This window comes from Pangasianodon hypophthalmus, chromosome 7 (genome assembly GCF_027358585.1).
Source record: "Pangasianodon hypophthalmus isolate fPanHyp1 chromosome 7, fPanHyp1.pri, whole genome shotgun sequence".
Lineage (NCBI taxonomy): Eukaryota > Metazoa > Chordata > Actinopteri > Siluriformes > Pangasiidae > Pangasianodon > Pangasianodon hypophthalmus.
Window position 1 is genome coordinate 3,744,815 of NC_069716.1, and position 120,188 is coordinate 3,865,002.

Consider the following 120,188-nt stretch of genomic DNA (forward strand, 5'->3'; position numbering starts at 1 on the left):
GATGAGCAATTATTTATTTTATATACACTACATGGCCAAAAGTATGTGGACACCTGACCATCACACCCATATGTGAACATTCCAGATCCCATTCCAGATTTAGTCGCCCTTTGCTGTTAGAATTACCTCCAATCTTCTTCTCTTCTGGGAAGGCATTCATTCCTCAAAGGTTAAGGGTAGTTAGTACCTTCTCTCATAGGGAAATACTCATTTGTAAGATCATATTATGTACACATGAGTAGCTGAGTAGTTGTTTATTATCAAAAATGAAAAAGAGCATAACAGCGCATTCTGTACAATATGTGCACTCTTAGAAAATACCTGACCCTTAAGACCTTAAGGGTTCTTTGGGTCTTTCTGGTGGAAGTTTCTGTATAGAACCCCACAACAGATCATTTCCCAATCAGAAAGCATTCCAAGTAGAACCATGCCTTCAAAGTACCAAGAGATGCTAGGTTAAGGAATGGAAATCCCTGACAGGTATTAAGAAAAAAAATTAGCATTGATAATTTTGTAGCTCATACTTGCCCGGTTAGAAAAAAAGGGTTCTTCAAAAGATCTTCAAGAGTTTTTAGCCACCAAAAATTGATTCAATTTGAAACCATTTCTGATGGGAAAACTCCTTTAAGGAGAACCTTTAAGATCATGTTTATAACAATAATGACAATGATTAGGATGATGATGTTTATGATGATGAGGATGTTGATCATGCTGATGATGTTGATTACAATGATGATGATGATGACGATGATGATGATAGTGATGATGATGAAGGAGCTGGTGATGTTTACAATAATCACAAGTTTGACATTGATGATGACTGTGATGATGATGATGATGATGATGATGATATTGATGTCAACAATGACGCTGATGATAGTGGAACTGATAAAAATGCACTCATTCCCTCACCACTACACACTACACACACACTAGCAAATAGTAACTGTAAATAGTTAAATTAAAATATTCACAGAACCACAAAAGTCTTTTCTGTCGATTTTCCTGCATAGACATCTATTTTCTAGCATGATTTTCATTAATGCTATGATATCCTTTATTTTCAGTACACATCGCACATTTGAGGCATCCCATCTGAGAAGCACAAAGACACAGCGAAATTAGACTTAAATGGACAAAACAGCTATTAAACACCTTTTTTTTAATCATGAATTCAGTTGGTGGTCCAGAAGCTCTTGTTAAAATAGATGGTATTATAAATTACTAAGCATCAAAATATTTTAGCTCCAAAACTGGTTGCCAGGTTTAAAGCTCAAAATATCACTTTTTTTGCAAAGTGCTACTGCAGTTATTTTGTCAATTTGCTCAGCATGAAGGGTGAAAATAATTTTGAGATGACTGTATCCTCCTTAGAACCTACTGGTTTGCCATAATGAGTGATAGAGTTTTAGGGCTTTTGAGTGGCACAATGATGCCATCAGGAGTCCAAGAGAACAAAACTGCCTGTACTCTCTGGGTGGGAGGGATGGTATTCTCTCCCTCTCCTGTCAATCACAGTGACACTAGCCAATCATGGGCATCTGTGATCTCATATATGAAAGGGATAGTGCTTTCCTCTGAGTGTGTTAGGCTGCCCTGTGATGCAGTTGGAAAAATTGTGTTGGACAGTTGGTAGCTGTCATGATCAGGGAGAGCTGCTTGGTGATGTGTGTGAGAGAATTATACACAAAGTCTTATTACCTTGGACAGGAAGTAGATCAGGAGGCTGAGTAGCAAGAGTGCGAGCACCACGCTGAGCAGAATCACCCACCAGGGGACTCGACTGAGAAAAGTCGGCTTCTTCTCTGGTGACACTGTCAGTCTCACCTGCACATAACACGCACTCTGACTGATTTAATCTGATTGCATACGTTCACCTTCAATTCTTACCTACTTTAAAGTTTTTAAGTCTTTTTAAACTGTAGAGATTTTTATTTATTTGAAGACAAATTGCTCTTAATCCTCAGATGTCCCACTAACCCATGTCTTTTCTACAGCAATGCATTTGTAAATATATTTTAAATACACATTACATTAGATTGCTTCTTAGACTATAAAGAGTTAATGTGAAAACACGCATTAAAGTGTGTGTGTGTGTGTGTGTGTGTGTGTGTGTGTGTGTGTGTGTTTTGAGGGGTGGGGAATAAATAAAAGTGTAAATTAAAAATAGATGAATGTGACACTGACTAAAATCACATTTTAGCACTTTTATTTTATGCTCAGGTGCTTAAAAAAGATTCTTCCAGCTTCCTCCTGATAAATGGGGTTCTCTGTATTTAGCTCTTTACCAGTGTGGGAGATTCCTGAAGCCTGATGTTCTTCTGAGATCCATTGAGACTGAGAGAAGCATTTAGTACAATGTCCAGATAATTCAGGGATCTGTATTCCTGTTAAACAAATCATACTCAATATTTACACCTTATTATTTTTTTTTAATCCATATATAATAATAAAATAGCATCCAACTTCTAGGCAAACCAAAGCAAAAAGTTTTTTAATAAATAAATAAATAAATAAAATTTAAAAGAAAAGAAAAGAAAAAAAATTCACCTCAACAAAAGTGCTGCTCCACAGTCTTGCGTTCAGAGTAACTGCAGTTCTGTCTGCTGCCTTTAGGTGGCATCTGAGCTCCACACACTTTAATTTATCATCACATGTCTGCAGTGATCAGAGAAACAGCACACAGGGGGAGCACAATGATTCTTTAATTAAAACTTACAGCTGTACTGAAGTGTATTAAATAACAAAAACTCAAGTGTCTGAATACTGTATATTGTGTATATACTTAATTGTCACTTAATTATGTATAATGCCACTGTATAATGTACATACCACTCATTACACATTACACTTGAGTTTTTATTGTATACTTTTATGCCTTTCCCATGTTTTTAGTCATTATCCTTTACATTACTGTAGTTTATGCTGACATAAAGGACCAAAATGACCTCCATGAACACCTTCTTTGTATAGAATCTTATTCTCTCACTTGTACTGAAGCACTACAGAAAATTTGGAGTGTTTTCCATCCCTTCTGTTGTGTCAGCTGCTATAGTTCTTTACAGTACAAACTCGAACCCATCCACTGTGCTCTAATAGTGTAAAAAGTGTGACTTTACCAGATATTCATAACGATTTTTGCTTCCAAATAAGGACAGGAGTCTATCAGTGCTGAGAGCTGAGACTTCTGCTTGCCGTTTCCCTCTGCCGTTTTTTACCTGCACAGAGCCAGCAAAGTCATATACCAATCACTGAGATCCAGGAAGGGGAAACAGAATGACAGATGAGGCGGCACGGATAAAAACACTGATTCAGTGCGGTGTGAAAAGTGTCACTGACCTCCTGAGCATGTTTGAGAGGGCTGATTTCCGAGACTGGACTGCACGGGATGCTCTGGTTGTTCGATCCGGTGATCTGCAGCAGGTACAGGAGCCACTTGCCTTCTTTATTCTCCTTTGGCCACTGGATGTTGAGAGTCACAGAGGCGAGGGAGTCCAGAGGTCGACCCATGTTACTGATCTGAATTCATAAAAAGTAAAGACATACCACATATGTGTTATATTCATTTATCCATCCATTCATTTGTTCATCTACAGTGAAAACTTTGTCCTGGTCTGGAAGTCTATCCGTGGAACACTGGGTGTGAGGTGGGAATAAAACCTGCAACTCTTAAATACACCCTACATCAACTATATAGAACATATAAGTCCAATATCCACATATCAGATTAATACAATTTTTTTTGGGAGGAAGCATTTTAAAATCTTATATATTTATATATACACCACACCACTGTTGAGTTCTGATTGGTAGGAAGGTGTTGATTAATCTTCTATAACAGCAGAGAGTGGTTCATGCTGTAAGGCAAATCACAGGTTTATATTAATGCGTTTGTTTACTTCACCTTTTCTTCAGGACAGAGGAGTTTGTGCCGTGACAAGACAAGCTGTGTATTTTTGCGTTCTTCAAGAGAACGACTGTTTATAGCTGCTATAACATAAGTGAGAACAGAACTAACTTCATGGATGTCTGACACCAATAAGTGTAAATATAAATGGATATAAAAGCACATGCTATTTTTTAATAAATAAAAACTTGTAACCAGTGGCAAATTGCTGTCATATACACTGCAAAAATTATATCATAGCAAATGGAAATATTTTGAATATGGTCGAATTGATCTAGTCTTTACTTTTATAAGATTACTATAAACTAAATATAAGATTATTAAACTATTTTTGTTTACTAATTTTAAGATTGAAAAAGTTTTGTTCCATTGGCAAATTATTGTGCTCATTTTAAACATTTAGTTCTAGAAAGAAGCAAAATTATCTAAGAAAATTTCAAGCTTGAAATTGGCCTAGAAACCTAGAAATCGGTTTGATAATCATACATTTAGCTTATTGTATAGGAAATACTAGCAAAATTTGACAATAAGCAAAGATACTTTTACTTGCTAAGATGTAGTTTTTGCCATGTAAGAGGAATAAACACTTTGGGATGTGCTAACACCTGATGTAAGAGATTTTTTTTTTTTAATATTATGAACATACTGTAAACTCGTACTGCACAGGTTCTCCGATCTCCTCCTCTGGTTTGCTGTTCTCCACTTCTCGATAGTACACTTGAGAAGGTTTGGCCAGTCTGCAGAAATAAAACAGTAACACAGGGTAAAGTACTGAGAGAGTAAACTTGAGTAGACTTGTTTACACAGGGAGAGGCAGGAGTTTAGTACCACAAGAGCATTACTGTCATATGAGTATTATAAATCAATATAATGATAAGCATTTTAGTTTCTCAGGAATCCAAAGGACACAGATCAGTCAATGAATGTTTCTTTCATTTGTATTTCATTTCTTTAATAGGATAAAGTATGTTATTATGTGATTAGTATGTTATTTATATTAAGGAAAGGTTATTAAGGAAAGATCAAATGGCAAAAATACTTATATAAAGAAAGGTCAAATGGCAAAAATACTCATTTTATATAACGGAAAGTTGTGCTTACCCAAACATTTGCAGATACAGCTCAAAGAAAACTCGAGCCTCTGCAACGATTTCTGAAATATTTTGCACGCTGATCCTATAGCAACAAAAGCATGTGCATAATAATAATAATAATAATAATAATAATAATTCAGCTTATGCATGAATTCAGTAATGATTTAAATTGGGTCTGCTTGAGCAGGGAAGACTCTAAATTGTTCAGACCTCTACATATATTACAGCTGAAGGCAAAAGTTTGTTTTTTAATGGAAAATGTACATAATTGTCATTAATTACAAAAAATAATATCAAAAATGAAATGTGGGTGTAAGCTGCAAAAGACAACAAACCATAATTCAAAATTAACAGCAAAACAAATCTCTCAGCTTTCAGAAGGTAGTCAAAAAGAGATTTCATGAAGAATGTTTGAGGTTGGAGGATATGGAAGACAGTGTGGGGGTTTGGAAAGGTGAGGGAACCGAAGATCCTAAATCTGTTCACACGGATATGAAAGAGGTTGGAGGCAGTTATAAAGAAAAAAGGGCCGTATTTATCAATCATTTAGTAAAGCTGTGTGTAAAGATACTGTGAGCAGCCATGTTGACTTGAAATCATTTGCTGAACCCAAGGTTCAGGAAAGTCCAAGTTCGTGAGTAGGAATTCCGAGGTGAGGGAAAGTTTTCTTTGGTTTTTCTCAGTCGGAGGTCAGACAGTACACGTTACGACCTCAATTCGAATGCACTTTTATAGGGTGCCATTAGTTTTGTTCCAATTAAATGGTTAGTCCTATTTGTCATTCATTTATGGATGACATTTGGATCACTTTCTTTCAATTGATATGAAATGACTGAGTTTCACAAACGTTTCATTAAATATGTGTGTGCAATTGAAATAAATAACTGATTTAAACTTGACAGCGAGAATCTGCAGTAACTGATCGTAAAGTATGTGATTTAAAGCTGATTAATCAAAGTTAATGAATCGCCTTAAAACTTTCATTGCATACGAACATTTTTCCCAACCACCTGGATTTTCCTGAAGATATTTTATGAATAAATTTATTTGTATCCAGTTTGATAAATGAGGCTCAGTGAGATTTGCTGTAATTTTTTTTTTAATCTTCTTAATTTCGTCCTAGGGCATGCAAACTTTTGCACTTAATCTTTTTCAGATAATTTCTGCACATTACTATAGAACAACATGCATCCAAAAAAGTATATTTTAATTGATTGAACAGTAATTTTATGGAAAATAACATAAATATCATGTCTTACGTCTGGAGATTCAGTGTCACGTTGACGTCTGTTATGCTCAGGGTCAGACGATCAGTGTTTAGCAAGAGATAAAATGTTACCTAGACAATTAATAATCTTGAATAAACAAAACCAGAGTAAATAAATAAATATATACAGGTCCAGCCAGTGCCATTCAGTTTACCTCTGCATTTCTTTTGAAAGGATTTCCAAGATTACATTCCGCTCTTGTTTTACTCCCATCCACATCACACTGCACGTTCAGTTTCTGCAGAAAACAGACAGAAACGATTGACTTGGAGATGAAAACATGTAATCACGGCAATGCCTATGATGGGGAGCACTTTGGGGAGTGCAGTTATAGGAAAATATTCAGTGACGGGTGGTGTGATGAAGTGGAGTTACTGTTACTACCCATAGCATTTTTTCCCTATAACAGCACATCTTAAACTGTTTTATTCCTCTTATAACAGCAATTTGCAAAAAATAATATTTTCTTTATTTATTAAAGCATGATTTTTATCAATTTTATAGTTTCATTCAATTCGATCTTCCACAAAACAAGTTAGTTCCTGTTCTCACTTACATTATAGTAGCTACAAACAGTTGTTCCATCTCCATAAGAAATGCGATACTTGAAAACACTGTACATAATACTGTGTTTATAACGATCTTTAGTTGTGCTGAGGTTTTGCTAATAAAGAATAGTTCAGGCTTTTTTACATAAAATATTTGAATAAAATGAAGTGAAACATCTGGTACAAAATCAGATGTTAGGATCTAATCAGTTGCTTGTTACAGTAAGAATGAGGTTATAAAGCGCTGATAGATGACACCCAGAAAAGTGGTTTTAATATCATTTTGTTTTAAATAAGGGTTTTTTTTTATTTTGGCCTATCCTATGCCTAAAAGATAATGTGTATTTCAATTTTTTAACTCTCCAGTTGAATCTCTTTCATTTGTATTGAGTTATGTTTGATTCTGAGACTTACACTATCTTGTTTGAGGATGACCGATGATAAAGGTAGAGATTCTGGAAAGTTTGCATGCAGTTGAGCGAGATGAGCATCATCTCCTCCGCGATTCGTTACAGTGATCTCCAGGGCCGTGTTCCCAGCACCAGGGGAGATCACTGCCACTCCATCCTCCCTTTAATACACAGAACAACATGGATATGAAACACAGAAAAAGCAATGCATGCTGAAGAGGTCTCTCTATGATTTGGTAAAGTTGCCAAATGAGACAATTAGGTTGTTGTGTTCAGTTTATGGGTTAATTTAATGAATGGAAAAATTCAACCTAGAGATTCTTAATACAGGTTAACGTCTCTGCAAATAGATTCATTTAACACCTACAGTGTAATTTACAGCAGCCTCAATGTCACTTTGGAGGCACGATTGAGTGTGTAAATCAAATCCATGCCAAATTGTGCATTTATAGAAAAAAGTGCTATTTGGGTTGTTCCTACAGGAGAACTCAATAACAGAGGGTTTCACTATCAGTAAGGGTTCCATGTAGAACACCTTTAGGAATAAAGGTAGTTTCTGAAGTGTAGTGAAAACCGCTACAAATTACCAATGGTTCAACTTTTACTTCCAGTTCAAATCAATTACATTTTATATTTAAACACATGAGTAAGTATGAAGAGCTTCTGACATGCAATCAAGTATAATCCTGGACAATTTTAGCTATTTTTCATTAAGATATCGACATACTAAAACATATTTTTTTCTCTAGGTTTGTCCACGTGCTATTTTAAAAATAAACAGTATGTTAGTCTGCAGAACAGTGAGGTCACCTGGCTAGTGGTGAACACTCATCCCGATGTTGGTCTTTGGTGCAGAAGCTGTACTGCAGCTGCAGGTTACTCTGACAGATATTATCACTTCCACAGCCAGGGTTCAAAAACATGAACTGAAAATGTGAGAAAAGGTTCATTACAAAAAGCCACACAGATCAGAGTCTTTCTCTTATCATTATAAAATGATCAGAACCCTGTCTTGCTGTCTAACACACACTTTTGCTGTGCTTTCCTGAGGCTGGAGATCATTGATCACTGGCTGGAGAGCAGGTAGAGAGCTTCGGCTCAGTGTCTGAGGAGGACTGTTCGGCAGCAGAGACACTGACACACTGACAGGGATTTCTGTAAGCTTGTTCTCTATGTCAGCCTGAAGGCACAGGCAATTAATAATTCAAATTTTTTTAAAAACAGTAATAATACACACACATATATATATATATATATATATATATATATATATATATATATATATATATATATATATATATATATATATATATTAAAAACACAGTGAAAAGATAACGGAGGGCAGAAGGTTTAGTACCCGGAGTCGGAGGCTGCTTTGCACACATTGTTTTTTATCCTGTTTATCGAGAACAATATTTCCTTCATCATTGCTCCAGAAAACTAGGCGGGACTGATGACCTTCCTGAACACTCTGTTCATTAGCATTCAGCTTGTAGAAAATCTCTACAGGACCACAGAGATTAAATTATTAGGCTTAAAAAATGCAATTCAAGGAAACTTTTTTTTTTTATAATATAAAGATATTTCTTCATCGATGGGGCTTCATCTGTTCATTCATTTAGTTAAATTGTGTGTAAATGTTGTTGTGGACAAACTGAAGTAAAAGAGTCACATAAGTTTCTGTACTGCTGATTTTCTTCATATTCTCATGTGTATGTAATCATAAATTACCAACTGCACAGCTGATTTACATTTACATTTAAATCATAATTAACAGTATTTCACTCACGCAGTCTGGGGTTATATGTCCCTGGATAGGTCGTGTAGGAGAAGCAGGATACAGCAGTTATAATGCTGAAAGATTTACGTGTAGGCATTCAGTAAAAACACCACACAGAGATTCCAGAGTCCAAAATGAAGGCTGCAAAGAGTTCTACGGTTTTTCCTCACCAGTGATCTTTCTGGCAGTCTCTTTCCTGGAGGTCCATCTCACTAGGTGCTAATGTCAAAGATTTCTCAATGCTAATCACTGGTTTAGACCTTAAAAAGAAAATTATTCATTTTTATTACAGAACAAGCCAGATTAGCAGAATATAGGATGATTGTAAAAGAAAACTGAAAATAGTGTGTAACCTGTAGACAAGTACACTGTCAGAAAGTGAGCCCACGGCTAAGTCTGGATAGCCGTTCCCATCTATATCCATGTTTCCAGCCAGGGAATAGCCAAACAGCTTGACTTTATGGGATTTACCCTGTAAAACCTACATAAAGGGAACATTACAGATGGAATTAGAAGGTCTCAGGGTTCAGTTTTTGGCATGCTCAACCTACTTTAATCTGAATAAATAGTTTGCACCTACTTGGTTGTCTTTCTGTGAAAAGTGTCCAGTTTTGCCGAGGTAAATGTACACTGCACCATCACCATCATCATAAGGTGCTCCAACTGCAAAATCTGCCAAAAACAATCAAGATTCTTCAGGCTCCCATGAAGTATAATCACTCAGACTAATTATAATGAGTTAATTAAACACAATGACCAACGATGTCTGCAGTGTGTCTGGTATAAGGACACGCGTCTTAGTGCTTGTGCATTTTCTGATGCGAACCGTTGTATCCGTCGTGATTGATGTCCCCAATGTTTGCCACCGCTAGTCCAAACATGGAGTCTTTATTGCCAGTAAGAATGTCTGGCTGTAATCTGTCCCAGTCTCGGCCATCTTGACGGTTTATGTAGACGTAAACAGCGCCTCCTCTTCCTGCCTCCATGTCCGTCAAGCTGTACTGAGGAGCACCAACCACAAGATCATCCCATCTGGTAAACCAACCAGCAGAAAAGTTTTTAGTTTTATCAAATTGTAATGAAAATAAATAAATAATCAACAACGACAACAATAATAACAATAATAATAATAATAATAATAACAATCACTCTCTTTTCCCAGTTGTTGAAATCATCCCATTTCAACATAACACACAGGGTACACCCAAATGCCAACTGTTGTTATTCCTAACACGGTTTTGGTTTTTTTGTTGCATCCAAAAACCAAACAACAGAATCAAAAATAACATACTCATACAGCTAGATATGGAAACTTTACAGAGATTTACACCACACAATTTTTATTTAGGCCCTTCGTTTTTCCAATGACTGTATATATATAAATATTGGACACTTTTAAGAATTTTTCTTTTAAAGAAAGATTCCACAGGCACACTTTTCAAGCAAAAATATTTCCCAAATACATTATGTTTAAAAATATAAAAATTAATAGATATAATTAGATTCAAAATTAGATTCTGCCAGAATGCAGTTTGAATTCATGCATCCAATATAAATTACCTTGGGACCAGCTGGATAAAAGTAATTGTGAAAATGGCTAAGAAGAGGGAAGTATGGTTTGAGGAAAGCTTGAGTAAATTATTACTTTCTTGAATAAGGATTATTATCCAAAGCAAAACTGGCCGCCTTTTGAAAGAAGACTTCCCAGAGCCCTGACCTAAACCCTATAGAGCATCTATGGGATGCAGTGGAGAAGAAATGAGCAGATTGTCAATGCTCTAGTCTGGATGAACTGAAACTTTTGTTGGTTGAAACTTAGAGGAAACTTCCATCACAGCTGTTAAAGAAATTGGCTGATTCCATGCCCACACGTTGTCAAGAAGTTCTGTGAAACAGAGAATGTCAACCTAAATACTAAAACACTGTAACTGTAATCTTTAATGGAGCCACTACTGAGTCTCCAAATATTTTTTTTGTCTTTTTTTTTTTGTCTAAACATAACAATCTATTTTTTGGGAAATGTTTAGCTTGAAAAGTGCCCTTGTAGTATGTTTCTATAAAATAAATACCTCTTGGTTCGACTTTTTTTGACTAATGCAGTTCATACATTTTATATAATGTGTGTGTGTACATATATATATATATATATATATATATTTTTTTTTTTTTAAATTCTATAATATATATATATATTATTCTACTCTAACATCGCTTTTCCGAACTTTATGTACTCAGCTCACTGTCTGGAATTAAACAGAAGTGGCAAAAGATGATTAGTCTTTGTAAATTTAGTAAACATTTCATTAAAAAAATATTGTATGCTGACTAAAAGGTCATGTATATTCTCATTTTTACCCTTTCTTTACTCTGAAGTTGATCTTAATTCCTGTTACATTCCCTGTAAACATTCACATAACTGCATTCCTACAAAGGATTCCCAAGCATTTGGAAAGCCTTTGTGTCTCTATATCAATAAATATTGTCGACATTGTTAAGAATGAAGGTGTACAAATTATATAATTGACCTTTTCAAAATATTATTTTGGCAATTGCATTGCTATAAAAACAAAAGAATGGAATGAATTAACGTTTATCAGTAAAGTATATAAAAGCCAGGCATGTTAGATCAAGGCTTCAGTAGGATGGGTCTCTAGCCCTAGATGTCTTACCCGTCTGCATTGAGGTCTATTACAGCCAGTGAGTAGCCGAAAGAGGACGCCAGACCCGGGCCTTGGAGGATGTGAGCTACACGCAGACTCCTCTGATCTTCCACAGCTTCAGGCTTTAAGAACAGAACATCACCACTGAGATTGGAGCGTGGTGCTCCAGCCACTATAACTTGCTCTTCTTTCTTTAACAGATTCATCCCTGAGTCCAGAGCAAAGCCTGGAAAAGTGCAGGAGATAAAAGAACAAAATGTCAAATCCATCTTGGATCATGCCAGCTTTCAAACACTTAGTGCTTTAAATGAGATGTATAGTCAGTAGTGGCACTAAGGCTACTGGAAAACTATACGCTGTGTTCATAATTGGCGATTTAAAGTCCAAACATTATTTCAATATTTACAATATTAACTAACAGGATTTTCAAATGTCTTAATGAAAATGCAATTTGAATGCATTTATATCTTCAAGTGCAAGTGCAAAATACAGGGCAAAGTCAGTGCAGATAGATTTATTTAGAGCCTGGATTGTGATTTACTGCAGTCTGAAAATTGCATCAAGAATAACAATTAAGTGTAGAAATATGTATGACTGAAGGGCAGGTATTAAATATGTGGAAGCAATTTTCTACCATTTGAAGTAATCCATTAAGTAGTTTTACATATTCTAAGCACTGAAAAAGGCCTGAAAATATCTGACACACACACATGATTTGTAGGAAATATATATAGGTAAATTCATTAGAGAACAAATGAAAGCATTGACCTTCTCACCTAAATAGCTGCTGATGTCCAGAGAAAGGAGACTGTGGTCTTCAGTTTCATAGTAATTCCGAAAACTGTATTCGATAGGCTCCATGCGGACATAACCTTCAAAAAGTCAGGAAGTGAAAATGGTCCTTTTTTTTGCATTCAGGAAGGACACAAACCATTATTGTCCTGAACTGAAGTCAAATGATGAATAATGTAACTGCACTGTTTGAAGGCCAGTTAAAATTGACATAGCTAGAAAAACTGGGAAACATGTTGAACACTCTCAGAAATAAAGGTATCAAGCTCCTACTTTTCCTTGTTGCTGGCGTGGTACCATCAAGGGTACATCTTTCCTAGCTTTAGTGTGTATCTCTTGAATATAATATACTTTTAAAAAATATATTTAAGGTACATAACTGATATATCTTTAAAGCTTTAAGATAATTAAAAGTACACTACATACACCTTTCCAGGTAAACACAATAAAGGTGTAGCCTTGATGGTACCACACCAGCAGCAAGCCAAAGTTCAATTCAAATTTATACCTTTGTTTCTAAGAGGCAAAAAAATTGGAAAACCGGGAGATAAAACATTAAAAACAAAAGGAAAATGATACCTTTAAATATTTATGATCTCACACATGTCCACTTGTATGAAAGGTCATTCTCTTGTTCCAATAAATTATATGTAACACTGAGTAAATTAGAGCCATGATTATACATTTAATTATTTACCATATTAAAAATGTTTAAAATCCCAAGTGTGATGTACCTTTCCATTCATAGGCACCCGGCCCCGAGAGCACTACATAGTTGTCTTTGGTGAAAGCTGCAGAGATGCCCTGCTGGCAGTAACCAAACTGGTCCTTAGATCTTTCCCGATTGAGGCAGAACATCTTCGTGTCTTCTACAATCAGGTTCTCTGTCAAGATGAAGCACCTGCCCAGTACTAGCTGATTGCCATTTTCCCACTGCTGGTAGCGGTGAGCACAAACCTAAGTGGATGGATTCCAGCAAATTTCACTGTGAATCAATATTACATTAATGGATTCTGTTTATTAATTAGCATTGGGTGTATTGTTTATTGGGTACCAGGGTGTCTCTTTTGATTATAGAGCAATACAATGGTAAAATATACTTTAACATACCCAATATAGTATCATTATTTACTTAGCTACTTGAAATATAAATAAAATTATTTAAAAATACAATCTCAAAAGCCATTTTGTATGCTTGGGAGTGTAAATAAGAGGAATGAGATTCCACTAAAATTTATTTTTGTTATTTACACATATATGTTGCTACTTTTACCTTCTAACATTTATAATCTTAATATTAAAGCCCATATCTGTTACTGAAATAAAACTAGATGTTTGTTTCATTTTGGAAAAAATCATTTTCATTGTTGTTTCACTTTTCGTGAATATATACTGTGGGTAATTTTAACATAACATTAGGGTTTAATAATTCAAAAAAAGCATTAACGAGTGTAATTATTACTGTTACATGTTATGGACTAACTCACCACTACTTTTCCTCCTGGGCCCTGGCTTTTCACCTGCACACCCATCCACTGGTTTTCCCGGTGATCTTTTCCCTGTCCTGGCTTTGCATCTGTCAATGAGTTAAGACACGTAAGAAGGATGGATATTAAATCTTTATATTCATTCACTTCATCATAAATATTAACACCAACCTTCAGTGTCTACGGGGATCCGTTCACAGTCATCACTCTGCATTGTGAACTTACAGCGATAGAGACCTCCAGTTATGTTTGCTTTCTGACTGGGTAAGGCTTTCGCATGTGGAGCACCAATCAGCAAGCTGAGGTCAGAAATGACTTTGTTATGACAACAACATTGTCTGGAGGACTCGGTGTGGTTCTTTAGGCAGACGAGAACACAGCAATCACATGCCAAAAAAGTGGTCCGAGACTATCTAAGCGAGGTGGTCTTTGTCTGCTTCTGAGTGATAATACAGGGATGTTATATTGTTATGTGTTGCTATGCATTCTGGATATTTGGACTGATGAACAAAAAGAGAAAATAAAAGCTGGATGTGACACAAAATGTTATAAACTAGTTTTGACCAATGAATGAACAAGTTTCAATAGTATGCTTTCAGCTCTGCATGCATTTAACTAAATGCAGTGTGAAACCAAACCAAACTAAATAGCAAATGAACCAAAAGTATCCATTTCACTTTGATTTGGGTTCAGGAAATGGATTAATAGCTGGCAAAGTGCCCTCAGACACTTTCAAGCATGACCTAAATGTTATCACAACTAAGCAAAGACCAAACATTTATGACCTTTCATGTGTTTCAGTTCATTATGACTGTAACATGTCAGTGTCAGTCTAGAGATTGATAAATAAGTACTGTAGGCTAGTAGACAATATAATTATTAACCAACCATGCATCTCAGACACACTTTGAACTCCTAGCATGTCCTAAATAAAAAGTAAAGAATGCCAGAGTGTAAACCATCATTTATTTGTAATTGGGTGACAAAGTTTTTGTGTGGGCAAATATAGAATCCGATATTATTTTGTTTCAACACTGTTATCTTGACACACTCTTTAATGCCCCTGAATTAAAAGGTGAAATAATATGCTAAATGTCTTCTTCATTTTGGCTTAATGGTGTTTAAACATTGGCAGTTGATTGTACATACTATATACACTCAATTTCCAGTTTATTAGCTTTATTGATCTAGTAACTTCTAACAACCAATTAGCTGCATCTTGAGAGCAGGAGAGAATTCCTGCTAAATGACTGCAATACAAAGATGAAAGCGCTGTGGAATGTGAAAAATGTGTGAACACAATGAACTCACAGTTGCTGATCAGTAGGTTTGAGTTGGTGGTGCATTGCGAGGGAATATCCAAACAGACTCCCAGCCTCTCCGTTCTTCCTCAGAACGGTGGTATTATCCAGGTTGAAAGCAGATGCATGTTGCAGATTCAGGCTACTGAGGAGCCACAGGTTCATGATCAGTGTTATTCTCCGTCCCTCCATGGTTCTCCTGCTCCACTGGAGTTTCTCTGGACCTTTCTGCTTTTCCCTGTAACTCAGAAAGTGTTGGCAGTAACAGATGACATGACTGCTGAGTAACAGGTGAGGCGTGGTGCAGAGTGCTGATGCTTTGCAGCTCTCACACTAGTTCACTGGGTGTGTACAGACAGTGAACTATTGTTTCTAAAGATAAAGTAAGTTAATGTTTAGCCACTGAGAGGAGATGAGACAAAGCAATTTGTGCACTTTGACTGTTAGTTGCTTTGATCAGGGCTATGATGAGTAAAGTATGTCTAAAACAGACTGAAGGGCATTGTTATTTGGAAACCTGACCTAACTGCTGGTTGGCCTTGAAATGTGAATACAATGAAAAATTTTATGTTTTTTATGTTTTCATAATGAAAGAAAATGACAGGTTTTATTATAGCAATGTAATTACTCTACACTTCTAATAATTTGCTTTTTAATTAATTAACCAAACAAGCCAAATAGTCAACACTGTGTTATTATTATTATTAGTAGTAGTAGTATATGTTAGTATATGTTTCTTCAATCAAGTTTGACTTGTGGACTTGATTCTTCTTTAACTGCAACTTTAATAAACCTAGGAAAATGCTACAAATGACAAAATGTTTAGAATGTTTTACTGGTTATTTAATGGTTTATATGGTGCATAAAACCATTTACATGGTTATTTAAAAAAACTCAAATGGATCTAAAAAATAAATATGATGGAACATCATATTTTTAAACAAAGATTTTAAACACACTATAATGAAAAAATTATTGGAACAATCATTGGATAAAGCGCTTACTGAAAGTGAGTGAGTGAATATTAGAAGACCATTTCTATTGCTAACTCCTGTGGATCTAGTGGACAAATTGAGGAAGACATGCATTATTGAAGGAACTGATGGTATGAATATTTAACAAATGTTTCATCCCCTTTCCTTGTGTGCATCTGCTTGTGGAGACATTCATGAGATGTAGATAGACGTTTTGGAAGTAGTCCTTAATCTGACTCAGTGTATTATACATGATTACTGATTAAAGGTGTAATTATCTCAGGAAAAAGGACCGTTTAATAGACAGCAATTTTCTGTTTGTTTCATCCAGGTTACACTGAGCAACACATACAAAGCAGAAAGCAAGTGTATGTGTGTGTTTGTGTGTGTGTTTGTGTGTGTGTGTGGGTGTAGGTGTGTGTGTGTGGGTTGGTGAGTGTGGGTGTGTGTGTGTGTCTAAAACCACAGAAAAAATTTCCTATACAGGAATGAAATGTGAATAGTGTGAGATTGACGTCGCACAGCCTTGGCCACAGCTGCTTCCAACTGGAGCAGAAAATCATCTGAGCTGAGACCACACACACACACACACACACACACACACACACATACACACACAAGCCTGAGCATGTGTGTGCAGGGGGGCTTTGTATCATCCCTAAGAGAGATTGTTGAGACTGATTATCTTTGTACGGTAAATGCATGCATATGGTCATTGCATTAATAAACACACACACACACACACACACACATACAAACTGTGTGTTTCAACATGAACTGCAGCAGATTCATGCAAAATGAAGCTGTGTTCCCTAAAGCACTAGAGAGAAGACAATTATATTCGAAACAAAACATAAGATAGAAATTTTATTTTTAATATCATAACATCCTTTATGTATTATTCTTTTTTATTATATTTTAACCCTGGCAACATGAACATGCTTGCTGCAGTAAGTTTCTGTGTCCTAATACTAACCAATAGAAATGCAAAAATTGGTCATATGATCCACTGGCAGCCAATTGGAGTCTTCGTTCAGCAGGTGTGCACTTGTGCTGCAGCACCATATTTTCTCTAGTAAAGACTGGCCCTTTAACCAGTGTTCCAGTCAAGTTTCATCAAGATATAAATTTGATCTATGTTTACTGGTAAATCAAGATGTATTCTGAATAACTTAGAAATATACAAATGTGTCTTTAAAATATGAAATAAAGTATGAAAATGTGCATGTTGACCTAAGGCAACAGCATAACATAATGTAATCACACTAGACCATAAAGAAAACATCAGGTGGATATATAAGTATTACAACATAGTTACAATAACCTGAATGTCTTATATTCATGAATTACCCATATGTGTGTGTGTGTGTGTGTGTGTGTGTATTTATATACTATGATGGAATTATAGTATATTATTCTATTATAAGATAAAGCCATCTTTGTTTTACTGAACTTCATAGAAGTATAAAGCAGAAGGAGCACCTCCCAGTGAATGTTAATGATGATGATTTGGCATTTAGTGTTGAGGAAGATGATAAGAAACCCTACATGGAAAAAGTTGGAGCGAGGATGATGTTGAGGGTGAAGATGAAAGTGATGATGATGATGATGATGATGATTGTTGGGTTTTTTGCAAACAATATTTTCTTTTTTTATTGAAACAAAAACATCCATTGTTTCAATATTTCCCTGTATGGTACAATGTTGCCATGAGGCAACAAATTCCAAAATCATTCAACATTAAAAATATTTTGAAAATAAATACCAATTATGTTAAGTATTTAATAAAGTAGTACAAACCCAGTGGTATCAGGATGCATACCAATAGCATAGCTACAATTTCCTGTTTTATCCAATTTGTTATTAATATTTTACTTTATTTATTTGTTTGTTTGTTTGTTTGTATGGTTACTTTATCACTATTTGAGTTTTTCATTTTTTTAATTAAATATTTATTACATATCTGATGTATAATAGATTGCATGTTTTACCCAGTTTGTTATTAAAATTTTTATCTTATTTTTTTTATTTATTTAATTGTTAATTTATTGTTATTATTTTAGTTTTTTAAGGATTTCTACTACATTTTTTATTTTTTTTATTTTCTGCTTCTCCTTATTTTATATTTACCTTTTCCTGCTTTATAAATCACTTTGAGCTGCTTTTTAATATATTAGTAATCAGTAATTAACATTTTCATTAACTGATGTTTCTTTAAATGTTCAGTTTTAAGATTAAAAACTGAATTATTTCTTTAAGCCTCTCTCTCTCTCTCTCTCTCTCTCTCTCTCTCTCTCTCTCTCTTTGGCTCCTCCCACTTGCCACGCGCTCGCTTTGCCTTCGGTCTCGCGCTCTAAACACAAATCCTAACGGTCATTTTAATTATTATCACTTATAAACACCATGAAAGCACATTAATCATTACGACACGCTACATTTTGCTCCAGTTTATTGCTGTTTTAGTCGCTTAATTCTCCGTGGAATTCTGTTCGTCACCTTCATGCGCTTATTTTATGAGGTTTTGTGATGTTTTGAGGACAGAAATGAAGTTCGCGCGCTTCGTTATCACTGTTTTCCCGCTGTTTTTGGTCGCCATGGTGACAGGTGAGCTCTCGAGCTATGTCTTATAATCACTTAAACGCATTTAGCATAGCATATGAGGATTGTAGTTTATTGACTCGCTTATTTTAAGACAAAATCAGATAGTTTGTCCACTTGTGTCAGTCAGAATATCTGTTATATATGGTAAATTAACCAACATTAATACATTAGTAGTCAATACTATTTTTAAATATCAAATTATTACGTATTAAGAGAATTAAGACTCACAAAACTGCCTGTGAAGTGTGAGACTAGCCGACTACTATCACTAACCACACATTTAACATCTTAAATTTCTAAAATATTCATTGTTTTAGTTGATTTTATGATTTGAGCCACTTTATCCAAATGTTGCCTTGGTTATTGTGTTTATCTGTACTTAATAACATTATTTTATTCAGATTATTTTATTTATATATCTTAGTTAAAACCAGTTTAGCTTCATAGACTTTCAGCAAAATGGCTTCCTTGGATGGTTTTAGCTTTTTAATGGTTTACTGCTTTCCTTTCACTCTCAGAAAAAGGGCACTAAACTGTACCTTTCCTTATTGATGAGGCAGTACATTTATTTTTTTGTATCTTTAGTCTGTATCTTTCACCTGGAAATGTGAATATAGTGAAATATAGTGGACCATAATTACCTAACCTTAATTATTGACAACTTCAATATATGAATGTATCAATACAAATATCAGAAAATGGAGGTAGGAAGGAAAGAATATTAGGATAGAAAGGTAGCAAAGAGTTGTTGGGTATAGACTGGGCCTGTTTGTTGTTTTGACAGTTTGCTTTTTTCTTGTAAAAGAGCTTAAATGAATCACAAAACAGTCTGTACTTGTTGAATATGTCCAGTATACACATATGGATTAGTCTGAAGAATCATTTTTGCCAAGCGTGTGGACTTTTGTAGTTGGCTAGTGTAAACAAAGGCAGGTTTACATATAGCTCACTTTTCCTAGATCAACAGCAAGCTCCTTAATACAGAAAGAGTTATGGCTAAATTCAAATTTCCTCTCAATTCCTCTCTATTTGTGTATAATTGCACAAAACTGGAATGATGATTTCTGCTTTCTAGGCAGTGCACTGTATGGCCAGTGGAAAGCCAGTTGGGATTGAATCGTTGCCCGATCCAGTTATGCTGATTAAGAGAATGTGTCCGGTTTCCGTTTGTCCTTCTTTGTATTTCACAGAGTCTCCTGCTCTGTGTTATTAAGATCAGTATGAGTCCAGTGTGAGTTTTACAATGCTAAAATAGCAGCAATAAGTGACACTGATACACAGATACTGGTGCATTTGATGACCCTTTGTGTGTGTGTGTGTGTGTGTGTGAAGCTGCAGGAGAGTTTGTGTCTCTGGCTGAGAGGGAAGACGCCCTACTGAGGGACCTTTTTCAGGGCTATCAGAAATGGGTGCGACCTACGCAGCATTCCAACAACACTGTCAAAGTGCGCTTTGGTCTGAAGATCTCACAGCTTGTAGATGTGGTAAGAACATACACACACACACACACACACACACACATACACACTGTTTTATGCTTCAGATATTTGCTCCAATTATTTTACCACCTTTCTTTCTTTCTTTCTTTCTTTCTTTCGTTCTTTCTTTCTTTAAAAATCTCTTTGTTGTTGGATCCCAGTCCTGATGCACACATCTAATCTCAACCAGATGCCCTGTGAACCTCTCTGGCATTCTTTTAATTGGGGGGAAAATGTATTGTAATGTATGTAAGTCCCTAACACACTCACTGTTCCTGGTGCTGTAAACAGCATTGCGTTGCTCTCCGTGGTCCTGAAAATCTTAAAATGGCCGCACCAGCTTTTCCTGGAGAAAATCCTCCACCCTTTTACTCTATTTCACTCTATTTTGGTCTCACATTCTCCATCTCTGAGAGCTTTTCCTTGTTCAGGCCCATGTGATGGGGAGAGTGAATTATTCACAGTGCTAACCCTCCTTCTCTGTCTCATTGTTACTTAACAGTGTCCCATGGGCAGACGTGAAAATTTTATATTTTAGGGCAATGCTGCTGTGAAACTGATTGGAGATATTTTATTTTTAGTCTAGAGAGTGTGTTGTGTGCATCTGCACTGCTGAATGAGTTTAGTTAGATCTCCAGTCTCAACAAAGCTCTGACAGGCCCACACTAAAACAGTGGGTTTTCCTGGGCTTGGTTTTCCGAACTGGTCACAGTGCCTGGGCACTCTTTGTGCTTGTGTTTATTCTCTGATCTCTGTGTTGGGCTGTTTCCAGTGTTTCCTTGGATGTAGGGTTCATATTTACTCAAAAAAAAAAAAATACACTTCCACAATCCCTTCAGATTTAAATCTGTATAAAAATAAAGATGTGGATGTTTGGAGCACTAAACAGATACAGATAAATGGCACTGGATACACCCCTAATGAACAGTATGTGTTTTTGATTTGCAATTAATTGTGACTTTATAGGTTTAAAATATTCGCAGTGGATAGTTTTCAGGGAAAGCAAAATGTTTGGTGATGCACTGCCAAGGATGCAGACACAGATTTGAGACAAATTCTATATGATGTATACAGAATTGCTTGTTAGAATTACAGTTTATTTGAATTGGGGGCAAATACTTACTGGAGGCAAATACTTATTGCAAAGTTTCAGTTTGCACTAAGGAAAAATAATGATGTTGATATCCTTTGTTGCTACAGTCACATCACACAAATCTGGAGAGTAAATAGATTGGAAGGCTTTTATTGTTTTGTGTTGCTTTGATGGTTGGATATTGGTCCATTTTATAAAATCTCATCCTGCAGTTACAGAACCATTAATGGATATTACAGATGAATATGACAGACATATATCAACAAAACATTGTTAGTGCAGGCCCATTTCTTTTTTAGTCTGTGTGTTTTATATATATTTATGCCACAGTGCTGTTCAAGTCTGAATTCTGATTAGAATTGATCTTTTTCAGTTGAGTCCTATTGGACTGTACTAATTAGATTACAGCTTAGCTTTTGTTAATGTGTTTTATGGCTCTCATTTTTCCTTTTGCTCACCTTTTATGTTAATCCTTCTGTATACAGGATGAGAAGAACCAGCTTATGACCACCAATGTGTGGCTGTGGCAGGTAAATTTCTCAACTCCAGCTGATATTGTTCCAAATGAAAGCACAATTATTGGTGTGATAAATCACTGAATAGTGCTGTGAATAGTAATCTTCTGTAAATGCAATCCAAACTCAGTTAAAGGTTTAAACCTGTAGTGTATTAATATAATTAAATTCCTGTCTATTTTGATTTTCTATAAATTTGTACGTGTAGGAGTGGGTTGATTATAAACTGCGCTGGAACCCAGACGATTATGGCGGTATCACTTTCATCCGAGTTCCTTCAGAGAGCATTTGGCTGCCTGACATTGTGCTATACGAGAAGTATGTTTGTCCTGATCACATCCACCGAGGCTCACAAGAACATAATTTAAACACTTGGATCCAGATAAAAACATTCTCACTATAAGTTTGTAAGTTTTCACGTTTGCAAAAAAGAGCTCACTTTGGATAAATTATTATTATTATTATTATTATTATTATTATTATTATTATTATTATTAATCATTATTATTTTTAATCATTATAATTGGACAGTTATGTTGCATCATCTGCACTGAGCTCTGAAGTCATGACCTTATGTCACCTTAAGTTAAAAACCCCTTACTATGCCTTAATCATTGTTAATGCAAGTTACATCAAACGGCTTATGTAAGTGACATGTAGCTATGTGACTACTACTGTGTGTTTTTTAAATTTTCTTGCAGTGCTGATGGACGTTTCGAGGGCTCACTAATGACCAAAGCTATTATAAAATATACTGGTGCTGTCACGTGGACCCCTCCAGCCAGCTACAAATCAGCCTGCACTATGGACGTGACTTTTTTTCCATTTGACCGCCAGAACTGCTCGATGAAATTTGGCTCATGGACTTATGATGGCACCATGGTGGATCTAGTTCTCGTAAACCACCAGGTGGACCGCAGCGACTTCTTCGACAATGGTGAGTGGGAAATTCTGAGCGCCACAGGCACCAAGGGCAGTCGGCATGACGGCACGCTCTCATACCCCTTCATCACCTACTCCTTCATCCTAAAGCGTCTCCCTCTCTTCTACACACTCTTCCTCATTATCCCCTGCTTGGGTCTGTCCTTCCTTACTGTTCTGGTGTTCTATCTTCCATCGGACGAGGGCGAGAAGGTGACGCTGTCCACGTCTGTGCTCGTCTCACTCACCGTCTTCCTCCTGGTCATTGAGGAGATCATCCCTTCTTCATCCAAGGTCATCCCGCTGATTGGCGAGTACCTGCTGTTCATCATGATCTTTGTCACTCTGTCCATCATAGTGACCGTGTTTGTCATCAACGTGCACCACCGGTCCTCAGCCACCTACCACCCGATGGCGCCGTGGGTACGTGTGCTCTTCTTACAGCGCCTGCCCCAGCTGCTATGCATGCGCGCTCACACAGAGCGATACCTTTACCCCGAGCTGGAGCCGCACAGCCCCGACTTTAAACCACGCATCAGAAAAGCCCCACCAGGCCCCGAGGGCGAAGGTCAGGCTCTGGTCAACATGCTAGAGAAGGCCACTTTCTCTGTCCGCTACATCTCACGCCATATCCGCAAGGAACATTTCATCAGAGAGGTACGAGGGAAAAATACCATTACAAATGTTCACATGTAGGCTATTGCAATAGCAAAGCCTTAAAACATAAAAAAGCAACATTGTTTTGAGGGATTCCTCAAAGATTAAGGGTACTTGGACCTTCTCTCATAGGGACTTCATACTGCATAACACTGCATACTGTACAATATGTACAACCTTAGAAAATGTCTGACCCTAAAGACCTTAAGGTAGAACCAAACATTCCAAATACCAAGTACCAAGGTTATGTAAATTTAGGAAAATACGTAACAAGTTCAAGGTATTAATTATTTTATTCTCATCAATTTGGAGTTTGTACCACACACCTGCCCAGTTAGAAAACAGGGTTCTCCCAGGGTTCTCCAAGGATTCATTGAATAGTTAAGAGTTCTTCCAAAGATTCCAAAAATTGGTTTGACTTGGAACCCTGTCTGATAGGAAAGTACTGTTGTATAGTTCTACATGGAGCCTGTAAGGAAAACGTTTATTGAGTAGTTAATGTACATATATGACAATGATGATATTTACGATGATGATGATTTTGAGGATAAAAATTATAACAGTGATGTTGTTGATGATGATGATGATGAAGATAATGATGATGACGATGATGTGGTTGATGATGAGGCTGATGATGTTGATAATGACAGTGATGATGATGACACTGATGACTATGATGATGTTTTCGATGATAATGATGACAATGATCATGGTGACGTTGATGATGAAAATGTCGCTGATGTTGATGATGCTAATGATGATGCTCTTCTGTTACTCCAGGTGGTGCAGGACTGGAAGTTTGTGGCTCAGGTGTTGGACAGAATCTTCCTCTGGGTTTTCCTCATCGTGTCTATATTAGGCACCATCCTCATCTTCACTCCTGCTCTAAAGATGTATTTACTCACTTCATCTCCTCCTTTAGCTCCATAGAGCACAAATACACTCATTCCCTCACCACTGGCTAAACAGTTATAACATTATACAGCATATACAGCAACATTATACTATTAACAACATTATACAGCATTCGTGGATCAGGAGCACGCACACACACACACCACCCTCTGTACTGAATAAAGTAGTACACCACAAAACATTTGATTAGTATTCACATTACATGTGTTTACGTTCCACTGACCCACGAAAGTCTTTTGTTTCGGTTTTCCAGCATAGACGTCTATTTTGTAGCATGATGTTAATTAATGGGGTGATATTCTTTATCTTCAGTACACATCGCACAGTCAAGGCATCCCAGCTGAGGAGCACAAAAACACAGTGACGTTAAACTCAAACAGAAAAACACACAGCTGCTATTAACAATAAACAAGTCAGGATTGCTGATTATGAATCTTTGTGAAACTGCAAATGCACAAAATAAATATCCACTCATGTCTGTTACCACAAGAGGGTTTTTTTACAGCAGCACAAACATTTACAATAAAGAGTTGTAAACAGTAAGCAACTAAAATCAATATTTGATGTGACTGTAAAACTGTATCAGCTCTTTCAGATAAACAGTCATGCAAATTTATCAGAACATCAACTGGTGAGTTTTTCCAAGCTCCTTCGAGAACCTGTTATGGTTCTTCTAGAGACTTTGGCTATCTCTTGTTTTTTTCTGCATGTAAAACCAACAAGCCTTCATTATTTATTTATCTGAAAAGTGTTCCATTACTGTATGTGTTACTTCCTTTAACTGTAAACAAAAAAGAACAACTAGAAATGGAAAATTTGCTCTTTTCAACTGACACAATAATGCAGAAGACATAAAATAAATATCTAAGATGAAATTGCTGTGCCTAAGACCTTTGTACACTCCTGTATATCATTGATGTAATATGATGTGTTGCACACTTAAAATCTTTCCATCATTATCACCATGAGGAAAATCAAAGAGGAAAAACCTGTCAGGAAGAGGATGCAGCCGCAGTCATCAGCACTGTGAGGTAGATGCTCTCCTTTTTGGTGATGAACACCGTCACCATAATCACCATAATTACTTTAAAAAAAGGGGGGAATGCATACAAGGAAAAGCACCTGATACCCTACTGCAAAAAATCATGGTGGTGAATAATTGATCATTTGGGGAAGTTTTTGCTTGTTCTTGTAAAGGTTATAAATGATTAATTGATAATTATTAATTAAACTATGCCAGGTTTAATGTTCAAAATATCACTTTTTGCCTGTGTTATTGAATCTACATGTTCATTTTGCTCAGTATGAGTGCCAGTAATGTTGGAGATGACTGTATGCTCCTTAGAACCCACTGGTTTGACTTTCACCGTTTGAGAATGATAGAGTTTTAGGGCTCCCAAGTGGCACACCAGAAAAACATTCAACCTATTGTTTGCGAGTTTGAATCCTGATGATGCCACTGAGACTCTGAGAGAGCAAATCTGGCCATGCTGCTCTGGGTGGGAGGGTATGATAGTGGAGAGCAGGCTGGTGGATGAGAAGTGGCCAAGACCAAATTAGGGAGAAAATAGTGGGGAAAAAGAGTGATATTGATGTGTGTGAGAGAATTATATATGAAGTGTTATTACCTTGGACAGGAAGTAGATCAGGAGGCTGAGTAGCAACAGTGCAAGCACCACGGTGAGCAGAATCACCCACCAGGGGACTCGACTGAGAAAAGTCGGCTTCTTCTCTGGGAACACTGTCAGTCTCACCTGCACATAACACGCACACACACACACACAGACACACACACACAGATTTAATCTAATTGCATCAGCTTAATTGATTTATATACAGTACGTAATAACTGGCTACTCAGTATATTTAATATAGATTCTGCAATACTTTACATTATTGCACTTATAGCATAAGACAATAACTAACCATATGAATGCTTTTTATCTTTTAAACTGTATAGATTTTTATTTATTTAAGGAAAGCTGCTCTTAATCCTCAGATCTTGCACTGATCTATGCCATTTCTATAGCAATGCATTCATAGTTATATTTTAAGTAAAACATTATATCTTTTTAAACATTGTAAATACTATTTATCAGTTTTAATTCATGCTCAGGTTCATTTTTACAAATCTTTACTCCGCCTAAAGTTTTATCTTGACCCAATGTTTGTTTAAAGTGACCTAGACAGATATTTACTGAGCTGCCAGTGTGTTAAGATCTTTTTTTTTTTTTTTTATCATACTGTGCTGGTAGAAAAATGTTCCTGATCCAATACACCCCAATTTTCCAGTTTAGTCCTTTTTTTAATTTGCATTTGGCGATCGCCTTTAATTATTGGTGTTACTCCTGCTGAACCAGATACTGTGTTAGTTCTTTACCTGTGTTTGAGATTCCTGAAGCCTGATGTTCTTTTGAGATCCATCAAGACTGAGAGAAGCATTTAGTACAATGTCCAGATAATTCAGGGATCTGTATTCCTGTTGAACAAATCACACTTAGTATTTACACCCTAATTTTTTAAAATTCATTTACCTTAAATGAAACCTCTTAAACCCTTAAAATTAAAAAATCTGACAGCATCCAAATTCTATGCAATCTCAACTGAAAAGTTAAAAAAAATAAAATAAAAATTCACCTCAACAAAAGTGCTGCTCCACAGTCGTGCGTGCAGAGTAACTGCAGTTCTATCTGCTGCCTTTAGGGGGCATCTGAGCTCCACACACTTCAACTCATCACCACATGCCTGCAATAACCAGAGAAAGGGTACACAGGGTGAGCTGGGTGCAGGATGAGTCTGCAGCGTGCAGGCTTTCTTTAGGAATCTTTATTTAGGACAACTCTCTCTGTACTGCGGGTAAAAAAAAATAAAATAAAAATAAAAAAACTTGTGTTTAAATAAAAACAACAGTTTTAGTTCTTAAGTGTGTTAATTTCAAGCCTCCTTCCTAATTATTATTTTCTTATTTGTCAAAAACATTGAATTTGCCCAAAAAAAAAAGCAACACAAACATTCATGAAGAATTTACTTTGTATTTTCTAGATGTTTTTCTAATGTGTTAATGTTCAACCACTTTCAGGATAATATTGACATATTAAAGAAACTAATGTCTAATCTATTTGAATATTTTTAAATGGTTAAAAACTTTGATTTCAAAACAAAGCTTTGATTGGCCATGATTGGTCAGAAGGTGTTGATTAATTTTCTATAACAGCAGCTCTGACAGTAGTGCATCTGCAAATCACAGCTTTATATTAAGTCACTCGTTCTATACGTTATTGTTTCATTTTTAATACAGTATCACACTAGTACTTGCATGGTGGACACTCCAGATAACCTTAGACTAAAAATAAACAGATTTTAAAATAAGTGTTTTCTTACAGTGTATAATTGTTGATATGGTGAAATTTATTTAACATTTATGGAAGGAGTCTCTAGTTTCAGTGTTTTGTAACAGTCAATCGTAAAGCTGTAACTTTACGTGTTATGCCACGGGAAAGTCTTCAGGACAGATGGACATTCTGGTTTCTTGGACAGTAAGTGAATGATGGGCTTCATTACACCACCTTGTCTTTGATTATTTTCCTATAACAGCACAACCCCAAGTGTTTTATCCCTTACTTATTAAAGGCCACTGGTTATACACAGCCATGTTTGTGAAATTTTGTTTTTAATTAAATTCATTTCATTGATGGTAATAACAATAACGCTGCATTGACATCCTTTAAAATGTTGAAGTTATGAAAGTAATTGCACAATGACTCATATAAATATTTAAACTGAGTTGCCAGCTTATTGCCAGTAATAGTTACTAAATCACCATATACATACTAAACTCAGTGTATATAACATATGTATATATTGCATTCTCAGGTTATGAAGTATAGTGATCTAGTAACTAATGAACTGGCAGCTGTATAATGTACATACTACTCATTACACATTTATTCTGTACCTTTATACCATTTGCATGTTTTTAGTTATTATCCCATACATTACTGTAATTTATGCTGACATACTAAACCAAAATGGCTTCCATGAACATCTACTATACATCAATATATCAGCACTACAGAAAATTTGGAGTGTTTTCCATCTCTTCTGTTGCCAATGGTGTGTACACTGCCATAGGGCTTTTCAGCACAAGCTGTAACCTGTCCACTGTGCTCTAATAGTGTGAAATGTAAGACCTTACCAGATATTTGTAATGTCTTTTGCCTCCAAATAAGGACAGGAGTCCATCAGTGCTGAGAGCTGAGGCTTCTGCTTGCCGTTTTCGTCTGGACATCACCTGCACAGAGCCAGCAAAGTCATATACCATTCACTGAGAAGGATTCCAGGAAGGGGAAACAGAATGACAGATGAGGCGGCACGGATAAAAACACTGATTCAGTGCGGTGTGAAAAGTGTCACTGACCTCCTGAGCATGTTTGAGAGGGCTGATTTCCGAGGCTGGACTGCATGGGATGCTCTGGTTGTTCGGTCCGGTGATCTGCAGCAGGTACAGGAGCCACTTGCCTTCTTTATTCTCCTTTGGCCACTGGATGTTGAGGGTTGCGGAGGCGAAGGACTTCAGAGGTCGACCCATGTTACTGATCTGAATTTACAACAATAAGCAAAGACATGGGCTCTAATTAATGTTAAATAAAGTATATCAGTAACACAAATGCATTACATTAATCCCTTCATTCATCCATCCATTCATCTTCAGTAAGCACTTTATCCTGGACAGGAAGCCTATCCCAGATCCGAACTCAGCAAAAGGAGCGTTCTTACTTTTTTGAGTAACCTCTGGTGAACCTGAACATTTCCCATAACTTGGGATCATATGAAAATTAAAAATAAATAAATAAATAAATAAATAGATAGATAAATACATTTTAAAAACATGCAAGACAGTGGTTCTCAGTGTGGGATGTAAAAGCACTATGACTCTAATAAATAGCCAGAATATTATTGTAAACATTTAAACAATGAATCTAATATTTTAGATATATTTTAGATAATATTTTAGTTGAAACAGATTACAAATAAATCTGGTTTGTGGAATTTATTTAACAGATAAATAAATCCCTACCTACAAAAATTTTGAGAATGCCTGATGTAAGAGATTTTTAAAATGTTATAGACATACTGTAAACTCGTACTGCACAGGTTCTCCGATCTCCTCATATGATTTGTTCTTCTTCACTTCTCGATAATACACTTGAGAAGGTTTGGCCAGTCTGCAGAAACAAAACAGTAACCCAGAGTAAAGTACTGAGAGAGCCGAGTAAACCTGAAGAGGCTTGTTTACACAGGGAGAGGCAGGAGTTTAGTAACGCAAGAGCATTACTGTCACATGAACATTATAAATCAATATAATCATTTTATTTTCTGAGGACTTTATTTTCTATAATGGAGAGTTATACTTACCCAAACACTTGCAGATACAACTCAAAGAAAACTTGAGCCTCTGCAACGATTTCTGAAATATTTTGCACGCTGATCCTATAGCAACAAAAGAATAACAATTCTCATAACTGAGCTTATGCATGAATTCAGTGATGATTTAAATTGGGCTTGCTTGAGCAGGGATGTCTCTAAAACATAGTGTCCAGACCAGTACATAGTCCTGAGCATGTTACAGCTGAGACAAAAGTTTGCATCCCCTCAAGTTTTTAGTTTTAATAGAAAAAAGGAAAATGTACCTGTGTTGCACAAATTAATTACAAATGATGTTGCAAATGAAATGTGGGTACAATAACCAATAATGAAAAAGAACTCTCCGGTGAGGTGGTGGGCTTTGGGAGACAGTTTGGGGGTTTGGAAAGGAGAGAGAAAAGTTAAAGTTAAAGTCAAAGTCATTAAAGTTGTGTGTGTAATTGAAATAAATAATTTAAACTTGACAGTGTCTTCACCAATTACACATTTGAAGCTGATCAATTCGAGATTTACATTTGTGAGTCTCCTTATATGTAAATTCAAATTAAATCTCAGGAAGAAGATTTAGGATAGAAAAGGTTTTTCTGAACTAAATGGATTTTCATGAATAGCACATTTCTTGTGTAAATGCACCTGTGTATCATTTAAGAATTAATTTGCATCCAGCACAATAAATGAGGCTCAATGAGTTTCCATATAAGTTATAACAGAATATTTATATCACAAACTGAAAGGAAAATAAAGACTTTTGAACTGATATTCTGTTTTTTTTTCTATTTCATTACACTTCTCGTACACTACTTAACCATTTTTGTTACTGAATAAGAAACATCTGTAAACCCAACACACTAAATGTAACTAAAAATCTTCTTAAGTTTGTCCTAGGGTATGCAAACCTTTGCACTTGACTATCTATTATATTATATAGTAAATTTATAGTAAATAACATAAATATCATGTCTTACGTCTGGAGATTCAGTGTCACGTTCACGTCCGTTATGCTCGGGGTCAGACGATCAGTGTTTAGCAAGAGATAAAATGTTACCTAGACAATTAATAATCTTGAATAAGCAAAACCAGAGTAAGTAAATAAATATATACAGGTCCAGCCAGTGCCATTCAGTTTACCTCTGCATTTCTTTTGAAAGGATTTCCAAGATTACATTCCGCTCTTGTTTTACTCCCATCCACATCACACTGCACGTTCAGTTTCTGCAGAAAACAGACAGAAACGATTGACTTGGAGATGAAAACATATAGTCACTGTAATGCCTATGATGGGGAGCACTTTGGGGAGTGCAGTTATAGGAAAATATTCAACAACGAGGTGCTGTGATGAAGTGGAGTTTTTTTATTCTAATTTAAATTCTATATTTTGTGGTCCATAACAGTCCATAACAGTCCACACTGGTCCACGCTCATGTCCTCCATGTCTAAGTAAGCATTACTTATTATTATTTTTATTAGTTGAATCTCTTTCATTTGTATTTAGTTATGGTTTATTCTGAGACTTACACTATCTTGTTTGAGGATGACCGATGATAAAGGTAGAGATTCTGGAAAATTTGCAACCAGTTGAGCGAGATGAGCATCATCTCCTCCGCGATTCGTTACAGTGATCTCCAGGGCCGTGTTCCCAGCACCAGGGGAGATCACTGCCACTCCATCCTCCCTTTAATACACAGAACAACATGGATATGAAACACAGAAAAAGCAATGCATGCTGAAGAGGTCTCGCTTATGAGGTCCTGATTTACTAAAGATGTAAAGTTTAAATAAGTGCAAATGGAGGATTGCGTCTTTCAAATGAGTGAATTAGCTCACTATAAAACTACGAATAAATGTTAGGAATAAAAGAAGCTTCCTATCAAAGGTCCCCTAAGAAAGCTAAGAACTCTTAATTTTCCAGAGAACATTTAAAGAACTTTAAAGAGTGTACTTGTTAAAAATCTGTAATCTGGTGACTATTTTTTCTCTAGCCCAGCTGTCAGTTAAAGCAGGGAGCAGGTTTTATCTAGAATCATACAACTAAGGGTTCCAAGTAGAACTGGTTTAGTTAGGATGAACCTTTAACTATCCAAAGAACCTGTAAGTGACATTTTTTTAGATTTTATTTAATGTTATATGAATTAAGTTGCACTTTTAACATTCACTCAAGTATCATTCTAGGCAATGTTAGCTATTTTAATTTAAATCTCGACACAATACCCCATAGTTTTCCTTATGTATAGTTTTTCCTATAACTTTTTCCCTCTGTTGGTTTAAAAATATATATATTATGCTGCAGTGAGGTCACCTGGCTAGTGGTGACCACCCATCCCGATGTTGGTCTTTGGTGCAGAAGCTGTACTGCAGCTGCAGGTTACTCTGACAGATATTATCACTTCCACATCCTGGGTTCAAAAACATGAACTGAAAATGTGAGAAAAGGTTCATTACAAAACTGCCTACAAGAAAGTTCTTCTCTAAACATGATAAAATGATCAGAACCCTGTCTTGCTCTCTAAAACACACTTTTGCTGTGCTTTCCTGAGGCTGGAGATCATTGAGCACTGGCTGGAGAGCAGGTAGAGAGCTTTGGCTCAGTGTCTGAGGAGGACTGTTCGGCAGCAGAGACACTGACACACTGACAGGGATTTCTGTAAGCTTGTCCATGGTGTTGGCCTGGAAGAACAGGCAATTAACATTTCAAATTACAAAAACCATGAATTATGTATACAGTGCATATAGAAAGTCTTCAGACCCTTTCAAGTTTTCCACACTTTGGCATGTTTCAGACTCTTCTTAAAATGGATTCAACTAATTTTTTTTCTCATCAATCTCCACAAAATACTCCACAATGACAAAGCAAAAACAGAGTTTTGGAATGGTTGTAAATTTATTAAAAATAAAAGACTGAAATATCTCGTTTACATAAGTTCATGCCCTTCACAGCGCAACTTTCTTTAGAAAGTTTCTCCCATTCTTCTTGGCACCGTGTTTGACTGTAGGGATGGTATTAATGAGGTGATGCTCAATGCCTGGTTTCCTCCATACATGCCACTTTGAATTGTAGCCAAATAGTTCAGTCCTGTTTCATCAGATCAGAGGATCTTGCTTCTCATAGTAGAGAGTCACTCCAAGTAAGCTCTAATGTGACTTTCAGTGAGGAAAGGCTTCTGTCTGACCACTCGTCTGGTGGTGTGCTACACTGATGGTTGTCCCACTCTAAGGTTCTCTGTAAGGTCCTGTCTCCACAAAGGAACTCTGGATCTCATTCACAGTGAACTTGGTTTCTTGGTTAGCTGTCTGACCAACCCCCTTCATCTCTGATTACTCAGTTTACCTGGGTGGCCAGATCTAGGAAGAATGTTGGTGATTCCAAGCTTCTTCTATTTGAAAATGATGGGGGCTACCATGCTCTTAGGCACTTTCAACGCTGCAGAAATTTTCGTGTGTCCTTCCCCAGATCTGTTCCTTGATACAATCCTGTCTCACAGGTCTATGGACAATTCTCTCAACCTCATGGCTTGGTTGTCACTTTGACATACACCTTATATAGACAGGTGTGTGCCTTCTGTAGTTATGCCTAACCAGTTCAATTAGGTACAGGCTGATAGAAGTGGGATCCATCAGAGCTCAATGGCAAGCATCACTAACATAAGTCTGAATACTTAAACTCTGATATTTCATTCTTTTATTTTTAATGAATTTACATAACATCCAAAAATCTGTTTTTGCTTTGTCATTGTGGAGTATTATGTGTAGATTGATGAGAAAAAATGAGTTTTAAGATTAGGCTGAAACATACCAAAATTTAGAAAACTTGAAAAGGTCTGAAACCTTTTCAGTATGCATTGTATTTATACTGTAAAAAGAAAAGGGAAGGCAGGAGATTCTGTACCCGGAGTCGGAGGCGGCTTTGAACACATTGTTTTTGACCCTGTGTCTGGAGCACAATTTTTCCTTCATGATTGTTCTGGAAAACTAGGCGGGACTGATGACCACCTTGAACCCACTGTTCATCAGCGTTTAGCTTGTAGAGAATCTCTAAAGGAGCACAGAGATGAAATTATAAGGCTGACATCTAATAAATAAAGTCAAGGAAATTGGAATTCTGATATAATATTAAAGATATTTCTCCACTCATCCATAGGGCTTAATCTGTTATATATAAGTGTGCCATATTTATCAGTCATTCAATAAAGCTGTGTGAGAATGTTGTCATAGGCCAAACAGGAAACAGGCAGGAATACACCATACAGACACATTTACTCATTCACACCTTGAGTAGCTAATCCACCTACTGTCATGTTTTGGGAGGTGGGAGGAAACCAAAGAGCTCGGAGGAAACCCATACGGACACACTAATACTAAATATTCCTCCTTGTATAGAGCACCATTTAATTTGTCCTACTTGATGTATGACTAGAAAGGTTTCACTAGGATTGCTAGGTTTCACTTGTGTTAGTTCAGTGGTAAAGATATTGAACTATTGATCAGAAGATTATGAGTTCAAATTCCAGCACTGCCAAGCTGCCATTGCTGGGCCCTTGAGCAAGGCCCTTAACCCTCAACTGCTCAGTTATAAAATAAGATAAATGTAAGTCACTCTGGATAAGGGCATCTGCCAAATGCTGTAATTGTAAATGTTTCATAATCAAACAGTATTTCACTTACGCAATCTGGGGTTATATGTCCCTGGATAGGTCGTGTGGGAGAAGCAGGATTCAGCTGTTATAATGCTGAAAGATTTACATGTAAGCATTCAGTAGAAACACCAGACAGAGATTCGAAAATAAAGATGAAAAATTAGACTGCAAAGAGTTCTATGGTTTTTCCTCACCAGTGACCTTTCTGGCAGTCTCTTTCCTGGAAATTCATCTCACTAGGTGCTAATGTCAAGGATTTCTCAATGCTAATCACTGGTTTAGACCTTAAAAAGAAAATTATTTATTTTTATTACAGAACAAGCCAATTTTGCAGAATATTGGATGTGTGCGAAAGAAAACTGAAAATAATGTGTAACCTGTAGACAAGTACACTGTCAGAAAGTGAGCCCACGGCTAAGTCTGGATAGCCGTTCCCATCTATATCCATGTTTCCAGCCAGGGAATAGCCAAACAGCTTGACTTTATGGGATTTACCCTGTAAAACCTACATAAAGGGAACATTACAGATGGAATTAGAAGGTCTCAGGGTTCAGTTTTTGGCATGCTCAACCTACTTTAATCTGAATAAATAGTTTGCACCTACTTGGTTGTCTTTCTGTGAAAAGTGTCCAGTTTTGCCGAGGTAAATGTACACTGCACCATCACCATTATTATCATAAGGTGCTCCAACTCCAAAATCTGTCAAAAACAAGCATTTGTGAAAGGAATTATAATGAGTTAATTAAACACAATGACCAACGATGTCTGCACTGTGTCTGGTATAAGGACACGCGTCTTAGTGCTTGTGCATTTTCTGATGCGAACCGTTGTATCCGTCGTGATTGATGTCCCCAATGTTTGCCACCGCTAGTCCAAACATGGAGTCTTTATTGCCAGTAAGAATGTCTGGCTGTAATCTGTCCCAGTCTCGGCCGTCTTGACGGTTTATGTAGACGTAAACAGCGCCTCCTCTTCCTGCCTCCATGTCCGTCAAGCTGTACTGAGGAGCACCAACCACAAGATCATCCCATCTGGTAAACCAACCAGCAGAAATGTTTTTTAGATTTGTAAAACTGGAATGAAAAAAAAACAGCAATAACAATAATAATAATAGTTTATATATATATATATATATATAGAGAGAGAGAGAGAGAGAGAGAGAGAGAGAGTTTTGTATAGAATTCTGATTCGGCATAAATATATTTGTTATTTACTCACCATTATTTCTTCCCATTTTCACTATTTTCCCTTTCTCAGTTGTAGAAGTCACCCCACTTCTACCTATACTGTATAGGCTACATCACCCAAATACCAATTAATAAAACTATTTTATTCTTAATAAATAAGACCAAGCATTTCAGATTTGGCTTTTCCAGTGTTACAACCAAAAACAAATAACAAAAGAAAGTTCTAAAAAGTCAAAAAAATAAGAGGACTATATTGATTGATTGATTGATTGATTGGCTGATTGAAATAGATAGATAGATAGATAGATAGATAGAGTATTTTATTGATGCCTGAGGGAGATTGTTTTGTTGCAGCAGTACAATAAATTACAAGGACACAGACTATGCACAGAGAAGGCAGAGTACAGTACCCATACTGAGTAAACTAAATTGAGTTTAAGATAAGATGTTAAGTAGCGACAGAAGTAAGTAAAGTGGTTGTAGTGCAGGTGCTGATCATAAGGTGACAGTCATTAGAATTTGTCCATGAAAAAAAGAATAAATAATACTAAATACAGTGCAGCAGAATGGGGGAATGTTGTTATCGCACAGCTAACACAGAGTGGATGAGTTGTACAGTCTGATAACAGTGAGTATGAAGGGTATGAAGAAATAAAGGAAAAATAAAACTTAGGCATGTCTGGTCCAGTGTGTGAGTTCTTGAGGTATTTTTAAAAAGGAGCCCACGATTCACTGAAGGATTTTATTATTTTTTGTGAGTATTAATGAGCTTAACATTGTGTGGACATTTGGTTCTGTTTTTCCAGATGAGTAATGTACTTACTGGCAATAGTGATGTTTTTTTTTTCTTTTGTTTTGTTTTTTGGAAGAATGATATTGCTGTCAGTTATTTTATAGGCATGCCCAGGTCTGCTCATGGATATTTAACTCCAGCAGAATTCATCCATGATTTTTTTTTAAGTGGAACTTGTTTGCCCTCACCAAGTGTTAAAAGATGATTAGTCTTTGTAAATTTAGTAAAATGCTGTAAAATTTAGTAAAATGCTTTGTATGCTGTATTTGTATGTATATTCTCTGTAAACATTCACATATTTACATTCCTACAAGGATTTGCAGGCATTGGAAGGTCTTTTGGTTCTCTATATCATTAAAAATTGTTTACACTGCTAAGAACTGAGATGGGCAAATGATAACGGGTCTGTGCAAAGTATTATTTTGTCAGTTGTATTGATATAAAAACGAAAGAATAGTATGAGTCAACATTCAGTGTTATGAGTAAAGTAAATAAGTAAGAGCCAGGCATGTTAGATCAAGGCTTCAGTAGGATGGGTCTCTAGCCCTAGATGTCTTACCCATCTGCATTGAGGTCTATTACAGCCAGTGAGTAGCCGAAAGAGGACGCCAGACCCGGGCCTTGGAGAATGTGAGCTACACGCAGACTCCTCTGATCTTCCACAGCTTCAGGCTTTAAGAACAGAACATCACCACTGAGATTGGAGCGTGGTGCTCCAGCCACTATAACCTGCTCTTCTTTCTTTAACAGATTCGTCCCTGAGTCCAGAGCAAAGCCTGGAAAAGTGCAGGAGATAAAGGGACAATATATCAAATCCATCTTGGATCATCTGATGCTATGACTGGGATCATGATACTTCACATAAGAGACTTTAGATGAGATGTTGTTTAATGGTGGCACTATGGGTGCCGGGACACTATGGGCTGTATTCATAATTTTCCAACTTAAACTCCAAACATTTCTTCAATATTTACACTGGGAAAGTTATGCATATTGAGAATCAGGTTACAATTTTCTGGGCTCCCAATTCAGATTATGCAGATCACCTGTGTGTAGTTCATAGAAAATGCAGACTGATGGAGCAGGTCACATCAAATTTAATACAATGTAACATAAAAGCAAGAAACTTTTAAAATGTGAAAATATGATGATGTATAAATGAGAAAATAGCATGCCTTTATATAAACATCAAAAAGGTCTACTATATTACCTAGTATAGGTCTAATAATAGTCTAGTATACTGCCAACATGAATAGTCCTAGTCGTAAGTATCACATTAATCATGGCAAAGTTTGTTTAATTTAACAATATGGCTTCCACTTTCATTACTTGGCAGCTGATAAAATAGCACTTGATCCAGCACATCCCATTATTTTGCAATTATTTTCTTTACCTGAAGATATTTGCTGTATTAATATTCTATTTTCTGTATAATAAAGTTTTGTATTTTACTAAAAGGATCTATGGAGGACTTTCAAATGGGAAAAATAACATCATATCTTAATAAAAATTAAATTGGTAAGAGATTTATATCTTCAAGACAGGGTAAAGTCATTGCAAATGGATTAGTTTAGCACATAAATTGTGATTTACAGCAACAGAAAGTTGCCTCAACAATAATGATTAAGTTTGTAAATTAATACGACTGCAGGTATTAAATTTATGGAACTACACTTTCCACAATTTGAAGTAATTCAATAAATGGTTTTATATCCTTTAATTGCTGAAAATGGTCTGAAAATATATGATATGAATACAATTTGCTGTAAAGATTAAATTGACCAATAAGTATATAGGATATGTAGGAAATATATGTAGGACAACCAAACTCATCAGAGAACAAATAAAAGCCTTTTCCCTCTCACCTAAAAGGCTGCTGATGGCCAGAGGAATGCGCCTTTCGTTAAACACATTCTGGTCTCCGGTTTCGTAGGGATCCAGAAGAAAGTCTTCAATAGGCTCCATGCGGACAGCACCTTCAAAAAGTCAGGAAGTGAAAATAATTTCTTTTTCTCATTCAGGAAGACCATAGTCTGTTATAATTGTCCCAAATAGATGTGAAATGAGGAATAATATAACCGTACTTTGTTTGAAAGCTGGTGTGGTACCATGTACGTGTTTTGTACCTTTAGGGTGTATAGTATACTTTTACAAAAAAAAAAATGAAAATAATACGGTACACTATATAGCCAACGGTTTGAAATGTATAAATGCCAAGTGTGATGTACCTTTCCAGTCGTAGGCACCTGGCCCTGAGAACACTATGTATTTCTTGTCCTTGGTGAAAGCTGCAGAGACGCCCTGCTGGCAGTAACCGAACAGGTCCTTAGCTTTGGGCCGATTGCGGCAGAACGTCCTCGTGTCTTCAACAATTAGGTTCTGTTCCAAGATGAAACACCTGCCCAGGACCAGCTGATTGTTATGTATCCACTGCTGGTAGCGGTGAGCACAAACCTAAGTGGATGGATTCCAGCAAATTCCGTTGTGAATGAATATCATGTTGATGGATTTTGTTTATCAGTTAGCATTGGATGTATTGTTTGGCAATACAGTTGTAAAGTTTATTTTAACAGACCCAATATACTATATCTTATTTCCATTTACTCAATAAATAGTGCAAATAAGGAGAACAGTATATGATTAAAAATATATTTTTAAAATTTGCATACATGTTGCTACTTTTAACATCCTGTAATCCAACTTTTAAATGCCATATCTGTTACTGAAATGAAACTGAGTGTTTAATGTTTCATTTTGGAAAAATCATTTTCATTGTTTTTTCACTTCTTGTGAATATTTATAGTGTAAAATTTTGACCCAACATAAAATACAGGTTTGATAATTCAAAAACAGCATTAATGAGTGTAATTATTAGTGTTACATGATATGGACTAACTCACCACTACTTTTCCTCCTGGGCCCTGGCTTTTCACCTGCACACCCATCCACTGGTTTTCCCGGTGATCTATTCCCTGCCCTGGCTTTGCATCTGTCAATGAGTTATGACACATAAGAAGAATGGATATTAAATCTTTATATTCATTCACGTCATCATACATATTTACAGAGAATAACACCAACCTTCAGTGTCTACGGGGATCCGTTCACAGTCATCACTCTGCATTGTGAACTTACAGCGATAGAGACCTCCAGTTATGTTTGCTTTCTGACTGGGTAAGGCTTTCGCATGTGGAGCACCAATCAGCAAGCTGAGGTCAGAAATGACTTTGTTATGACAATGACATATTATTGTCTAGACGATTATATATTACTGTCAGAAGAATTAAAGGCAACAAATTAATTGTATCTAAGGGTGCTTTCGCATGTAGTCAGTTCGTTTGAATGGAACCCTTGTGTGTTCTCCTCCCATGTGTGGTTCTTTAGGCAGGAGAGAACACAACAATTGCATGCTAACGTACACCAAAGCAACAGGTCTGAGACTATCCAGAGTGATATTGCAATGAGAAAGTAGTTCGACTCTAAATTGAGGACGTAAACCAAAGATGCCATGTATTTTGAGTTGCAGCATTTTTTTATAGATGTGAGCTGCTAAACTTAGCCAAAAGACAGAGCTGTAATTCTGCAGAAATGCTATGTGTTCTGGAAATTTGGACTGATGAACAAAAAGAGAAAATAAAAGCTGGATGTGACCCACAATACTTTTTAACTAGTTATGGATTAAAAAAAAATTAGTTTTATGAGTGCATTTTCTACACGCCCCAAAGTCAATGTTTTTTTTTTTTTTTCAGTGTGAAACTAGACCAAATAGCAAACAAATCAAAAGTATCACTTTCTATTGAATTCAGCAAACAGATTAATAGCAGTCAAAGCACCCTTAGACATGTTGAAGCATGACCTAAATATCACTACAAAGCAAAGACCAAACATTTGTGAATTTTCATGTGTTTCGGTTCATTATGACTATAACACATCAGTGTCAGTCTAGAGATTGATAAATAAATAGGCTAGTAGACAACATAATCATTAACTATGCATCTCAGAAACACTTTGAAGTGCATGTCCTAAATAGATAGTAAAGAAGGCCAGATTGTATAGGTGTAAGACTAAACACATCAGTGTCTGAACCCTTATAAATACATAGAGATGCCAGTTAATTAGCAACTAGATTGTTATACCTCATATATGGCAGTTTGGAGTATATACTGAACACAGACAGATGACAAATTAAAGGGGAAAAAAGAGCTAAGCATCACTGCACATTATACAAAGTTTGTCTTTCTGATCATGTTTATCCATATATTTCTATCCTGATGGGAGTGGTCTCTTCCAGAATGACCCCGCTCCCTGATCCACACTGAATTAAACTACAAGGCTCATTGAATGATTCAATAATGTATTTAGAAAAGAAGATTTGGGCATCATGGTTTAAGTCTCCAGACCTGATTTAAAGATAATGTATGACAAAGAAATTCAAGCCAGGGTTGCCAGGTCTCAGCAACATTTACAGCCCAGCTAAAACAAACAACAAGCCCAAAACAAGCCCAGCCTGATGCTGGCAGTCCTGATTCACTGCAGGGCTTGAAGGAATTGAGGGGTATGATGGAATATAGCAAAAAAATAAATATTTATATGACTGTCTCATAAGATTCTTATTTTCATGTGGTTTTATTATATTTTATTAGCCATTAATGATAAGAAGTAAAATCCCTGGGCAAATGTTTTTATATGTATATGCTGCAGTAGTTTGAGCACTGACAAATTTGTTTTTGTTGGAGTGACGCAAGCTCTTATAAAACTAGAAAGCATGCCTCCAGGGGAATAAGTTTGAATACGTCTGTGTATGTCAGAGTTGTAAAAGAAATGTTAACAAGATGGTTTGGTTACCAAAAACTAATTCTGCAAAGATAGAACAAATATATCAGCAAGTTTGTTGGTGTGTAAATATATGTAGTATAGTATCTGATAATATTTTGTTTCAACATTATTATTATCTTAACACACATGCTTTGACTCTTTTTAATACTTTTGATAATCAAGAAACATCTTTAAAATCTGCTGAAAACATGCTAAATGTCTTCTTCATTCAGCATTCAAACATTTGCAGTTGACTATACACTGAATTCCCAGTTTATTAGATCTATTGATCTAGTAACTTCTAAAAACCGATTAGCTACATCTTAAACACATAAGGTGAATTACTAACATGATTACAGTACAAAGACGAGACCTCTGTGGAATGTGAAAAATGTGTGAACACAGAGGTTTGCTCACTATAATCTATAATTAGATTCATATCTATCAACATGGTGTGTACTAATAATTCCCCCATAAATGAACTCACAGTTGCTGATCAGTAGGTTTGAGTTGGTGGTGCATTGCGAGGGAATATCCAAACAGACTCCCAGCCTCTCCGTTCTTCCTCAGAACAGTAGTATTATCCAGGTTGAAAGCAGATGCATGTTGCAGATTCAGGCTACTGAGGAGCCACAGGTTCATGATCAGTGTTATTCTCTGTCCCTCCATGGTTCTCCTGCTCCACTGGAGTTTCTCTGGACCTTTCTGCTTTTCCCTGTAACTCAGAAAGTGTTGGCAGTAACAGATGACATGACTGCTGAGTAACAGGTGAGGCGTGGTGTGGAGAGCCGAGGCTTTGCAGCTCTCACACTAGTTCACTGGGTGTGTACAGACAGTGAACAATTGTATCTAAAGATAAAGTAAGTAAATGTTTAGCAACTGCATGGAGATGATATGCAAAGATTTGCTCACTTTGACCATTATTTGTTTGTATTAGGGCAGTGGTGAATAAAGCATATCTAAAACAAAGGAAGTGCATTATCATTATTCGGAAACCTGCCTGGCCTGAAATGTGAATGCAATGTGCCATGTGTTATTTTATATTTTCAAATCATAAAGAAACAAAATGGCAGGTTTTATTACAGCATTGTAATTATATTGTGTTTAATATGGGGTCTAAGAACCACTAGGGGTTTGAGATTATCATTGTTTCTCAGGAACCGTATGCCCAATTGAGTTTAAATTTGGTCCATACTCCATCAGTGTGCAAATCTGTGGATTTCTAATGATGACTGGGTTCCTTAAAAACATGGCTGCCATTACCCAATCAGCTTTCGACAAGGACTTCAACAGCAATGAAACCTGAAGAGTATGTTCATCTGTGGCAATGACTGGCTAATGGATTTTTACGTGTGAAGGGTGCTTGGACCCCGCAGATCACTGCTTGCACCTATATTTATTTTTTAGTATTAGTAGTAGTTATAATAATAATAATAATAATAATAATAATAACACTGTACATTAAAGTTCTTTTAACTAAGATTATTGTGCATATTAATTAACATGAACCAAACATGAACTTCAGCATTAATACACTATCAGTAAAATTAGCAGTGTACAGCACACTTGTATTAATGTGTTTTTTTTTTAAGTAATAAACCAAACAAGTCAAATAATCAATATCATTATAGTGAACTGAATGTGTTTATTTATGACGTTTCATTTTCTAATCTATAGATAATTACTTTAAAATACAAGAATTAATAATGTAACTGAAACCTAACTGAAACTTTAACAAAACTAGGAAACTTGCTACAAGTGACAGATTGTTTAAAATGTTAAATTTGCTATATTGGGTATTTATATGGTTATTAAAAAACTCAAATGGCTCTAATAAATAAAAATGTAGGAACACAATGGAAATATTTTTGAACATACTATATTTCAGCAATTTTGTCTAATTAATAATTTAGTTAATAACTTCCGCACAGGTTAGCTTTCCATATTTAATTGATATTGTGTAGCATTGTGTTTGTTGTCTGGCCATAATATTATTTAAACTGTAATAAAATATGAGAAACTCCACATGTTCAAAACTTTACAAAAATTGAACTGTAAGTATAAAATGAATTTGCAGTGTTCAGAAGGAGTTCTGTGATTTTTTAACCCTAAAACTGTAACAAATCTCTGGCTGCAAAATGTAACAAGTAACAAGATGCAGAAAACAAATACTGTGTCACTAGATGGAGCCAGTGCAGTGTGACAGGGCTAATAGAGTAAAACTCTGATACAAAGGGTTAAAGCGTGTGAGAATTGAAGAGTTAGAGTGAAAGAAGAGAATTAGAGAAGAAGAAGAAGCATACACTTACAGGAATATTACCTCATGTAACAGGACTGCAGAAAAAAAAAACAGTGTGTGTATTTTACCCTCACAGACCTCACGATGATGGAGGTAAATTAGGGGATTATTTAAGGTTACTCTGGCTTTGGTCTGTGGTTACAGGGCGGTGCTGTGGCTTTAAGTTTTGTCAAGACAAGTTCTTTTTTATTGCCATAAAAAAAACTGTATTTTCTGTATTTCAGTAAGATAAATTGTCATGCCTTCAGGACTACAGTACAAGATAATACATGTGTTCTGTACATATAGATAACATTGTGACAACAGTGTGACAAGTTTAAGACATGAGTACAACACACACACACACACACACACACACACATACATATACACACACACACACACACACACACACAGTATATGGTATATGTTAGGAATAAAACACTTGGGGGCGTGCTGTTAAAGGACAATATTCAGCTGTTGTTGGGTGATGTGATGAAGCAAGTTACTGTTACCACTCTGAAGTTGATTATTTTCCTATGACAGCTCATCCCAAAGTGTTTAATTTGTCTTATACCACAGCTAATTTCCAACATTAACATCAGCCCAGTTCTCCTATTAATAGTTTTTGCAAAACATAAATAAAGAAGAGACGGAGGTCACAGGGAAAAGTGTTCTTGAGCAATGGCACCTGAAGATGTTTGATGCAATCAGGACAAATCAAGAACGACCCTTGAACCCTGCAGCGACTCGGCAGCTGATGAGAGAAAAAGTTAAAAGCTTTTGATCTGGTGGATTATAAGAAGCTCCTCCCACAAGCCTCTAATCAGGAAGTTCCGTGCAGGTTGTGTTGAGCTGCTGCTGGATCTCGGCCCAATGTGTGAAGGGTGTGAAGACTTTCAGTGTCTGGTTTTCACTTACACATGAACAGACATGTTGGACATCAGCAGTGCACTTAATATTTTATTTTATCAGTTTGTACTGTTGTTACTCCCCAGTATTGGAGTCTGACTTCTTTGTTTTTTTGTTTTTTTTGTGTGTGTGTCTGTGTGTGTGTGTGTGTGTGTGTGTGTGTGCAGAGAGAGAGAGTGAGAGAGAGAGAGAGAGATTCATACAGAGAAACAAAGCTCATGTACATGTACACATGACCGAAACCACAGGTCAGATATTCACCTTTGTGGGGACAAGATATAAAATCATGCATGCCCCCCCACACATACATATACACACACACACACATACACACACACACACACACACAACCATACATGTATTACTATCTTTCTTTCCTACTATTTCACATATTGTGTAATGCCTATCTGGCCTTCAACTTTTCTTTTGATTACTGAGATTAAGTCATTAAGTCTTGCACAAAAAATCTAAACGCCAATGTCACAATTTAACCATTTCATGCTTTCATGCTTTATCATAATAGGAATTTATCATCCTCACAAACCTATGAATCTGGCCAGATACTCTTGTACAGTTATATGAGGAAAACACTGATGTTGATTCACATGTACATTTAGTTAAGATTTTACTGTAATCCAGTGCGACACTGCAACAGGTAAGGCTAACTTAGATATATAATATAAATATAATAATATAAATATAATTAACTATATAATTATTAGCGACATTGAATATGAAGTGGGACCAATTTTCTTTCAAGAAAAGTTAAAAAATTACAAAGTAGCAATTTTTTTTAAAATGGCTCCAATTGTGTGTTAAGATATTTTTAAGAAATAGTGAAAAACCCTAAATATCAGATCATAAGTTTGTATTTCTCTTTCAGAATGTGATATAAATATTGTGTAATAAGTGATATGCCCACCTTTTGCCCTTATAACCTCTTTCTTATCCTCAGAACAGTTTTAGTTTTCTGTCACTTGTAGTATTCTTTGCTATTTATTTTCCCTTGTGCAGAATCATTGTTTTGGTTTAAGCCAAACCCACATTTTATTTTTAATTCTGATGTTTATTTTTTATTTTATTTGTGGAATTTATGTAAATTTTAGAATTTATGAATATATTTTTGCATATAATTTATAATGCAGTGGTAAATTTCTTTTTTTTCTCCCCATTAAAAACCTATGGGGAGTGAAAACTTTTGCACTCGACTGTGTACACACGCCGGCCCTGTGATTTTTTTTTTTTTTTCACAGCTCTTGCTCTCATAAGAAGCTTGTTAACCATCACTGCTCATCAGCAAACGCAGAATGCATGCACAGGTCTGGTCTGGAAAGTTAAAGCTGAGAGTGGTGTGGAACATTCAGTGTGGTTTTTGCTCGCTGTACCTTCCTGTTTACCCGAGCAGAGAGCTTTATGCTCAGAGCAACCAAATAAAAAGCATTCACTTATAATATATTCAAACAACTGATAAAAGTAAAAGCAGAATCTGATAATGATTGTGGACTGAAATAAAGATAATTAAAGATGTTATTAAGACACTTGCCTTGGCTGTGTGTTCTCATGTCTTAAGAGGACAACTTATATTTATTTCAGGATTAAATTTAATCTCACAAACTGATTTTTTATTTCATCCATATTTTTAAATGTTTTTGTACAAACTTGCTTAATGCAATTTATTTATGTTTGTAAAATATATTTGTAAAGCTAAAGCATATGCAATGCAGCTGAAATGTGTGTCACACACAGAGTGAAAAATTAGACATGAGGATGTGTGTTTGCTCCTTCTTTAATTTTACAATTAACAACTTCTTTAAAATTACAAATATTTGCTAGCAGATAATATTTAAAATAAACAAATATTTTACAGAAATTATTTTTAAATTGTGATTGAAAATTTTGAAAAATTTGGGTCTGATCTGTACTTTTTTTTTCCCCATTCTCTTGAAGAGTGCCAATAATTTTACAGTTAACTGTATACACACTGTGAGCAGGTCATAAATTACTAGACTGGTGTACCTAGTAACTAGCTCAGTGTTTGTATGGATAATAATTAAGAATTAATGAATAAAACACTGTTCTGTTATATAAAAAAAAATCAGACACTTAGTTACCGCCCCTAAGAAGTTTATTTTCCTATAACAGAGTGTCCTAAATGTCCTGAAGACTTGCCCCATGTCAGAAAACTCCATTTTCATGAGGATCATCAGCATGAACTAGAGCTGATTATATCCAGTGTCTTACAAAATAAGTGAACATGCTGTTGTGTGTTTAGACCAGAGTAAAGTGCAGGGTGAAATCTGGTGCTTTAGAAGAGAGGAGTTACAATATTACACATCTATATGAAGATGTTTCTAATTTTACATCGTGTCTGAAAAAGAAAAAAAAAAACTAACAGTGTGGCCTGAGACAAACAAAAATAGCCACACATCCTGTGGAAAGTTTGAGAGGCGAGAAACTGATGGTGGTTTCTGAGAAAAGCGCCTCGGCGGTCAGAGCGGCCTGCAGAGATGAAACACTCAGAGCTGCAGTGTGTGAAGGGGCAAAGAAACAAACAGAGCTACAAAACCACTAACGTACCTTAACACCTCTCTCTCACACACACACACACACACACATGCACGCACGCACGCACGCACACATTTGAATTTCAGTATGTCTTCTACATACTGAACTAATCATTGTAAGAAAACTAAAGGCAAAATATTCTCTGTCCAATGCAGTATATATATATGTATGTATATTTAACCTGACACATACATTTAGATTGATTAGAATAATTTCATTCAGCTAAAATATTAAGTAATTATATTTTTACGGATGAAACACTGTCAAATTCACTTGAGTGACTATTTTTTAATTTCCCTTCTTTGATGATGATTCATTAAAGTTCATTTCCAGAAAAGGTTTGAAAACTGCATCACATGTGTTGTATCTAATGACACATCATTTTAATATTTCTGTTTTAAGTCTTCAATGTCATGGTGTTACTTAGATGGGGTGGAGACAGAGAGAGAGAGAGAGAGAGAGAGAGAGAGAGAGAGAGAATGTGATTGGTTAGTGTTACGCAGTGGTGAAGGAGGAGTCACATTAAGGCCTGAATAAAACTCCACCCATATAGACACATCTTGTTCATGATCACTATTAGAAGAAGAGGCATAAGATATTTCTAAAGCTTAGATTATCCATGTTTACTTTAATCGTGTATGCAAGTTATGCTTGGATTAAATTATATACTGGTTACAGTGAAGTTATTTCAAATGGCAAAATCTATACTTAACACTGTGTGTGTATAGATAGATAGATAGATAGATAGATAGATATTTAATAATCATTTTTAACCCTGGCAGAAAAACAGAATGAAAAATATATACTGGATTATGAAATATGACACAGCTTGCCTGTTTTTGCTCTGAATGCAGTTACACTTGACACTGATTATGGTGGATCTGATGTATGTGTGTATGTATGAGTGTCCATACAAGTGGAAAATCAACAGCTAATCCTGTTCACTGACCTCATTGAGAAAATTGTGGAAAATAACTCCTGACTTACTTGGTGTTTGTCCTCATGCTGCTATGATGTTTAATTGAAGTGTCAGATTGTTGATTATTTTCTTCCACACTACCTCGTATAGATGTCCTGCTGATCTCCACCAACAGTAAGTTCAGCCGTATGTATTTCCCTTTTCAGAGCTTTGTGGCTCTGTCTGGTTCTGTTCCCATACCAAGCTGATGTTTCCAGCCAGGCTGTTTTTATAGCAACTTTCACACCATGCACTTTTAGGTAGGAATTTAATAGGAAGTAAAAAAAAAAAAAACAAGCCTGGCATTAAAGGGATATTTAAGGTACTGCTGGGCTTTCTTATCCAGCAAATAAAAGTTCTAATCCTCAGAAATCCTAACTTCTAAAATGTCTGAAGTGGTTCAGTGTCTTCAATAGTGCACAGTTGATCTGGATAATGCTATAACCCAGTTGTGCTTCTTCATAAAATTCACAAGTAGCTTTTTTCCTTATTGACATTGAGTAAAAGTTCTTATCCTGTCACCACTACCTCCTAGCTTCATCTGATTTGGGCCTGCACTGGGAATCATTGGCTGTTTTCATATATCAGATTCCAGTTAATATGAAATATGAGTTTATCGTTAGTGTTAAGAATATTAATACTCTAGTTATTACTAGAATCATTGTACTGTTGGTGAAGGAGATAGTCAGCAATCAGTCAGATGAAGACGGAGCTTTGTAGGGCTTGTATTTTCAGGGTTCTTCAAGTTATTATCTTACGAAAATGGGCACTATTAGAAACATTTTCTGATGCACAATTGTACAGGATGTCTCTGTGTGCTGTAGCATTAAGATTTCCCTTCACTGGAACTAGGAGGCCTAAACCTGGTTTATTATGACAATGCCTCTGTATAGGCCAAGGTTGCTGTGGAAGACCTCAAGTGGCCTCTACAGGGACGTGACCTCAACGCCAGTGAACACCTTTGTGATGAACTGGAGTGCCTACTGTGTACCAAGCTTCCTCACTGGACATCAGTACCTGACCTCACTAATACTCTTGTGGCTGAATGGGTATTAATCCCAACAGCTATGGTCCAAAAACCATGGAAAGCCTCTCCAGAAGAGTGGAGACTGAATGGGATGTTCAACAAGAACACGTGGGTGTGATGGTCCATATACAATTACAATTAAAATATTCACATTGTGACCCATGATGGCAAATGTAGGTACTTTCTGTTTTCTTCTATATTTGACATTGATTAGCCACTTTATTTGTTAACCTGATCTACTAATTGCTAATCTGGAAACCAAATACTTGTTGTTGAAACACGATTATTCGAATAATTTTTACTAAAATATTTTTTACTCTACACATTTTCCATTTTAATTTAATTTAATATGCTTAAAAACTTGTTACAAATTACAACTTGCAAATTTGTTCAACCATATTTTTTACTTTTACTGAAAACAGTCTTTTAAAGTAGAAAATACTTGATCTCAGCCATAGTTTATTTATTCATAATTTAATCACTAGAAGCATTACAATTATTGATACAATGCCACTGACAACTCAGCCACTGGGAGTGTACTCTCAGTCCTGGTCGCAACCCCAGATAAAATGGGAGGGTTGCATCAGGAATGGCATCCGGCGTTAAACCTGTGCCAAATCAAACAGGCGGACCAATGATCTGCTGTGGTGACCCCTAACAGGAGCAGCTGAAAGAACAACAGCAACAATAAAATGCCATTGACAATATATCATTGTAGAGGCAGAAAAACAAAGTATGAAAAAAAAACTGTGTTTTGAAAAGTTGTGTTAAAATTTTCTAGTATTATTTCACTGAATTGACAGCTTATTTGGTGCACTGATGTAAAAATAAATAAACAAATAAAATAATCAACTCGCATAACTGATTTGTTCAAATATTGGTCACAGGACAGCAAAAATGAAATGTTGGATAAAACGGTCTGACGGAAAAAACAACCAAAAAGGGTTGTACACCTCATTTCCTTCTTTATTTGTCTTTGATGTCATTTTTGAAGTGTTTCATTTCCTATTTGAAGAGGATTAAAAAGGTGTGAAGGTATAAAAAAAAAAAAAAGTGTGAGGAGGAGCCACAGTCTACTGCCAGCTTTCTAGAGTAGCTTGTATGTATAAATTTACACTGGAAGTCTGTGATGTTAATCGTTCACATCATAAATCTTGGCACAAAGTGAGATGTGCTCAGTTTGACCATCTGAACAAGAGGACGTGCTGTACACAGACCACAGACTGAAGATGATGCTGATGTGGATTATGGTGATGTTTTTTAATAAAACTGGTAAGTGTGCATGGTTTTGTATGTTTTTGATCACAAATAGGTTGCCGTAATGAGGATCCATGACACAAATACATTCCTTGATCTTAGTATGATAATATTCACTGACTGAAGAGCAGTTTTGAGATAGGAGGCATCACAGTTTGACCATCAGTAAACTCCCATCTTTCCATCTTTCTAGTAAAAATCTAAAGTACTGAAACGTACATGTACTCAACAAGACGTGCATGTAACAAAATTCTGAGACAATTAGTAAGTAATTTTTTAACACTGGTCAAAGATCAAATACAGTTTGGTTTTATAAGGTTCTACCAGATTCTTCATTAAATAACTAATAAATTGCAATAAACTCAGCAGAAAAAGACATTTTGACATTAACAATTCTATTTAGGCCACATTATGATCATATATGTTTTTCAATAAGTTTTATTTTTCCTGAAAGTATTGTCTAAGATCTAAACTACGAGATATTTCTTTTTAATCTGAAGTTCTTCATAAGCAAGCTATTTTACCTTGAAATTTCATTTTTAAATGTTTAACAATATTAATTTACATTAGAACAAAACATGTTTGTGTGCAGCCACAAACACTAGCTGACCATCAGTCCTGGTTACATTGGAAAGTTAGTTTATTAAGTATAGCACATGTAGCTTGCTAATATTTAATGTTAATTTAATCTCATATTAGCCACAATAATTCGTTTCCACTACGCTGAAAACTTTCTAATGTGCCAGAATATTTATATATTGTAAAACCAGTGAGTGCAGTAAACCTGTACACTACCAGTTTTTTTATTTACTCTCCTGGAGCATTTATTTCATTTTACTATTACACCTATAGCAATCTAATACGTTTTGATACATTTGTTCATGTTTCTTTCTTTAATTCTTGATATTAGATTCTGCACAGACAAATGATATCAGTCAGCTGAACCCAGTGATCTCTGCCGATGTTGGTGATAGCGTGACTCTGCACTGCTTTAGGCTGGGAGAAGATAACTCTGGTTCAATTGTTTGGTACAAGCAAAAATTCGGACACGAGCCTTGTGTAATGGTCTCAGTTCAACATCAACCCAGTTATGAAAATGAGTTCAAGCCACCAAAATTCAGCATCGAGGAAGAAAAAAGGAACTACCATTTAAAAATTTCTAACGTGGAATCATCAGATGAAGCCATGTATTACTGTGGATATAGAAAATTTTTAACTAGGTTTGGAAATGGAACATTTTTATCAGTCAAAGGTAAGAATTTTGCACACAGCTAGTTTAATTCACTTCTAATTAAAGCCTTATTAAAGCTCTGAACCTCAAGTGGTGAAATAATGTCTCATTGTTTTGATGTGATCAATTTCAACATGTTATTTTGACTTAATATCTTATTATTTTGACTGAATAGCTCCTTGTTTCAAGATATTATGTTTTCAAGACTTAAATTCAAGTTTTCAAGACTTAATTTCAAGACTTAAATTCAGGGAAACCCATAAATTTTCTAGAGGTCATTTTGACCTTTTGAATTTGACGTACTTTACCATACCTGGACGAATTTAAGTGAATTACCAACATTAGACGCATACTGTAAGTGTAAACTGAATTCCAATAAAAACATTGTACTTACAATCTGGGAAACAGCATACAGAATGAAAATTATAAGCTAATATCCAATAAATTAGTCTTATTTACAGATTGCAGATCTTCCAGTAAAACATCATGAAATCACTGATGCAGGATTTTATCTAGTCAATGCATTTCCTTTGTTTTATTAGAGATGACAGGGTTCCAGGTAATTGAATTCTGCACACTAAAACAATAATGTAGGTCAGAAATGGCACGTTGCTGTAATTTCACTACAATTTGATCTATATGAAGAACAGAATTTTGTTTGTGTATATGTAGATCTAAAAATGTGTATTTGATTCTTTTAATTAAAAAAAAGAAAGTATTATAAACATTATGTATCATGTCTCTAGAGTGCCATAATGAACTCGGTTCTTCCAGGCGAGTCACCTATCTCTAAGTACATTTATTTATTTGGTTGTTCTTGTGTTGTGAAATTATGCTTATAATGATTGAAATAATGTGATATAATTCATGGACTATCTGTATTATAAAGGTCCAAGTATAAAAAAAACAAACTAAAATCTTACACTGTCTATATTACACTGAACAGGTAAACCAGATTTAAGTGTCTCAGTGTTGCAGAGCAGCGTGTTGGACTCGGTTCCTGCAGGAGCGTCAGTGACTCTGCAGTGCTCGGTTCTCTCTGAGAGCAGAGCAGCAGATCTCCAAGTGCTCTGGTTCAGAGCTGCTCCACCACAATCCCATCCTCAAATCATTTACACTCATCACAGCAGCAGCCATCAGTGTGAGAGCAGCTCTTCTACACACACCTGTGTGTACAACTTCTCCAAGAACATCCTCAGCCTCAATGATACAGGCACTTACTACTGTGCTGTGACCGTGTGTGGGAAGATCATTTTTGGGAACGGGACACAAGTACAGTTGGGTAAGAAGTATGAAGTTTTATTGATAAACCAGAGCATGCAGTAGTTATTTGTCTATATCTGTCTATTTACTTGTATTGGCCATCCAATAAATTTCGGTGCAATGGGCCTCATCAGTCTTTGAGTAAAGTTGTGTGTAAACATTTACATAAGCCCAAGTGAAAAAAAAGATTTATGTCGGATTTACAAAAGTTTTGTAAACGTTGATTTTCTTCGTATTAGTGTGTGTATGTTGATAAATGGCAATCACCCCTAAATTACTCAGTGTGTGAACACCACAGCTGATTTGCATTTAGTGACGCCCACAAAACTCCATAAAAAGGTCTAGTTTACAAAGAGGAAACTGCAAAATGGCTACTAAATGGCCCCAAAAAGAAGGCAGATATTGAAGTACTTTTGACTCACATCTACGAGAATTAAATATTATTTAGCATCCAGCACCTGAAAAGGCCAAAATATAGAGGAAATTATGGAGGTGAATTCGTTGTCATCCATCCAGAGCATGTCATGTCAAAGTATTGCTGCTAATTGACAGAGCAGTATTACTGCTGCCGGGGAAGGCCAAACCAGGACAAGGCTTTTCAAAATGGACCAGATGACGTGGCCAACAGAATCGACTTATAAGCCAGCTTTCCTCCTGCTCCAAAAAAAAAGGCTCTAAATATCTGTTGCCTCCTAAGGGCATAATGTGCTAACTCCTCCAGTTATATCAAATCTGCCATTTGCAGCACCTCGGCTTACGGCTACCATCTACACCGACCAGCACACCCTCCTTTTTCATCCTAATGTAATACTTCCTTAATGCCATTTAGGCCTTATATGATACAGCAGGTCTAAAAAATATTTGATATGTGTGTGTATTTGAAATAAATAAGCGATTTGAACTTGACAGCGTAATTTGTTTATAAAAATGCAGTAATCCTTCACAAATCATATGATTCGAAACTGATCAATTGAGGTTTACATTAGTTAGTCTTCTCATAATGAACGAATAACTCATAAATCTGTTCATATCCAGCTTGATAAATGAGGCCCAACGTTGTCTAATTACAAATATTTCTATTTTTCACAAAACCTAAAAATCTCTAGAAATCTCTGAGCCAGTATTTGAGTTCAGGAAAGAAAGTTTATTGAGTAAATCATTATTACTAATATTCTGATTTCTTTAACTGCGTATATAACTGCTAACTTTCTTTTATGTCAAATTTGTAAACAGTTTGTAGTTGTTGATTCCAACACTGATAAGATTATCATAGTTTTTTGTCGCAGCAGTATTGACATTGTGATATTTACTGTGTGACAGAGAGATCTGTGGATTCTGTAGTGATCTGCCTCGCTGTAGCTTTGGGACTCTGTGTGGTTGTGATCTTTGCTTTGATCTTTGTCCTAAGTAAAAGGAGAAACTCTGAACAATGCAAGGGTAAGTCTACATTTTGGCCATTATTAAAGTTAATATATTATTATAAATCTATTATAACATTAGATTATTTCTATTACATACTATTAGATATACTGATTTGTTACCTAATAGCCTGGTAAATTCATGTCTAAATTCATGTGAATGTTATGGTTTGTTATAAGAAAATAATGAATTGTGGGGTGATGTGATTAAGCGAGTGATTAAGTGATTAAGAGTCACTGTTACCACTACAAAGTTTTTTTGATTATTTTCCTGTAGCACATGCCAAAGTGTTTTATTCCTCATATACCCCAGCAAATTGCCAATGAATACAATGTCTATTAATGAAAGGGTGACACTGTGTCCTTTTAATCTGCTTATAGCTACATTAAATGTTGTGGAACATCTGTGAAACAAGTTCATGTTATCACTTACATTATAGCAATTACAGTATAAACCTTATAAACAAAAACAAAAAACACAGCTTGACAAGTTACAGAGAGAGCAGAAAACACCAAAGCTCTCCATCCTGAAGACTTTCCCATGGCAGAAAGCTGGAAGTTACAGCCCTAGCTCTGATTGTATAAAGCACTGACACTGGAGACTCCTTCCATAAATGTTATATAAACAACCCTTTACAGAAAACTTCACCATAACAATAATTACAGACATTTTTTTTTTAATCTGTCTGTTTGGAGTGTTTACTGTACAAGTCCCTCGGTAAATTGTTACTATAATGTATAGAATGATAATGTATTAGATTAATTCACTATTCGAATGAGTGAATGAATATAAACCTGTGATTTGCAGATGCACTACTGTCAGAGTTGCTGTTAAAGACAACTAATCAACATCTTCTGAAAATAGGAAGTAAAAAATGTGACTGTAGATGAGAAGTACTATATGTCTCACCATAGAGAGCCAATCATAAAATGTCTATTTCCTTCTCTACAGTGAGACTCAAACAAGGTTCTGTGAGAGACAAGACCCTCAATCAGGTAAATATTCAGCTTATGTGAATACATGAATTTATGAATGGACACTCAATTAGTTTGTGCACTGAGAGTCTAATTACTCAGATCATTACACTCTGTCATTTAAAATCTGACATCCATTCCTACAGGACTGTGACAATGTGGAGCTGAATTACGCCGCCTTACATTTCAATGAGAGGAGAGCCAAAAGAGGAAAAGTAAAGAAACAACAACCTCAAGATATTATATATTCTGATGTGCGAGGTCCTTCTGTAACTTAGATTTGATCTCTAATATGATTCAGTGTCATTAGTTCTGTTATCAGGTTTACTGTATATATGTTTTGTTAATGATTGTTCAGACTGAATTCAAACTGAAAGCTGAATGACGTAGAAGTCTCAAAATCACTGAAACATTGGAGCACTGGTTCTGCCAAGGAGTGAAGTGAGAAAGCAGTTTAACACATTGTTAAGGGTGTGGAAAAAATAAAAAAGCATAAAACTGCCCTCCCTCTCATGCTGTCTTATGAATATTCATAAGTATATCTATTATCCATTCATCAGCCATCCTGAGTAAAGCTAGCTAAAGCTAGAGTGACTCTCGTATGTAAAGTAGGAACGTAACTGAATGTGAATATAGATACGAATAGGATGCACTCTAGTCAGGTTTTGTTGTTGTGGTTGTTGTTGTACAGCTGCTGCTCTATGTTTTATTCCTTACTTTTTGAGAATAATCGTTAAAAGTATTTTAAAAACTTGATATTTGCCATAATTTTAATTTAATTGAATAGAATCATTATTTGCAATTATTAATATTAGACCATTGACAATATGACAGTGTATGCTAAAAAACTAAATATATAGTAATATACAAAAAAAAGCCTAGTAAAATGTGGAGTTTTACAATTTGTATTTGAACAGTTCAGATAAGATTTTATAAAAACATAATTCACTGAACTGTCAGTTAATTAGTTTCTTCAGTCTAAAAACTGTATCAAAACCACAACTTGCAATTTTGCAATATTAGATAAAAACAGATCAGATGTTAATTTACTCAACAGCCTGACAAACACACAAAAAAGATTTTTTTTCGAAAAGGGATGTGCACCTCATTTCCTTCTTTTTGTTTTTGATATCATTTTTGAAGAGTTACAATTCCTTTTTTTTGAGCAAGGTTCACAAAAGTGTGAGGAGGGGCCACAGTCACATATCTACTCCTGCTAGCTTGCTAGTCTAGATCGTATGTGGAAAATTCTGTGATGTCAGACTTTCACGTCATAAATCTTTGGCACAAAGTGAGATGTGCTCAGTTCGACCATCTGACAGTGTAGCAAGAGGAGACATGCCTTCCACAGACCTCAGACTGAAGATGATAATACTGCTTTGGATTACAGTGATGCTTTTTAATAAAATTGGTAAGTGTGGATGGTTTTGTAGTTTGATCATATATATGTTGCTGCAAGGATCATTATGCAGGCTGAAAAATGAAGTGTTTTAAAAGTTCAGCTGAGATTTTATAGTATTATGTACACTGAATTACACACATTTATTATATATTCATTATTATACACATTTTAATAGGTTATAACTTCTTGCTAGAAAAAAAACAGATTTGCTTGAAACCTACTTTTAAACACTGTTGAGACATCTTCCTAAATATTGGTACCAGGGACTTATTTAAAGATAAGCAAAATTTTATTATTACTTTAAAGAAAATCTATGCGTATTATAGGTGGAATAAATTTTGGGGACATTCGTTCATGTTTTCTGCTTGAACTCCAAACAGCAGATTCTGCACAGACAAAGGGCATCAGTCAGCCAAACTCAGTGATCTCTGCTGGTGTTGGTGATAACGTGACTCTGCACTGCTTTCGACTGGGAGAGGAAAATACTGAACCCATCGTTTGGTACAAACAAAAAGTAGGACATGAGCCTTGGGTAATGGTCACAGTTCAACAAGAACCCAAATATGAAAATGAATTCAAGCCACCAAAATTCAACATTGAGAAAGAAAAAGAAAAAGGGAGCTTCCATTTGAAAATTGCCAACGTCGAACCATCGGATGAAGCCACGTATTACTGTGGACTTAGAGATTTTCTAACAAGGTTTGGAAATGGAACATTTTTAGCAGTTACCGGTGAGGATTTTTATACGCATAGCTAGTTGAAGTAATTTTTAATTAATTTAATATTTACTTTACTAAAACATCAAATTTATTATTATATGTTTCATGGTGCATATATTCCATGCATTATAATGGTCTAGGTGTAAAAAACTAGGACCTTATTAAAAATCTTACACTGCCAATATTACACTGAACAGGTGATGGAGATGTAAAAGTGTCAGTGTTGCAGAGCAGCGTGTTGGACTCGGTTCCTGCAGGAGCATCAGTGACTCTGCAGTGCTCGGTTCTCTCTGAGAGCAGAGCAGCAGATCTCCAAGTGCTCTGGTTCAGAGCTGCTCCATCACAATCCCATCCTCAAATCATTTACACTCATCACAACAGCAGCCATCAGTGTGAGAGCGGCTCTTCTACACACACCTGTGTGTACAACTTCTCCAAGAACATCCTCAGCCTCAATGATACTGGCACTTACTACTGCGCTGTGACCGTGTGTGGGAAGATCATTTTTGGGAACGGGACACAAGTACAGTTGGGTAAGAAGTATGAAGTTTTATTTTTTTATAAACCAGAGTACACATTAGTTATTTGTCTATATCTGTCTATTTACTTGTATTGGCCATCCAATAAGCTTCGATGCAATGTTCCTCATTCATCAATCTTTGAGTAAAGTTGTGTGTAAACATTTGCATAAGTCCAAGTGAACAAAAAAAATTCTGTTTTGTAAACATTGATTGTCTTCGTATTAGCAAATCATATGATACAGCAGGTCTAAAAAATATTTGATTTGTGTGTGTATTTGAAATAAATAAGCGCTTTGAAATTTGTTTATAAAAATGCAGTAATCCATCGCAAATCATATGATTCGAAGCCGATCAATTGAAGTTTACATTAGTTAGTCTTCTGATAATGAACGAATAACTCATAAATCTGTTCATATCCAGCTTGATAAATGAGGCCCAAAGTTGTCTAATTACAAATATTTAGATTTTTCACAAAACCTAAAAATCTCTAGAAATCTCTGAGCCAGTATTTGAGTTCAGGAAACAGTGGAATAGATAATAATATGAAGGTTTATGGTAAGCGCTGCATGCTAGATGTGGCAGAAATTCCCAGTTAACTTCTTGAATCAATATTTGCAACCTCGCAATACATTTTAGCATCAACTGCTAAATTTCTGGAAAATCCTTAAACAAAAAGAAATGCTCTCAAACAGCATTTAAATATCACACCAGAGAATCATCTTTTAGGACAAATGCCCAATTATGTACCAAAATGTGTTTGCTACAGTTTATTGAATAAATCATTATTTCTAATATTCTGATTTCTTTAACTGCGTATATAACTGCTAACTTTCTTTTATGTCAAATTTGTAAACAGTTTGTAGTTGTTGATTCCAACACTGATAAGATTATCATAGTTTTATGTCGCAGCAGTATTGATATTGTGATATTTACTGTGTGACAGAGAGATCTGTGGATTCTGTAGTGATCTGCCTCGCTGTAGCTTTGGGACTCTGTGTGGTTGTGATCTTTGCTTTGATCTTTGTCCTAAGTAAAAGGAGAAACTCTGAACAATGCAAGGGTAAGTCTACATTTTGGCCATTATTAAAGTTAATATATTATTATAAATCTATTATAACATTAGATTATTTCTATTACATACTATTAGATATACTGATTTGTTACCTAATAGCCTGGTAAATTCATGTCTAAATTCATGTGAATGTTATGGTTTGTTATAAGAAAATAATGAATTGTGGGGTGATGTGATTAAGCGAGTGATTAAGTGATTAAGAGTCACTGTTACCACTACAAAGTTTTTTTGATTATTTTCCTGTAGCAGCACATGCCAAAGTGTTTTATTCCTCATATACCCCAGCAAATTGCCAATGAATACAATGTCTATTAATGAAAGGGTGACATTGTGTCCTTTTAATCTGCTTATAGCTACATTAAATGTTGTGGAACATCTGTGAAACAAGTCCATGTTATCACTTACATTATAGCAATTACAGTATAAACCTTATAAACAAAAACAAAAAACACAGCTTGACAAGTTACAGAGACAGCAGAAAACACCAAAGCTCTCCATCCTGAAGACTTTCCCATGGCAGAAAGCTGGAAGTTACAGCCCTAGCTCTGATTGTATAAAGCACTGACACTGGAGACTCCTTCCATAAATGTTATATAAACAACCCTTTACAGAAAACTTCACCATAACAATAATTACAGACATTTTTTTTTTAATCTGTCAGTTTGGAGCGTTTGCTGTACAAGTCCCTCTGTAAATTGTTACTATAATGTATAGAATGATAATGTATTAGATTAATTCACTATTCGAATGAGTGAATGAATATAAACCTGTGATTTGCAGATGCACTACTGTCAGAGTTGCTGTTAAAGACAACTAATCAACATCTTCTGAAAATAGGAAGTAAAAAATGTGACTGTAGATGAGAAGTACTATATGTCTCACCATAGAGAGCCAATCATAAAATGTCTATTTCCTTCTCTACAGTGAGACTCAAACAAGGTTCTGTGAGAGACAAGACCCTCAATCAGGTAAATATTCAGCTTATGTGAATACATGAATTTATGAATGGACACTCAATTAGTTTGTGCACTGAGAGTCTAATTACTCAGATCATTACACTCTGTCATTTAAAATCTGACATCCATTCCTACAGGACTGTGACAATGTGGAGCTGAATTACGCCGCCTTACATTTCAATGAGAGGAGAGCCAAAAGAGGAAAAGTAAAGAAACAACAACCTCAAGATATTATATATTCTGATGTGCGAGGTCCTTCTGTAACTTAGATTTGATCTCTAATATGATTCAGTGTCATTAGTTCTGTTATCAGGTTTACTGTATATATGTTTTGTTAATGATTGTTCAGACTGAATTCAAACTGAAAGCTGAATGACGTAGAAGTCTCAAAATCACTGAAACATTGGAGCACTGGTTCTGCCAAGGAGTGAAGTGAGAAAGCAGTTTAACACATTGTTAAGGGTGTGGAAAAAATAAAAAAGCATAAAACTGCCCTCCCTCTCATGCTGTCTTATGAATATTCATAAGTATATCTATTATCCATTCATCAGCCATCCTGAGTAAAGCTAGCTAAAGCTAGAGTGACTCTCGTATGTAAAGTAGGAACGTAACTGAATGTGAATATAGATACGAATAGGATGCACTCTAGTCAGGTTTTGTTGTTGTGGTTGTTGTTGTACAGCTGCTGCTCTATGTTTTATTCCTTACTTTTTGAGAATAATCGTTAAAAGTATTTTAAAAACTTGATATTTGCCATAATTTTAATTTAATTGAATAGAATCATTATTTGCAATTATTAATATTAGACCATTGACAATATGACAGTGTATGCTAAAAAACTAAATATATAGTAATATACAAAAAAAAGCCTAGTAAAATGTGGAGTTTTACAATTTGTATTTGAACAGTTCAGATAAGATTTTATAAAAACATAATTCACTGAACTGTCAGTTAATTAGTTTCTTCAGTCTAAAAACTGTATCAAAACCACAATTTGCAATTTTGCAATATTAGATAAAAACAGATCAGATGTTAATTTACTCAACAGCCTGACAAACACACAAAAAAGATTTTTTTTCGAAAAGGGATGTGCACCTCATTTCCTTCTTTTTGTTTTTGATATCATTTTTGAAGAGTTACAATTCCTTTTTTTTGAGCAAGGTTCACAAAAGTGTGAGGAGGGGCCACAGTCACATATCTACTCCTGCTAGCTTGCTAGTCTAGATCGTATGTGGAAAATTCTGTGATGTCAGACTTTCACGTCATAAATCTTTGGCACAAAGTGAGATGTGCTCAGTTCGACCATCTGACAGTGTAGCAAGAGGAGACATGCCTTCCACAGACCTCAGACTGAAGATGATGATACTGCTTTGGATTACAGTGATGCTTTTTAATAAAATTGGTAAGTGTGGATGGTTTTGTAGTTTGATCATATATATGTTGCTGCAAGGATCATTATGCAGGCTGAAAAATGAAGTGTTTTAAAAGTTCAGCTGAGATTTTATAGCATTATGTACACTGAATTACACACATTTATTATATATTCATTATTATACACATTTTAATAGGTTATAACTTCTTGCTAGAAAAAAAACAGATTTGCTTGAAACCTACTTTTAAACACTGTTGAGACATCTTCCGAAATATTGGTACCAGGGACTTATTTAAAGACAAGCAACATTAAAACTTTAAAGAAAATCTATGCGTATTACAGGTGGAATAAATTTTGGGGACATTCGTTCATGTTTTCTGCTTGAACTCCAAACAGCAGATTCTGCACAGACAAAGGGCATCAGTCAGCCAAACTCAGTGATCTCTGCTGGTGTTGGTGATAACGTGACTCTGCACTGCTTTCGACTGGGAGAGGAAAATACTAATTCCATCGTTTGGTACAAACAAAAAGTAGGACACGAGCCTTGTGTAATGGTCACAGTTCAACATGAACCCAAATATGAAAATGAATTCAAGCCACCAAAATTCAACATTGAGAAAGAAAAAGAAAAAGGGAGCTTCCATTTGAAAATTGTCAACGTCGAACCATCGGATGAAGCCACGTATTACTGTGGACTTAGAGATTTTCTAACAAGGTTTGGAAATGGAACATTTTTAGCAGTTACCGGTGAGGATTTTTATACGCATAGCTAGTTGAAGTAATTTTCAATTAATTTAATATTTACTTTACTAAAACATCAAATTTATTATTATATGTTTCATGGTGCATATATTCCATGCATTATAATGGTCTAGGTGTAAAAAACTAGGACCTTATTAAAATCTTACACTGCCAATATTACACTGAACAGGTGAGGGAGATGTAAAAGTGTCAGTGTTGCAGAGCAGCATGTTGGACTCGGTTCCTGCAGGAGCGTCAGTGACTCTGCAGTGCTCGGTTCTCTCTGAGAGCAGAGCAGCAGATCTCCAAGTGCTCTGGTTCAGAGCTGCTCCATCACAATCCCATCCTCAAATCATTTACACTCATCACAACAGCAGCCATCAGTGTGAGAGCGGCTCTTCTACACACACCTGTGTGTACAACTTCTCCAAGAACATCCTCAGCCTCAGTGATACTGGCACTTACTACTGCGCTGTGACCGTGTGTGGGAAGATCATTTTTGGGAACGGGACACAAGTACAGTTGGGTAAGAAGTATGAAGTTTTATTTTTTTATAAACCAGAGTACACATTAGTTATTTGTCTATATCTGTCTATTTACTTGCATTGGCCATCCAATAAGCTTCGATGCAATGTTCCTCATTCATCAATCTTTGAGTAAAGTTGTGTGTAAACATTTGCATAAGCCCAAGTGAACAAAAAAAATTCTGTTTTGTAAACATTGATTGTCTTCGTATTAGCAAATCATATGATACAGCAGGTCTAAAAAATATTTGATTTGTGTGTGTATTTGAAATAAATAAGCGCTTTGAAATTTGTTTATAAAAATGCAGTAATCCATCGCAAATCATATGATTCGAAGCCGATCAATTGAAGTTTACATTAGTTAGTCTTCTGATAATGAACGAATAACTCATAAATCTGTTCATATCCAGCTTGATAAATGAGGCCCAAAGTTGTCTAATTACAAATATTTAGATTTTTCACAAAACCTAAAAATCTCTAGAAATCTCTGAGCCAGTATTTGAGTTCAGGAAACAGTGGAATAGATAATAATATGAAGGTTTATGGTAAGCGCTGCATGCTAGATGTGGCAGAAATTCCCAGTTAACTTCTTGAATCAATATTTGCAACCTCGCAATACATTTTAGCATCAACTGCTAAATTTCTGGAAAATCCTTAAACAAAAAGAAATGCTCTCAAACAGCATTTAAATATCACACCAGAGAATCATCTTTTAGGACAAATGCCCAATTATGTACCAAAATGTGTTTGCTACAGTTTATTGAATAAATCATTATTTCTAATATTCTGATTTCTTTAACTGCGTATATAACTGCTAACTTTCTTTTATGTCAAATTTGTAAACAGTTTGTAGTTGTTGATTCCAACACTGATAAGATTATCATAGTTTTTTGTCGCAGCAGTATTGACATTGTGATATTTACTGTGTGACAGAGAGATCTGTGGATTCTGTAGTGATCTGCCTCGCTGTAGCTTTGGGACTCTGTGTGGTTGTGATCTTTGCTTTGATCTTTGTCCTAAGTAAAAGGAGAAACTCTGAACAATGCAAGGGTAAGTCTACATTTTGGCCATTATTAAAGTTAATATATTATTATAAATCTATTATAACATTAGATTATTTCTATTACATACTATTAGATATACTGATTTGTTACCTAACAGCCCGGTAAATTCATGTCTAAATTCATGTGAATGTTATGGTTTGTTATAAGAAAATAATGAATTGTGGGGAAATGCACTACTGTCAGAGTTGCTGTTAAAGACAACTAATCAACATCTTCTGAAAATAGGAAGTAAAAAATGTGACTGTAGATGAGAAGTACTATATGTCTCACCATAGAGAGCCAATCATAAAATATCTATTTCCTTCTCTACAGTGAGACTCAAACAAGGTTCTGTGAGAGACAAGACCCTCAATCAGGTAAATATTCAGCTTATGTGAATACATGATTTTATGAATGGACACTCAATTAGTTTGTGCACTGAGAGTCTAATTACTCAGATCATTACACTCTGTCATTTAAAATCTGACATCCATTCCTACAGGACTGTGACAATGTGGAGCTGAATTACGCCGCCTTACATTTCAATGAGAGGAGAGCCAAAAGAGGAAGAGTAAAGAAACAACAACCTCAAGATATTATATATTCTGATGTGCGAGGTCCTTCTGTAACTTAGATTTGATCTCTAATATGATTCAGTGTCATTAGTTCTGTTATCAGGTTTACTGTATATATGTTTTGTTAATGATTGTTCAGTCTGAATTCAAACTGAAAGCTGAATGACGTAGAAGTCTCAAAATCACTGAAACACTGGAGCACTGGTTCTGCCAAGGAGTGAAGTGAGAAAGCAGTTTAACACATTGTTAAGGGTGTGGAAAAAAATAAAAAAGCATAAAACTGCCCTCCCTCTTATGCTGTCTTATGAATATTCATAAGTATATCTATTATCCATTCATCAACCATCCTGAATAAAGCTAGCTAAAGCTAGAGTGACTCTCGTATGTAAAGTAGGAACGTAACTGAATGTGAATATAGATACGAATAGGATGCACTCTAGTCAGGTTTTGTTGTTGTGGTTGTTGTTGTTGTCCTAAATTTACAAAAAAGCTTTTATTTATACAGCTGCTGCTCCATATAGTCCACTATAATAATAAAATTAGCTTCCTATTACAGATCACCCCATTATGTTTTATTCCTTACTTTTTGAAAATAATCATTAAAAGTATTTTAAAAACTTGATATTTGCCATAATTTTAATTTAATTGAATAGAATCATTATTTGTAATTATTAATATTAGACCATTGACAATATGACAGTGTATGCTAAAAAACTAAATATATAGTAATATACAAAAAAAAAAGCCTAGTAAAATGTGGAGTTTTACAATTTGTATTTGAACAGTTCAGATAAGATTTTATAAAAACATAATTCACTGAACTGTCAGTTAATTAGTTTCTTCAGTCTAAAAACTGTATCCAAACCACGATTTGCAATTTTGCAATATTAGATAAAAACAGATCAAATGTTAATTTACTCAACAGCCTGACACACACAAAAAAGATTTTTTTCAAAAAAGGATGTGCACCTCATTTCCTTCTTTTTGTTTTTGATATCATGTTTGAAGAGTTACAATTCCTTTTTTTTTTTTGAGCAAGGTTCACAAAAGTGTGAGGAGGGGCCACAGTCACATATCTACTCCTGCTAGCTTGCTAGTCTAGATCGTATGTCGAAAATCTGTGATGTCAGACTTTCACGTCATAAATCTTTGGCACAAAGTGAGATGTGCTCAGTTCGACCATCTGACAGTGTAGCAAGAGGAGACATGCCTTCCACAGACCTCAGACTGAAGATGATGATACTGCTTTGGATTACAGTGATGCTTTTTAATAAAATTGGTAAGTGTGGATGGTTTTGTAGTTTGATCATATATATATTGCTGCAAGGATCATTATGCAGGCTGAAAAATGAAGTGTTTTAAAAGTTCAGCTAAGATTTTATAGTGTTATATACGCTGAATTACACACATTTATTATATATTCATTATTATACACATTTTAATAGGTTATAACTTCTTGCTAGGAAAAAAACAGATTTGCTTGAAACCTACTTTTAAACACTGTTGAGACATCTTCCGAAATATTGGTACCAGGGACTTATTTAAAGACAAGCAAAATTTTATTATTACTATAAAATCTATGCGTATTATAGGTGGAATAAATTTTGAGGACATTCGTTCATGTTTTCTGCTTGAACTCCAAACAGCAGATTCTGCACAGACAAAGGGCATCAGTCAGCCAAACTCAGTGATCTCTGCTGGTGTTGGTGATAACGTGATTCTGCACTGCTTTCGACTGGGAGAGGAAAATACTGATTCCGTCGTTTGGTACAAACAAAAAGTAGGACACGAGCCTTGTGTAATGGTCGCAGTTCAACAAGAACCCAAATATGAAAATGAATTCAAGCCACCAAAATTCAACATTGAGAAAGAAAAAGAAAAAGGGAGCTTCCATTTGAAAATTGCCAAAGTCGAACCATCGGATGAAGCCACGTATTACTGTGGATTTAGAGATTTTCTAATAAGATTTGGAAATGGAACATTTTTAGCAGTTACTGGTGAGGATTTTTATACGCATAGCTAGTTGAAGTAATTTTTAATTAATTTAATGTTTCCTTTACTTAAACATCAAATTTATTGTCATATGTTTCATGGTGCATATATTCCATGCATTATAATTGTCTAGGTGTAAAAAACTAGGACCTTATTAAAATCTTACACTGCCAATATTACACTGAACAGGAGATGGAGATGTAAAAGTGTCAGTGTTGCAGAGCAGCATGTTGGACTCGGTTCCTGCAGGAGCCTCAGTGACTCTGCAGTGCTCGGTTCTCTCTGAGAGCAGAGCAGCAGATCTCCAAGTGCTCTGGTTCAGAGCTGCTCCATCACAATCCCATCCTCAAATCATTTACACTCATCACAACAGCAGCCATCAGTGTGAGAGCAGCTCTTCTACACACACCTGTGTGTACAACTTCTCCAAGAACATCCTCAGCCTCAATGATACAGGCACTTACTACTGCGCTGTGGCCGTGTGTGGGAAGATCATTTTTGGGAACGGGACACGAGTACAGTTGGGTAAGAAGTATCATGTTTTGCTGATAAACTAGATTATGTATTAATTATTTGGCTATTAACTTGTATCAATCAATCCAGTAAGTTCTGGCACAATGTTGTCTAATTACAAATATTTCTATTTTTCCACAAAACTTACATCTCAAATCATTATTCTCTCTCATTTTCAAAGACCTGATGAAATGAGGTGGTTTAGCATAAAAGTAACCGCTAATTTTGATATTTAAGTTCATATAAGAGTGGAAAAGATTATATTACGAAGGCACATGGTCAGAGCTGTAAGATGAATGTGGCAGTTAAATTCCCAGTATGGGTCTCAAAATCAAGATTTCTACATGTGCAACCTTTTTTATATATTTTATTTATTTACTTATTTGCAACCCAATTAAAAAGGGTGTGTAATGTGTAGTTAGTGTGTAATTTGTGTAATTAATTTGTAAACAATTTGTAGTTGTAGATGGTTCCAACACTGATAAGATTATCATAGTTTTTGTTGCAGCAGTATTGATATTGTGATATTTACTGTGTGACAGAGAGATCTGTAGATCCTGTAGTGATCTGCCTCGCTGTAGCTTTGGGACTGTGTGTGGTCGTGATCTTTGCTTTGATTTTTGTCCTAATCTGTGAAGGAAGAAACTGTGAACAACACAGGGGTAAGTCTGCATTATGGCTATTATTAAAGTTAATATATTATTATAAATCTATTATAACATTAGATTATTTCTATTACATACACTGACACTGAGTCACCAGTTTATATTGATATACTGATTCAGATATACTGATTCGTTACCTAATAGCCTGGTAAATTCATGTCTAAATTCATGTGGATGTTATGGTTTGTTATAAGAAAATAATGGGGTGATGTGACTAAGCGGGTGATTAAGTGATTAAGACTAAAGCTATTATAATATTATAAATATATAGTATAAAGCTATTATAATATTAGATTATTTCCATTATACACACTGAGTCATGAGTTTATTAGATCACTGTATTTACAAATATGGCAATATATATACCAAGTTCCAGTTTATTAGATATACTGATCTGGTACAATGCTGTTGGAGTTACTGTTACCACCCCAAAGCTATTCATTTTCCAATAACTGCATTATTGATTTTCCAATAACTGCATATTCTAAACTGTTTTATTCCTCATACCGCAGCAATTTGCCAATAAATATTTTTTTCATTTATTAAAAGAATCTGCTTCATTTGGCTATTCCCGTTAGGGGTCACAACAGCGGGTCTTTTTCTGCATATTCGATATGGCACAGTTTTTAGGCTGGATGCCCTTCCTGACGCAACCCTGCCCAATTTTATATGAGCTTAGGACCGGCACTGGGAGTGCACTGTCCTGTGAGGTTCCCTGGCTGGGAATTGAACCTGGGCCGTGGCAGTGAGAGCGCCGAGACCTAACCACTAGTCCTCCAGGGACCCTCATTTATTAAAAGAATAAGAGCTTATTTTTTATCCATTTATAGTTACATATAATGATATGGAACATTGTTTTTAGCAGCTATAAACAGTCCATGCCTCACCAGCCTCTCTTTTTCTGTCTTGAAGTTAATAAGAAAAATTGTAGCTTGTCACGTCATCTTTTTCTCACCACAAAAACATAATCTCTTCTGTCCTGAAGACTTTTCTGTAACAGAGTTACAAATTACCTCTGACTGTTACAAGGCCAAGACACTGAAGACTCCTTACACAAATGCTAATTAAACATCTCCTCACATAAAATGTTTACTATAACAACACACACACTTTTTAAAATGTATTAAGTCACATAGTGTTACTATAGAAAGGATAATGTATTAGAAGGAGCACATTAATATAATTTATTGTTACTTATTTGTATCTGAACTTGTCAGAAAAGTTGCTATTGAAAAATAATCAACACCTTCTGGAAATAGGAAGTAAAAAAAATGTGACTGTAGATGCAAAGTATGTCTCACTATAGAGGTGCCCTGTAAATAAAATGATTTTAAAATCATTTCTTCTCTACAGCGAGACCCAAACAAGGTTCTGTGACAGACAAGCCCCTCAATCAGGTAAATATTTTTACTCTATGTAAGTACATGCAACTGCTTTTAAACATTTCCTCTAAAAGTGTAATAATTCTAAAGTCTGATAATTTAATGTTCATTTCTACAGGACTGTGACAATGTGGAGCTGAATTACGCTGCTTTACATTTCAATGAGAGGAGAGCTAAAAGAGGAAGAGTAATGAAACAACAACCTCAAGATATTATATATTCCGATGTGCGAGGTCCTTCTGTAGCTTAGATTTTACCTCTAATCTGATTCAGTGTCATTAGTTCTGTTATCAGGTTTTACTGAGAGTGTGGAAAAATGTTTAAAAAGCATCAAAAATCCTTCTGATTTATGCCATGGCTACTTCCTGTACAAAAACTAAACACAGATACAGATACTATCTAGTGCCTATTAATCCAGAAACGTAGTGTATATATTTACATTGTTGTTGCTGAAACCTTGTTTTTCAAGCTTATTATTCAAATAAGTTTTATGAAAATATTCATATCAATTTTACTTTATATATTTCCTTGCTTTTTTTACTGCCCTACATTCTGCTTTTTCTGTGTTCTTTTATGTATAATTATTATTTACACAAACACTATATGGCCAAAGGTTTGTGGACACCTAACGATCACACCCATATGTGGTTCTTCCCCAAACTTGGAAGCATACAATTGTATAAGATTGTGTTTGTATGCTGTAGCTTTACAATTTCCCTTCACTAGAACTAAAAGACCCAAACCTGTTCCAGCATGACAATGCCCCTGTGCACAAAGCAAGCTCCATGAAGACATGGTTTGCCAATGCTGGCGTGGAAGAATTCAAGTGTCCTTTACAGAACCCTGACCTCAACCCCACTGAACACCTTTGAGACCAGCTGAAATGCTGACTGCACCCCAGGCCTCCTTGCTTGACATCAGTCCTGATCTCACTAATGCTTTTGTGGCTGAATCGACAAAATCCTCAGAGCCACGCTCTAAAATATAGTAGAAAGCCCAGCTGTATTTTTTTGTCTTACTAACTTCAAGAAAGAGAAAACAGAGAGACTGGGAGAGGGAATGAATGTTGATAGCTGCTATAACGCAAATAATAGCAGGAACGAACTTATTTTTTGTAGACATTCCACCACATTAAATGTAACTATAAATGGTTATAAATAGTTACATTAAATGTAACTATAAATCATGATGTGTTGTTCAATAATAAATTAAAAATAGTATTGTGGTCAAATTGCTGCAATAACACAAATTTTGCTTTGCACCACACCATTGTGGATTATTTTTGTTTAATTATGTTTTATTCCTTACTTATGGAAAATAGTCTTTAAAAATATAAAAATCTTACTCAGTGTTATTCACTACATTCATTAATTGCAATTAATAATACAAGACCATTGACAATATAGCATTGTGTAGGCTGAACATTTAAGCATTATTGTAATATAATCAACAGGTTCAGGCTCTTTCTTGGTACCTAGAATAATGAAGACTACAGTAAGAGGCAGAGCTTTTTTCTTACAAAGCCTCACCGTTATGGAACAGCTTTCCAATTAGTGTTTGGGACTGAATCTTTAAGGCAAGACTGAAAATCTATTTGTTTAGTCAAGCCTTTTGTTAACAGCTTTTCTCTTAGGTAAAGGTACAGATCTGGAGGGTTCATGAGCCCCTCCACTCTCAAAAGTTCATTCAGGTTTGTTGACGGTGAAGTGACTGGCCACTTTAGGTCCAAGGGTGCTGTCATGCCTGTGTCCTTTTATAGTTTTGCTGACATAGGTAATCTTGAAAGAGCCCCTGCTTGCACCATTATAGAACAAAACCATACGTAATGATCTTACCAATGTACTCTTTCGAGCTACATGTTATTCCTGTTGCCTGATGACATGTCTGACCTCCGGTCCTGCCAGATCCATCCTGGTGATCTATTTCTGCTTGGAGATTCCTTCACCTGAGAGTCAATAGCTGCTGCTGAGGATGGCCCTACATAGATAGCCTGAATATTGCCATGAGGTTGCTGTGGATAGTACCACATAGATACCTAGAAGATGGCTGTGGATGTTCTTACTTAGATAGCCTATAGATTGCACTTACTGAAAGCAGTTTAAACTCAAGTCCTATTCATTATTCAGTGTATATTTCACTTGGATACTATAGATTTAAAGCTAAAACTCTAATGAAATCAAAAAATATCTCTGATGCTTGTACTGAAGATCTTTTCAACACACTCAGTACTGCTTGACTCTCTAGTATACAGTTGTGAATGAGTAATGACTCATAATCACACTATTCAGTGTCACCCAGAAGTGGATGCATTCCCTTTTGAGTCTGGTTCTACTCAAGGTTTCTTCCTCATGTCATTTCAAGGAGTTTTTCCTTGCCACCATTGCCTCTGGCTTGCTCATTAGGGATCTAAATCTAAATCCATATCCAGATTTTATAAAGCTGCTTTGTGTCATTGTCTATTGTTAAATGCACCATATAAATAAAATTTAATTCAATTGAATAATAGTAATATAATTAATGGTTAATATAAAATATGTGGTTTTAGAATGGGCCTTTGAAAATTTCAGACAGGATTTTATAATATTATTCACTGAACTACCATTTAGGTTCTCCTAACTAAAAACTCCCTTGGTTAAAAAAAAAAAAAAAAAAAAGATTTACTTGAAACCTACTTTTAAATGCTGTTTAGACAGTTTCGTAAATATTGCTCAAAGGGCTGATGAATTTCTCAACACCCTGACACCAAAAAAATGACATTTCAGAAAAGGTTGTGCACCTCATTTCCTTCTTTTTGTTTTTGATGTCAGCTGTTAAAAAGATTTCAATTCCTATTTGAGGAAAGTTTCAGAACTAAGTGTGAGGAGGAGCCACAGTCAGTTATCTACTGCTGCTAGCTTGCTTGTCTACCTCATAGGTGGAAAATTCTGTGATGTCAGACTTTCACGTCATAAATCCACAAAGTGAGACGTGCTCAGTTTGACCTTATAACAGTTTAGCAAGAGAAGCCATGCTGTACACAGACCTCAGACTGAAGATGATGACGCTGATATGGATTACAGTGGTGCTTTTTAAAAAAACTGGTAAGTGTGGATGGTTTTCAGGGTTGCTAATCATATGCATCATATTATCACATAAGATTATTGACACAAATACATTTATTACAACTGATTGGTTGTTTTACTATTTTTAATTTTGCTCAAATCTACACTAATGACAATCTCTGTGTATTATAAGGAGAAAAATGTTTTGGTGCTGTTGAGTGACATGTTTTATTGTATAACTCTTAACAGCAGATTCTGCACAGACAAACAACATCAATCAGCCGAACTCAATGATCTCTGCTGATGTTGGTGATAACGTGACTCTGCACTGCTTTCGACTGGGAGAGGAAAATACTGAAGCCATCATTTGGTACAAGCAAAAAGTAGGACATGAGCCTTGTGTAATGGTCACAGTTCATCACCAGCCCAATTACGAAGATGAATTCAAGCCACCAAAATTCAGCATCGAGAAAGAAAAAATGAGCTGCCATTTAAAAATTGCTAATGTGGAACCATCAGATGAAGCCATGTATTACTGTGGCATTCTAAACTATGTAAAAGAGTTTGGAAAAGGAACATTTTTAGCAGTGAAAGGTAAGAATTTTAAAGTACTCATTTTAATAATTGTTATTGTTGTACATAATAATTATTATGTATAGTTTTCCTTTATAAAAAGCACCAAATTTATTATTAACTGACTGAATAGATTGAGTATTACTTTATTAGTGTCTTCATACATACTAGCGTAGTTGAAAAATGCTTCACATATTGCTGATGTGGTATGTCCTAAAATTTTATACCAAACAGATAAAAAAAAATAGATAAATTTTTCTATTTTATCAGATAAACCAATTTTCTCTAGTTGGCTCTTTTACTCTGTTTCGTTAGAAACCACATGATTCGTAATTAAAGATTTTACTAGGTGAGAAATTGTATGCTGGTGCATTCCCCGTTTGTAAAACTTTTCTTTTTTTTAACCTGTTAAAAGCAACAAAGATATTTGAGTATATGTGTAACTTAATGAAGTCTGTATATTTAATTCTTCTCAGGATTTAAAAAAAATATTGATTATGAACCTTATGTGTCAGCTCTCTAGAGTGCCATGTTAGACTTGGTTCCTCCAGCAGTGTCATTGTCTCTCAGTGCATGTATTTATTTAGTTGTGCATGCACTATTTATTAAATTATCGTCATTAATCAACATATTCTGGTCGATAAGATTTGAGAATTCAACAGTGCTGTGGTATAAAATTCATATTATGTGTATTATACAGGTCTAAGTATAACAAGAATCAAACTAAGCTCTTAAACTGTCTATATTACACTGAACAGGTAAACCAGATTTCAGTGTCTCAGTGTTGCAGAGCAGCGTGTTGGACTCGGTTCCTGCAGGAGCCTCAGTGACTCTGCAGTGCTCGGTTCTCTCTGAGAGCAGAGCAGCAGATTTCCAAGTGCTCTGGTTCAGAGCTGCTCCACCACAATCCCATCCTCAAATCATTTACACTCATCACAACAGCAGCCATCAGTGTGAGAGCAGCTCTTCTACACATACCTGTGTGTACAACTTCTCCAAGAACATCCTCAGCCTCAACGATACTGGTGCTTACTACTGTGCTGTGGCCGTGTGTGGGAAGATCATTTTTGGGAACGGGACACGAGTACAGTTGGGTAAGAAGTATGATGTTTTGCTGATAAACTAGATTATGTATTCATTATTTGGCTATTAACTTGTATCAATCAATCCAGTAAGTTCTGGCACAATGTTGTCTAATTATGAATATTTCTATTTTTCCACAAAACTTACATCTTTTTGATATTTGAGTTCATATAAGAGTGGAAAAGATTATATTATGAAAGCACATGGTCAGAGCTGTAAGGTGAATGTGGCTGAATGAATGAGGTTAAATTCCCAGTAAGGGTCTCAAAGTCAAGATTTCTACATGTGCAACCTTTTTTATTTATTAATTTATTTATTTTTATTTACTTATTTGCAACCCAATTAAAAAGAGTGTGTAGAAATAACCACTGAGCCAATACTTAATTTCATAGGAGAATAGATTATAATGTGAAAGTGTATAGTGTAAGTTCTTGAATAAACATTATACATTTTAGTTGAACAGCTACATTTTCTGAAATAAATCTCTAAAGAAAAAAAAAATGTTGCTACCAAATGGTATGTAAATATCACACCAGAGAAATACAATCTTGAAACAAAAGCCCAATTACAGTGCATGTTCCAGAATTTGCTGAACAACCCATTAGTACTTGCTTGTGTTAATTTGTAGCTGCAAATGGTTAGAACATTGCTAAAATAGTCACAGTCTACATCTTGTAGCAGTGTTTATATTGTGATATTTACTGTGTGACAGAGAGACCTGTAGATCTTGTGATCTGCCTCGCCGTAGCTTTGGGACTGTGTGTGGTTGTGATCTTTGCTTTGATCTTTGTTCTAACCTGTAAAGGAAGAAGCTGTGAACAACACAGGGGTAAGTCTGCATTATGGCTTTTATTAAAGTTAATATATTATTATAAAGCTATTATAATATTCCGTTATTTCCATTATATACACTGAGTCAGCAGTTTATTGGAAATGCTGATTTAGTACCTATTAAACTCTATCTAAGTTCATATGGAAGTCAAAGAGTAGTGTTATAGGAAACAACAGAGAAAAACAGAGATATTGTTACCATCGTAAAGTTGATTTTTTTTTATAACCCCACATCCTGGAGTGTTTATACTGCTTATACCACAGTAATCTGCCAACTTTTTATTATTTAATAAACATCATACTATAGCAGCTATAAACACTCATTCCCTCCCCAGCATGTTTTTTTTTTTCTTGAAGTTTTTCTTGAAATACGAGGTAAAAAAATGTGACTGTAGATGAAAAGTAGGTTTCATCATAGAGATCCAATCATAAAATGTGAATTTTCTTCTCTACAGTGAGATTAAAACAAGGTTCTGTGACAGACAAGACCCTCAATCAGGTAAATATTCAGCATGTGATGGTATAAATGGACAAGCAATTATATAAGAGGCAAAATTCAGATATCTGTCATTTGCAATTTCATATCCATTCCTACAGGACTGTGACAATGTGGAGCTGAATTACGCTGCCTTACATCTCAATGAGAGGAGAGTCAAAAGAGGAAGAGTAAAGAAACAACAACCTCAAGATATTATATATTCTGATGTGCGAGGTCCTTCTGTAGCTTAGATTTTACCTCTAATCTGATTCAGTGTCATTAGTTCTGTTATCAGGTTTTACTGAGAGTGTGGAAAAATGTTTAAAAAGCATCAAAAATCCTTCTGATTTATGCCATGGCTACTTCCTGTACAAAAACTAAACACAGATACAGATACTATCTAGTGCCTATTAATCCAGAAACGTAGTGTATATATTTACATTGTTGTTGCTGAAACCTTGTTTTTCAAGCTTATTATTCAAATAAGTTTTATGAAAATATTCATATCAATTTTACTTTATATATTTCCTTGCTTTTTTTACTGCCCTACATTCTGCTTTTTCTGTGTTCTTTTATGTATAATTATTATTTACACAAACACTATATGGCCAAAGGTTTGTGGACACCTAACGATCACACCCATATGTGGTTCTTCCCCAAACTTGGAAGCATACAATTGTATAAGATTGTGTTTGTATGCTGTAGCTTTACAATTTCCCTTCACTAGAACTAAAAGACCCAAACCTGTTCCAGCATGACAATGCCCCTGTGCACAAAGCAAGCTCCATGAAGACATGGTTTGCCAATGCTGGCGTGGAAGAATTCAAGTGTCCTTTACAGAACCCTGACCTCAACCCCACTGAACACCTTTGAGACCAGCTGAAATGCTGACTGCACCCCAGGCCTCCTTGCTTGACATCAGTCCTGATCTCACTAATGCTTTTGTGGCTGAATCGACAAAATCCTCAGAGCCACGCTCTAAAATATAGTAGAAAGCCCAGCTGTATTTTTTTGTCTTACTAACTTCAAGAAAGAGAAAACAGAGAGACTGGGAGAGGGAATGAATGTTGATAGCTGCTATAACGCAAATAATAGCAGGAACGAACTTATTTTTTGTAGACATTCCACCACATTAAATGTAACTATAAATGGTTATAAATAGTTACATTAAATGTAACTATAAATCATGATGTGTTGTTCAATAATAAATTAAAAATAGTATTGTGGTCAAATTGCTGCAATAACACAAATTTTGCTTTGCACCACACCATTGTGGATTATTTTTGTTTAATTATGTTTTATTCCTTACTTATGGAAAATAGTCTTTAAAAATATAAAAATCTTACTCAGTGTTATTCACTACATTCATTAATTGCAATTAATAATACAAGACCATTGACAATATAGCATTGTGTAGGCTGAACATTTAAGCATTATTGTAATATAATCAACAGGTTCAGGCTCTTTCTTGGTACCTAGAATAATGAAGACTACAGTAAGAGGCAGAGCTTTTTTCTTACAAAGCCTCACCGTTATGGAACAGCTTTCCAATTAGTGTTTGGGACTGAATCTTTAAGGCAAGACTGAAAATGGTATGTAAATATCACACCAGAGAAATACAATCTTGAAACAAAAGCCCAATTACAGTGCATGTTCCAGAATTTGCTGAACAACCCATTAGTACTTGCTTGTGTTAATTTGTAGCTGCAAATGGTTAGAACATTGCTAAAATAGTCACAGTCTACATCTTGTAGCAGTGTTTATATTGTGATATTTACTGTGTGACAGAGAGACCTGTAGATCTTGTGATCTGCCTCGCCGTAGCTTTGGGACTGTGTGTGGTTGTGATCTTTGCTTTGATCTTTGTTCTAACCTGTAAAGGAAGAAGCTGTGAACAACACAGGGGTAAGTCTGCATTATGGCTTTTATTAAAGTTAATATATTATTATAAAGCTATTATAATATTCCGTTATTTCCATTATATACACTGAGTCAGCAGTTTATTGGAAATGCTGATTTAGTACCTATTAAACTCTATCTAAGTTCATATGGAAGTCAAAGAGTAGTGTTATAGGAAACAACAGAGAAAAACAGAGATATTGTTACCATCGTAAAGTTGATTTTTTTTTATAACCCCACATCCTGGAGTGTTTATACTGCTTATACCACAGTAATCTGCCAACTTTTTATTATTTAATAAACATCATACTATAGCAGCTATAAACACTCATTCCCTCCCCAGCATGTTTTTTTTTTTCTTGAAGTTTTTCTTGAAATACGAGGTAAAAAAATGTGACTGTAGATGAAAAGTAGGTTTCATCATAGAGATCCAATCATAAAATGTGAATTTTCTTCTCTACAGTGAGATTAAAACAAGGTTCTGTGACAGACAAGACCCTCAATCAGGTAAATATTCAGCATGTGATGGTATAAATGGACAAGCAATTATATAAGAGGCAAAATTCAGATATCTGTCATTTGCAATTTCATATCCATTCCTACAGGACTGTGACAATGTGGAGCTGAATTACGCTGCCTTACATCTCAATGAGAGGAGAGTCAAAAGAGGAAGAGTAAAGAAACAACAACCTCAAGATATTATATATTCTGATGTGCGAGGTCCTTCTATAACTTAGATTTTATCTCTAAGCTGATTCAACGTCATTAGTTCTTTTATTAGGTTTCATTTTCACTGTAAATATGCGATTGTTAATGTTCAGACTGAATTTAAACTGAAAGTGAATGATCTAGAAGCCACAAAAGCAATGAAACACTGGAACACTGGTTCTGTCAAGGAGTGACAGGAGAAAGCAGTTTAAGGCATTGTTAAGGGTGTGGAAAAACTAAAAAAGCATAAAGTATTCTGCCTCTCATGCTGTATGCTGAATATTAGCATCTAAATGTTATAAATCTGTGCATCCAGAGTAAGGCTAGTTAAGACTAGAGTAACTCTTGCATGTAGGTTTGTTGTCTTTTTTTTTTTGCTTTTGTACTATAAGTAGAAACAATCTGCCATATTGTGTATGGAATAAAACACTTGAGGGTGTGCTGTTGATGAAAAATAATCAGTGATGTTGAGGTATGATGTAGCCTGACATTAACACCGCAAAGTTGATTATTTTCCTAACAGCAAAAGATAAGACATTTGGAGTCACACAGATAACAAATGAAGCAATATGAGGTAATCGTCAGAGAAATGCATCCACTAATGAATTGTCTGGTAGTCACATGATAATGATCTGGTCTACAAAATTATACCTGAGTGACTCCATGATTGCAGTGCCTTTTAGCCCTTGTAACACTGAGTCAAAGAAAAATTTAACTACCCATTCAAAATGTGTGTGCCCCAATCTGAGGGGAAAAAATGTTTAATTTTTATCATTTGCTGACAATTTTAGGTTTTAAATGAGCAGCTTTGAAAGTGACAGCATTGAGCATTGAATTAGCGAATACACAAAACATGGTTCATTAGCATCCCTGATAATGGCAGAAAGACATTTTAATGATTTACCTAAATGTATTTTTTCTAATTAATAATTTACTACCAATCTATAATTTGTGCAACAGGGTTGTACTCTCAAACTGACCTTGTCAGTCAATATTACAATATCACCAGGGATTGTAGGTGGGGGGAGTGAATGACCAGCGCTCTCTCCCATACCACGACTGAGGTGAGACCCTTGAGCAAGGCACCGAACCCCCAACTGCTCCCCGGGCGCCGCAGCAAAAAAGGCTGCCCACTGCTCCGGGTGTGTGTTCACTGTGTTTGTGTGTGTTCACTACTGTGTGTGTGCACTTGGATGGGTTAAATGCAGAGCACAAATTCCGAGTATGGGTCACCACACTTGGCCACAAGTCACTTCACTCACTCACTTCACTCACTTCAGGAAGTTTGGATGAAGTAATATGTCATGTGACTTGTGGAATATTCCAAATAGTGAATGTGTTCAGGTAACAGGTTTGAGTATATATTATGGGACACAAAAATGTAAATTTTCAAAACCTATGATGGATGACTCATAGAAAAGGACAGTTCATGCATGAGATGTTAAAAAGATTAACACAATAATGCAAAAAAATACATATTTTAATGAATATGTTTCAAGGTAAAATGTATTCATAGTGAACATGCAAAAATGCTGTTTTCTAAGAGCTGTAGAAGATTTATTAATGTTTTTACCATTTATTTATGTGAAACATACACATACACTTGGTTGTTGTGAAGGACACTGCAGCTGTGTTTAAAATGTCTTTTGCTTTACATACATATTTGTAAATGTAACATCAGTGGGGCAGAAATGAAGCAATAATGGAATCACCCATCTGTAGCACACTATACGCTGTAAAGAAATAGTACACAATATACACCAGTGCATATGCACTGTGCCGGCATGCACTGTTGAAAAATGCCTCAATATGCAAAGAGAGAGAGAGAGAGAGAGAGAGAGAGAGAAAGCAGACTGCAACAAGATTAGAGACAGACAGAAGGCAGCAGCTGATGGAGAGGTGAGCAGTGCACACACAATACTGCATTAACTTTATTTTATAATATTATACTTTCTTTAAAGCATGTTTTTAAACATAAATGTACAATAAAGTAATTGGTGTTATGATGAGACTGTGTGTGAGAGTGTGTATTAGACCACAGACAGGTGAGGAAAGAAGAGAACAGGATAGAAAAGAAACAAAAATCAGAAAACACAAGAAATGGAAAAGGAGTATAGCGGTAAGGTAGTGGAAAGAAAAAGGTAAGACAGACAGGTAGGGACTTATGACACAGATATATACTGTATACCTAGACATACACATAGCATACATAGATACAGTATATAGGGCACTACTGTTTCCCCAATCTTCATATTTGTTAGGTAGTCTGGGAAAACCCATCAGATGTGGTTGTGTCTGAAAAAGATGAAAAATCAGGTTTGACCATATTTTTTTCATCCTATAATATACTTTGCGACCTCAACTTTAAGACACCATAAAATTATTTCACCAAAAAGACATATTGTGATGTAAAAATTAATGATGTACTTTACTTCCTAACTTGGCCTTGGTGTTCTGCAAAGACCATGATGTGTAAGGAGCCATTTTAACAACCGCAGCAGTCTGTCTAAAGGTGTCCGAAACCTTGCTAGCTAAGGCCCTATTTTTATTTCTCCATTTTCAAAAAAAAATCCCACAAACAGCATTTTGAAAATATCTCCGTCCATACAAAAATGCAAAAATGATTTGAAACCGCTGCCATGAGCATGCCAAGCAATTAGCAAGAAATATGATATAAGCTGTACTGTCAAAAAATAATGTTAAGAGAATGTGTGGTAGAAAAGGAAAAATGTGGGGGGGAATCACCAGCATGGTCAAAAGCTCATTTATTCACTCAATCATCTTCAGTAATTTACTGCTTTATCCTGGTCAGGGACGTGAGTAGTCAAAATATCTAATACAAAAATGACAGACACAAGGAATCCTATGTGTGGCCTGATTATGGAACTCCTGCATAAGGTTCCACTTGGCTCTCATCTGAAATCGGTTCGCAGTGTGGTTTGTACCGTTCAAGCGGAGGATTCAGGAGCAGTAATGTGAGGATCATATTCTGACGTGTTCACATGAGGGAGTAAAATGTCCATGATGCAGTGAGATGGACTCTTCAAATGCAAATTTTTTTCCTTTTCTTGGAGGTAAGCAAACTTTAAAATGCTGGCTGGAACTTTACTTGTGGATGAGCTATGTACAAAAAGGTAACATATTTGTTACACAAACCTGTAGTTTGCAGAACTATATATAGTACAAAATGTCAAAATTCCACCATGGGAAGGTTTTCCCAGGCCGACCATACACATACACAACATTCATTTAGTGATAGTATTTGTACTGCGTTTTTGTTTTTCATCAAAAGGTTTCTTCCTTGGAGGCGACGCCCTTGGACTCCACCTACAGTCGTCAGGGGGCTGAGCCTCCAGATGCCTTAAACTCTCAATAACGCCCTTCATGCTCATTTCAACTATAAGACAGTTTGTTGAAAGGACATGCTCATACACAAAGCTGGAGTTTAAGATGGTGATGCTGATGTGGATTACAGTGGTGCTTTTTAGTCACAGTGGTGAGTGATCATGGTTTTGTAATATACATCATTTATATTGTAACATGCAGGTTTTCTTATGAATTGCAATTAAATAATTTACAATATTTCCAAACTTGAAACTAGATATGGCCAGTCTAGGTACATTTAGTTGCTTGAAATCTAACTTAGTTCACTATCTGAATGGTTCTAGAGGCTAAATGTATAACCAGTGAAGACATATAGCATTTTAATGAAAGGCTTAAAAGGTTTTGTGGCATTTAGGTATAACAATTTTTGTTTGGCTCCTAACTAGATTCTGCACAAATGAACGCTGTGAATCAGCCGAACTCAGTGATCACTGCTGCTTCTGGTGATAACGTGACTCTACACTGCTTTCGAATGGAAGAAGGAAACACTGATCCCATCATTTGGTACAAACAAGCAGTAGGACACGAGCCTCGTGTAATGCTCACAGTTCATAAACTAGCACAGAATCCCATTTTTGAAGATGAGTTCAACTCGCCGAGGTTTACTGTTGAGAATTTAAAAGAAAGCTGCCATTTGAAAATTCCTAACGTGGAACCATCAGATGAAGCCATTTATTACTGTGGATTAAAAAAGTTTGCAATAGCATTTGGAAAAGGAACATTTTTATCAGTGAAAGGTAAGAAGGCACGTTTTAGATCATGATTACAGAAAGATAATCATGATATTATAAGAAAGTACATCTGTTATTTTCTGTATATAGTGATAAGACAAACTTTTCATGTCTGGGAAGCAGGTTGGAGGCCCTTACCTTGTTGCCATTGCATAATGAACATTTCTTTAATCCATATTAGTGTTACAAATGTTACGCTATAAAGCAGTAATTGTGAGAAAATACAATCAGAAATAAAATATTAGATTTTCCTACCTGTGAAAAACATATTCCTGTCTACAAATGTCTAATACATTTTATAAATAAGGATAAACATCATTTATAAGTGCTTGAGAGTACTGTGTTGAGCTCCATTTCTTTAGGAGAGGCTTTCTTTTGTTATTTAAGGATCATAAAATGGTTATCACAGTTTAGCCATAGATAGCCATAGAATTTAAAGATTTTACACTGAATCATACAGATACATACTGTACATATACATCCATATGTGCGTGATAAACAATAAAGGAGAGGGGAGAGGGGAGCAAGTGAGATCTTACACTGTCTGTATTACACTGAACAGGAGATGGAGATGTAAAAGTGTCAGTGTTGCAGAGCAGCGTGTTGGACTCAGTTCCTGCAGGAGCCTCAGTGACTCTGCAGTGCTCGGTTCTCTCTGAGAGCAGAGCAGCAGATCTCCAAGTGCTCTGGTTCAGAGCTGTTCCACCACAATCCCATCCTCAAATCATTTACACTCATCACAACAGCAGCCATCAGTGTGAGAGCAGCTCTTCTACACACACCTGTGTGTACAACTTCTCCAAGAACATCCTCAGCCTCAATGATACTGGCACTTACTACTGCGCTGTGGCTGTGTGTGGGAAGATCATTTTTGGGAACGGGACAAGAATAAAATTGAGTAAGAAGACATTCTCTCAAAAATATACATAAGGAGATGATATTTTATAAGCGTATAAAAGTACATCTTCATTATTATTATTTTTGTGCTACAGAAGAACCTGTGGATCCTGTAGTGATCTTCCTCGCTGTAGCTTTGGGAGTGTGTGTGGTTGTGATCTCTGTCCAAGCTATTTTATTCTGTAAATGGAAAAACCATGAACAATGCACAAGTAAGTGTTCTATAGGATTTTATAGTACATTTTTAGATCAATTGATCACAGAATTACAGCTCTTGACATGATGAGATCAGTTCTCTATAGAAGGAAATAAATGATAAATGATATTAAATATTCTAAATGAAAACAGGTTTTTCCCCAGAGAGGCAAAGTACTGGGAGAAGAACGGAAAAAACAAGCACTCAGGTACCGGAAATAAGCCTAACTTTTGTTTATATTTTTATTTGTATAATTGTGTTCTAATTTCATATTCACTCCCACAGGGCCGTGACTCTGTAGAGATGAATTATGCTGCCTTACATTTCAATGAAAAGAAAACCAAAGGAGGAAGAGAAAAGAGAGGATGGCCTCAAGATAGTGCATACTCTGAAGTCAGATCTCTCACCACTACTTAGATTATTCATCTTCAATAATTTATTTTTATTTACAAGAATTTTATTCTTTTTTGAAATAAAGCTCAAACTGATTGTCTGCTCAGGTCATTTTAATCTCAAAGACTGATCAAAAAAAGAAAGGTATCATTGTGATGGGATATTAATAGTGCCTGCTGGCTCTATGTTTATCAATTAGGAAATGACTGAAGATTGTAAATCAGAATGGGAAGCTTATGGAAAAAGCTGTGATTAAGAAAGTGCTCTAGATTTATTTTTAAGGTTTCATATGAATTTGAAGAACATTTTTAGACAGGAAATTAATAAAAACTATACAAGAGAAAATAGTTTAAACAATAGTCTACACAAAGGGTTTTTCTGAAAAGACTTTGTGGTTTTATAGATTGTATTTGCCTCTCAAGTGAAAACATTACTGTGGAAACTTTTCACTTTACCTGTGCTGCACCTCTAATATTAAAATTCTTTGCTCTTTGCTCATGCTGTAATTTGTAAAGGGAAAACTGTGACTATTACGTAAATAGAATATAGAGAATATAGAGTCAATTCAATTCAATTTCATTTATTCAACACTTTTAACAATGCACAATGTCAGAGAGCAGCTTTATAGAAATCTGGATATGGATTTAAATTTAGATCCCTGATAAACATGTCAGAGGTGACGGTGGCAAGGAAAAACTTCCTGAGATGACATGAGGAGGAAACCTGAGGAAAGGAAACTCATCCTCTTCTGGGTGACTCCAGATTATGAGTCATTACTCTTTCACAAATGCATGCTATTGTAGAAGTCAATGAATATTATATAACATACAATTATACTGTATATCTGCAAGTACATGTGGGAAAAAACAAAACTAATAAGATACTCAAGGAAGAAAGGAATGAAAGAAAATTTACTATGAGCTGCTCTGAACTTGTGAGGCTAACGAACCATCAGCACCCCCAGGCTCAACCAATCAATCCATGAGGAAGTATCGAGGTGAGTCTCAGGTCATTTACAAAAGAATCTTAATAAAAAGCAATATTTACCAATATTTCTAATCTGTTGTTAATATAATCAGCTACAATAATTTAAGAGCTGTCTGAAATTTATTCAATTTTCTTTATTTTACTTCTAATAAAAAAAAACATCAATCTTATCATGATGATCAGTGACAATACAGGTTTTGTGAAACATTGATTCTCTCACCAGATGGTTTGGGTGGTGAGTAAAGCTCAAACTGACTGTGGCATATATTATAGTTTCCTTTTTGTAGAGAGTTTGTAAAAGCTTTGAAAAAGCTGTGCGCAAAATCCTTTTAGAAACTTTATAAGAGAAGTTGTTCTTTCACAAACCTTTCTTTTGTCTCTATTACCTTGTCATGTAACAGAAAATCCATAGAGCCTCTGTCCCGAAGATGTCGGAAAACTTAGTTACAGCTTTACCTCTGACGGTTCAAAGTGCTGGCACTGGAGACTCCTTCCATAAATGTTAATAAACATCTTACAGAAAACCATATCAATAATTACACACATTGGGTCCCTGTGCAAGTTGTTACTAGAGAGCCACTTAATATAAACCTTACAGTCTGCACTATTGTCTGAGTTGTGCTGTTTTAAAAAATTAATCAATACTTTCTGACAATTAGAATCAAACATATACACATCACTGTAGTGGTTCTAGGCCATAACATATAAGTCCATGTTCTGCTGTTTACTTGTGATGAATTCCCCTCTCAGCATGCACTGCAGCTCTCGTCATGAACACCATGTACATTTGTTTTGATTTATGTCATGTCTCCACCCCAGATTGTCATTGGTTTATCTTCCTCTTGTGTCATGATTGCTCTCACCTTTTTTTTCAGTTCATACCTGGTTACTTTTTTTTATTTAAGCCCTAGTGTTTCACAGTTCAGTACACAGTCTTATCATGCATTTTGTTTTGTTAAGCCTTCATTCAGTGTTTTCTTGTTTCATGTTGCTTCCCGGTTTCGACCTTCATGTTTTTTTTTCATGATCGTGGATTACCCTGTCTGACGCTGCTTAACTGTGCTTCAACCAGTGCTGTGGATGGCCAAACTTGAGGCCTTTGACGAGGTCTCTCCAGTCCAGCTCGAGGCCTACACTGCTGCTCCACCTCCCTGCTCTGCTGAGGACATCATTCAGCTCCACCTGCTCTGCTGAGGACATCGTTCAGCTCCACCTGCTCTGCTGAGGTCATCGTTCCACTCCGCCTGCTCTGCTGAGGACATCACTCCTTTTGGGCAATGTCTGTCTGTTTTGTTCATGTTTTTGTTTCGTGATTATGGATCACCACTGTCTGAGGCTCCCCTGTGCTTGGACCAGTGCTAAGGATTGTGGCGATGATTTCTGGTTTGCCCTAAATACACATCACACTGAGTTTACACACTTCTGTCCAGCCTCTCACCGCATGTTACATTACTTCTCAAGACAGGGTATTACTGTTAATCTAGAGCAAACCTCACATGCACTATTTTTCTTTGTGGCTTTAAGTGGAAGAATTCAGTGGTTTGAGGCTGAATACATTTTAGGCCTTATGAACTAAAAGTAAAAGGATGGTTGAGATGAAACCTCATACTATCTAAAATCCAGATACATTGTTTAAAACTATGAAGATGTACAATTTGTACAATAATAATAGTGTGTTTAAGAAAAGATCATTTGATGTGTTTACATTTCAATGCAGCAACCTGGAAAAACAGTAATAATACACTGAATCATACAGTAACATTAAGAGTAAAGTTAAACTACAACCCAAAAGCATTTACATCCTGAAGCAGCAAAGGAATTTCATTTCTACTGGTAATATTTTCCCCCTGATTCTTACTTTTTATAGAAAAACAAGTCAACACCTTCTGACCAATCGCAATTGAGGATATATATATAAGATGAAAGGTGATTTTAAGAAGGACACCGAGTGCCATTTTCATTGCTGTTGCTTATGGGAGGAGAAAGTCACAGGAAGTTTGTGATGTCAGAACCTCACATCATAAATCTTTGACTTGAACTGAGATGTACTCAGTTGGACCTTATGACAGCTCATCAAGAGGACATGCAGTACACAGACCTCAGACCCAAGATGATGGTGATGTTGTGGATTACAGTGATGCTTTTTAATAAAACTGGTAAGTGGCGATGATTTGTAACATTGTGTTTTCTAATCATATACAGAATGTCATATTAAGCGTAAAAAAACAAGTAACTAACTAGAACAAAATTGCAATGATTGATTGACATAGCTATTCTACTTACACATTTAGGTTATTAAATGAATATTTGAATATTTTTAATGCATAGCGAAAGTATAATCATTAAAGCTCTAGAGAAATTGTCTGATACAGAGAATGATAATGATATAGAGAGTAAAATCTTTATAAACTGTTTTGTAGTATACATTTTTAATATGTTTGGACACTTGACCCTTTTTGTTCTCTGGCTCCTCACATTAGATTCTGCACAAAAGAACATTGTCCACCAGCCGAAACTGGTGATCACTGCTACTGCTGGTGATAACGTGACTCTACATTGCTTTCTGTTGGGAGAAGAAAACATTGATCCCATGGTTTGGTACAAGCAAGCAGGAGGACACGAGCCTTCTCTATTGGCCGTGATACAGAAAGGTCAGGATCCCATTTACAAAGATGAATTAAATTCTCCACGGTTCAGAATCGAGAGAGGAAGCAAGAGCTGTCACTTGAGAATAATTAATGTGAAACTGTCAGATGAGGCCATGTATTACTGTGGCTTAGGTACATTTTTACCAACATTTGCAAAAGGAACTTTTTTGTCAGTGAAAGGTAAGCAATTATATCTATACAGGCAGTTTGGCTCATTGTGAAAATGGACAATATTCATTAATTATAATATTATGAAGGGAATAATTTTATGAAATCTGAATATATATTTATAAATCCTGAATATAAAGTTAGAATTTAAACTAATTTTTTTAATTAGGTCCTTCAATCCCTAACATTTGCCAAGCTTTTTTCTTTGAACAATTTACTGATATAAAAATCCAGAAGTGTTTTAAGAAGTATGATGCATTCTTTAATAAATACAACAGCAATTTACATTTTTTTTATTTATTAATGAATGATACATCATACTTTTTAGCCATTTATATTAATGGGTAACATATGGATAATATATTAATTTACAGCTTTACTTCTGAATGTAGAGAGTTCACTATATAAGTTCCTGTGTACTGCAGAAACGATAACATATTAGAATGAGTGCGTTAATATAAACCTGTGACTTGTAGCTGCACTATTGTCAGAGCTGCTGTTATAGAAAATTAACACCTTCTGATCATATAATGTTCTACAAAAGGTTGTGTTAGTGTTTCAGAATAAAGGCAGTTTTTTGGTACAAGAATAAATACGTGAAGGTCTTAAAAGTGAAGGTCTTAGCTAACACTTTACTTAAGACCTATATCATAGGACTGACATGATGTGGAGGATGCCATGTGCTTTTTATGACTGTCTAAGTTGTCAAACATTATTACATATTACAACAGATAAACCCGAGTTAAAAGTGTCAGTGTTGCAGAGCAGCGTGTTGGACTCGGTTCCTGCAGGAGCCTCAGTGACTCTGCAGTGCTCGGTTCTCTCTGAGAGCAGAGCAGCAGATCTCCAAGTGCTCTGGTTCAGAGCTGCTCCACCACAATCCCATCCTCAAATCATTTACACTCATCACAACAGCAGCCATCAGTGTGAGAGCGGCTCTTCTACACACACCTGTGTGTACAACTTCTCCAAGAACATCAGCCACAATGATACTGGCACTTACTACTGCGCTGTGGCCGTGTGTGGGAAGATCATTTTTGGGAACGGGACACGAGTACAACAGGAGAATTGTGGTTGGTGTACAATTTGTGTATATTATATGGATTTCATAGGTACAGAAAACATATAGAAAAAAATTACCTACACAAAAGTAAAGTTTTGTGACAAGTTCTGTGACATGTGTTATGTTTATTTCTTTGTGATCATATTATATGTTCATATGTAGATAGTAACTCGATGATTTGTCCCAAAGCAACAGCTTTTAATCCTGTAGTGATCTGTCTGGGAACAGCGTTGGTAATGTGCGGGATTCTGATCTCTGCTCAAGCTGTTTTACTCTGTAAAAGCAAAAACTGTCAGCAATACAGAGGTAAGTGTTTAATATGATATTGAAAATGAATTTACACTTCATTTCTTACATAAAAATGACTTCAGCAGTTATTTACAATTCAGATTCAATTATTAGAATTATTAGATTATGTTTTTAAAGATTAATGTTAAAATACAGTAATGAGAATGTTAGCAGTGTCAGATCTTCATGAATAATGATCAGACTCTTCGAATCTCTCCTATATGAGCTCTTATCATTTTTTTTTTTCCAGAGAGATTTCAGCATGGTGCTGTGACAAACACTGAGAAGACGAACGCTCAGGTACTTGTTAACTTGTGCAGGAAATGACTCAGGATAATAATCATAATAACGATTTCCATTTAAATTCAGAACAAAACCTAAATGTTTAAACAGATCTATTCAAAGTTCTTGGATTATTACATTTTGCTAAATATACTCTTCAGCAATTCTTATAAAATTCAGTATATTGTTGATATGAATTTAACCTCCTAATCTTGAAAAGAGCTTTATAAATAAGGAATATTTATTCATATTTTTATTATTTAGTTCTAATTTTATGTTAATTTCCACAGAACCAGGATGCTGTGGAGCTGAATTACGCTGCCTTACATTTTAATGAAAAGAAAAGAGCGAGAGAAAATCGAGGTCGATCTCAAGGCAGTGTATACTCTGAAGTGAAATCTTCCACCATTACTCACTTAAATAGTCTTTAATATTATTCTCTGAAATTGTTAGTATTTTTGATCTGCTTTAATGTTTCTGTTCACGAGCAGACTGTGGGGAATCATCTGATTTTTTTTTTACTCATTGATATTAAATAGAAAGGTGGCTCTATTGTTCTTTGGGGGGTATTTATTTATTTTTCTGGCATGGTTTGGCTCCACCCATCTCCTTACATGAAACTGTCACTGCAAAAAAGTACTTCTTCCAGAAACCCTTTATCTTATGATGAAACATTTCTATCCTGATGGGCGTGATCTGTTCCATGATAACTCCGCCCCATCCACACAGCACCTGTTTCTAGATTTGATTACTTGTAATATAATCTTTTAAACTTTCAAAACACTTTCCTGTCATAAACACCTTACTGAAAAGAAATGTTTTCTGTAATAATCATCTCACAGTGAGACAATTTGCATTAAAACTGTTTTTAAGATGAGGAAATGTCACACTGGTTCCAAGGAGGATCTCAGCAAAGCTTTATTCTTGTCAATGTTCTTCTGTTTGCTTTCCAAAGCACAGTATTGTGTCTGTTAAATATATATATATACATATATATATATATATATATATATATATATATATATATATATATATATATATTTAGCAATAATAAATCCAGCCTGGCATGTACTGGTGTGTTCTTTGCATCTGTAAGTGGGAGGAGTCTGTGGTTTAATTGTGAGAAGAAGGAAGTCTTAAGTAACCTACTTTCCACATCTAGAAAACCAGAACCAAGCACAGCATGCAAATAAAAGAAACCACGAGAAGAGTCCTCAGCTTTTCAGCTCTCTTATAGTACGTTTTGAGTTGTTGTTTTTTTGTTTGTTTTTTTTTTCAACAAGGGAAAAAAAGTGCACAATCAGATTATGACTCCAGGTCACCTGGTTTTATTCCACACCAGAAGACATTTCCACCTGCTATGTAAGGAATAAAACATGATATGGCATTCTGTAATAGGAAAATAATCAGTGATGGGGTGGTGTGATAAAGCAGAGTTACTGTTACCACCATGATGTGATTTATTCCTCTGATACCACAGTAATTAGCCAAAGATTATAATTTTTTTTATTTATTAATGACCAATGTACATTTTATTTATTTGTACTTACATTTAATGTCGTGAAACATCCACAAAACAGTTTCCTGTCATCACTTACATTATAGTAGCTATAAACAGTCATTCCCTTACCAGTCTCTCTTTTATCTCACTTTTGAAGTTAATACACCAACAAACGCAGCTTGTCATGTTAAAGAGAAACTGCAAAACCTCCCCAGTATGAAGAATTTCACATGTTGGAAAGGTCAAAGTTACAGCTTTACCTCTGAATGTTACAAAGTGCTGACAATGGAGACTCCTTCCAAAAATGTTACATAAATGTCTCCTTATGGGACGCTTCATCTTATCAACAATGAGAGGTTTTTCTTTGTTAAATAGCAATCTGTTTATTATTAGATTTAGATTACATGGAGTCTCCACCGTAAGAGTCCCTCTACTGTCAGAGCTTCTGTTATAGAAAATTAATCAACACCTTCTGACCAATCAGATTTGAGTATTACCATTCAACAATGAAAATTATGTGACAAGGACTGCTGCCCCATCCAGGGTTTATCTATTCTCGCCTAGATATTCTTGTGCTGTACAATTATTTATGTGAAATGAAAACAGTGGATATTCTTATCTTGACTTTTCTACATATTTTTTTATTTTATTATTTTTTTTACATAATTTTATTTTGTCATACATAAGAGATTTTATTTGAATAATCCAAATAAAAACACACTTCTTTTTACGAAGATGAAAGGCAAAAGTTCTGTGTAAAGTAACAGCACTTCTACCTGAATAGTTTTTTTTTTTTTTGGGTTTTCTTTTTCCACCACAGACATCAGTGTTACAAACACACTGTGTTCCAAAAATAGAAACATGTAGATGGAATGGAAATATGAAAAGGACTTGTGACGTGTAACTCAGCCAATCAGATGAAACTCTCCAGTACAAAATACTTGGTGCTTTCATCATTCGATTTTTTTCAAACAGCTCAATTCAAGTATCATTTCACCTCTGAGGATGACTCTAATCTGGACAATTATTTTATTTCTCAACATATGTAAGTTTTATAAACATTGTATTTAAACAGTCTATAGATACACTTGTGATTCCTACTAGCTGTTTGAAGTTTCATTCACTCTTTATTTCTCTTGTTGCATTATATCTAATTTAATTTATTTTCTAGCTCCAGCCCAATCTGTGGATTTTTCCAGACCATCATTTCTCTCAGTGAAGTCTGGAGAACGTGTTACTCTTAACTGCCCATTTGGAGATATTCGTAGGACTGATAGTGTGGTTTGGTACAAACAAAACTTTGGACAGATGCCTCAAAAGGTGGGAGAAAGATTAATATATAAGGATGTCAAAATTTGCCCTGAGTTCAAGACTTCAGGATTTAAAATGGAGGTGACTGATAACGGCATTTCTCTGACAATTCCACATGTAAAAAAAGAACATGGAGGACTTTACTACTGTGAAAAATGTATGTTGGTGAATGTTACATTATCCAATGGAACTTTCTTGGCTGTAACAGGTAAATAACTAAATCAAATCTGTTTGTAGAAAAGCTTGATATAAATTTAACTCACTTAAGCTGATTTTTGAATTTCTAAAATGTTCTGTAAAATGGCTGTTCTCTGAGCCTCAGTGAGTCCAAATCAAAAAACAAAAATCAAAATCAGGCAAAATATTGTACAAAAAAGTGTTATTTTGTGAATTATATTAGTTAACAAAATGAATTTTGTTAACTAACATAATTCATAATTGGGAATTATGTTAGTTAACAAAATGTAATACTTTTACAAATTGTGGATATTGGTGCATGTTGATTTTTTGAGCTTTATAGAATTTTATTGTCTTGTTTTAGAAATCTGGAAATGTATTAATATTGATTAAAATTAGCTTTAAAAAAGTTGGATGGACAGACCATGGTATAAAAGTGACCTGATAGCAAATTTAGGGTTGGAAAAAAAAAAAAAAAAGCAAAAAGGATCCTGTGAAATTTAATAAGTAAATTTTAAGTTGAACGTGTAGTATTCAAGTTTAATTAAGGTGGACAGCACGTGCTCTGCTCTGTCTGCACCAGGCTTTCTCTTACTCTTACTCACAGAGCATTAATAAGCTTCCATTAACAGAACACTGGTGTAGAAATTCACTCCTTACCTGATTTTGGTCTCTATGAGGCCCACTCCTGCGTTAATCCTTTCAGAAAAGACGTACAACCTTCACATATGAATATGACATTTTTAGACTCTTCTTAGACAGGTTTTCCCCAAGTAGTACATGTGGTGAAAGTGAAAATTTTTGTATTGTCCTAAACACTGACATGTTTATAAAGACAGCCAATCTCTTACACTGCCTATGTTACACTGAACAGGCGATGAAGATGTAAAAGTGTCAGTGTTGCAGAGCAGTGTGTTGGACTCGGTTCCTGCAGGAGCATCAGTGACTCTGCAGTGCTCGGTTCTCTCTGAGAGCAGAGCAGCAGATCTCCAAGTGCTCTGGTTCAGAGCTGCTCCATCACAATCCCATCCTCAAATTATTTACACTCATCACAACAGCAGCCATCAGTGTGAGAGCAGCTCTTCTACACACACCTGTGTGTACAACTTCTCCAAGAACATCCTCAGCCTCAATGATACTGGCACTTACTACTGCGCTGTGGCCGTGTGTGGGAAGATCATTTTTGGGAACGGGACACAAGTACAGTTGGAGAACTTTCCAGAATTTGGTTGGTAAAAAATTAGTGAATATTATTTGGGTTTCAACTAAAAAATATTTTTTTTGTCATAAGTAATTTTTCTCCTTAGTTATTTATTTTAAAATGTTAATGTGATCACTGGTTAAAAATATGTAAGCATTGTTCAGAGTGTTATTTTTATGTCTGAATTAATAGCTGTTATATCACTTGAACTGTATGATATTTATGATATTATTATGATATTTATTGTCTTTCAGTAAGACCTTTAGGTCCTGAAGTGATCTACTTCCCAGTAGTGGTGGCAGTGTGTGTGGTTGTGATCTTTGCTCAAGCATTTATAATCTATAAAAAGTGGAACTGTGACCAATCCAGAGGCAAGTCTGTAAGATACAGAATCATAAATAATTTAGCAAACTATATTGATTTTTCCATCCACCTCAACATTATGGAATATTTTGTGTAGATTCATGACATACTGTATAATCCCAATTAAGTTCCAGTAACACTACAAATTGTAGAAAATTGAAGGGGGTGAATACTTATGCATTTAGGCATTGCAGTTTTTTTTTTTTTTCAGATTTGTATACTTAATATGTGTATAATTTTATGTGGACTGTAAACAAAAGTATCCAAGCCTAGAATTTGGTGGACCAATCAAACATTAAAAGTTTTTCCATCACAACTAATAATGCACCAATATAAAAATTGCTTATAGCAATATCTGATTTTTTAACAAAAATGTTAAAAAATAAAGTGTTTATTACTTAGAATTAATATTTGAAATTTGAAATTAAATGTTAATGAGCTGATCATTTCATACTGCTACTGACACTGTGAACATTAGATGTAGTACTACCACAAAAGGTGAAAATTGTATGGATTGTTTTAAACAAAGATAATTGCGAGGCTAACAATTTTATTATAAAGGGTACTGATTAAAATTTATTTTTGTTGATTACCGAACAGTAATATTACCTTGTGACTGATATTTATCTACATTTTACACTCCCTAGGCTGCACCATAATTTTGTCTTCACACAGAAATACAGTATTTTGCCTCTTATATACTGAATATTTGGATTCTTATTCACTTATTCATCTGCTCATTATAACATAAGTTACAACATAAGTAAATTGTAATATAATGCAGTGTATAAACCATATGAACCATAAACCAGTCTTGCCAATTTAGCAAAACAAAAGTGACTCCGATAATAACCTGTTATTAACTAACTTAAAATTATTAACTAACTTAAACATTTGAATTTGGATTTTTCTGCCTTTGACTTTATCAACGTTATGAAAATTCAACAAGTATTCAAACAGTGTATTTGGTACCAAATAAAATGTATCTTTTAGTGAACATCCAACTAAAACACAGACAAATAAATGAAAATAGTGACTAAATATGACAGAAGATTAAAAAATATATTTCATATATAAATATATTTTTTTTCTCAACAGTGAGAGCTCAACAAGATTCTGTGGCAGAGAAAACACCCAATCAGGTAAATAATATTAAATCTTGTAATAATCTTATTATTAAACATGCTACTATTGGGAATCACAATGAAATGAATTCATTCTCATGATTCAGAAAGCTTCAATTTAATTTTGTATGTTTGTTCTCACAGGGTCGTGATACAGTGGAGCTGAATTACGCTGCTTTACATTTAAATAAGACGAATACCCAAAGAGTGACAAGGAAGAGAGACCAAACTGCAGACTGTGTTTATTCTGCAGTGTCATCTGCTACCTAGATTATATTTTTAATTTAATTTGTTTAATTTATTAATTCATTCTTTAAAAAAGAATTAGTTCTAGTTTTTAAGGTTTACTTTTAAAGTAAAGTTCATCACACATCTGTGGTCAGGTTCCTCATGTTTATTACATAAGCAGCATTGAAAAGCATTGTTTGAAATCTGGAGTTTCTGTGAAACAGTGCGTGTGATGTGAAAAAAAAAATTATGAGTTTGCTGCAGGTAATCAGAAAAGAAAACATTTATTTAAGTGTGAGTTTATATTGATCCCTTTTCTTTACACTTGGTCAATTGATGCATCTGGATTGTATTTTCATAAAATTTAACCACCTTCATTTGTGTTCAGGCTTTCCTGAACTGAAATATGTTTCTCTTTTGTACATATCACAACCAGAATTAAAGTTCTAGCATTTTAAAATCTGATTACCCCAAAAGTGAAAAAGGGAGAAAATTGCATTTAAAGATTTCATTCCAAATGCTGCATGAGTATTTCAGACAATTTGTTGGTATCTGATTGCAAACTGAATTTTTTAGGGTTTTATCTATTTCATTGCAGCACATACAGTAGCTATCCAACACCTTGATCAAAGCCTGGCGGTCACTGTGTGAGGAACTAAAAGGGCCATTTCTTTTTATAAGTGGGGGGCCTTCTGGTGTGAAAAGAATAGAAACTGCAATACATAACTAAATTGTGACATAAGTAATGTCATAAGGTCATGAAGATAAACTAGCCAGCAAAGTACAAATCCCTACGGTCTATTTTAATGCGTAAAAAGTACAAAGATGTCAAGTTGAAGCATTTATCTCTGCCACACTTCCCCATTCCTCACAGACCTGGTTCAATCGGAACAGAGGTGGCTAGTACCCAGGGTAATATTAAAAGGGCAGGAGGCATGATGATTGTGTGGGTAGGGAGTTCAGGTCATATTCAGCCAAGGGAGAGAAACCACCCAATATGCCACCCAAGTTCACTGGTTCACTCTTTCCATCTGCCCGTTGGGTGATGGCTGGATGTGAGACTTGTATTGATGCCCACATGTTCCTTGGATCAGAGACAATGTCCTATAGAAGACCAGACCAACAGACTATGTGATGAAGAAGAGACTCATCAATATTATAGGCTGTGGAAGAGCTGGGAGATGGATCAGACATCATCCTTTAGAGAACTGTCACTACCATCAGCATAGTAACACTACCAACTCTGGGAGGTCATTAATGAAATTCACATAGAGGTGAGCCCAGGGCTGTTGGAGTACTGCTAGGGGTTCTGTTGGTAGCTGTCTGGGATCTTAAACCACGCAAACACCAAACAAGATGAGAAAATTCTGTACATCAAACTGGAGACTGGGCCACCAATAGTGGTTGGCTAATAACTTGCCAGTTCTAGTAACTCTGGAGTGACGTGGCTGTAGATGTGTGTGCTGAAGTGATGAACCAGGACACACACCTTCTCAGACAGTGTATCACTGGGACCATGGTCATCTGTTACTGCTTCAGAGATCTCCTGAGAATCAGAACAACCAACCAGCTAGGCTCTATGATAGGTGGTCATTACTGCTTTATGGGGCTGGATCCTAAGCTTGGGACAGGGCATCTGCTTTTCCATTATTGGATCCGGGTCTGTAGGAAATAGTGAATAAGAAATGTGTGTACCTGATATATAGGAAATGAGGATCCATGTGGACAACAAAGTGATGGCACCTTCCAACCAATGATGCCACTCCTTGAGGGCCAGCATAATTGCACTGAGCTCTCAGTTGCCCACATCTTCATTTCTCTCAGCTGCTAAAGGCTTCTTTGAGAAATAAGTGATGGAGTGCAGCTCAACTGGAGCCCCTTGCCCCACAGCACAATCCATACTCCTAACTCAAAGGTGTCTACCTCTGTGATAAGTGGCAGGGATAGGTCTGGATGATGCAGGATCAGTACATTAGTGAAGCAGTGCTTGAGGAACATGACTGCCACTTTCACAACAGGTGACCAGGTGAGTCAACATGAAGCACACTTGATAAGAGAGGTGAGAACTGAGGCTGAAGGTCCTGATAAATCTCCAGTAGTACTTTGTGAACCCAAGGAAGGACTGTCATTCTAATATGTACTCATGCCACCTATGTGCTTCTCCAGACTGTGAGAATACACCAAGATGTCATCAATGTAAATCCAGCAGAGATTGTAGGTGGGGGGGAGTGAATGACCAGCGCTCTATTCCACCCTCAATACCACGACTGAGGTGAGACCCTTGAGCAAGGCACCGAACCCCCAACTGCTCCCTGGGCGCCGCAGCAAAAAAAAGGCTGCCCACTGCTACGGGTGTGTGTTCACGGAGTGTGTGTGTTCACTACTGTGTGTGCACTTGGATGGGTTAAATGCAGAGCACAAATTCCGAGTATGGGTCGCCATACTTGGCCACAAGTCACTTCACTTCACATAATTACCAAGTATTCATAGTGCCTGATGACTGTAGAGAAATCTTCCACTCATCCCTTCTTGGATGCATATTATATTTTACGGACTCCACAAGGCAAGGGACAGTGGAATTTTTTAGTGACCTGGTTCAATCTAGTAATCAATACATGGCACCAATCCTCCATCCTTTTTGTATATCAGAGAAGCTAACAGATGGATCAAGTAGCCCCTGGCAGCAGGTTGATAGTACAATCTCAGAGCATGTATGATGGGAGTTTGTTGGCACCTTGCTTGCTGGAGGATGGTACTCTATGGGCATACCATCCATTTCCTTTGCTGCCACATTTTTAATGCCTGTGATTGTGTGTTGTCCTGAAATTGCACCATCCAGGCACACTATATTTAGCTTTTATTGTACTGATTTATTTAGAAACAATAATAAAGAATCTGAACCTATGATAAATTTTAATTTGGTTTCAACAAACATTTTATTTTCTTTTTCCTTTTTCACTTAATAATCAAATGCAAGTGGGCCTTTCTCCTACTGTCATAATGTTGGGTTTTTTTGTGTATGTGGTAGAAGTTCATTTTTCAGGGGGCAAGGTAGCTTAGTGATTACCGCATTTGACTCGCCCATCCCCAAATCCTGCCTCCGCCCTGCATGCGTGGCGTGCATGTTCTCCCCATGCTTCACTCTGGTTTACTCCCCAGTCCAAAGACATGTGCTGTAGGCTGACTGGCATTTCCAAATTGTCTGCAGTGTGTGAATGTGTATGCGATTGTGCCCTGTGATGGGTTGGCACCCCGTCCAGGGTGTCTCCCCGCCTTGTGCCCCAAGTTACCTGGGATAGGCTCCAGGGCCCCCTGCAACCCTGTGTAGGATAAGTAGTATGGAGGATGGATGGTCATTTTCACAGTTCAAATATTCTGCAAACAAAATGAGCAAGTACTTTGATTGATATTGACTTCATGACACCCTCTGTGTTTGGCCGAGCGGTCTAAGGCGCTGGATTAAGGCTCCAGTCTCTTCGGGGGGGTTTGAATCCCACCGCTGCCATCCCCTTAACTTTTGGGGCAGTCGTGGCCTAATGGATAGAGAGTCAGACTTGCAACCCGAAGGTGAACCTGAAGGTCATGGGTTCGAGTCTCAGGTCCGGCAGGGATTGTAGGTGGGGGGAGTGAATGACCAGCGCTCTCTCCCACCCTCAATACCACGACTGAGGTGAGACCCTTGAGCAAGGCACCGAACCCCCAACTGCTTCCCGGGCGCCGCAGCAAAAAAGACTGCCCACTGCTCCGGGTGTGTGTGTGTGATCACTACTGTGTGTGTGCACTTGGATGGGTTAAATGCAGAGCACAAATTCCTAGTATGGGTCACCATACTTGGCCACACTTCACTCACTTCACTTAAAACTTAATGGTAGTAAAGTCTTACACAGTTTGACATGTTTAACTTTGAGTTGATGGTGCACCATTATGAGGTAAATGTTATTGAAGTTATTGAGTCATCATAACTGGCACCACTTTTGCTGTTGCAAACCTGTTGCATGGAATAGCTTCAGGCACACTAAGCTTATTTTGTTTGGCGCATAAACTTTGTTTGAAAGTCTTCATTGGTAAAAATCTGTTCATGACAATCTTATGGTAAAAAATGCATGATATGGTACAGTATATATTCACTTGTAATGAGAAAGCAACAAAAACTGCATGCTCAATAAATGAATGATGGTTGAAAGTTGCATGCAGCTGTATGCACAATAAATGATTATTTCTCCATTTCTGGGAGGATTAATCATTCTTGTTTGATGATTCACTTTGGGTAATATAAAATGTGTTTACTAGAGAATTAATGTCACAGTCGTTGACTTGTATTTAAGGCCAACCCACAACCTTTTGGAAAATACATTAATAATGGATTACTCTTGTGCAAACTCAAAAAGTTTCAGAATAATATTTAAGAGAAATTTGTTGTTACATTTTTAATGAAATTGCATTTATATGTCTTCAGCAAAAGTGAGTCATACAAATGAGGCCACAAAATAAATTAGCAACAGTAAAAAAAAAAATTAAAAAAAAAAAAATATATATATATATATATATATATCTATATATAATTTTTTAGTTGTTATAATCTCAATGATAAATATGGAAAAAATAAATACTATAATCAAGATATTTCCACTTCCACTATTTTAATTGTTTTTGCAGTGTAATAGTGCCATGTGTTATGAATTGTTTCTGTTACATCTTACAGTTTTATTCACATCAGAGTACACACACTCATCTAGTGAGCCAATTTTCTTTTTTTCAGCTTTGGCTTTCCTCTTGGAGAATTGCACAGCTGCATAATTCAGTGTTTCAATTTCAGATTCCTGAAAGAAACAAGAAGAAGAAGCAGAAGAATGCAAAAACATAATAAGAAGTCCAGCTCAAAGTAATAACCATACAATATGGGTAACTAAACTATATGCACTAAGTACACAGAACAAGAGCAGCATCAAAATAAAACCTTTGAATTATTGTGCAATAGGAGTATCCTGACTGTATAAATTACATCTAGAACATTATAATGTTGTATAAAATGTATAAAGCAGTGTATGAATGTAGCAACATTTCACATACATAAGAGGGAAAAGTAGCAGTCCGACTCATGCATCACTAAAGGAGACATAGTAATATCTACAGAAAAATATAATTACCCATACAGTATATGATAGTATAAAATGTATACTATATTTTCATGAACACATACCTGCCTTGTTTCTGGACAGTTTTCAATAGAAGCATTCACTATTAATACAGGAACACACTTATTAGTCTTTCTGACAGAAATAAAGTTAAATGTATTGATTAATTTTTTTAAGTAATCTAATTACAAAAGTACTTACATCTACAGATTTCATTTTTTCTTCTCTTCAGTATAAAATAAGTGAGACAAACAATCAGAAGTGCACACAAGCCCAAAGCCGTTCCCAAACCGAGCACTGTCGATTGTAGAGATCTAGTAATTTCTGATTCTGTTATTTCACCATGTTATCAGTACAAATGATTTTCTAGGCAAAATATGCTTTATGAATTTAGGATAATTATTCAATGATGAATTATGAGACTCCTTACCAGTTTTCTCTTGTGTGTTCATGTTAGTGCTGTTTCCATGCAGTGTTGGTTCACACACCACTGAATTATCACATAAAGCTGGTGTAGATGTTTCTGATGCAATAGTAACATGCTCACCTATAAACATTTATCATGATTCACTAAAAGTCTGCAACTCAGTGTTGTTGAAGAAAACACAGTTAGCATTTCACTACTTCACTATTATTTGTATTCTAGGTTGAACATGCTAATGGTAATAAGGAAAATATCACTACATTAAACCAGTAGCTTAACCAATTTTAGTGGAAATCCTACCTTTAATTTTTAAATAGGTTCCATCTCCAAACACAATGTTGGGGAATGTCAGTGCACAGTAGTACATGGCTTCATCAGACTGAGTGATGTTTAAAATGGTTATATTGAAGCAGTCTGAAGATCTTTCTATTTGGAAACGAGAATTTTGGAATCCATTGTAAAATGTTTCTCCAGCAGTCTTAAAGAAACTAACTATAGTCTGAGGTTTTATTCTTTTTGCTTGCTTAAACCAAGCCATTAGACCAAAGTCCTTTTCAGAAACACAACACTGCAGAGTAGCCGAGTCTCCGATATCCACACTGAGCTCTTTATCAGGCTGATAAACTGATGACTCTGTGGGGGACTGTGCAGTAACCCAGCGTCTACCAGGTTGGACTGGATCTAGAAAAGCAAATAGATTAATTAGGTAAAAAATGTAATGCAGATATTATTATACAAAAAGAGTTATTAAAAATCATCTTAAAGGAATCATATTAGAGTTCCTTCCACATACAACTTCATTGGGTTAAAGTAATACATCAAACAAGATGGGAACAATTTACTCATATTACTTACACACGGCGCTGAAGGTCATAAATAAAATCCAGAAACCAGACATTTTCAATTTCTTAGAAAGTCTACAGTGTTTGTATCTCATTTATAAACAATATATGAATGTGCTTGAAGCATGGTTTGAATTTATACTTATGCTATAGGCAGTCTGTACTGAGCACGCCCCAGAATATGACACACAAAAAAGAAAAGACATAATAAGGAAGCACAGTGTATTCTGATCTACCTACATCTACACCACATATTTCCATATTTGTGTTTTGTTGTTGCACAGGCGTATTATGACAAAATGGAAAGTGTGGTTTACTTATACACTCACACGTGCCTACACTAACATCATGTTGTTTATCTTAATTGCCCTCTTAAGTAAGATTGTCTGTACAAAACCTTGCCTACAGAGCAATGATCATGGGCCAGAGGAGAGCGCAAAACATTTGAACTTTGCACTTTTACTACTGAAGGCCTGACAGCAGAGTTCAAGTTCCAGAGGAACTAGATGGAGCATAGCACCCTAAAAAAGAGACATGAGATCCTTTAAAAAAAAAATAATCTTTGTGGGACATGTCTGGGATAACGATAATGTACTTTACATCAATTATTTTTTTGCAGGCTTATATGAAAAATGTTGACGAAATCACAAACCCATCTCCCACCTTTCTTTTTAATTCCTTCTCCAGTAGGGCACAGGTGTCTATGTTCTAAAGAGAAAAATTCTCATTAATTTCTGTTCTGCATTTCATACAATGCTTCGTATAAAAATCTTATATTTATTATATTAAGTACTAACAGTAAAAATAGACCCCAGTGTTTCGTAATGTGTAAAGCTAGAAATGTGTTTGTTTATCCATGGTTGTTTATGGTTTATTTTTGAGCTCTGTTACTTTTAATTTTAGCAATGCATTGTACAACAACTGTATTGAATATTAATGCATGTACAATCATTGATTTTATGTGTTCTTTGTGTATTTTTTGTTTATAGGCCTGACTGCTGTGTTTATTCGGTTTAGCTCTTTTGATTGGACTCATAATATGAGGTGTGAGATGAACATGTATGTTTCTATGTTATACATTATAAAACCCAGAGGGGCACAGTGGCACGTTTGCCTCGCACCTCCAGAGTTGGGGGTTTAATTCCAGCCTCCACTCTGTGTGCGCAGAGTTTGCATGTTCTCCCCATGCTTCTGGGGTTTCCTCCGGGTACTCTGGATTCCTCCCCTAGTCCAAAGACATGCATTGTAGGCCGACTGGCATTTCCAAATTGTCCATAGTGTGTGAATGTGAGTATGTGTTTGTCCCATGGGATAGTCTCCAGGCTCCCCCAAGACCCTGTGCAGGATAAGCGGTATGGAAAATGGATGAATGGATGGGCATTATAAAACCCCAAATTGTAGCACATCCTGGGAGTTTCCCCATCCTTCCAACTCCCCCCTTTCCCCCAGACACATCAAGATGTCATAAAAGTAAACCATTTGTAGATCATTTCACAGAACGAATGACTGCAACACAGTTGGGGCATTCATCAAACCATACAGCATCACCAAGTGTTCACAGTGCCCAGTAGCTGTAATGGCTGTAGAGTCTTCCACTTATCCCCCTCCCAAATGTTCTGCAACTACAAACAGTATGGTTGGTGACAAAGGCAGGGAGTATTGGAACTTCTTTTTGACCTAGTAATGCTTACAATTATCAGTGTATGGCTGCAGACTTCCATCATTTTTCTTCACAAAGAAGTGGCACCAGTCCTCCAGCCAACAGATGCAGGTGATGTGGAGTGTCGAATGAACCCTTGCCTAAGGCCGTCTTGGATGTCTGTTTGATGGACATAAGGTAGATGTGGGATCTAGGAGGAGTGGCACCTACCAGCAGGTCAGTATTCAGTATGGTGGTTGTTCAGTGACACCTTGCTTGCTAAAGAACTCCATTCCTTGCTTGCTAAAGAACTCCATCTCCATTCCCTTTTTTTCCAGGCTTTCTATGGAGGTGGATCCACACTGGAACTGGAGACAACATGTCTGAGCAGCTGGGTGAACAGTTATCTCCACCCTCCTTACAAGATTATCTTTGGGATGTCTGGAATGTATTATGTGGATGGCATAATGTCTAGTTGAGTCAAAGGTAAAAATTTTAATGACCTCTGAATGGATAAGTTCATACTGTACTCTCAGTGGATTGGTTTGAAACAGAACTCATCTTGAGGCCAGAGGTCTACCATCCACTGCCTGGTCTCAGAGCAGAGAAACAAGGTCTCAGCTAGAAATCTGCCTATGGCCCCAGAGTCAATCATGTCTACAATATCATGTTAAGAGATATTACTCCCAAATTAAGAGTCAGGTCTCTTCAGGCCATTTGTAATCTTGCATGTGTCCAGACCCTTTGCAACAAAGACATTGACATTCCCATATTCTTCTGGCACATTTCTCTGGGGACAATTTGGGTTCGGTCCACTACCATGGACTCTGGGGTGGTTGAATTTCTTAACATCTCAGTCACCAAACTGAGTGATTGTGACGCTATATCTCCTAGAAGATTGTCCAGTCTGATCAAGAGAGAAATCAGTTGGTTGACATACAAGGAATTGTCTCAGCACGTGGCCTTGTTTTGTTCCACGGGCACAGGACTGCTCTATCCAGTTAGAATAAAAGTGATGGCATAGGCATCTACATGAACAGCACCTGGTGCATAAATGTCGGCTGTTTACATCCCTCCAAGTGCAAATGTTGAAAATTCTAAGAACTGATTGCATAATTTGGTCAGTGAACTACAAATAGCACAGTAAAAGTGTTCATCATTATCTCCGGAGATGTTAACCATGCCAACCTAAGATCTCTCCTTCCCAAATTTCACCAGCATGTGTTCTGTCCAACTAGGACCACCATCACCACAGCCCCATAGGGAGGTGTCCTCAGTTCTCTCTTGTACTTGTACTACACATAGCACATAGCACCAACACTATTCTAAAGTTTGCTAATGAAATGACTCATAAAATTTCTAACAGCTTAGAAGGAAGAGGTGGTCCCTCTTGCATGCTGGTGGTCAGGACAAAAATTATGTAAATGTCAGCAAAACCAAAGAAATTAGTGTTGAGACAAGAAAAAGAACATGCTCTATGAGCGATCTGCAGATCCTCTGCTGAAGTTGTCCAAACTACAATCTTTTCTGTATGCACATTGCTGAAGGCCTCAAATGAACCACCACAACATCCTCCCTGGCCAAGAAAGCCCAGCAAGTCCTATTCTGTCTCAGGAGGCTGGAAAAAGTCAAATGTGTCACTTGGAATATTTTTAAAAAATAAACAAAGGAACCCATTTACGGTATCGTTGGCACACCACTAAGCCCCTTATCAGGAATCTACCTCCAGCACTATAAAACAAGAGCATGCAGAGAAACCAATGTTTCTATCGATCCTAAGCACAGTCTCTTCTGCCTACTAGCATCTGGTAAGAGGTACTGCAGCATTTGAGCAACAACTAGCAGACTCTTTTTAAACCAGACTCCAGCAGCGATTTTTAAACTTGGGTGTGGAATAAAGTTACACATACTACACTTAATTTTTTTTAGTAATTAAACTTTATTTAATAATCTCGATTGGTATCATGTGTTTATAATAATCGGATGGTCAAATAAATTGCATGATCATAGTTTTCATGTGCTAAAAGAGAGAAACCAATAAAAAAAACTCCATAATCAATAAATGAATGATGAGTGTATGCACTGTGTATTGAAAACCCTGAACTGTACAATAGATTTTATGGTGTAGTTTCTGGAAGGATTCATCTTTGTTGTTTGATGCTTCACTTTGGTTCATTTAAAGTGTTTGAAGGAGTTTTACTCAACACTCAATGCAGAACAATATTACTTCCGTGTTTTGGGCACCGCATTCAGGAAAACAAAGTAAACATAGGAAAAAGTATAGAAGAAAGAAAACAACAACAACAAAAAATTGGCCTTAAACGCGGTTGGAAGGCAGTTTTTCAGCAGATCGTGTATTAGGATCAATATATCAGTTGCCCTTGCTGTACTTTACTGCTGATTTAATAATCCCCACTGCATTCACTGGTTTCTCACTTACACTGGAAAACCTCACACCACTATCTGACCCTCTAAAATAATCCATTTATATGGCATAACTGTCAATGTCCTTTCACTAGTGCTGCAAATGTGAGCACAGAGATGGGTGAATAAAACAAGCCCCGCTCCCAATGAATCTGTTAATGTGGATGTCACAGTCCTTGACTTATGTTTAAGGCCAATGAACAACCTTTTAGAAAATACACCAGTAATGGAAAATTACTTTTATTTAAACTCTAAAATTTTCAGAATTATGTTTGATTTTTTTTTCACTCTTTTAATGAGATTGCTCTTTACCGCTGTATGTATATGTATTTTTTACAAGTTCACTGTTACTCATAGTTAGATATATTGCATTTGAAATAAAGGTGAAAAAAAAACAGGAGTTACATTAAACATGTTTAAGTAAAAAACCTGTGGCATAGAAGATTAGCTTCAGAGCAAAAAAAAAAAAAAAAACAAAAAAAAAACATATTTTTTAAATTATTCTTACTGTGAGATTATTGTAAAAAAAAAAATCACAAGATTATCTCTAGACATCTCTGTTTTTTCTATTGGCATATAAATTTACTTCTAGAAATAGATACATAATTCAGTCAAATAAGACAATTTCAAGTCTCAGATTATTATTTGTTTAATAATCTTTTCATCTCGTAATGAAAAATGTGGAACAAATTAGTGTATAGTCAAGATATTTTCAGTTAGATAGAGAGATAGTTTTTACAGTGTAATAGTACCATGTGTTATGAATCATTTATGTTACATCTTACAGTTTTATTCACATCAGAGTACACACACTCATCTGATGGGCCAGTTTTTCTTTTTCCAACTTTGGCTTTCTGCTTGGAGAATTTCAAAGCTGCATAATTCAGCATTTCTGCTTCATATTCCTGAATAATATAACAAAAATATAATAATAATAATAATAATAATAATAATAATAATAATAACGCAAAAACATAATAACAAGTCCAGCTCAAAGTAATAACCATACAATATGGGTAACTGCACAATACACACAAATTACACAGAACAAGAGCAGCATCAAAATAAAAAGCTTGGAATTGTTGTGCAAATCTCATCAAATTAATAATATAAATTATATTCAGAACATGATAACAAGTAGCATATGAATGTAGCAATATTTCACATATATAAGTAGCAAAATTAGTAGTCAGACTCATCTACAGAAATAAACAGAATTACCTGTACAGTATATAATAGTATAGAATTTTCTTGCACACGTACCTGCCTTGTTCCTGGAGAGTTTTCTATAGAAGCATTTACTATTAATACAGAAACACACCTATTAGTCTTTCTGATAGAACTAATGGTAACTGTACTTATTCATTTATAATTAATCTGATCACAAAAGCACTTACTTTTATCACAAATTCTTCTCCTCAGTATGAAATAAATGAGGCAGAAAATCAGAAGTGCACACAAACCCAAAGCCGTTCCCAAACCGAGCACTGTCGAATGTAGAGATCTAGTCATTTCTGATACTGTTATTTCACCACATTACTTTTACTTCGGTACAAATGATTCTCTATATGCTTTATGAATTAAGGATGATTAATTAATTATAAACTACATCTTACCTGTTTTCTCTTGTGTGTTCATGTTAGTGCTGTTTCCATGCAGTGTTGGTTCACACACCACTGAATTATCACACAGAGCTGGTGTAGATGTTTCTGATGCAATAGTAACATGCTCACCTATAAACATTTATCATGATTCACTAAAAGTCTGTAACTCAGTGTTGTTGAAGAAAACACAGTTAGCATTTCACTACTTCACTATTATTTGTCTCCCAGGTTGAACATGCTAATGGTAATAAGGAAAAATATCACTACATTAAACCAGGAGCTTAATCAATTTTAGTGGAAATCCTACCTTTAATTTTTAAATAAGTTCCATCTGCAAACACAAGGTCGGGTGTTGTCAGTGCACAGTAGTACATGGCTTCATCAGACTGAATGGTGTTTAAAATGGTCATATTGAAGCAGTTTGAAGATCTTTCTATTTTGAAACGAGGCTTTTGGGATTCATTGTAAAATGTCTCTCCGCCACTTTTATATACAGTGACTATAATCTCAGGTTTTTTTCCGTTTGGTTGCTTAAACCAGGCAATTACCCCAACTTCTTTTTCAGAAATACAACACTGCAGAGTAGCCGAGTCTCCAATATCCACACTGAGCTCTTTATCAGGCTGATAAACTGGTGACTCTGTGAGGGATTGTGCAGTAACCCAGCGTCTACCAGGTTGGACTGGATCTAGAAAAGCAAATGGATTAATTAAGTAAATAATGTATTTGAGATATTATTATATAAAAAGGGTTATTAAAAATCACCTTAAAGGAATAACATTAGAGTTTTTTCTACATACAATTTGCTCAAAGTACTTACACATTGCACTGAAGATCAAAATGAAAATCCAGAAACTAGTCATTTTTCATTTCTCAGAAATTCTACAGTGTTTGTATTTCATTTATCAGCAGAATATGAATGCGCTTGAAGCATGGTATGAATTTATATTTATACTATAGGCGGTCTGTACTGAGCACGCCCCAGAATATGACATGATTGGTTGTAATAAAAAAAAAAAAAACACATGATAAGCAAGCACACTGTTCTGATCTGCCTACATCTACCCCACATATTTCCATATTTGTGTTTTGGTGTTGCACAGAGATATCATGAAAAAGATGTTGTGACAAAATGGAAAATGTGGGTTACTTTTACTCTCACATGTGCCTACACTAACATCTCATTGTTTATTTTAATTGTCCTCTGAATGCAACTGGTTTGTATGAAATCTTGCCTATTTAATAAAGGTCATTTGGACCAAAGTAATGCATTTGAATTTTGGCATTTGACTTTTATTATTGAAGAATATGACCACGGTGTTGAAATTACAGATGGAGCTTAGCTCCCCAAAAGAGTCATGAAATCCTTTAAAAATAATAAAAGCTGATGATTGGGGGACAGGTCTGGGATACTAATTTATTATTTATACCATCTGTATAAGATGCATATGAGAATCTGTCTGACACATAGATAGTACAGTATTATGGAGCAATATATACCTGTTTCAATGCCTGAAATGAATTAAACAGTATATCTGTAGCTGCCTATGCAGGTCATCTTTGGAAATACTGAATGTATTCCTGAGCTTATACTTAAAAGCAGCATCAAAAAGTGGATTAAACATTAAAACACTCCAAATTGTGACACGTACTGGGAGCCCCTCACCCCCACCTTCCTAAAAGATACATCAAGGTATCATCAATGTAAACCATGTGTGTCAGGAACGCCATCTTAATGAATTACTGGAACACATTTTGGGCATTTGTCAAACCATACAGCATCACCAAGTATTCATAGTGCCCAGTGGCATCTAGAGAAGACCGTCTTCCACTCATCCCCCTCCAAAATGATCTGCTGTCTGCTTGTCCAATGTATCAGTGCATGGCCTCAGACCTTTGGCCTTTTACTCTAAGAAGGTTTCAAGGTTTCAAGGTTTCAGGGTTTCAGGGCTTTCTATGGAGTTGGACCTACATGAAAACTGGAAACAACATGTCTGAGCAGCTCAGTGGCCAGCTATCTCTACCCTCTTGATCAGATTATCTTTGGGATGGGATCAGTGCATGGCCTCAGACCTTTGGCCTTTTACTCTATGAAGAAGTAGTCAATCACCTGTATCAGGTTATATGGAGTGTTGAACGTACCCCTGCCTAAGGCCCTCCCGGCTGTACTCCTACACAGCAACAGGTTTTTTTTTTGATGGAGAGAAGGTAGACATGGGTTCTAGAAGGATTTGCCTCTAGCAACTGATCAAGAGCACAATCTCATGGTCTGTAGTGTGGGAGTTTGGTGGCACCTTGCTTGCTAAAGAACTCTGCCCAGATAATGGGTCTTTGTGGGCACAGTCTCCATTTCAGAGCTTCAGGGCTTTCTGTGGAGTTATGGAAACTGGAAACAACATGTCTGAGCAGCTCAGTGGCCAGCTATCTCCACCCTCTTGACCAGATTATCTTTGGGATGGGATCAGTGCATGTCCTCAGACCTTTGGCCTTTTACTCTATGAAGAAGTAGTCAATCACCTGTATCAGGTGATATGGAGTGTTGAACGTACCCCTGCCTAAGGCCCTCCCGGCTGTACTCAAGTCAAGTCAAGTCAAGTCAAGTGGAGTTTATTGTCATTTCAGCCATATACAAGTACATAGTGAAACGAAACAACGTTTCTCCAGGACCAAGGTGCTACATAAGACAACACAGAACAACACAGAACTACGGGGACTACATAAATTATACATAAAGTGCACCAGTGCAAACGTGCGGACGCACAAGACAGAACAAGACAGTACAATAACTACAACACCGACCAGTACGCAGTTCTGTTTGAAAGTGACCAAGTGACAATAGTGCAAATAATACAGAGTTTGATATAAATAGCTGAAGTAATGTAAACATAATGGTATTGTATTATGTGTAAACATAATAGTAGCAGAAGCAGCATAAAACATGTGCAAAACATGTGTAAAACATGTGCATGGAAGATTGTTCAGTTGTGTGTATGTGTGTATATGTATGTGTGTGTGTATTCCTTCCTTCAGTCCAGTTCTAGGAGTCTGATGGCATGAGGGAAGAAACTACTGCACAGTCTGGTTGTGAGGGCCCGAATGCTTCGGTACCGTTTACCAGACGGCAGGAGGGTGAAGAGTGTGTGAGAGGGGTGTGTGGGGTCATCCACAATGCTGGTGGCTTTGCGGATGCAGCGGGAGGTGTAAATGTCCGAGATGGAGGGAAGAGAGACTCCGATGATCTTCTCAGCTGTCCTCACTATCCGCTGCAGGGTCTTGCGATCTGAGACAGTGCAATTCCCAAACCAGTCAGTGATGCAGCTGCACGGGATGCTCTCGATAGTCCCTCTGTAGAACATGGTGAGGATGGAGGGTGGGAGATTTCCTCAGCCTTTGCAGAAAGTACAGGCGCTCCTGGGCTTTCTTTGTTATGGAACTGGTGTTGAGCGACCAGTTGAGGTTCTCCACCAGGTGAACACCAAGAAACTTGGTGCTCTTGACGATCTCCACGGAGGAGCCGCCGATGTTCAGCGGAGAGTGGTCACTCTGTGCTCTTCTGCAGTCAACAACCATCTCTTTAGTTTTGTCCACATTCAGGGACAGGTTGTTGGCTCTGCACCAGTCCGTTAGCTGCTGCACCTCATCTCTGTATGCTGACTCGTCGTTCTTGCTGATGAGACCCACCACGGTCGTGTTATCGGCGAACTTGATGATGTGATTTGAGCTGTGCATTGCTACACAGTTGTGAGTCAGCAGAGTGAACAGCAATGGACTGAGCACACAGCCCTGTGGGGCTCCGGTGCTCAGTGTGGTGGTGTTCGAGATGCTTTTCCCGATCCGGACTGACTGAGGTCTCCCGGTCAGGAAGTCCAGGATCCAGTTACAGAGGGAGGTGTTCAGGCCCAGCAGGTTCAGCTTTCCAATCAGGTGCTGAGGAATGATTGTATTGAATGCTGAACTAAAGTCTATGAACAGCATTCTAACATAAGTGTCTTTATTGTCCAGGTGGATGAGGGCCAGATGGAGGGCGGTGGTGATGGCATCATCTGTTGAGCGGTTGGGGCAGTAAGCGAATTGCAGGGGGTCCAGTGAGGGGGGCAGCAGGGTCTTGATGTGCCTCATGACGAGCCTCTCAAAGCACTTCATGATGATGGGTGTAAGTGCAATGGGACGGTAGTCATTGAGGCAGGACACTGAAGACTTCTTTGGCATGGGGACGATGGTGGTGGCCTTGAAGCACGTCGGAACAACGGTGCTGCTCAGGGAGGTGTTGAAGATGTCCGTGAAAACATCTGCCAACTGGTCTGCACATCCCCTGAGCACCCTGCCAGGAATGTTGTCTGGTCCAGCAGCCTTTCGTGGGTTGACTCTGTGTAGAGTCTTCCTCACGTCGGCCGTGGTTAGACACAGCACCTGGTCATTGGGAGAAGGGGTGGTCTTCCTCGCCGTCACGCCGTTCTGTGCCTCGAACCGAGCGTAGAAGTTGTTCAGCGCATCTGGGAGGGCGGCATCACTGTCACAGGCAGATGGTGGTGTCCTGTAGTTTGTGATGTTCTGGATGCCTTGCCACATGTGCCGTGTGTCTCTGCTGGTCTTGAAGTAGTTGTGGATTCTCTGAGCGTGTGCGCGCTTTGCTTCTCTGATGGCCTGGGACAGTTTGGCCCTCTCTGTTCTTAGGGCCACCTTGTCGCCTGCTCTGAAAGCAGAGTCCCGGGTCCTCAGTAGCGCGCGCACCTCTGCAGTCATCCACGGCTTCTGGTTGGAGCGTGAGGTGATGGTCTTGGAGACGGTGACGTCATCAATGCACTTGCTGATATAGCAAGTCACTGATGTCGCGTATTTCTCCAAGTCGGTGAAGTCGCCATCAGTTGCCGCTTCCCTGAACATGTGCCAGTCAGTGTGTTCAAAACAGTCCTGAAGAGCAGAGATGGCTCCTGCTGGCCAGGTTTTCACCTGCTTCAGAACCGGTTTGGTTCGTCTGACTAGCGGTCTGTATGCTGGGATTAGCATAACAGAGATGTGGTCTGAGTAGCCGAGGTGGGGGCGGGGCTCCGTCCGGTATGCACCGGGGATGTTTGTGTAAACAAGGTCCAGCACGTTCTTCCCTCTTGTTGCAAAGTTCACATGCTGATGGAATTTAGGGAGCACTGACTTGAGATTTGCATGGTTGAAATCTCCAGCAACAATAAACAGTCCATCAGGGTTTGAGTTCTGCAGCTGGCTAATAGCCCCATACAGTTCACAGAGTGCCTCCTTAGCATTAGCACTGGGGGGAATGTATACACTGATTATGAGGACGGTTGTGAATTCCCGTGGTAAATAAAAAGGTCTGCATCTAACAGTCACAAACTCCACCAGCGATGAGCACTAACTAGAGACTAGCACAGAGTTCTTGCACCATTCCGTGTTGATGTAAACACACAAGCAGCCGCCGCGAGCCTTACCGCACAGAGCTGTGTTTCTGTAGGCACGAAACGAGGCTAGCCCATCTAGCTGAATGGCGTCGTCCGGAACTCTGTCGCTGAGCCACGTCTCCGTGAAAACAAAGACGCAGCAGTCTCTGAACTCACGCTGCGTAGTTTGCTGGAGTCGGATGTAATCCAGTTTATTGTCCAGGGAGCAGACTTTGGAGAGCAGGATGGACGGGAAATCGGGTCGGCTAGGGTTTGTTTTTAGCCTAGCACGAACCCCCGCCCTCTTTCCGCGCTTCTGCTTTCTCGCGCACCGCTTGCGACGTCCCCTCCCCCCGCCGAGCGCTGGAGGCCTGGTCCCCGCAGCAAGCCGAGATCGCGTAGCTTCTCCACCAGATCATCCTTCAGAGTGGCTGTATTGTTGTGTCTTAAGTTTATAAGTGTCTGGCGGTGGTATACACTAACACCGGTAGTTCCGATGTCCATGTGCCATTAAAAAGTCGGCCTAAGGACGAAAAAAGCACCATTTTGTATCCGGAGTGGCCGCTGCGTGCTACTGCCGCGCCGCCATCTTGGAATACTCCTACACAGAAACAGGTTTTTTTTTGATGGAGAGAAGGTAGAAGTGGAATCTAGAAGGATTTGCCTCTAGCAACTGATCAAGAGCACAATCTCATGGTCTGTAGTGTGGGAGTTTGGTGGCACCTTGCTTGCTAAAGACCTCTGCCCAGATGATGGGTCTCTGTGGGCACAGTCTCCATTTCAGGGCTTAAGGGCTTTCTGTGGAGTTATGGAAACTGGAAACAACATGTCTCAGCAGTTCAGTGGCCAGCTATCTCCACCCTCTTGACCAGATTATCTTTGGGATGGCAGAATGTCTGGTTGAGTCAATGGCAAAAATTACAGTGGTCTCTGAATGGATAGGTTCAATCTGTACTGTCAGTGGATGGGTTTGAAACAGAACTTATATTGAGGCTAGAGGTCTACCATCCACATCCTGGTCTCAGAGAGGAGGGGAACCGGGTCTCGGCTATAAAGCTGCCCATGGCCCCAGAGTCAACCAGGTCTGTAATATCATGTTAAGAGATATTACTCCCACATTTCTCTGGGGACAATTTGGGTTCGGTCCACTACCATGGACTCTGGGGTGGTTGAATTTCTTAATATCTCAGTATCAGAACTGAGTGATATTGATGCTCTCTCTCTTACAAGGTTGCCCAGTCTGATCAAGAGAGAAATCAGCTGGTTGACATACAAGGAATCATCTCAGCACGTGGCCTTGTTTGTTCCATGGGGACAGGACTGCTCTATCCAGTTAGAGCAAAAGTGATGGCATAGGCATCTACATGAACAGCACCTGGTGCATAAATGTCAGCTGTTTACATCCCTCCAAGTGCAAATGTTGAAAATTCTAACAACTAATTGCATAATTTGGTCAATGAACTACAAATCGCAGAGTAAAAGCGTTCATCATTATCTCTAGAGATGTTAACCGTGCCAATCTAAGATCTCTCCTTCCCAAATTTCACCAGCATGTGTTCTGTCCAACTAGGACCACCATCACCACAGCCCCATAGGGAGGTGTCCTCAGTTCTCTCTTGTACTTGTACTACACATAGCACATAGCACCAACACCATTCTAAAGTTTGCTAATGAAATGACTCATAAAATTTCTAACAGCTTAGAAGGAAGAGGTGGTCCCTCTTGCATGCTGGTGGTCAGGACAAAAATTATGTAAATGTCAGAAAAACCAAGGATATTAGTGTTGAGACAAGAAAAAGAACATGCTCTATGAGCGATCTGCAGATCCTCTGCTGAAGTTGTCCAAACTACAATCTCCTCTGTATGCACATTGCTGAAGGCCTCAAATGAACCACCACAACATCCTCCCTGGCCAAGAAAGCCCAGCAAGTCCTATTCTGTCTCAGGAGGCTGGAAAAAGTCAAATGTGTCACTTGGAATATTTGTAAAAAATAAACAAAGGAACCCATTTACGGTATCGTTGGCACACCACTAACCCCTTATCAGGAATCTACCTCCAGCACTATAAAACAAGAACATGCAGAGAAACAAAAGTTTCTATCGATTCTAAGCACAGTCTCTTCTGCCTACTAGCATCTGGTAAGAGGTACTGCAGCATTTGAGCAACAACCAGCAGACTCTTTTTAAACCAGACTCCAGCAGCGATGTTTAAACTTGGAATAAATGTGGAATAAATGTGGAATAATGTGGAATAAAGTTACACATACTACACTTAATTTTTTTTAGTAATTAAACTTTATTTAATAATCTCCATCGATATCATTTGTTTATAATAATCTGATGGTCAAATAAATTGCATGATCATAGTTTTCATGTGCTAAAAGAGAGAAACCAATAAAAAAAACTCCATAATCAATAAATGAATGATGATTGTATGCACTGTGTATTGAAAACCCTGAACTGAACAATAGTTTTTATGGCGTAGTTTCTGGAAGGATTCATCTTTGTTGTTTGATGCTTCACTCTGGTTCATTTAAAGTGTTTGAAGGAGTTTTACTCAACACTCAATGCAGAACAATATTACTTCTGTGTTTTGGGCACCACATTCAGGAAAACAAAGTAAACGTAGAAAATGTAGAACAACGAAAACAACAACAAAAAAAAAATTGGCCTTAAAAGAGGTTGGAAGGCAGTTTTTCAGCAGATTGTGTATTAGGATCAATATATCAGTTGCCCTTGTTGTACTTTTACTGCTGATTTAATAATCCCCACTGCATTCACTGGTTTCTCACTTACACTGGAAAACCTCACACCACTATCTGACCCTCTAAAATAGTCCATTTATAAGACATAATTGTCAGTGTCCTTTCACTAGTGCTGCAAATGTGAGCACAGAGATGGGTGAATAAAACAAGCCCCGCCCTCAATGAATCTGTTAATGTGGATGTCACAGTCCTTGACTTATGTTTAAGGCCAGCGAACAACCTTTTAGAAAATACAGCAGTGATGGAAAATTACTTTTATTTAAACTCCGAAATTTTCAGAAATATGTTTGATTTATTTATTTTTTTCACTCTTTTAATGAGATTGCTCTTTACATTTATTGTGTCTTCAGCAAAAGGCAGAGTTTTACAAATGAGGCCACAAAATCTGAAGTCATACAAATATGTATTTTTTACAATTTCACTGTTACTGGTAGTTAGATATATGGCACTTGAAATAAAGGTGAAAAAAATCAGGAGTTACATTAAACGTGTAAATAAATAAACCTGTGGCATAGAAGATTAGCTTCACAGCAAAAAAAAAAAAAACATGATAACTTGAATAGAAGGCATTTTTTAAATAATTCTTACTGTGAGATTACTGTAAAAAAAATCACAAGATTGTCTCTAGACATCTCTGTTTTTTCTATTGGCATATAATTTTACTTCTAGAAATAGATACATAATTCAGTCGAATAAGACCATTTCAAGTCTCAGATTATTATTTGTTTAATAATCTTTTCATCTCATAATCAAAAATGTGGAACAAATTAGTGTATAGTCAAGATATTTTCACTTGGTAAAATATTTTCACTGTTTTTACAGCGTAATAGTACCATGTGTTATGAATCATTTATGTTACATCTTACAGTTTTATTCACATCAGAGTACACACACTCATCTGATGGGCCAGTTTTTCTTTTTCCAACTTTGGCTTTCTGCTTGGAGAATTTCAAAGCTGCATAATTCAGCATTTCTGCTTCATATTCCTGAATAATATAACAAAAATGTAATAATAATAATAATAATAATAATAATAATGCAAAAATATAATAACAAGTCCAGCTCAAAGTAATAACCATAACAAATTACACAGAACAAGAGCAGCATCAAAATAAAAAGCTTGGAATTGTTGTGCAAACCTCATCAAATTAATAATATAAATTATATTCAGAACATGATAACAAATAGCATATGAATGTAGCAACATTTCACATATATAAGTAGCAAAATTAGTAGTCAGACTCATCTACAGAAATAAACAGAATTACCTGTGCAGTATATAATAGTATAGAATTTTCTTGCACACGTACCTGCCTTGTTCCTGGAGAGTTTTCTATAGAAGCATTTACTATTAATACAGAAACACACCTATTAGTCTTTCTGATAGAACTAATGGTAACTGTACTTATTCATTTATAATTAATCTGATCACAAAAGGACTTACCTTTATTACAATTTCTTCTCCTCAGTATAGAATAAGTGAGGCAGAAAATCAGAAGTGCACACAAACCCAAAGCCGTTCCCAAACCGAGCACTGTCGAATGTAGAGATCTAGTCATTTCTGATACTGTTATTTCACCACATTACATTTACTTCAGTACAAATGATTCTCTATATGCTTTATGAATTAAGGATAATTAATTAATTATGAACTACATCTTACCTGTTTTCCCTTGTGTGTTCATGTTAGTGCTGTTTCCATGCAGTGTTGGTTCACACACCACTGAATTATCACACAGAGCTGGTGTAGATGTTTCTGATGCAATAGTAACATGCTCACATATAAACATTCATCATGATTCACTAAAAGTCTGTAACTCAGTGTTGTTGAAGAAATCACAGATAGCATTTCACTACTTCACTATTATTTGTCTTCCAGGTTGAACATGCTAATGGTGATAAAGAAAAATATCACTACATTAAACCAGGAGCTTAATCAATTTTAGTGGAAATCCTACCTTTAATTTTTAAATAAGTTCCATCTCCAAACACAATGTCAGGGTATGTCAATGCACAGTAGTACATGGCGTCATCAGACTGAATGGTGTTTAAAATGGTCATATTGAAGCAGTTTGAAGATTTTTCTATTTTGAAACGAGACTTTTGGGATTCATTGTAAAACGTCTCTCCGGTAGTTTTATATACAGTGACTATAATCTGAGGTTTTTTTCCGTTTGGTTGCTTAAACCAGGCAATTATCCCGATTTTCTTTTCAGAAATGCAACACCGCAGAGTAGCCGAGTCTCCGATATCCACACTGAGCTCTTTATCAGGCTGATAAACTGGTGACTCTGTGAGGGATTGTGCAGTAACCCAGCGTCTACCAGGTTGGACTGTATCTAGAAAAGGAAATGCATTAATTAAGTAAATAATATTTCAAATATTATTATATAAAGTTATTAAAAATCACCTTAAATCAATAACATTAGAGTTTCTTCTACATACGACCACATACTAAATGCTTTACAGTAACAGTCTCGATAGATTTTTTAAAAATACATCAAACTACATGGGAATAATTTGCTCATATTACTTACACATGGTGCTGAAGATCAAAATGAAAACCCAGAAACTAGTCATTTTTCATTTCTCAGAAATTCTACAGTGTTGATTTGTCATTTATAAACAGAATATGAATGCGCTTGAAGCATGGTTTGAATTTATATTTATACTATAGGCGGTCTGTACTGAGCACGCCCCAGAATATGATGTGATTGGTTGTAATAAAAAAAAAAAGGCATGATAAGCAAGCACACTATTCTGATCTGCCTACATCTACCCCACATATTTCCATATTTGTGTTTTGGTGTTGCACAGAGATATCATGACAAAGATGTTGTGACAAAATGGAAAATGTGGGTTACTTTTACTCTCACATGTGCCTACACTAACATCTCATTGTTTATTTTAATTGCCCTTGAGATTCAACTTGTTTGTATGAAATCTTGCCTATTTAATAAAGGTCTTTTGGACCAGAGTAATTCATTTGAATTTTGGCATTTGATTTCTATTATTGAAGAACGTGACAACAGTGTTGAAATTACGGCGGAGCCAGATGGAGCTTAGCTCCCCAAAAGAGTCATGAAATCCTTTAAAAACAATAAAAGCTGATGATTGGGGGACAGGTCTGGGATACTAATTTATTATTTATACCATCTGTATAAGATGCATATGAGAATCTGTCTGACACATAGATAGTACAGTATTATGGAGTAATATTTACCTGTTTCAATGCCTGAAATGAATTAAACAGTATATCTGTAGCTGCCTATGCAGGTCATCTTTGGAAATACTTAATGTGTTCCTGAACTTATAATTAAAAGCAGCATCAAAAAGTGGATTAAACATTAAAACACTCCAAATTGTGACACGTACTGGGAGCCCCTCACTCCCACCCTCCTAAAAGATACATCAGGGTATCATCAATGTAAACCATGTGTGTCAGGAACGCCATCTTAATGAATAACTGGAACACATTTTGGGCATTTGTCAAACCATACAGCATCACCAAGTATTCATAGTGCCCAGTGGCATCTAGAGAAGACCGTCTTCCACTCATCCCCCTCCAAAATGATCTGCTGTCTGCTTGGCCAATCTATCAGTGCATGGCCTCAGATCTTTGGCCTTTTACTCTATGAAGAAGTAGTCAACTGATACAGGTGATATGGAGTGTTGAATGTACCCTTGCCTAAGGCCCTCCCAGCTGTACACCTACACAGAAACAGTTTTTTTTTTTTTTTTTGATGGAGAGAAGGTAGAAGTGGAATCTAGACGGATTTGCCTCTAGCAACCGATCAAGAGCACAATCTCATGGTCTGTAGTGTGGGAGTTTGGTGGCACCTTGCTTGCTAAAGACATCTGCCCAGACGATGGGTCTCTGTGGGCACAGTCTCCATTTCAGGGCTTTAGGGCCTTCTATGGAGTTATGGAAACTGGAAACAACATGTCTCAGCAGCTCAGTGGCCAGCTATCTCCACCCTCTTGACCAGATTATCTTTGGGATGGCAGAATGTCTGGTTGAGTCAATGGCAAAAATTACAGTGGTCTCTGAATGGATAGGTTCAATCTGTACTGTCAGTGGATGGGTTTGAAACAGAACTTATATTAAGGCCAGAGTTCTACCATCCACATCCTGGTCTCAGAGAGGAGGGGAACCGGGTCTCGGCTATAAAGCTGCCCATGGCCCCAGAGTCAACCAGGTCTGTAATATCATGTTAAGAGATATTACTCCCAAATTAAGAGTCAGGTCTCTTCAGACCACTAGTAATCTTGCATGTGTCCAGACTACAACAAAGACACAGACATTCCGATATTCTTCTGGCACATTTCTCTGGGGACAGTTTGGGTTCGGTCCACTACCATGGACTCTCGGGCAGTTGAATTTCTTAACATCTCAGTCACCAAACTGAGTGATTGTGATGCTCTCTCTGTAAGAAGATTGTCCAGTCTGATCAAGAGAGAAATCAGCTGGTTGACATACAAGGAATCGTTTCAGCACGTGGCCTTGTTTTGTTCCACAGGGACAGGACTGCTCTATCCAGGTAGAACAAAAGTGATGGCATAGGCATCTACATGAACAGCACCTGGTGAGTGCAAATGTTGAAAATTCTAACAACTGATTGCATAATTTGGTCAATGAACTACAAATAGCACACTAAAAATGTTGATCATTATCTCCAGAGATGTTAACCATGCCAACCTAAGATCTGTCCTTCCCAAATTTCACCAGCATGTGTTCTGTCCAACTAGGACCACCATCACCACAGCCCCATAGGGAGGTGTCCTCAGTTCTCTCTTGTACTTGTAGTACACATAGCACCAACACTATTCTAAAGTTTGCTAATGAAATGACTCGTAAAATTTCTAACAACTTAGAAGGAAGAGGTGGTCCCTCTTGCATGCTGGTGGTCAGGACAAAAATTATGTAAATGTCAGAAAAACCAAGGAAATTAGTGTTGAAACAAGAAAAAGAACATGCTCTATGAGCGATCTGCAGATCCTCTGCTGAAGTTGTCCAAACTACAATCTTTTCTGTATGCACATTGCTGAAGGCCTCAAATGAACCACCACAACATCCTCCCTGGCCAAGAAAGCCCAGCAAGTCCTATTCTGTCTCAGGAGGCTGGAAAAAGTCAAATGTGTCACTTGGAATATTTGTAAAAAATAAACAAAGGAACCCATCTACGGTATCGTTGGCACACCACTAACCCTCTTATCAGAAATCTACCTCCAGCACTATAAAACAAGAACATGCAGAGAAACAAAAGTTTCTATCGATTCTAAGCACAGTCTCTTCTGCCTACTAGCATCTGGTAAGAGGTACTGCAGCATTTGAGCAACAACCAGCAGACTCTTTTTAAACCAGACTCCAGCAGCGATTTTTAAACTTGGGTGTGGAATAAAGTTACACATACTACACCTAATTTTTTTAGTAATTAAACTTTATTTAATAATCTCCATCGGTATCATGTGTTTATAATAATCTGATGATCAAATAAATTGCATAAACATGGTTTTCATGTGCTAAAAGAGAAGCCAGTAAAAAAAACTCCATAATCAATAAATGAATGATGATTGTATGCACTGTGTATTGAAAACCCTGAACTGTACAATAGTTTTTATGGCATAGTTTCTGGAAGGATTCATCTTTGTTGTTTGATGCTTCACTTTGGTTCATTTAAAGTGTTTGAAGGAGTTTTACTCAACACTCAATGCAGAACAATATTACTTCTGTGTTTTGGGCACCACATTCAGGAAAACAAAGTAAACGTAGAAAATGTAGAACAACGAAAACAACA

At 36.4% G+C, this 120,188-nt stretch overlaps 11 protein-coding genes, 3 long non-coding RNA genes and 1 gene segment (V, D, J or C); 10 read left to right on the top strand and 5 right to left on the bottom strand.

Moving 5' to 3' along the window:
* Nucleotides 1-239: 239 nt before the first annotated feature.
* Nucleotides 240-15,566, bottom strand: LOC117597641 (integrin alpha-6). Its single transcript, XM_034305702.2, has 25 exons — nucleotides 15,258-15,566; nucleotides 14,118-14,245; nucleotides 13,947-14,035; nucleotides 13,194-13,416; nucleotides 12,444-12,539; nucleotides 11,677-11,893; nucleotides 9,834-10,039; nucleotides 9,588-9,679; nucleotides 9,361-9,488; nucleotides 9,178-9,267; nucleotides 9,017-9,081; nucleotides 8,585-8,730; nucleotides 8,258-8,407; nucleotides 8,038-8,153; nucleotides 7,232-7,388; nucleotides 6,424-6,507; nucleotides 6,261-6,340; nucleotides 5,009-5,083; nucleotides 4,554-4,644; nucleotides 3,340-3,519; nucleotides 3,120-3,218; nucleotides 2,551-2,658; nucleotides 2,289-2,387; nucleotides 1,702-1,827; nucleotides 240-1,095 (listed from the first exon to the last, which is right to left on the bottom strand). The coding sequence occupies exons 1-25, from the start codon at nucleotides 15,437-15,439 to the stop codon at nucleotides 1,018-1,020; spliced, it is 3,105 nt and encodes a 1,034-aa protein (XP_034161593.2). The 5' UTR covers nucleotides 15,440-15,566; the 3' UTR covers nucleotides 240-1,017.
* Nucleotides 15,567-18,576: 3,010 nt separating this feature from the next.
* Nucleotides 18,577-24,416, top strand: chrnb3b (cholinergic receptor nicotinic beta 3 subunit b). The gene is made up of 6 exons (XM_026940571.3): nucleotides 18,577-18,825; nucleotides 20,155-20,306; nucleotides 21,879-21,923; nucleotides 22,117-22,226; nucleotides 22,610-23,486; nucleotides 24,267-24,416. The coding sequence occupies exons 1-6, from the start codon at nucleotides 18,735-18,737 to the stop codon at nucleotides 24,414-24,416; spliced, it is 1,425 nt and encodes a 474-aa protein (XP_026796372.2). The 5' UTR covers nucleotides 18,577-18,734.
* On the bottom strand, nucleotides 23,631-42,044 carry LOC113542800 (integrin alpha-6-like). The gene is made up of 25 exons (XM_026940570.3): nucleotides 41,739-42,044; nucleotides 39,518-39,645; nucleotides 39,337-39,425; nucleotides 38,665-38,890; nucleotides 38,302-38,412; nucleotides 36,996-37,212; nucleotides 35,282-35,487; nucleotides 35,061-35,155; nucleotides 34,834-34,961; nucleotides 34,651-34,740; nucleotides 34,485-34,549; nucleotides 33,709-33,854; nucleotides 32,340-32,489; nucleotides 32,122-32,237; nucleotides 31,341-31,497; nucleotides 30,954-31,037; nucleotides 30,791-30,870; nucleotides 29,817-29,891; nucleotides 29,536-29,626; nucleotides 28,819-28,998; nucleotides 28,597-28,692; nucleotides 27,039-27,146; nucleotides 26,782-26,880; nucleotides 26,030-26,155; nucleotides 23,631-24,741 (listed from the first exon to the last, which is right to left on the bottom strand). Exons 1-25 carry the CDS (start codon nucleotides 41,918-41,920, stop codon nucleotides 24,682-24,684), a joined length of 3,105 nt encoding a protein of 1,034 aa, XP_026796371.3. The 5' UTR covers nucleotides 41,921-42,044; the 3' UTR covers nucleotides 23,631-24,681.
* Nucleotides 42,045-55,024: 12,980 nt separating this feature from the next.
* Nucleotides 55,025-55,636, top strand: LOC113542926 (uncharacterized). Its single transcript, XR_008302047.1, has 2 exons — nucleotides 55,025-55,156; nucleotides 55,282-55,636. It is a non-coding gene; the product is annotated as an uncharacterized LOC113542926 (long non-coding RNA).
* A 463-nt stretch (nucleotides 55,637-56,099) lies between these two features.
* On the top strand, nucleotides 56,100-60,297 carry LOC113542684 (uncharacterized). Its single transcript, XM_053235625.1, has 6 exons — nucleotides 56,100-56,546; nucleotides 56,918-57,268; nucleotides 57,454-57,789; nucleotides 58,721-58,837; nucleotides 59,774-59,817; nucleotides 59,943-60,297. The coding sequence occupies exons 1-6, from the start codon at nucleotides 56,432-56,434 to the stop codon at nucleotides 60,072-60,074; spliced, it is 1,095 nt and encodes a 364-aa protein (XP_053091600.1). The 5' UTR covers nucleotides 56,100-56,431; the 3' UTR covers nucleotides 60,075-60,297.
* Nucleotides 60,298-60,893: 596 nt separating this feature from the next.
* On the top strand, nucleotides 60,894-62,864 carry LOC117597644 (T-cell receptor alpha chain V region PHDS58-like). The segment is given in 5 exon segments: nucleotides 60,894-61,207; nucleotides 61,574-61,924; nucleotides 62,109-62,235; nucleotides 62,326-62,434; nucleotides 62,853-62,864. Coding segments are annotated over 5 exon segments (714 nt in total).
* A 9-nt stretch (nucleotides 62,865-62,873) lies between these two features.
* On the top strand, nucleotides 62,874-64,283 carry LOC117597643 (uncharacterized). The gene is made up of 3 exons (XR_008302041.1): nucleotides 62,874-63,492; nucleotides 63,819-63,862; nucleotides 63,988-64,283. It is a non-coding gene; the product is annotated as an uncharacterized LOC117597643 (long non-coding RNA).
* Nucleotides 64,284-65,224: 941 nt separating this feature from the next.
* On the top strand, nucleotides 65,225-68,931 carry LOC113542813 (uncharacterized). The gene is made up of 6 exons (XM_034306050.2): nucleotides 65,225-65,339; nucleotides 65,707-66,057; nucleotides 66,242-66,577; nucleotides 67,108-67,227; nucleotides 68,584-68,627; nucleotides 68,731-68,931. Exons 1-6 carry the CDS (start codon nucleotides 65,225-65,227, stop codon nucleotides 68,860-68,862), a joined length of 1,098 nt encoding a protein of 365 aa, XP_034161941.2. The 3' UTR covers nucleotides 68,863-68,931.
* A 2,675-nt stretch (nucleotides 68,932-71,606) lies between these two features.
* On the top strand, nucleotides 71,607-77,526 carry LOC113542685 (uncharacterized). Its single transcript, XM_053235683.1, has 6 exons — nucleotides 71,607-71,692; nucleotides 71,903-72,247; nucleotides 72,985-73,320; nucleotides 74,022-74,138; nucleotides 74,596-74,639; nucleotides 77,123-77,526. The coding sequence occupies exons 1-6, from the start codon at nucleotides 71,620-71,622 to the stop codon at nucleotides 77,252-77,254; spliced, it is 1,047 nt and encodes a 348-aa protein (XP_053091658.1). The 5' UTR covers nucleotides 71,607-71,619; the 3' UTR covers nucleotides 77,255-77,526.
* Nucleotides 77,527-81,006: 3,480 nt separating this feature from the next.
* Nucleotides 81,007-85,007, top strand: LOC113542716 (uncharacterized). The gene is made up of 4 exons (XM_053235595.1): nucleotides 81,007-81,346; nucleotides 81,903-82,238; nucleotides 82,333-82,449; nucleotides 84,886-85,007. The coding sequence occupies exons 1-4, from the start codon at nucleotides 81,007-81,009 to the stop codon at nucleotides 85,005-85,007; spliced, it is 915 nt and encodes a 304-aa protein (XP_053091570.1).
* Nucleotides 85,008-85,885: 878 nt separating this feature from the next.
* Nucleotides 85,886-89,221, top strand: LOC113542717 (uncharacterized). The gene is made up of 6 exons (XM_034305711.2): nucleotides 85,886-85,969; nucleotides 86,294-86,641; nucleotides 87,361-87,702; nucleotides 87,882-87,998; nucleotides 88,231-88,280; nucleotides 88,553-89,221. The coding sequence occupies exons 1-6, from the start codon at nucleotides 85,897-85,899 to the stop codon at nucleotides 88,691-88,693; spliced, it is 1,071 nt and encodes a 356-aa protein (XP_034161602.2). The 5' UTR covers nucleotides 85,886-85,896; the 3' UTR covers nucleotides 88,694-89,221.
* A 1,547-nt stretch (nucleotides 89,222-90,768) lies between these two features.
* LOC117597665 (uncharacterized) lies at nucleotides 90,769-92,487 on the top strand. Its single transcript, XM_034305772.2, has 3 exons — nucleotides 90,769-90,808; nucleotides 90,935-91,282; nucleotides 92,126-92,487. Exons 1-3 carry the CDS (start codon nucleotides 90,769-90,771, stop codon nucleotides 92,485-92,487), a joined length of 750 nt encoding a protein of 249 aa, XP_034161663.1.
* Nucleotides 92,488-98,762: 6,275 nt separating this feature from the next.
* On the bottom strand, nucleotides 98,763-100,748 carry LOC113542931 (uncharacterized). Of its 2 annotated transcripts, XM_053235613.1 has the most exons (6): nucleotides 100,582-100,748; nucleotides 100,027-100,407; nucleotides 99,733-99,849; nucleotides 99,504-99,528; nucleotides 99,368-99,405; nucleotides 98,763-98,987 (listed from the first exon to the last, which is right to left on the bottom strand). In XM_053235613.1, the coding sequence occupies exons 1-4, from the start codon at nucleotides 100,661-100,663 to the stop codon at nucleotides 99,515-99,517; spliced, it is 594 nt and encodes a 197-aa protein (XP_053091588.1). In that variant the 5' UTR covers nucleotides 100,664-100,748; the 3' UTR covers nucleotides 98,763-98,987; nucleotides 99,368-99,405; nucleotides 99,504-99,514. The 2 variants fall into 2 exon arrangements, 1 of the variants encoding a protein (XP_053091588.1); XR_008302028.1 differs by having other exon boundaries at nucleotides 99,504-99,849.
* A 4,554-nt stretch (nucleotides 100,749-105,302) lies between these two features.
* LOC128317038 (uncharacterized) lies at nucleotides 105,303-106,472 on the bottom strand. The gene is made up of 4 exons (XR_008302058.1): nucleotides 106,248-106,472; nucleotides 106,029-106,118; nucleotides 105,895-105,932; nucleotides 105,303-105,536 (listed from the first exon to the last, which is right to left on the bottom strand). It is a non-coding gene; the product is annotated as an uncharacterized LOC128317038 (long non-coding RNA).
* An 8,666-nt stretch (nucleotides 106,473-115,138) lies between these two features.
* On the bottom strand, nucleotides 115,139-117,020 carry LOC128318646 (uncharacterized). Its single transcript, XM_053235767.1, has 6 exons — nucleotides 116,928-117,020; nucleotides 116,349-116,729; nucleotides 116,054-116,170; nucleotides 115,844-115,924; nucleotides 115,695-115,738; nucleotides 115,139-115,376 (listed from the first exon to the last, which is right to left on the bottom strand). Exons 1-6 carry the CDS (start codon nucleotides 116,968-116,970, stop codon nucleotides 115,230-115,232), a joined length of 813 nt encoding a protein of 270 aa, XP_053091742.1. The 5' UTR covers nucleotides 116,971-117,020; the 3' UTR covers nucleotides 115,139-115,229.
* Nucleotides 117,021-120,188: the final 3,168 nt, after the last annotated feature.

Coding starts and splice junctions, on each gene's coding strand:
- LOC117597641 (XM_034305702.2), bottom strand. CDS start 15,439: ATGGAGGGACGGAGAATAACACTGATCATGAACCTGTGGCTCCTCAGT. Junction 13,417..13,946: donor GCCCAGGAGGAAAAGTAGTG/GTGAGTTAGTCC, acceptor CCATCCACTTAG/GTTTGTGCTCACCGCTACCA. Junction 3,219..3,339: donor CTCTCAAACATGCTCAGGAG/GTCAGTGACACT, acceptor GGCTCTGTGCAG/GTAAAAAACGGCAGAGGGAA.
- chrnb3b (XM_026940571.3), top strand. CDS start 18,735: ATGAGGTTTTGTGATGTTTTGAGGACAGAAATGAAGTTCGCGCGCTTC. Junction 18,826..20,154: donor TTTGGTCGCCATGGTGACAG/GTGAGCTCTCGA, acceptor GTGTGTGTGAAG/CTGCAGGAGAGTTTGTGTCT. Junction 21,924..22,116: donor CCAATGTGTGGCTGTGGCAG/GTAAATTTCTCA, acceptor TTGTACGTGTAG/GAGTGGGTTGATTATAAACT.
- LOC113542800 (XM_026940570.3), bottom strand. CDS start 41,920: ATGGAGGGACAGAGAATAACACTGATCATGAACCTGTGGCTCCTCAGT. Junction 31,038..31,340: donor TCATCCTCAAACAAGATAGT/GTAAGTCTCAGA, acceptor TGTTTTCTGCAG/AAACTGAACGTGCAGTGTGA. Junction 24,742..26,029: donor TGATCTACTTCCTGTCCAAG/GTAATAACACTT, acceptor TGTGCTCCTCAG/CTGGGATGCCTTGACTGTGC.
- LOC113542684 (XM_053235625.1), top strand. CDS start 56,432: ATGTGCTCAGTTCGACCATCTGACAGTGTAGCAAGAGGAGACATGCCT. Junction 56,547..56,917: donor GATGCTTTTTAATAAAATTG/GTAAGTGTGGAT, acceptor AACTCCAAACAG/CAGATTCTGCACAGACAAAG. Junction 58,838..59,773: donor AAACTCTGAACAATGCAAGG/GTAAGTCTACAT, acceptor CCTTCTCTACAG/TGAGACTCAAACAAGGTTCT.
- LOC113542813 (XM_034306050.2), top strand. CDS start 65,225: ATGTGCTCAGTTCGACCATCTGACAGTGTAGCAAGAGGAGACATGCCT. Junction 67,228..68,583: donor AAACTGTGAACAACACAGGG/GTAAGTCTGCAT, acceptor TCTTCTCTACAG/CGAGACCCAAACAAGGTTCT. Junction 68,628..68,730: donor CAGACAAGCCCCTCAATCAG/GTAAATATTTTT, acceptor TCATTTCTACAG/GACTGTGACAATGTGGAGCT.
- LOC113542685 (XM_053235683.1), top strand. CDS start 71,620: ATGCTGTACACAGACCTCAGACTGAAGATGATGACGCTGATATGGATT. Junction 72,248..72,984: donor AACATTTTTAGCAGTGAAAG/GTAAGAATTTTA, acceptor TACACTGAACAG/GTAAACCAGATTTCAGTGTC. Junction 73,321..74,021: donor CGGGACACGAGTACAGTTGG/GTAAGAAGTATG, acceptor ACTGTGTGACAG/AGAGACCTGTAGATCTTGTG.
- LOC113542716 (XM_053235595.1), top strand. CDS start 81,007: ATGAACGCTGTGAATCAGCCGAACTCAGTGATCACTGCTGCTTCTGGT. Junction 82,239..82,332: donor CGGGACAAGAATAAAATTGA/GTAAGAAGACAT, acceptor TTTGTGCTACAG/AAGAACCTGTGGATCCTGTA. Junction 82,450..84,885: donor AAACCATGAACAATGCACAA/GTAAGTGTTCTA, acceptor TGCTTCAACCAG/TGCTGTGGATGGCCAAACTT.
- LOC113542717 (XM_034305711.2), top strand. CDS start 85,897: ATGCAGTACACAGACCTCAGACCCAAGATGATGGTGATGTTGTGGATT. Junction 87,703..87,881: donor AGTACAACAGGAGAATTGTG/GTTGGTGTACAA, acceptor TTTGTCCCAAAG/CAACAGCTTTTAATCCTGTA. Junction 87,999..88,230: donor AAACTGTCAGCAATACAGAG/GTAAGTGTTTAA, acceptor TTTTTTTTCCAG/AGAGATTTCAGCATGGTGCT.
- LOC117597665 (XM_034305772.2), top strand. CDS start 90,769: ATGACTCTAATCTGGACAATTATTTTATTTCTCAACATAT. Junction 90,809..90,934: donor TATTTTATTTCTCAACATAT/GTAAGTTTTATA, acceptor TTTATTTTCTAG/CTCCAGCCCAATCTGTGGAT. Junction 91,283..92,125: donor AACTTTCTTGGCTGTAACAG/GTAAATAACTAA, acceptor TACACTGAACAG/GCGATGAAGATGTAAAAGTG.
- LOC113542931 (XM_053235613.1), bottom strand. CDS start 100,663: ATGAGATACAAACACTGTAGACTTTCTAAGAAATTGAAAATGTCTGGT. Junction 100,408..100,581: donor TATGACCTTCAGCGCCGTGT/GTAAGTAATATG, acceptor TTGCTTTTCTAG/ATCCAGTCCAACCTGGTAGA. Junction 99,850..100,026: donor AACCTATTTAAAAATTAAAG/GTAGGATTTCCA, acceptor AAATGTTTATAG/GTGAGCATGTTACTATTGCA.
- LOC128318646 (XM_053235767.1), bottom strand. CDS start 116,970: ATGACTAGTTTCTGGGTTTTCATTTTGATCTTCAGCACCATGT. Junction 116,730..116,927: donor TTTGATCTTCAGCACCATGT/GTAAGTAATATG, acceptor TTCCTTTTCTAG/ATACAGTCCAACCTGGTAGA. Junction 115,925..116,053: donor GAACACACAAGGGAAAACAG/GTAAGATGTAGT, acceptor TACATTCGACAG/TGCTCGGTTTGGGAACGGCT.